The 121896-nt window shown below is 40.3% G+C and overlaps 1 protein-coding gene across 2 annotated transcripts; it reads left to right on the forward strand.

The window, feature by feature from the left end:
* Window positions 1–37609: 37609 nt before the first annotated feature.
* LOC126183721 (lipoma-preferred partner homolog) lies at window positions 37610–114686 on the forward strand. 2 transcript variants are annotated; one of them, XM_049925911.1, is made up of 10 exons: window positions 37610–37724; window positions 38682–38807; window positions 39920–40055; window positions 55906–56046; window positions 68579–68757; window positions 90434–90659; window positions 92996–93165; window positions 98024–98202; window positions 102528–102648; window positions 111996–114686. In XM_049925911.1, the coding sequence occupies exons 2-10, from the start codon at window positions 38691–38693 to the stop codon at window positions 112125–112127; spliced, it is 1401 nt and encodes a 466-aa protein (XP_049781868.1). In that variant the 5' UTR covers window positions 37610–37724; window positions 38682–38690; the 3' UTR covers window positions 112128–114686. The 2 variants fall into 2 exon arrangements, with proteins under 2 accessions (XP_049781868.1, XP_049781869.1); XM_049925912.1 differs by having other exon boundaries at window positions 37630–37733.
* The last annotated feature ends 7210 nt before the right edge of the window (window positions 114687–121896 follow it).

Raw genomic sequence — 121896 nt, forward strand, 5'->3', positions numbered from 1 at the left:
AAAGGAGGTGGCTTACAAAACACTCCTTCGACCTATACTTGAGTATTGCGCATCAGTGTGGGATGCGTACCAGGTCGGGTTGACAGAGGAGAGAGAGAAGATCCAAAGAAGAGCGGCGCGTTTCGTCACAGGGTTATTAGGTAAGCGTGATAGCGTTACGGAGATGTTTAGCAAACTCAAGTGGCAGACTCTGCAAGAGAGGCGCTCTGCATCGCGGTGTAGCTTGCTGTCCAGGTTTCGAGAGGGTGCGTTTCTGGATGAGGTATCGAATATATTGCTTCCCCCAACTTATACCTCCCGAGGAGATCACGAATGTAAAATTAGAGAGGTTCGAGCGCGCACGGAGGCTTTCCGGCAGTCGTTCCTCCCGCGAACCATACGCAACTGGAACAGGAAAGGGAGGTAACGACAGTGACACGTAAAGTGCCCTCCGCCACACACCGTTGGGTGGCTTGCGGAGTATAAATGTAGATGTAGATGCAGAAAAAGTGATATTTTAAAATATAAACAAACTGGATACGTTAATGAGAGGTGTCGCCTACCATCATCGTCAGTGCTACAGAGCTTGCCCTCTGTAGATACAGAAACTAAACTTGGCAGGTGGCATCCCACAAAAAAAAAAAAGGCACAAACTCTGGTTCAAGTTCGAGATGACAGCACAGCAGCCTCAGCCGAAGAAGATTCCACGACCGACGAGCTGTCTTCTGCGCCGGGGACATAACTTTAGACGATGACATGTTGGAAAGAACAGGTTGGAGACTCGTATTCAATCTCTACAGATCTCTCCACCTTCCAGATCTAACTTCCAACACGACAACGTATAATTTTCTACAAGGCACCCCTTGCAAGGAACATGTATTTAAAGAAGAGGCACATATTCATTAACGAGAACTGTGAACCGGATGAGATGTGAAACTCATCGTGAAAACAGTGAACTGTAATGATTATCATAAATCGCCCGAATCAGTAGTGTGCGAACAGTGAAAAAGATAAAAAGTGACACTGTGCGAACTGTGAAATTATATCCCGTTTGAACTTTTTTAAGTTTCTTTGAAATGCTAGGCAACAAAATCGATAAATGCCGCTGATTAATCCGCGTCGCGTGGTTGAAAGTGAAAACCCAAAAACGCAAATGGAAGTGTAAAGTTATAAGTGGTTTCGCGGTCAAAACGAAACACGTTTTATTTCACCGGTACAATAAACAACGCTTCAGGGAGCACTTAGCAGAGCAGCGTACAGCAGGCGAGGCGAATAACTTGGAAGCAACACCTGTCGCCTACATCAGCTACAGTCCAGTGTCAGAGAGCGGCGAAAGGCAGGGATAGGCGTCTGTGGTCGACAACGGCAGCCGAAGACACAGAACACAACGAAGATAATGCGGCGAGCAGTAGCACTGCACCGGAGAAGAAGGTAGCGTGTACGCTTATCACTTTACAGCTAGCGAGAGGAAGCTAGAATTACCAACCATAGGGATTTTTAAGAAAATTATTAAATTGTTTCGTGATGGTTTCCTTAATAACAAAATGTTGGGGGAAAGCGAAACGTGGTACAATCTTAAAAGTGGAGAGGCAGTGCAGCCTCAGGGTAATGAAACTGAAGAGGCAAGCCAATCTACATCTACATCCATACTCCGCAAGCCACCGGACGGTGTGTGGCGGAGGGTACCTTGAGTACTATTCCAGTCTCGCATTGTTCGTGGAAAGAAAGATTGTCGGTATGCCTCTGTGTGGGCTCTAATCTCTCTTATTTTATCCTCATGGCCTCTTCGCGAGATATACGTAGGAGGGAGCAATATACTGCTTGACTCCTCGGTGAAAGTATGTTCTCGAAACTTCAAAAAAAGCTCGTGCCGAGCTACTGAGCGTCTCTCTTGCAGAGTCTTCCACTAGAGTTTATGTATCAGCTCCGCAACGCTTTCGCGATTACCAAATGACCCTGTAACGAAGCGCGCAGCTCTCCGTTGGATCTTCTCTCTCTCTTCTATCAACCCTATCTGATACGGATCCCACACCAGTGAGCAGTATTCAAGCAGTGGGCGAACAAGTGTACTGTAACCTACTTCCTTTGTTTTCGGACTGCATTTCCTTCGGATTCTTCCATTGGATCTCAGTCTGGCATCTGCATTACCGACGATTAGATTTATATGGTCATTCCATTTTAAATCACTCCTAATGCCTTCTCCCACATAATTTATGAAATTAACTGCTTCCAGTTGCTGAGCTGCTATACTGTAGCTAAATGATTAAGGATCTTTCTTTCTATGTATTCACAGCCCATTATACTTGTCTACATTGAGATTCAATTGCCATTCCCTGCACCATGCGTCAATTCGTTGCAGATCCTCCTGCATTTCAGTACAATTTTCTATTGTTACAACGTCTCGATATACTACGGCATCATCCCCAAAAAGTCTCAATGAACTCCCGATGTTATCCACAAAGTCATATATATATATATATATATATATATATATATATATATATATATATATATATATATATATATATATATATATATATTGTGAATAGCAACGGTCCTACGACACTCCCCTGCGGCACTCCTGAAATCACTCTTACTTCGGAAGACTTCTCTCCATTGAGAATGACGTACTGCATTCTGTTATCTAGGAACTCTTCAATCCAGTCACACAGTTGGTCTGATAGTCCATATGCTCTTACTTTGTTCATTAAACGACTGTGGGGAACTGTATCGAACGCCTTGCGGAAGTCAAGAAACACGCCATCTACCTGGGAACCAGTGTCTATGGCCCTCTGAGTCTCGTGGACGAATAGCGCGAACTGGGTTTCACACGATCGTCTTTTTCGAAACCCATGCTGATTCCTACAGAGTAGATTTCTAGTCTCCAGAAAAGTCATTATACTCGAACATAATACATGTTCCAAAATTCTACAACTGATCGACGTTAGAGATATAGGTCTATAGTTCTGCACATCTGTTCGATGTCCCTTCTTGAAAACGGGGATGACCTGTGCCCTTTTCCAATCTTTTGGAACGCTACGCTCTTCTAGAGACCTACGGTAAACCGCTGCAAGAAGGGGCGCAAGTTCCTTCGTGTACTCTAAACTGGAACTGGTATCCCATCAGGTCCAGCGGCCTTTCCTCTTTTGAGCGATTTCAATTGTTTTTCTATCCCCATGTCATCTGTTTCGATAGCTACCATTTTGTCATCTGTGCGACAATCTAGAGAAGGAACTACAGCGCAGTCTTCCTCTGTGAAATAGCTTTGGAAAAAGACATTTAGTATTTCGGCCTTAGTCTGTCATCCTCTGTTTCAGTACCATTTTGGTCACAGTGTGTCTGGACATTTTGTGTTGATCTACCTACCGCTTTGATGTAAGACCAAAATGTCTTAGGATTTTCTGCCAAGTCAGTACATAGAACTTTACCTTCGAATTCGTTGAACGCCTCTCGCATTGCCCTCCTCACAGTACATTTCGCTTCGTGTAATTTTTTTTTTGTCTGCAAGGCTTTAGCTTTGTTTATGTTTGCTGTGACGTTCCCTTTGCTTCCGTAGCAGTTTTCTAACTAGGTTGTTGTACCACAGTGGCTCTTTTCCATCTCTTACGATCTTGCTTGGCACATACTCATCTAATGCATATTGTACGATGGTTTTGAACTTTGTCCACAGATCCTCAACATTATCTGTACTTGAGATAAAACATGGAGGATGAAATTAGTAATATAAGTAAATAGTAAAGTGTACAAAATCAAATGGATGACAGCTATTTTCTAGAATCATCTGATGTAGAAACTGAAGTTTTCCAAGAAAATATAATTTCAAATAGTAGAAATACTGAATTTGGAGAGGTAGACTCTGATGTAGCTGACATCAGTGTTAATGATAAGTTAAATAATGTGAATCATGATGTCAGAGGTGATGACCTTGACACTGCCATTGCTAACGAATCAGCAAATTGAACAAGTGGATTAAGCTATGGAACAGCATCAGCTGATACATTGTCTACACAAGATAATAATAGAACTATGGTTGAAATATTAATGGAGTTAGTACCTGGGCAAAAAAAATAAAATAAAAGTAAGGCTAGAAGAAAAGACAGAACAGGGGCAAAATGAATTAAAGAAAGGGCAAAATTGCTTGCTGACAAAACAGAACCAACAAGCGATGAGATGGCAAAAATTAATTGTTAGTTAAAACATTTAGAGACCATGGTTGATTCTCATGAAACTTGAACAGTGGCTTGTGAGAAAAGAATTGAACATGACAGTAAAGAATGGGGTCAAAAATAAGTGTAAGCAAGAGGTTAATCATAAGATTGATGATGAAGTAGCAAAAATAAATGATCTCACGCAAGTTCAAGACACCTTTATGTGGTCAGCTAGGGATGAAGTCATTAAATTAAGTAATGGTCAGTGTAAAATACACAGAACTTGCAAAGATACTCATGGAAGGCAAAACAAACAGGTCATAGACTTAAAGGACGAAAACGCAGTCCTTAGCCATAAAGTATCACCAACAGAATCTGTTTGTAATGGTAATACAAATACGATTCATGGTTGTTTGAGAGACATAGAACAGAAGTTAGAAAACATATCTCAACTAAGAGAGATGAGTAAAAACGTAGGTAATGTGGAAGCTGCCTTAAAACAGAACCTCGAAAAGTGGATTGAATGGGAAAAACGTTAGGGATATTGTTCATATGAGTGAAGTATTCAGTAATGCCAATGCTTACAAATTTCATAACTTTTCTAGCAAAGGTAGTATGCATCCTGTTGCTTTCATTCGTCAGTTTGAGGGCATCATATCTGACAGCATGACAAAACAGCAAAAAATCAAATTTGCGGCCAGTAGGTTAGAAGGAGAAGCAATATCGGGGGGGAACAGGGGTCAGTAACACAAGTAAAACACAAAGAATTTGTCCAAATATTCTTGAATCAAGACTGCTCGTGCAGCATACAAATCAAAGCGAGAGGTGAAGTATTCGTGGACAGAAAATTTGAAGGCGAATAAGTCATTATACTGCAAATGGATAGGAGTAAGGCGCTAGAAGGCCCTGTACAGAAGTTCAGTGGCGTCAAGATGTTGATAAACATAACCTTGACAGCCAGCTTACGTCAGAGGCCACTAGTAAAAATTGGTCAAATGCATAATGCATTCTTCTATGGCAGGTAAAGCTATCAGTTCAGTTCAAAAACTCATCTTATGGGGGTAGATTACGTGGTTAAATTTGAGAAAGTTGTGTTTGAAGTGCCACATTCTACCGCGAAAATACCGCCACAACAATTATTAGATGATTTGTCAATCAATGACACGAAAAAAATTTATGAATACTAACCTCAGGGGCAATAGCACACTTTGCATTGCTAGGTAGCTGACGCCTACCAGGTAGCTGGGTTAACTAATAGTTTACTTCCTTTCTTTTCACGTTGTTAGTTCTTCCCTCTTCATAAGTCTGCATCCGCGCGACCGCTACGGTCGCAGGTTCGAATCCTGCCTCGGACATGGGTGTGTGTGATGTCCTTAGGTTAGTTGGGTTTAAGTAGTTCTAAGTTCTAGGGGACTCATGACCTCAGAAGTTAAGTCCCATAGTGCTCAGAGCCATTTGAACCATTTTTGACGTGCTACTGGGTATTAGAGGTACCGGTGTGTACAGCAATCTGGACCACCACCTCTAAAGGACTCGCTATATGGTGGTACAACATGCAATGTGTGGTTCTCATGAGCAATAAAAAGGGCGGAAATGATGTTTATGTTGATCTCTATTCGAATTTTGTGTACAGGTTTCGAAACTCTCGGAACCGAGGTGATGCAAAACTTTTTTTTTTGATTGTGGAAATGATAATGAAAGAGTTTTGGATCGACCACAGAAGTCGACCATTCGTATATGATGATAGGGAATAGGGAGGTAATAGGCGACGTGAGAGTCGCCCATACATTTAGGGATTAGTAGGCGAGGTATTTCCGCCGAAGCATCATTATTAATTGTATCATGACGCAGAAATGTTACCCACGCAGATAATGAACACAAAACATTAATCTCACAGAGGACACACAGAATAATAAGTACTAAGGTACAAATGCATAAGGCACATGATAAATATTCATAGTGTTTCCATGTTTGAGCAGCGAAGTCCATAATAAGCTACAAGCGAATTAAAGCAACAGGATCTGTTACTCTATCTTTCTCTGTTATCACAATCTAGGGTATCTTCAGTTCTCTCAAAAGACCTGTGAATCTTGTTTTAATGCCTAGTTAAGTTATCGAACGAAATGAAAATAAAACCTTAAATATAAAATTGGAGCTATTCTCATATATTTCCATTTTCAATACATAGACGTAAGACAGTGGTGCGTCGAGCGCCGTTGTTAACTTGTATGAAAGCGAGCGCTGACTGGGATGAGTCACGCTTGATGCGTAACGGTAAAATATTATCAGGTGGTGCAAGAGTGGACTGACCAATGAGTCAAGGTTAGGAACATGAGCCGAGTGAGGAGAGAATTCAAATGAAAGCCCTGTAGTCACCACAGTAGTAACAAAGACGGCAATATTATTGTATTATGTTCAATGCAACATTGAGTATATTGTAAAACTATGTAACATCTATGTATGAATTTTATGTAAGGACGCTTATACGCTGATATAATTTAGAGTATTTATGAATTATGTGATAGAAAACAATATATATAGACGGCTTGGTGCTGGCATAAGTAAAAAATAAAATGTGAGTTTTCTTAGGTAAAAGTGGATGGCACTGCGCTGATGTTAGACGAAAAACTTGATTTGTGTAAAGATGGACGGCATTGCGCCGACAACATATAATGTTTAGTTCCTATCATATACAAACATCAATAAGTGTAGCGAGTGTTTATGAGATTTAATGGACCAGGGGCCGATCTTTACTGCTGATTAACAAGACGACGTAAAATTTAAAGGACAGCTATGTGCTGAAAGTAATAAATGATATTTTGTAGTAAGAAGAAGTTCATGTTGTAATATGTGCTTAGTTAAGGTTTCTTGGTAGAATTAAGAGGAGGAAGTATATGTTTAGCATTAGTAAGTCAATGGTATTGGTTAACTGGGATGATATTTTACGAACAACAATTTCCTAGTTTTTTTTTTAAAGAATTTCCATGAATGAGAGCGTGGGGGGGGGGGGCTACTGAGAGATTGGAAACTATTTTTTTTTAATTTGGGGCAAAATTTTCTCATTTCCAAACTTGTTAGTTATCTTCGAGAACAAGTCAATTTTGGAAATCAAAGAAGGAAGGGGATGTGTGATATTCCTGGCTGTGGCCGCCAGTATTTTATCTTGCTAGAAGCTCGCCTTGATGCAGCATGATACACGTGAAGTAGCAAATGGTACAAAACTGGAGTGAGGTGCAAGCAGCAAATAGTACAGTACCTACCATTCCCATGGGAGAGTCCACCACTTGTACTGAATTTGCTTCTGATTGGTCGGCACATTCTGGTGTTAGGCGCCAAAACGCCTAAATTCTCTTATTAATTATTTATATAGGGTGTTACAAAAAGGTACGGCCAAACTTTCAGGAAACATTCCTCACACACAAATAAAGAAAAGATGTTATGTGGACATGTGTCCGGAAACGCTTAATTTCCATGTTAGAGCTCATTTTAGTTTCGTCAGTATGTACTGTACTTCCTCGATTCACCGCCAGTTGGCCCAATTGAAGGAAGGAAATGTTGACTTCGGTGCTTGTGTTGACATGTGACTCATTGCTCTACAGTACTAACATCAAGCACATCAGTACATAGCATCAACAGGTTAGTGTTCATCACGAACGTGGTTTTGCAGTCAGTGCAATGTTTACAAATGCGGAGTTGGCAGATGCCCATTTGATGTATGGATTAGCACGGGGCAATAGCCGTGGCGCGGTACGTTTGTATCGAGACAGATTTCCAGAACGAAGGTGTCCCGGCAGGAAGACGTTCGAAGCAATTGATCGGCGTCTTAGGGAGCACGGAACATTCCAGCCTATGACTCGCGACTGGGGAAGACCTAGAACGACGAGGGCATCTGCAATGGACGAGGCAATTCTTCGTGCAGTTGACGATAACCCTAATGTCAGCGTCAGAGAAGCTGCTGCTGTACAAGGTAACGTTGACCACGTCACTGTATGGAGAGTGCTACGGGAGAACCAGTTGTTTCCGTACCATGTACAGCGTGTGCAGACACTATCAGCAGCTGATTGGCCTCCACGGGTACACTTCTGCGAATGGTTCATCCAACAATGTGTCAATCCTAATTTCAGTGGAAATGTTCTCTTTACGGATGAGGCTTCATTCCAACGTGATCAATTTGTAAATTTTCACAATCAACATGTATGGGCTGACGAGAATCCGCACGCAATTGTGCAATCACGTCATCAACACAGATTTTCTGTGAACGTTTGGGCAGGCATTGTTGGTGATGTCTTGATTGGGCCCCATGTTCTTCCACCTACGCTCAATGGAGCACGTTATCATGATTTCATACGGGATACTCTACCTGTGCTGCTAGAACATGTGCCTTTAAAAGTACGACAAAACATGTGGTTCATGCACGATGGAGCTCCTGCACATTTCAGTCGAAGTGTTCTTACGCTTCTCAACAACAGATTCGGTGACCGATGGATTGGTAGAGACGGACCAATTCCATGGCCTCCACACTCTCCTGACCTCAACCCTCTTGACTTTCATTTATGGGGGCATTTGAAAGCTCTTGTCTACGCAACCCCAGTACCAAATGTAGAGACTCTTCGTGCTCGTATTGTGGACGGTTGTGATACAATACGCCATTCTCCAGGGCTGCATCAGCGCATCAGGGATTCCTTGCGACGGAGGGTGGATGCATGTATCCTCGCTAACGGAGGACATTTTGAACATTTCCTGTAACAAAGTGTTTGAAGTCACGCTGGTACGTTCTGTTGCTGTGTGTTTCCATTCCATGATTAATGTGATTTGAAGAGAAGTAATAAAATGAGCTCTAACGTGGAAAGTAAGCGTTTCCGGACACATGTCCACATAACTTATTTTCTTTCGTTGTGTGTGAGGAATGTTTCCTGAAAGTTTGGCCGTACCTTTTTGTAACACCCTGTATACTTTTCATTGTATTTAACACAGTTTTCCGTATGACAATCTCTCAAGATTACCCTACGAGTCTACCATTTTGTTTATTAAATCTCACAAGTTTTGAGAAACATAAGAGTAATGATATTACAACTGAAGTACTTCGGACACCTTCAGGTCGCTTTGGTGCACCGGAGAGATGAAGTACTTCGGTTGCGCTAGTCACTCTGCTTTGGGTGTTCTTCAGAGCCGGACGTGTATCTCTGTTTCGGACGGACATGTCTTACTCTATATCGGAAGTTGTGAGAAAAGTTTCCGTACTATTAAGAAAGCTATGCCGAGTGTTGTAGAAGACAGTGTAAAAAGTGATATTTTAAAATGTAGCCGGCCGCTATGACCGAGCTGTTCTAGGTGCTTCAGTCCGGAACCGTGCTGCTGCTGCGGTCCCAGATTCGAATCCTGCCTCGGGCATGGATGTGTGTGATGTCCTTAGGTTAGTTAGGTTTAAGTAGTTCTAAGTTCTAGGGGACTGATAACCTCAGATGTTAAGTCCCATAGTGCTCAGAGCCATTTGAACCATTTTTAAAATGTAAACAGACAGGATATATTAATGAGAGGTGTCACCTACCATCATTGTCAGTACTACAGGTCTTGCCCTCTGTAGATACAGAGACTAACCTGGGGAGGTGGCATCCCACAAAAAAAAAAAAAGCACAAACTTAGGTTCAAGTTCGAGATGACAGGATAGCAGCCTCCGCAGAACAACAACCGACGACCGCCGAGCTGTCTTCTGTGCTGGGGACCCAACTTCAGAAGACGACAGGTTGGTGGAAAGAACAGTTAGTGACTCTCATTCAACCTCTAGAGATCTCTCCAGCTTCCTGATCTGACTGCCAACACGACAACGTATAATTTTATACAAGTCAGTATCATGTCCAGCCCTGTACAAAATACACACTATTTGATCGGACATTTAAAGATTTATCGATGACAACGCAGAAAATTAAACTAACCCGGAAATTGCTATAAAAATAATTGTCAGAGGAAGGTCTACATACTTCTAGCCAACAGATAACTTTTTACTGTGTTCTCTTCAGAAAGTACTATGCTATCTTGTAGATATTTTATTTTCAAACAAAATAAGCTCAAGTTCGTTAATTTTCGTACAGGACTGAAAAGTTGGTGGTATTTTGCCTTGCATACATCGTTTCACAGTTCTGTTTATTTCACCCAATCAGACTTAATTCGGATCTGTTCTGGAAACATTCCGCTCCAAAATTATTAACGTGAGTTTCTTCAGCGGCATTTTCTTAATTTTCAGTTTTGGATGGTTGGTTGATTCAGGGAAGGTGACCAAACAGCGAGATCATCGGTGCCAACGGGTTGGGGAAGGATGGGCAAGGAAGTCGGCCGTGCCCTTCAAAGGAAACACCCGAGCATTTGCCTGAAGCGATTTACGGAAAGCATGGACAGGGCCGGTGAGAGCCAGAACTGGGGCCGGGGAAGGATGTATGATTGGGCCCCATCTCCAAATGTAGTAGTTCAATTTTATCGTTATTTTAAAGAAGGTTTGACATAAACATTACACAATTTGGAGAACATTCGAAATAAACAAAAAACACTTTCCGGGATGAAATGTATAATAGACATAATTTCTTATTAAACACTAAACATGTGTTCAAGAATGTGAGGTACATAATGGCACTTTACGTTGCACGAGATATGCCACTGAAATTCGAGCAAACTAACAGTTGTTCATGGCTTTATAAATTAAATCAGAACGCGTAGTAGTATACACACACGTATCATAGAGCCACTATTAACAGTACTAAGTTTGGTTGCATGTTGAATGCAGTGTTATTCTGTATTACAGAGTCTGTAAAATTCGAAGAAATTATACAGACTGGGACATATCATTGTTTCGTATTTAGATAGCAGATGCTGGGGAATTGTTCCGACGCAGATCTGAAAAATTATGTCCACGTGTATCAAACAAACTGTTCCTAATTTTCTGATGCAGTAGACAGCATGAACATAAACATCACTTAACAATAATACAGTGTCTCCAAATGCTTTATTTTCTGTACACGCTACGGTCGCAGGTTCGAATCCTGCCTCGGGCATGTATGTGTGTGATGTCCTTAGGTTAGTTAGGTTTAAGTAGTTCTAAGTTCTGGGGGACTGATGACCTCGGATGTTAAGTCCCATAGTGCTCAGAGCCATTTTTTTCTGTCCAGAAATCAGTGTTCATCACTCACATTTTTGATGATTTTGTTTCAGCTGTTATATTTACCGTGGAATGAAATTAGGTTGGTGTTATAAGCCACAGGACAACAGACGCAATCCAGACAGAACTGACAAATTTTGGGAAGATTTAAAAGATATTCTCTGTACACTTCCAGACACACACACCGTCATACTGCTCGGTGACTTCAGGGCCCAAATGGGAAGAGAGAAAAAGTACAGAAATATAGTGGGTAACTATCAGGCACATACAAGAACCAACCGTAATGGGGAGCGATTGTTGGATCTGTGTAGGACTTTTGGGTTGGTCATGAAGTCTACAGCCTTCAAACACCTGCCAACGAAGCAGAAGAAAAGGATTTCATCTAACATCAACTTGGGTGAATTCCAGATAGATGATGTGGCCATTTCAAGAAACTCTTAAAGGGAAGTACGAAACTTGAAGGTATTAAGAAGTGTCAATCTGAATGCAGACCACTACCTCTCAAAGATCAAAATGAGACTCCAGCCTAGAAGCACTAGTGTACACAGAACCTCCAAGATGGTAAGATTTGACGTAGAGCGACTTACGAACAGACAAGAAGGAAGCTAGAGACGGAAGAGTAAAGATTTCAACAGCTGGGACCAACTGAAGGGGACTCTTGTGAAGGTGGCCAATGAAATCGACCCCCTCACGAGAAGAAGACTGTGACAATGCAATAGCCCAAAGACAGACACTCTGGGGGAAGTGAAACCGTAAGAAAACCAAGAAAAATTGGTATAACTTTTTGGAACAAAGAAAGCTTACAGCTAAAAGAATTTGAGGAACCAAACGGACCTACACACAAAACCAACTAACCCAAACAGAAGAGAGCTTTGCTAAGAATAACTCCAGAGATTTCTACAGAACCTTCAAGCAGACACTCAAAAAATACAATCCGCCAAGCCTCCACTTCAGAGACTCGCAGGGCAAACTAATTTTTAACGACAAGGACAACTGCAGCCTCTTAGCTCAGTACTTCGAAAACCTACTCAACTGTGATCCTCCCAGTGAAGACTTCGATTACAAACAAATCACGCCAAACCCGAACTCACTCCCTCCTTCATTGAAAGAAGCTGGACAAATCACTCAACTTCTAAAGAATAATACGGCAGCTGGAGAGGACTCTATCGTTGCTGAACTCTGGAAATGTGCTGGAAGCAATACCGGGGCAAACTCACCGAGATCATCCAGGACATCTGCGAAACAGATAAATTACCATCCAATTGTAACACAGCTCTCATCCATACGCTTCACAAAAAGGGAGATTTTACTGATCTGAACAACTACCATCGAATTTCTCTTCTCTAGTAACATACAAATTTCTCTCCAAGGCGTTACTAACAAGGGCAGAAGATCAACTAGACACTCAAATGGGAGAATATCATGGAGGCTTCAGGAAGACCCGATCCTGTACTGAACAGATCCTCAACCTTAAAACTGCTGGCATACTCCAAGATACGAAACCGCAAGGTGGTCGTAACCTTTGTTGATTTCAGGAAGGCCTATGACTCTGTTGATAGAGAAACACTTAACAAAATACTCCATGAACCGGGACTAGACAACAAAACCTGCAGACTCATTCTAGAAACCTTGTCCAACACCCATTCCCAAACCAAATTTAGAGATGAGATCTCAGAAAGTTTCGAGACAAAAACTGGAATGAGACAAGGGATGGACTCTACCTACTTCTCTTCAATTGTGTCCTTGATAAGGTTGTGAGAGAATGGCGCAAGGAACTGACCAATTTGGGTGTTCAGAGTGGCGTCTACCTGGGTCGTAAGAACGAAGGACTGATTGTAGATTGCCTGGCTTTTGTAGATGACGTGGCACTGATTGCTGATTCTCTTGAAAAGGCAACAATGCAGGTAAACTGCCTCAGAAAACAGACAGCCAAAGTGGATCTTCAAGTGTCGCTGGAGAAAACAGAGTTCTTCACCAACGTCAAAGAAGCTAACAGAGATGTTACTAGACAAGGGAAACATTAAAACAACTGAGAAGTTTAAGTATCTCGGCAAATGGATTGAACCCAACTTATCAGAAGTAACGTCATTATCCATGAGGGTCAACAAGTTGTAACTAGCCTATCGACTGACTATGAACATCTACAACAAAAAGTGCCTGTCACGTAACCTGAATCTTAAGCACTACACATCAGTCATATAACCAGAAGCCCTGTATGATATGGAAGGTCTTTCCATGAACCAGAGAGGTCTGGTGGAGAAATTGGAAGCCAGAGAGAGGAAAATCCTCAGGAAGATCCTACGCCCAGTAGAAGATGGGGAATTCAGAAGGTAACATAACTCGGAGCCCTAAGAACATATCGAGAGGCTCTCTGACTGTGCAAGAAAAAAAAAGCGTAGCTTTCTTTAGTGTAGCGTTGCTCTTGGGGGACGAAAAGAAAAAGAATTGTTATTTTATTTTATTTTTTTTTTGAAAAATGTCGAAAAAGTGAATATTTTGGTGGGCTACTTGGCAACAATCAGGGATTGATTACACTATTATAATAACATACGTTGAGCATTAAATACCTGAATAAGAGCAGCATATTAATATATATATATTTGAGATCGTTCGGAAGAAACATTATCATTTCTGTGCATTTTTATAGTCGCGATGTAGTCATACCCGGATCAACACTAAGGGGCCAGAAGATTTATAGACTTAAAAAGAAATGCAACACTACACAAAAAAATTGGTTCAGAAATAATAGGAAAACGATAATGTTCCTTCTGCCTCATGCTGCGTTCGGCCCATCAGCGCGATCGTTATTTCTAGTGATGAAGTAACACAAAATAATTATCCTTCAGGTAAATAAGGAGATGGAAATCATCAAGGTTAATTTACTAAAATAAGCACACTTATCTGTAACACACCTTTTTTTTTAATGCTACGTACCTTTTCATATTAAATTACAATAGATGACCATTGTGGTTAAATACTTTATACAGAACAGTCAAAATGTCCTCTTGATGCTGTCTGTTCGTAATCAGTTACAAGAAACTACATGTTTTCTGATTTTAAAAAAATAACAATTAGCATATTCACTCAATATTTTCACATAAAATATAAAATACAGTTGCGGAACGCAGCAAGTCCGCGTCCGCCTTTCATAGAATACAAACAGTAAAAAGTGAGGTGCCAAAAGCCTCATTTGTCTTGAAACAACGGAATTTTTTTTATACCATTAATCGATACATGTACATAGAGATTTACTGGCACCGCGCAAGAACGGCAAAGATAAAGAATAATAGACTCTGTCGCTGCTATGCGATGGTTCATTTCTTTTACTTTACAATTGTTCGATAACTTTAGGCCATCAGGCATTTACTATTGAGCGTATATTAATGTTTGTGAGGCGAAAATTACTAATATTACAATAGCCATGTTGCAAGATTGCCTCCAAACAGATTGACCAACTGTCTGTTCACCTTCTGGCAAAACAAGAAGGATCGCACCACTTGGCTGACAATATCATCTGTGAAACGTCTTTAGTTACTTTCGGGTATTAAAACTGAAACATTGTTTCTCTACGAAAGTGCACAAAGAGAGGCTTCCTAGTTACATGAACGACACTGAAAGTTAAATTTCCTGTCTCCTGTATATAACTTTTGTTCCGAGCACATTTTCTGTGTTCAAAGAAATGGTTCAAATGGCTCTAAGCACTATGGGATTTAGCATCTGAGGTCGTCCCCAATCCTTAGAACTAGTTAAACCTAACTAACCTAAGGACATCACACACATCCATGACCGAGGCAGGATTCGAATTTGCGACCGTAGCAGCACCGCGGTTCCGGACTGAAGCGCCTAGAACCGCTCGGCCACAACGGCCGGATTCTGCGTTCACATTTCCGATTTCCACACAGATTATCAATCAGAACTAGAGTAGATTGCCGTAGCTACCAATTTAAATAATATTTATAAATGTTTCTACAACTTTCATTATATTTAACTGTAATAATTTCGCAGAAAGAAAAAAATTTATAGCACACTTGCATGATTTCATAATACCCCTTGTATAATGTTCTATCATAGTCAAAATTATTTGGAATATAGTAAAACAAAAAATAGTCGTAAACCATGTCTCCTAGTTTCCACTGCGGCTTTGACAGAACATACTAATCAGGTAACTCGATAATGAATGTGCAAAGGTTAAATTGGAGTATATCCAGAAAGAATACCAGCCCCATGACGCTTTCATGGAGAAGGGGACTGAAAGAATACTAATAAATATTGGTTTGTTAATTAGTGACGAAGACAAATTGCCAGGAGCCCAAGGCCACCACAGCTAGGGAACTGGGTGATAGCTTGACCGAGAACGAAAACTCATACGATTGAAGAAATTACGAATTTGGTTTCATATGCTACTCAATAATGAATTATTGTATGAAGTATGTAGCTCCATTTAATTTTATTTTTTGGATTGGTTCAATTTACTTTGAAAAAAGTATTATACTGTTTTGTACATCGACGAATTTCTGGTGCCAGTTACGCTCTGTCCCCTTGTTCCTTGGTATGCCTACACATTTCAGTAAACGGGTACCAGTGCGCTCGCAAGTGTACCGCAATAAGGGGTGCAAAGGGTAGCATATTGTACCCTACTTGCCTATAAAACTGTAAATGGGGCCTCGCGAGCTTTTCGTACTGCAAAAGTTTGAATCATAACAGCAAAGTTGGTCATATCAAATTATATTCAGTTGCCAATCTACGAGACGTTCTAAACACATAGTTGATACAAGGTAGTTTTTAACATGAGCCAGTGTGACGAATGACATTCCTGCTGCAGCTACAGCCACAGAAGAGAGTAAAAGATGCGCATAGCTACAAATACATTCGGAAATAAGCTTGAAATTTTATGTCTGTGCATTTTATTCAAGAGGTTAACTGTTCCAAAGCAATGTACCCAAAGTTTGAATTACTAATCGTTTTCAAATATTTGTTTCTTCTTCTAAATCTGTTGTGACATCATTATGGTATTCATTGAAACATAATATACATGCCTGAGTGACCTGATTCTCAGTCTTTGAGTATTTCTATGTAAATCCAAAGGGTTCATATGTAGGCCTAATCTTCACTGTTTCACATCAGGTTTTCAACTTGGACACCAGACTGCTAGTGATGTTATTAAAAAAAATCTTGAATAAATAATCTGAATTTCGTCTATCACTTCATACCTCGTTTCATTATGAAATTATTTCCTCTTCTTAGTTCGCGCCTCCGGAAATTCCTAATCGGTATTTACTACACTGGCAACAACTTCAGATTCAGAGAGAATGGTGTCCCAATTTTCGTGAAGATATTTTAAGTTATTAAATAAGCTCTCAAGGTGTCTTACCTCAATACCAATAGTAGTATTTTGAGGTGGTTGTAATTTGATTCTGTAGTCAACTGGCACAAATAACTTTATCCAAACTGACGTCATGATTAAACACTTTTAAAGATCTCCCATAATAAAAAAAAAAAAAAAAAAAAAAAAAAAAAAAAAAAAACTGTACTACAGAACTTTTTCAGCTGACAAATTTAACATACAGAGAGTTTCAAAAGCAATGAAAATCTTATCTAAGTGAGCTGCAACTGTTCTTGCAGCGTCAACATGAAGAATGCAACGGGTATTAAACATGTAATATGAAGAACTTTGAACACCTTGTTTCAGAATTTCCCATCGTTGAGAACTGCAACCGAACAGGTTGTAAGGAAATTGAATCACTCCGAAGAATGTGTCCAAACTCCTTCATAACACCCTCTCGTATTACCTGCGGCATTCACGGATAGGAACTGAGCGTTTCAGAAGTATTGGTCGAATTAAATGTGCAATAGCAAACTCCTGTTTCCTGATGATAATCTACGAATTCCAAAGCTGTTCATTTATTTCTTTTTATCAATTTCCTTATTGAAGTAAATATAACGCAGGATGAACGGTTCCTGTTCGACATGATTTGAATCAGGTGTTGCGTCAGCAGCAATTGAGTAATATGTCTCATTTTCTCTCTGTTCCACGATGGCACTCCAGACATGATACGCACAACTAGAAATAAATACATTCTGAGTATTACTAGACAGATAATGCACTTGTCCGCTATACAGTTTCTTGTCCGTCACTGACCTCGCATATGCGTTTTGCAAGAACTGGATCGTAGTGATTCAAGAACTCTATATTCCGAGTAAAATTTCCATTATTTGGATCTTCAGTTTTCTGAAAAAGAACATTACCTGTTTACTTCCGCGCGTTAGCGTGACCAGTGTATATATTTCACGTCATTTCATTTCTTCAATTTTGCGATTCCTCAAGGACAACTATACACACAAGACAAGAAGAAACGACGCACCAGGAAGGAATTATCCGAATGAGACGGAAATAGGTAGATGTGATGTAAATGTACAGATACACAAATGATTACAATTTCAGAAAAATTTGCTGATTTAATCAAAAGAAAGAGTTTCACACATTAAAGAAGTCGATAAATCACTGGTCCACCTCTGGCCCTTATGCACGCAGTTATTCGTCTTAACATTGATTTATAGAGTTGTTGGACGTCGTCCTCAGGGATATCGTGCCGAATTCTGTCCAATTGACGTGATGGATCGTGTAAATCCCGAGATGCTTGGAGGACCCTGTCCATTATGCTCTTCATGTTCTCAATTATGGAGAGTTCCGGCGACCTTGCTGACCAGGGTAGGATTTCGCAAGCACGAAGACAAGCTGTAGAAACTCGTCGTTCGTGGGAGGCCTTTATCTTGGTGAAATGTAAGCCAAAGGCGGCTTGCAATGAACGGCTACCTAACGCGGCGTAGAATATCATCGACGTAACCGCAGTGCTGTACAGATGCCGTAGATGACGACCGATGGGGTCCTGCTATGAAAATAAATGGCAGCCCAGACCATCACTCCTGGCTGTCGAGCGACAGTCAGTTTGGTATCCCACCGCTGTTTGGGGTGTCTCCAGACACGTCTTCACTGGTCATCAGGGCTCAGTTTGAAGCGGTTCTCATCACTGAAGACAATTCTATTACAGTCAATGAGATTCCCGGCTGAAGATGTTTCTGGAGACACCTTGGACAGCGGTGAGATACCAACCTGACTGTCGCCCGTCATACAGCCCGAAAATTACGAGTTATGGTTTGGGGTGTGATTCCTTTTTCATAGCACGGTCCCTTCGGTTGTCATCCATGGTACCCTCACAGCACAGCGGTACGTCGACGATATTCTACGCCCCGTTTTGTTGCTCTTGATGGCAAGCCATCCTGGATTTACATTTCAGCAAAATGCCTGGCCGTACACGACGAGAGTTTCTACAGCTTGTCTTCATGCTGACCAAACCCTACTTCGGCTAGGAAGGTAGCCAGATCTGTCCCCAGTTGAGAACTTTGGAGCATTAGGGGCAGGACACTCCAACCAGCTAGGGATTTAGACAATCTAACCCATCAATTGGACAGAATTTAGCACAATATCCCTCAGAAGGACATCCAAATGCTATCGGTCAGTGCTAAGCCGAGTAACTGCGTGAATAAGAGCCAGAGGTGGACCAATGCTTCATTCATTTGCTCCATGTGTGAAGCTATTTCTCCTGAATAAATTACCAATTTTCTCTGAAATTATAATCGTTTGTTTGTCTGTACATGTACATCACATCAACCGATTCCATCCCATTCGGATAATTACTTCATGGTAGGTGTTTTTTTTTCCCTTCTTAGAGCGTATATTATTTTGTGTTTACTCTTGAACACAAAATATTTACTGTATATTTAGTGTGACATCAACCTGTGATGGAATTAGAAGTGTCTCATCTTTGAACGCTATTGGCACTCATACCAAATAACAACTATGTTACACTGTTGTTGCTGTATACATTTGTTGGGGAAATGTTTTGGTAGAATTTCCTACATCCAATAAGGACAGCGCAGTTTTGACTCCATGAGAAAGTGGTTTTAGTGTTTGATGTCTAAACAAAATTTTGTGCACTCAAGATTAACCACACAATATAACTGTGTGATACTGGCCTGTAAGACACAAAAAAGTGAATAACTGAGTTGAAAAGCGAGAGCTATATTGGTTATTTTGCTGTTCGGTAATGTTTGTTTTTAAATTTCTTGTATGATACAAAATTTATTTTACAATAGTAGTCTGATATTTGCAGCTGAGTGCCCACAGTTATCCGAAACCTTGAGATACTTGGGCCCCATTGATATTGCTCCTACCCCTCGCGTCAGGCCTGATTTCGGAATACATTAAGGAATTCAATATTCTGAGATCCACAGTGCCAAGAATACCAAATTTCAGGCATTACCTCTCACCATGGACAATGCAGTGGCCAACATCCTTCACTTAATAAGTGAGAGCAGAGGCATTTGTGTAGAGTTATCAGTCTTAACAAGTAGCGAATTTGGCGCTAATGGGCTATAGCAGCAAACGACCAATGCGGGTGCCTTTTCTAACAGAACAATATGGACTGCAGAGCCTCTCAGAGATTACGACCATATCAGGACCCTAGATGACTGTAAAACCATGGCCTGCTCAGACGAGTCCCCGTTTCAGTTGGTAAGAGCTGATGGTAGGGTTCGAGTGTGGCACAGACCCCACGAAACCATGGAACTAAGTTGTCAACAAGACACTGTGCAAGCTGGTGGTGGTTCCATAACGGTGTGGGCTATGTTTAAATGAAACGGACTGGGTCCTCTGGTCCACCGGAATCGATTAATGACTGGAAATGGTTATGGTTGGCTACTTGCAGGCCGTTTCCAGAAAATTATGAACTTCATGTTCGCAACCAGTGATGGAATTTTTATGGATGACAATGCACCATGTCACCAGGACACATTTGTTCGCAACTGGTCTGAAAAACATTCTAGTCCATTCACGCGAATGATTAGGCCACCCATATCACCCGAAATGAATCACACTGAACATTTATGGGAGCTAATCGAGAAGTCAGTCCATGCACAAATCGGAATACATTATGGAATACAATATTCTGAGATCCACAGTGTTACGAGTGTGTCGAGAATACCAAATTTCAGGCATTACTCCTCACCACTGAGAATGAAGTGGCCGACAACCTTCACTTAACGACTGAATTACGTAATTATGGGCAGCTATTGAAGCATCATGGCTCAATATTGCTGCAGACAACTTAAGATGACTAGCTGAGCCCATAGCACATCGAGCTGCTGCACTATGCTGGGCAAAAGGAGGTCCAGCATGATATTGGGAGGTATCCCATGACTTTTTTCACTTCAGTCTACTGCATAGGTTCAAGCATACAAGGCATGTAACTGAAGAGGAGCAAGACTAATTAAGGACGACCAACTCAAGCAACATGATACAAGATCTGTTGTTGCCCGACTCAACAAAAGTCTACATTGGTTGTCAAGCTATGGCAGCCTTGTGTCAAAATTATGGTAGAGTAAAAATTGAGAACCAGAATGAATAATGCTCCTATTCTAGCACAAAAAAGGCAAATATGTCCTCGGCAGAATTGGGGATTAAGAGAATGGAACTAGCTTTTCAACTTATGTGGCAGCTTTGAAGACATTTAAATCAAAACACTGCGACACATTCGCATTTTTTTACGAGTTAATCCTACTGCCCCACCGAAGCGCGCCCTCTTAGCTGCAAGATGTTTCACACGTGCACCTTGCAATTTATAGGCTAAAGTCCCTGATCCTGTGCTTAAAATTCAGAAGATTCACCAGCCATAGTGAATGATACATAATATCATATGGCTGGGGGGATAAAATTTTGGGGATGACCTTGTTCCTGGAGGGACGCTAAAACATTTTTTATATTTCTGGGTGGGGAGAGTTGATTTCCCCCCCCCCACCCACCCACCCACCCCCTCCGAGTGAACCATTTCTCCCTCAAACCCATCCCCTGTTGCATCTGTGGTGGGGGGGGGGGGGGGGGTGTTATAAGAACAGACAGAGACAAATAGGGAGAAGTGCATCTGCATTAGGAAGCATCCAAAAATGGGAGTGCATCTATAATAGGAAGTATCCCACAGTGGTGATGCACGCGTCCTAAACTTTAATGACATGCTGTGTCATACTGCAGGACATGCTAAATGTCACATTGAATGACATGATGGTATGTGTCATGCTGTACAACATGACATCATATATTATGTTACTTTACTTGCCACAATACATTATATTACAACACATAGATGCTAATACTAACAAGTAAAAAAGTGTGAATACGTTAAGATGCTTTCATATAAATGTCTCTGAAGCTGCCAGGTAAGTCAAAGAACTAGTTTCCTAATTTTGCATCCCTAACTCTGCCCAGGATATATTCTATTTTTATGCTATGACAGAAACATTTTTAATTCTGGTTAGTATTTGTTGCATTCAAAAGAAACTTTTGTTGCTGCCAAATGACAAAGATCAGACAACCAAATGTATTTTTCATTATTCTAAAAACTTATCTGTAAATGGACTGTTGGTACTGATTCACTCTATGTGAATATATCATGCAAGAAGCCTTTAGAATAAGAATGCAATGCTGTCTGTCAGTTTATTGGATCATATTAGACAAATTCCTCATGTAGAGAGAGCAGCAAATGGTGGAAATATCAGTGGCAGCATTAACAGCAAATGGTTTGTGTTCTTGCAACATACCTGAGCCTGTAATTAATGTACACATTACTAATCACTGTGATAGTGCAAATGTTCCATTGTAATATCAGATAAAGTGCATGTGATTCATTATTCTACTCTCCCTTTGTTCTAACCAATATCAAATACCTAAGTTAATTTATGAAAGTTTTCAACTGACCCAACACACTTAAGGCGTTACCTAAAGCACTACAGACAATTTTCTTTTATAATTGATTATTACTAGCAAGGCATTACAGACAATATTACAACAATGTAAGGAAAAGACAGATTGCTACTCACCTTGAATGTGACACATCAAGTTGCAAACAGCCGCAGTTAAAACATACTTATACATTAGGTTTCAGCCACCGTGTTCATCAGAAAAAGGAAGACGAAGAGAGAGAGAGAGAGAGAGAGAGAGAGAGAGAGAGAGAGAGACACACACACACACACACACACACACACACACACACACACACACACACACACACACACACACACAAAAGCTCACATCTCGCACATGACTATCATCTCAGACAGTTCGGACCACCTGGTGTGTGTGTGTGTGTGTGTGTGTGTGTGTGTGTGTGTGTGTTTTGTTTTTGGCTGTGGCCAAAAGCTAATGTGCAAGTGTCTTTTAATTGCACCTGCCTGCAACTTGTCATCTTTATGGTAAGTAGCAACCTATCTTTTCCTTACAGTGCTGAAATCACAACCTAGAATTTCCATTATTTGATTTTGGACCTTATTACAATGTACTGATGAACTGCTAACATTAAAAAGGCTTGAATACACAGAAACTTGGCACCACAGGTTAGTAATAAGCATAACATTTTATGAGAACCTGTATCATGTTCAAATTCTGTGAGCTAATAAGTTATTTCATATAACGATATTGGACTAGTAGCTACAATTTGGAAAATCATTTATGTGTATATGAGGACAGATGTTACAGATATTAGGCCTGCCAAAATATGGGGAGCATATATCCTAAATTACAATGTCAGATTTATATTTACATTTTCAGTAAAAATTCTGTGAAAACATTGGCATATACTTATGTACACGATCTCAACTTCATGTCTCTTCTTCCTCTGCAAGGACACTTCTACAAGTTTCTGAAATGTATCTGAACAAAGCAAGAAAAAATAAAGGGACAAATTCTCAACCAAAGACAGAAAGTAAAATCAGTACACCTGCTTTCTATATACACACGTCTGTATTAGTAGTAGCAGTATAGAAGTAGGATAGGTGTTGTAGTAGTAGTAGTTGTTGTTGTAGTAGTAGTACGCAGCAGCAGGAGCAGCAATCAGTAACACTTCATTTGTAAAGTAATTGAATTTTACCATAATCTTTTTTTAGCCAAGTATAAGTGTGTTTTATATCTCAAGGAAAAGTTTCATTTATAATATGCATAAACAAACTTTATGCATGCAAACATTTAATTACAAGCTGTTAGTGTTTTCTGCTAGCTTTGTATGAATGCAAGTACTCAGTACTGTTGTATGAGTAAGCCAGCATCAAACAGTTTTAATCAATTTTTGAAAACTGACTTTACTTTTATACTCTTCTGATGTCTGGGACCTGCTTGGGGAAACTGCTGCCTGCTCCTACTGGGCCATTATCCATTAATTTTCTGTGGTTGCTTTGTGTACAGTAATTCGACCATCTAGCATTATAATTATGCATTTCTCTCTCCACCTTTAAGAACATGTGGAATTACTAAAACGTGATCATACACACGAAGACAACAGGAATGAATAAAAGATGCTATATAGGAGACTAAAACACAAGTAACATGAAAAAGGAGCTAAAGGGAAGGCACAGGAAAATGTCACTGACTAGCCACTTACGTAAAATATGGATAAGCCTGTCACCCTATTGACATATTAAAACCATCTCCCTAAAATCTTGGACAGCTCACAAAACTTTAAAGCTCTTGTCACATTTGTTTGAACGTTACCTAAAATAGATTGCAGACCTGTCAATAAATCAGCCATGGTCCTCTGGTTGGAAAACAAAATGCAGTCCAATAAATAATGGCAAACAGTGATTGTACACCACAAGCACAACACACATTGGAGGGTCCTCTTGCCAGAGCAAGGAGCCATGTGTCATAGAGCTGTGGCCTATGCAAATACAAGTGAGGGGAACCTCGTCCCATCTACATAGCTGAAAGCAAGTACACAACGGGTGCATTATGGGCTTAACTAGACAGAGCTTATTGTCTGTCATTTCCAGCCACTCATCCTCCCACCAATCCCACCAATGCAAGATTCTGGAGCTCAACAGTGAGGTTATAGCATGCGGGGTGATAGCACACTGAAATACCTGAGGATCATCACACACCTCCTTGGCTACTACATCCGCTCTTTCGTTCCCTGCAATTCCCATGTGCCCTGGTACCCTGCAGAAAACACCTCCTTTCTCAGATCAGTTTGGATTCAAGAGAAATGTGGGAACCACGGGTCAACACAGATTCTACAACTTGCCTCAGAAGGTAGATTGAAAAAAGATAAACCTACATTTGTAGCATAAATAAAGAGCTTTCATAATGTGGAATGGAACAGACTCTCTGAAATTCTGAATGTGTTAGGGATAAAATGGGAGTCAAAAGAAATATATAAATTCTGAATTGGAAGGCTTCACTACAGTAAGTAGGTTCAAGTGGACATATGTTGTTGTTGTTGTTGTTGTTGTTGAGGGACTTGCACAGAGAGCTGTATCAGAACAGTCTTTGGACAGAAGGTCACAATAACAAAAACATGTTTATGAAGTGCTGGGTCAGTTAATATCTTGAGGTCTTCAAATTTATCTCTGTGTGATCGTCTACAGAATATTTTCACACTACATCCAATATATCCCTTCTGAATTTTCAGTATTTTCTGTATATGGAAACTGGCACCACCACTCAGATAAGTACACATTATGTTAAGTTTGTTTCAGTAAGTAGTCTTCATGAACAGCAAGAAACAGTTTAGAATTTTTTGTAAGAAGCAACACTACAGATAAAATACCAGGGAGGTAAATGTTTGACAATAGGTCTAATGTAAAGTTTTCTGAAGGGCAAATAAGTACTTCTATACAGAGCTGTTAAGGAATTCCAAAACATAGTAACAGTAAGTAATCTAACACTGGGTAGAGCAGAGGAAATGCACATTTTTCACTACTGAATAACTGAAACTTTGTTTTATCAAAAAAAAAAAAAAACTGCAATCAGTAATAGACCTTTATTGCATTTTCAGAATCCACAAACCTTAACTAAGTTTGGAAAATAATGTCACTTAGATGATGTACTTCTTGCTGGACAAAAGTTTGGATCCTCTCCTGAAAGTTACGAACTGCTCTCTTCAACATTTCATTCGTTTGGCACAGCTTCAATTTCCTGACGAATGGATATCTTGAGGTCATCAGTTGTGTCGGTCTTGATTTCAGGTAGCCCCACAACAAGAAGTCAAAGATTAACAGGTCGAGTGAGCATGGAGGACAAAGAACATCACTGTATCATAAAATGACATGTCCTGGGAACATTTGTCGAACCACTTCCACGGATGCTCTCGCCATGTGAGCTGTGGCACCATCCTGCTAGAACCTGACAGAGCTCATGTTCACTCAACACCTCTCAAGTTCTAGTTGAAAAAAGTTATTCAACATTTTGACGCAGTGTGCTTATGTCACAGTAACTACAGTTACACCCTCTTCAAGAAAGTTAAGTTCAACAATCGCAATAGTTATCTCAGAGATACCGCAGCATACTGTCACTTTTGAGCTGTGCAAAGGTTTATGGTGTGGATCATGTACATTAACAAAACCATCCACTTGGAAATGGGCTACATCACTCATGAATACTGGGACATCAGCATCTTCCGCAAGAAGAGAGTCCATTATGTCACAAAATTCTCTGTGCTGCACAAAATCCATTGCACTTAGCTGCTCAACAATCATTATGTTGTAGCTCTTCAGGCTTTCCCGGCGAGATCTTGACATGTGGAATAATCGGGTATACTGCCAGATGTTTGGGTCACTCTGGCACAATATTTCAGCCACTTAACTTGTTGACTTCTTCAGGTGCTACCTAAGACTGTTGTTTGCCGTCCGCAGCCACCTGGCGCTGCTTGTAAGGTGTTGTCTCTTCCCCGGTGCTCCCTCGGATGTCTGCGCCCGACTTGGTCGCCATCTCTGGCAGTCCTCTGCGGCCCGTCCTGCGTCGGGCGCTCCGTTCGTGTCTGGGGCCGGACCCGAGTTTGGCATTCTGTTCATGGACCGCATCCGCTTGGCGCTGCCCTAACGCAGGTCCGGCCACAGACAGCTGCCACGACCACAGATGGTGGACAAGCCGGGTGCGGACGTCTGTGGGAGCACCAGGGAAGGGCCAAAACCTCAGGAGCAGCACCAGGGGGGTGCGGAACACGAACGGAGCACCCGACACAGGACGGACCTCAGAGAGCTGTCATAGATGGTGACTAAGTCGGGTGCGGACGTCTGAAGGAGCACCAGGGAAGAGACAACACCTTACAAGCAGCGCCAGGCGGGCGCAGACGGCAAACAGAGTGCCCAGCGCCCTCTGGGCATAAATACGGGACAAGATACTCCAATACGGCAGTCTCAGTTAGCACCTGAAGAAGGCAACGAGTTACGTAGCCGAGATATTGTGCCAGAACAACACAAGCATCCGGCAGTAGACCCGATTACTCCACATGTCAATCATTATGCTGTATGGGTGAAACTAGAGATCATCATATAGTATGCAATGAAGTGAATGATGGGACATACCCAACAATACAGCCTGTTGCCTGGCAGATCATCTCACACTAGCAAGAACTACATTTCTCACTCTGTCTATGTTTTCTAGCATTCAAGCTGATAGGAGAGGACTAGGTGGTTTCTTTTTCATCACTGATGCTACAGCCCATCAGAGTATAGTGTTCCGATCTGCAACTGCATCTTGACATCCGACATTAAACTTTAGATGGAAGAGATACTGAACCGTGACCACAGAACCACTGTTTCTCAATAACTTCTCTATCACAAACACATGCTATTCTACGTACCAACGCTCCTGTGTGACTGAAACTGCATCGTCAGAGCTGTCTGCCAATGGTTGCTCAAGGACAATACCCTCACTCATCACCGAGTACTAGCAGTTTACAAAACATGTGTTTCCTCTGCTTCATCCCATCTACATACAACCAAATATATGTATCCTAGAAAAATTTTATATGCAGAGCACAACACGCTAATGTGCGATGAAAGATCACAGAGACATGAACAGATCAAGAATTTACTAATATGCCTCAAGATAGACAAAATGGGCAAGTGATAGACATAGGATTCTCAGGTCATTATGGTTAGATGGCTGAAATAAGATGTAAGAAAGTGAGCTCGGAAAAAAAAAGTTTGTGGGGAGAAAAGTACACAGAGCCAATAAAAATTTGAAAATTTAAAAAAAGTTACTTCAGTCAGATGACTGGAGACAAAATGCAGAAAGGCGATAGAAAGCCTGCTACTGATTAACAGATCACTATATAAACACTACAGTGCCCATTGCACACAGAAATACATGCACAAGAAATATAATCATACCAAAGGAAGAATGTAAAATATCATATTAAAACTGCCATATAAATGAAATATTGGACAATTTTACATTTTCAGAGATAAGAAGAAAGTACATATTAATTCATCTTCTATAGAAATGGATTTGCAGGTTAGGTTAGGTTAGTGTTGTTTAACGTACCGTCAACAACGAGGTCATTAGAGACGGAGCGCAAGCTCGGGTTAGGGAAGGATGGAGAAGGAAATCGGCCATGCCCTTTCTAAGGAACCATCCCGGCATTTGCCTGAAACAATTTAGGGAAATCACAAAAAACCTAAATCAGGATGGCTGGAGATGGGATTGAACCGTTGTCCTCCCGAATGCGAGTCCAGTGTGCTAACCACTGTGCCACCTCGCTCGGTTAATGGATTTGCAGTTTCAAATATTACTGAGAAGACCCCTTGGCCAAATACAAATTGGTATGGTTCTAACAAAAAGAGATTTTTGCAATCTAATATTGAAGAAGCAAGGCAGGACCGGAGGACCACAACTGAGATCAGTAATATTGTAATCAACAATATATTGAGGTAGTGGATGAACTCAAAAGTCAGCAGTTTTCAAAACTAAAAAGTATGAAGTGCAGTGACTTTTCTGATTGCCAATAAATTAATCAGAAGTGACAAAAACAATACATTCTCTAATGAAAAAAAGGACACATTACATTAATACTTGTTATGTAGATAATGAACACAACGTTTCGTAATGATCTGGAACGTGTCACTTTAACGTGAGTTTTCTTCACACAATATAATTAACTAATTTTTGAGTTTTTGTTTTTACTGTTTCTACTTCATATAGAAATGAGTAGTTCTTCAATGCCTTTAAAAAAGCATGGCTGAACCCATTTATAGGGATTGTGACAGTAATAATCCAGTCTTACCCAAAATCACGGGAACAGTTATAAAAGACAGAATTCAGAAAATAACAAAGAAAAATCACATGCTGAATTACAAGCAGTATTGATATGGAAAACATAGCTCTGTTAGCACAGAAAAAATGAACTCTGTAGCTCATGTAACAGAGGCACCTAATGATAGGAGACAAATTTGTGGTTTGTTCCTGGACCTTTCAAAGGCATTTGACTGTTTCTGACACAGTACTGACAACACAGAAACTAATATACTGCGACACAGAAAGTGCTAAAATTATCTCGCACATTTCTAGAAATACTAAAAACTAAATAGATAATATAAAAAAAATTGTATTACTTTCTTAAAGCAAATTAATCCAATTTTGTTTTATTTAGGTAACAAAATTATGTAGAACTAATGAGTGCATCTAGCATCCACACACCGATGAAAACATTTGTAGAAGTGTCCATCACTTGGCATGTAATTTAAGATGGAATGGCAATTATTTATGTAGAAATGCTATCTTCTGATTAACTTAATTGATACACCAAGGGTGATGACTGTAGCTACACCATTAGCCTCAAGTATGGGTACAAAGAGAAATGGAGAAGAATCAATAAGGATATCTCCAAGCTCATAATTAACAGGCCTGATAAGTTCTGGCCAAATTGTCAACTTCCAACATGCCTTTACTAATAGAGACTGGGGATCAATGGAGGTGTCCGATCCCACCCGTCGGCTTTGACCCGTCATGTAAAGGTGTTGTGTTGTGTGACGTCATGACGGCACAGAGTTCAGTTTATGAATGTGATGTGTTTGTAGAAGTCGTCTTGTTGCGGTTTGTGGTGTCCTCTGGTGGTGTATTGCGTTCATTTGGGTGTAGATGCTTGAAGTGGGCATTTATTGGTCGTGGCTGTTATAGAAGAAAGGAAATTAGTTTCAGCGAGTTAAGAATTAAGTTTCCATTGTGTTTATGTTATTGTGGTGTCGTTTGATGTTATTGGTTTTCTGTTTGTCACAAGGTAAGTCATTTAATTCAATTTGTGGCTTCTTTTGTTATGTATGGATGTGATTTCTAAGTTTAATAGTGCGTGTCTGCATGCTAAAATGGAGGACAACATGTTGTCAGACATTAAGTTTCTGCAACTTTTTTGGGCTTGTGACAGAGATAGTGAAATGCGGTATATGCGAGCAGAATATGCGAGTTGGGGGTTAGTGTGTAGCGGGGGTCTATTGTTTACGTGTTATGATGTTCGGTGGGGTTTTTATGTGTTGTTGGTTCGGTGTTATTTACTGCATGTGTTGGTGGTTGATGTTTTGGTATCAGCACTTGTGGTTAATTTATGTATCTTAGGGGGATTTCAATTTATTTGGTATCGTCAGTTGTATCTGAGCTGCACAGGTCATGCGAAGTGACCGATTGCAATTTGTTGTCATAGCTATGTGTGTTTTGGTATCGTGAGCTGCTGTTGACCTATATAGGTCAAGGGAAGTGTCCGATTCCAATTTTTGTTGTTTTAGATGTTGGTTTTGTGGTATCAATAGTTGCGGTGTGATTATAATTCTTGGAGTAGTTGGTTTTTGTTTTGTGGTATTGACAATTGCGGTTGAGCTATGTAGGTGAAGGGAAGTGACTGATTCCTGTTAATATTGTAAGTGTAGTGGAGCTGGGGAATTTGGTGGTGTTTTTATGTCATCGTTTTGTGTGGTTTGTGATCGTGGTGTGTTTTAGTTATAGTTATGTCATGTTCCGTAAATCATTTTCCCGATTATTTTATCGATATGATGTGGAACACGTCAGATTACAATATATATATACACACATGAATATTGCTAATATTAATATTACTGAAATTTTTAGTTCTACACATGCAACTACATTTAGAGGTACTTTTTTTTTTTTTACCATTTCTGAAACCAAAACTCGTCCATGGAGTAGAAGGAGTTGCCCAAAAGAAATGATTTTAAGCTACATTTAAAATTTGATCTGCTACCTGCCAGACACTTTATATTGTTGGGCAAATGATCAAAGATTTTTGTTGCTGAATAATGCACTCATTTTTGAGCAATCAACAGCTTCAATAACGGATAGGAAAAGTCATTTTTCCCTCTAGCGTTGTACATATGAACATCACTGTTCTTTGTGAATTGAGATGCATTATTTGTAACAAATTTCATTAGCGAATATATGTACTCTGATAGTGCAGTTAAAATACCTAACTCCTTGAAAAGGTGCCTACATGATGTCCTTGGGTGAACACCACTAATTATTCTCACTGCTCTCTTTTGTGTAATTAATACTTTATGTCTAAATGGTGAGTTACCCCATAAAACTCTTTCATAAGACACTCTTGAGTGGAAATGTGCGAAGTATATTAGGAGGCTGATCTGTTTATTATCAAGACTAGTGATTATACAAAGAGCAGAAGAAGCTGAACTTAGTTGTTTGAGAAGCTCAGTAATATGCTTCTTCCAGTTCAAGTTGTCATCAATGTTAACACCCAAAAATTTGAAGGACTCTACCCTGTTAACTAAGCCCTGTTCATAAAAAATGGTTCAAATGGCTCTGAGCACTATGGGACTCAACATCTTAGGTCATAAGTCCCCTAGAACTTAGAACTACTTAAACCTAACTAACCTAAGGACATCACACACACACCCATGCCCGAGGCAGGATTCGAACCTGCGACCGTAGCAGTCGCACGGTTCCGGACTGCGCGCCTATATCCGCGAGACCACCGCGGCCGGCGAGCCCTGTTCATATGCTGCATCAGTTGTCGGTATGACTCTATTTGGTGTACAGAACTGGATATAGTGAGTTTTTTCAAAATTAAAGGAGAGTCCATTTTCTGAGAACCACTTAATAATTTTTTGAAAGACATCCTTAACAATATCTTCAGTTGCTTTTTCTGGAATGGGATTTATAATAACACTTGTGTCATCTGAAAAAAGTACTAGTTCCGCTTCCTGGACGTTAAGTGGCAGGTCATTCACATGAATAAGAAACAGCAGAGGACCTAAAATTGAACCTTGTGGGGGGGGGGGGGGGGGGGAGGGGGGGCTCCCTTTGTGATAACTCCCCATTTGCTGGAATTTATCACCTTCCCAACATTATTTGTGCTATTCAGCACAACTGTTTGCTTTCTGTTCATTAAGTATGATTCAAACCAGCTGTGTGTATAGCCTTCGATTCCATAAAACCTGAGTTTTTCTAAAAGTGTGACATGATCCATACGTTCAAACACCTTGGAGAGAACACAAAAAATACCAACTGGTGATAATTTGTTATTTAGGGCTTATACTATTTAATGGGTAAATGTGTAGATAGCATTCTCAGTCGAGTAACCCTTCCAGAATCTGAACTGTGACATGCTGAGTAAATTATTTTCACTTAAATGTGAGACTACTCTTGAATACATAACTTTTTCGAATATTTTAGAAAATGAAGTCAGCAATGAGATTGGTCTATAATTATTTGAGTCACTCTTGTCCCCTTTCTTATGAAGAGGTTTGACAATTGTGTATTTCAATCTGTCTGGAAAAATTCCCTGTGCCAGCGAAGCATTACATATATCACTAAGGACTCCACTTATTAAATTAGAACAATACTTCAAAATTCTGTTAGAGACTCCATCAAACCGCATGAGCTCTTGTTTTTCAGTGTATTTATAATTCCTTTAATTTCAGTGGAGGATGTTGGTGCTATTTCTAAAGGCCTAAAGTCCTGAGGAATGACATTTTTAACATACTTCTTCTTCAATTGAACCCTTTAACCCTATTTTGCTGCTACACTCAGAAAGTGATTGTTAAAAATACTTGCAACTTGTGAATTATCACCCACAACATCATCATTTAGCTTAATTGCTATGGTATGCTGTGCACTGTCAGGCTGCCTCGACTCCCGTTTGACAATATTCCATATAGTTTTAATCTTATTATCGGCATTATTAATTTCTGTTAGAACACATAAGCTTCTCGACTGCTTAGTGACTTTCCTTACAATATTACAGTATCTTTTGTAGTAAGCAAGTAACATCGGATCCTGACTTATTCTGGCCTGTCCATGTATTTCCCTCTTCCTCTTGCATGATATCTTAATTCTCTTAATAATCCATGGCTTACTTGACTTGGTAATGGCTTTTTTTGGATAATGTTTCAGGAAAGCAACTTTCAAATATTGAGACAAATTTACGGTGGAACAAATTGAATTTGGCATCAGCATCATTTTCTGTGTATACTACATCCCATTCTACTTCTTCTAGGCTGCACTTAAAGCTCTGTATCCTGTTCGCATTAATAAGTTTCCCTGCCTTGTATGAACCTGCCTGGGTCCTGTAAGGTGCCATATGTGTTATTTCCATTAACTGTGCATCATGATCAGATAGCCCATTAACAACTGGGTACACATTAATTGTTTCTGCCTGAGCACTGGACGCTTTTGTCGCTGTCATACTGATATACGTTGTACTTCAGTTGACATACTACTGGCCACAGTAATATTTGAAAGTATTTTCTGGTAATTTGGACAATATTTAATGATAATGTTCAAATAAGAGAATGTAAAGTGATAGACAATGTTTTTGAAAATCAGGTATCATATAATAATAATAATAATAATAATGATTCTACATATCTGACTAATGTGGAAAATAAAGAACAAATTGCAATGTGTAATGTATATAACAGAGCGAAGATCGATTCTGCGTAAGACACTTGCATCAGATGCAGGAGTGATTATAAAGGACATACTGGAAGCAAAAAACATAATTTCAGTAATAATGAGAACTGCACCAACAAATGCAAAGTTGCACGGAAGCTAATGAATGGTAATGGAAAAATAGATACCTCTCCACAAAAATTCAATTATTATTATTATTATTATGTAAGTGGATAAAGTAGACAGTGCTATCATCAAGTTGGATATCAGCTGTTCACAACTACCGCCAGAAAACTATTATAGGTCATTTCACAATATGAGTACATTCACCCTCTCTGAGATTTAACCAAGTTTCATCTTAAATATAGTAAAGAATTAAGGACGTAATATACTGAATTATTTACAACTCACCACATTGTACAAATCAGTGTATATCTCAGGGGCATTTCCTGGTACTGGAAATTCTGTGACAGAATATAAATAATTTAAAGAGTAAATGTAACAACTCACCAAATAGCTGAGGCATTTATTTGTGGATAGGCACATAAATACGACTGAGAAAGTAACTAGCTATTGGAAACTCTGGAGAAGGATTATTCCACAAGCAAGCAACTTTCGCAACCTTGTTTATGTGCTCATCAATAACTAGTGCCTCAACTATTCAGTGGGTAGTTTACCCCTTAAATTGTAGATATTTTCCTGGGAAATTTAAAAGGACTAGGATGATTTTGATATGAAGAAAGGAGTCAGAGATTCGGCTTCAAGATTCAGACCAGTTTCTCTAGCTCAAACGTTTTCTAAATCATTCGAAGTTATCATTTACTCCGTAATTAATTTACCAGGGATATAAATATAGCCTGTAATGGACAACAAATAAAGCAAGTCGACTCAGCTAAGTTCCTGGGTGTGTACATAGATTGAAAACTATTTACTTATTTATTTATTCATTCAGCCATAAACAAATTTCTTTGTACGGATGTCGTCATTATGCATACATATGTACATTATTTTGTCACATAAGATAATGAAATACAAGCTATGTATAATAAATTCATAATATATATATGTATATTACACACACAATTTATCATTGAATTACATAATGCAGAAGAACCTGCTTCTATCAAAAGAAATAGATCACAAGACTCCTCTAATACTTGTATGGGTAAATTACAATCTAGAATGTCCAGTTTATAATTGATTAACCTCATTATTTATTTATGACAATTTTGAGCTGCATGAATTCTCTAATCGAGTAAAAACTATTTTTTAATAAATATTCTTTAAGGAATGATTTAAACTTATAGAGTTCCTTTTTGTTTTTGATTTCTTTTGGCAATTTATTGTATATCTTGACACCTTGCTAAAACATAGTGGTTTGGGTTTTAGTTTTATTCATTCTGTCTAGGTACAAGCAATTACTGTTTCTGGTTTGGTGACCATCTACACAGCTGTTTGCTAGATATTGCTCAATATTTTTGTGAATAAAAACTGTAGTTTGCAAGATATATTCACTTGGGATTGTCAGACTACCCCATTTTTTAAATAGCTCACTGAAATGTGCTCTTTTGTGACGCTTGCTCATTATTCTGATACCTCGTTTTTGCAATCTGAACCCATGTTTCACATTTTGAGCACCCCAGAATGTTATGCAATAACTTATTATAGAATGTATGTGTGCAAAGTATGTCATTCTCTGGCATGAACTATTGCACACAGTGACTGATATTCGTAAGGCATAGCATGTTGTGCTAATTTTTTTCCCACCATATCCTAGATCTAGGAAAAAGGCTACATCCTGCAACATTTGCCTTACATATAATTGCATCAACCACACATAAGGATGGCATAAGACCTGCTTATTTAGGATACTTCCATGCACTTTTGTCTTACAGAATCATCTTTTGCGGCAACTAGCCCTTGGCAAAAAAAGTTTTTATTGCACAGAAGAGAGCTATACACGTCATGAGTGATGTGGAACCAAGGCACTCATGCAGGAATCTGTTTAGGAAACGACAGATATTTACAGTGATATCTCAGTACATATACTCTTGTATGTATCATCAATAAAAACCATTCTCTCTTCAAAACCACTAGTTAATATCATGTTCACAATAAAAGGTCAAAAGAGGACTCTCATAGCAACCAGTCAAACTATACCCTTGTACAGAAAGGAGTAAATTACACAGGCATCAAAATTTACCATGCTCTACCCAGTGACATCAAAGGTCTTGCTCCTGAAACACCAAAGTTCAAGAGCAAACTGAAAGAATATATAATACAAAAGTCATTCTATTCAATTAATGAATTTTTAGTGCATAGGGGCAAGTTTCTATTATACAACTGAGTTAGGCATTCAATGTAATCATAAATGTAAACTATTTGTTGCTGTAGTGTTATATTGTTGCTTAAATACTTTGATATTGTTAATTTAAATGTGTACATATAAGTATTAATTCTGATGTATGTAATATGTTTTTATGTCTTCTAGTGTTCTATGTTGTTACTATGAGTCTTGTCATGAATTAACCATGTAGTGTGCTGCTGTATTGTTAACATTGAAAAAATACTGACTTGTTCCATATCATTGCAACTCAATTGCTATCAGGATCAATGGCACTATCAATAAAATAAATAAATGTCCCACACCCACAAGAATCATCTCATTTTTTGGGTCTATAGAACGAAATCTGAATATAAATCTAAATAAATAAATGCCCTTTGAATGTTCATGGGCACAGGCTTTACTCAGATTACATTTTCTGATCTAAGCTAGACCTTTCATTGTGTAGAATATGTATCATAAAAGTTGGCATTATCAGAGACAACAGCCTACAACTTACAAATATCTAACCTACAGAAATGTGAAATAGCTCAAAATGGTTCAAATGGCTCTGAGCACTATGGGACTTAACTACTGAGGTCATCAGTCCCCTAGAACTTAGAACTACTTAAACCTAACTAACCTAAAGACATCACACACATCCATGCCCGAGGTAGGATTCGAACCTGCGACCGTAGCGGTCACGCGGTTCCAAACTGATGCGCTTAGAACCGCACGGCCACACCGGCCGGCGTGTGTGTGAAATAGCTGTTTGTATATGTAATGAAAGATGTAGTGCAGAATAAATCAACATTGGTGTTCCAGAGAACTCTGTGTTTGGACCTATTTTGTTTCTGATAATGATTAATGACCTACTTTCGTTTCATAAATTTGACTACTGTATTATATGCAGAAGACACAACTTTCCTTCAGATTAAAAACGATCCCAAAGGTCTTCGAAATTGTGTTGAAGATACAATTGCACATCACATCTTGTTGCTCTAAAGCAGATGGACTTTTGGTTAGTGACAACAAAACATAACAGATGACTTTTAGTTTAAAAAGCAAACTTCCTTGCTATGACACTAGTGCTGACAAATTCTTGGGTGTATGATTAATTATTGTACACAATATGTATATATAATATATTAATGATAAGATGCCTAGAGCCCAGTATTTATCTCTTAAGGAGTCTAATGACCCGTGCATCTGAAGTCTATCTTACAATGCCTCATTTTGCAAAGCATTATGTCATGTATTAAAGTATTGTCTTGCAGTGACGTTCACGGCATCCTGTTATTGGAGAAAAAGACCATTAGAATAATTACTAATTATAGGGCACACTATAAATCTCTGTGCACCGAGTAAACAAAATAATGGTCTAAATGGCTCTAAGCACTATGGGACTTACCATCTCAGATCATTAGTCCCCTAGACTTAGATCTATTTAAACCGAACTAACCTAAGGACATCACACATATCCATGCCCGAGGCAGGATTCGAACCTGCGAACGTAGCAGCCGCGCGCGGTTTCGGACTGAAGCGCCTAGAACCGCTAGGCCACATGGGCCGATCGGAGCAAACAATCATGACAGCAATTAACTTATATATATTCTATGTTTGACTGTCTACGAAGAAGTTACCAGAATTAAAACGCGAGAAAATTCTATGGCCACTGTACAATAAACTTACCACAATACATTAACAGCTATGAGCTTATAAGCCATAAAATATTCAATAAACTGCCGCCTAGTTGCGTAAGATCTTTCAGAACTTCAATTTAAAGACAGAATATGAGTGGCTAGTTGTCCACCCATTCCTTGAGATGAACAAATACAATAATAGCAATTTCACTTTGTTATTTGTAAACCAACCCACAGTATTTTTGTATGTATTAGTTCAACTAATGCACTATCCGTCTGACGATAGCTACTGCTACTATCGCCTAACCACAACTAAATTATTATTATTATTATGATCTTTATCGTGTTACCCCTATAAAAACTATTGTAAATATTGCGATAGCAAAACTGTTTGGTCCAAATTGTCGGTCACATTGCTTATATTGATTTGTACGTCGATTTGAAAAACACAACCAACCCTCAATGCAATTTCGAAACAAATGAGCCACCCGTTTGTTTTGTTGCGTTTACAGCTGACATACACCACTGCACTCCTAACTCTTCGTCACTCCGTCACTCGTCTTGCTCATTCAAATACATGATGTCATCAACATATTGACCAATCACAGTGAGACTTCTATTATCTCAACCGTGTCACAGACTGCAACTCTGACTCACGACAGTGACAGCAGTGTTTGGTAGGAAGTGGAGTGGCAGTGCGCTGCAGTGAAAGAAAGGTTTTGGATGAAAAAGACCTGTTGGATATTCAGGGGTAATTTAGGTAGCATTGTAGTCGTCTTAAGTGTAATAATACTGTATTACGGATCGTTTTCTTATGTGTGAATTATAATATAATTTCTGTGGTGGTTGTTACTGTTGATTCCGTACAGTTTCTGAACCAGTGGCCTAATTGTAAACAGATTGCAGTCATCGATTGCGGATTGTTGAACTGAATTCAGATTTATGCCGCGTTATAAATTGTTCAAATTTTGTTTCGATGAAATACTTGCAGAATCATGGGAAATTATTTATAGTGACTATTAATTTAACGTGTTTACGAAGGAACTTGAATGGCAGTATTGAAATATCTCTATCTTGCAAGTGTGAGATAAAAACTGTTCAACAATTGTTGTCCCAGTAGTCATCATTGTTTTGTTGACATTTAAATGCATTGAATTCCGTAAGATACCAGATCTTGGTCTTCAAGAATACTATATTTTTAGAACTGGCGAAATCTAAGTTTCCCTTATTTTTGATAGTATATTAAGGAGTCAGCATTATTGAAACTTATTTTATTAGAACGTCGTCTGTAATCATCGTCTTCACGGTTGGAAATAAGTTCCGGCCAACAAACCTCATCCCTGTTGCTTTGTGGGTATAAACAACTTTTTACACAGTAAAAAAAATTCGCAGTGGAAGCAAGATTTTCCCGTTTGATGTGCCATCTAGTTACTTTTCAGTTCGTGTTTCCTCTACTGCCTCTCAGGCTCTGTTCTTTCTTCACTATGTGCCTGTTGTTATTTGTAAATTATCATGTGTGTCAGGTTCTGTGTGATTTAATAGTTAAGTGTTGAATGTTACTTCCATTTGTTCAAAGGACTGTAGTGCAGTTTTCCGAATTTAGTACTTTGTGTAGCTTTTCTCTTGCAGAAATCAAGAATAATCATTTTTACAGCCAAAGAAATTGTAATTGTCTTTATTATAATTATATGTATATGTGTTTCCACAGGTGTACAACATGACTAGTAACTTGGACCAACAGATTGCTAACTTAAAAATCACTGAAAGTGATCTGAATACAAATAGAAAAGTTGGGCCGGCAGTGCCACCGAAACCAAAGAAGCCACAGCCACAGGTAAATGTTACATTTTTCAATCTGAAATGAGCCAGGCTTATGAATAATCAGAATAAATCAATAAAACCTTTCAGGCTGTACTATCATGAGTAAAATAATAATCTTTATGTCCATTGTAGGTACAACAGCTGCAAGTAATATTTCATTTGGTCTATTGCCTAAGATTTAACAATAGTAATTTCTTTAATAGATCCTAAACTAAATTGAGGCTAGTGTGTGATATTGCTGTCTTTCATCTCCCCCCTGATATGTTACTTGTTGTACAGACTGATCCATAGCATAGTCCACGGTCGTAAGTCAGGTTGAAAGGTGATAATCTCGTTGCAAGTTAGCAGATCCAATGAGTGTGATTCTGAGATAAAGACTGTGGTTACTCATTGATCTATAGCTTGTTCTGATGTCTGTTAGTGCAACATTTAACATACTTTGTTGTAAAAACTAAACCAGCAGGGTACATTTATTAGTTGCTCCACTGACAAATCACTGACATATATTTTGCTACATATATTGATCATCAGCTATGAAAAATGCAAGTAGTAGCTACCACCAACTCTTACGTAAATTGGATAACAATGATTTCTGTTTCTATTGCAGTAGTCAGTGTTAAAGTTTATTCTCAGACATAATAATCTGTGTATCACTAACACACATTGCATACTGTACTACTTTTGTGGGACACCAGGTAGCATATCATGTGTGTTATGCTAAATCTCTCTCTCTCTCTCTCTCTCTCTCTCTCTCTCTCTCTCTCTCTCATGTGAAGTAGGGAGGGTTTGTGGAGTCAGAACAAATTAGCAAGGGAGTGGCCAAGACATACCTATCAACCTTTAGCACAGAAGCTGCAGTTATGCTATTGTAAGATAATATAAGCTTAGTGTGCCTTATCAAAGCAAGCTGCAAGTCTGTAAAACAGAGGAACACTTTCCAGTTGAACAATGCAGAAAATATGGATGCTTTTTGTCCGTATCCCTGATATTAGAAGGCCTGCCAAGGATCCAGGAAATTAATTTTCCCATAAAACAAAACTTCTTATTATCAGAAACTTGGGCTTTTGTTAGAACTTTGTAGCGTTAATTGTTATTTGCTAATCATGTTACTGTTTATTGTTTTAGGTTCCAAAAAGTTACTCTTTAAAGAAACCAAGTGAACCATCCTACAGTACTCTCCTGCAAAATGCAGGTGGTGGTCCAACAAGTTCATCAGATGACAAAAATAGACTGTATTCAAATCTGGGACCAAATAAGAGTGGTAAGTGTATTTCAAAATTACTTATTCATTTATAAATGGTTCATGCATCACCACATAAGGAGGGGTGGGGGACAGCAGTTTATTTTCTTAAGCAACATGCCACTATATCTATCCCCCATTATATTGTTTTAATTCCAATGTTCCATTATTTTTCTCGCCATTCTCATGGTGTTTTATATGTAGAATTTTCTTTTCGTACCAAACTGTAGAAAATGGAACTAGAAGGTTGACCATAGTGGTTCTATGTGGAATGTAGAGGTCACTTCAAGTTTTAGGCTACCCATTTTGATATACTGGGTTCAACAATATTAATAGAGTGAAACGCTGGAATGGTTTGTTAAAAAGGGTTAGTTATCAGTTTTCAGCATTGTCAGAAAATGTAACATTGTCCCATGTTCTCAATTTCTAATTGTTTTGTTGTTGACAGGTAGTTAAAACCATGGGGAGGGGGATTTGAAAAGCTGATTCCTGGCATAAGCAATGAATAAGCATTAAATGCATCATTTTCAAGGTTTAGGGGCAGAGGGTGAATTTTTCAGAGCCAAGATTCTGACGGGATATTTAAAACAGAAAGAGAGGAAAGTAAAAATATCAAATAATGTTTTCTCCCCCCTGTGGTCCGATGTTGTCAGATTTTTAATACATGTGAATGCATTAATAACAAAATATATTAACCCGTAAACTCCATTTTACTGTCAAGATCTTGTACGCTATTTCGGTAGTTAAAATATGATTCTATTGTGGGAAATACGGAAGCATCCGATCCCACCCGTCTGCTTTGACCCATGACGTCACAAATATGGCGGAAACAAAAACAAACACACACACTTTCCACAAGAAGCCTAATGACACTAACGGGACAAGTGCGGGAAATGGGGTGTTTTGGGTGGGGGGGCAAACTAAATATAAACAAATTTAGACACCTTGCGTAGCTACAATGTGTAAGTGAAGACAGCCATGCATGAATACCCACCTACCTCCCCAGGGGTCGTAACCCCTGCAACCCATATAAGATAAAGATGCTTCAGTAGCTGATTAGTGTTTTTGGTCTTTTTTTAAAAAAAATCTCTCGGGATAGAACGAACAGATCAGAAAGATAAATATAATAAACTAAAACAGAAATTCAAGGAAAAGATAATTAAAATAAGTAATAAGTGTTTTTAAATTTAAGAAAAAAAATCTCACGAGATAGAACGAACAGATCAGAAAAGTAAATAAAATAACATAAAACAGAACTAGAGACAGCCACACTCAAACCAAACTCCGCGCCGTCATGACGTCACACACAACAACACCCTTACGTCACGGGTCAAAGCAGACGCGTGGGATCGGACGCTTCTGTCGACCCCTATTGTGTCAATGTCATCATAGTCGCTAAGTAGTGCTGTCCTGTGTATTGTGTCACTGGCAAAAGCTGACAGGTTGTATTGTATTTTTCGCTGTTTCTGATTATTTTTACTACTGTGTGTAAATTTTGTTACTTCCTTTTGCCTGTATATTTTTACGTAATGACAAAGATTGTTAAAGTTACATGGACCAAATAGTAACAGAGATTATTGTAAGTGTTGCTGCAGCTCACCACAAGGTATGAATTGATCTTGTGTTTCTGAGGACATAAATTAAACAAATGGCAGCAAAAGATATGAAATTCATTTATAAAAATCAGTAAATAATCTGAATATTGATATAAATTACACTTCCGAAGAAACTAAATGTAGTAAATCAGTGTAAAGTTATTTGCTAAAAGCTTATAAAAGACAATATGTACAAAGTGGGAGCTTTTAAAATATTGAAATGTGTTGCTATGTGCTGTGCACAATATTCTGCTCGTATTTATTTGCTGCTTTTCTAAAGCTCATGCAAGAGTGATGGCACAGTCTATAAACATTATTATTATTATTATTATTAATTATTTTTCTATATTTTATTATTTGGTGTTTTTTGTTTGAAACTTCAAGAAAACATTTTATCTAAGAGACAAAGTTAAGTACATTTTGCATAGAATATTTTTACTCGTTTTTATTTCACTCAATGAACAACAAAAAAGTAGAAAGATTTATATGTTCAGCAAACCAGATACAGAAAGAGTAGTGTCATATCTCATTAAGGAACTTAAAACTTTCAGTATGCAGTAGTACAGTTCATAATGGGAGAGAGTGATAATTCATGGGATACCTCCTACTACTTGTCGGACCTTCTTTGCACAGCGTAGTGCAGCAACTCGATGTGACATAGACCTAACAAGTCACAGGATGTCCTCTGCAGAAATATTGAGACCTGCTGCTTCTATAGCTACCTATAACTGCCAAAGTGTTGCCAGTGTAGGATTTTGTGCATGAACTAACCTTTCAATTATGCCCCATAAATGTTTGATGGGATTCATATTGGGCATTTTGGTGGCCAAATCATTCACTCGAACTCTTCAGAATGTTCTTCAGACCAGTTGTGAACAATTGTGGTCCAGTGATCTGGTACTTTGTCATAGAACACACATCATTGTATGGGAACATGAAGTCCATGAATGGCTGTAAATGGTCCCCAAGTAGCTGAACATACCCATTTCCAGTCAGTGATCAGTTCAGTTGGACCAGAGGACCCATTCAGTTTCGTGTAAACTTAGCTCACACATCATTTTTGGGACCGCCACGAGCTTACACAGTGCCTTGTTGACATGTTGGATCCATGGCTTCATGGGATCTGCACCACACTCGCACCATGCCATCACCTCTTACCAACTGAAATCAGGACTCATCTGGCCCGCCCACAGTTTACCAGTCGTCTAGGGTCCAACAGATATGATAACGAGTCCAAGACAGGTGCTGCAGGTGATGATTTGCTGTTAGCAAACATACCCATGTTGTTTGTCTGCTGTCATAGCCCATTAATGCCAGATTTTGCCACACAGATACTTTTTTCATACATCCCTCATTGATTTCTGCGGTTACTTTATGCAGTGTTGCTTGTCTGTTTGCACTAACAACTCAATGCAAATGCCACTCTCTTGGTCGTTAAGTAAAGGTCATTGGCCACTGTGTTGTCCATGGTGTGATGTAATTCTTGAAATTTGGTATTCTTGGCGCAGTTTTGACACTAGATGTAGGAATGTTGAATTCCCTAACCATTTCCATCTAGCTCCAACTACCCTTCTGTGTTCAACTACTTTATGGTTACATGACGATGGCATCCTTTAGGGTAAAACATTCTGGAAGTAAAATAGCCCCCATTTGGATCTCCGGGCAGGGAGTACTCAAAAGGACTTCATTATCAGGAGAAACAAAACTGGCGTGTTACGTATCAACATGGAATGTCAGATTCCTGAATCGGGCAGGTAGGTTAGAAAATTGAAAAAGGGAAATGGATAAGTTAAAGTTAGATATAGTGGGAATTAGCGAACTTCTGTGGCAAGAGGAACTGGACTTCCTGTCAGGTGAATACAGGAGGGTTATAAATACAAAATTAAATAGGGGCAATGCAGGAATAGGTTTAATAATGAATCAAAACATAGGAATGTGGATAAGCTACTATGAATAGCATAGTCAATGAATTATTGTAGCCAAAATCGACACCAAGTTCACACCCACCACAGTAGTCCAAGTTTATATGCCAACTAGCTCCACAGATGAGGAAGAGATTGAGGAAATGTGTGATGAGATAAAAGAAATTATTCAGGTAGGCAAGGGAGACCAAAATTTAATAGTCGTGGTGGACTGGAATGTGATAGTAGGAAAAGAAAGAGAAGGAAAAGTAGAAGGTGAATATGGACTGAAGGAAAGGAATGAAGAAGGAAGCCACATTGAAGAATTTTGCACAGAACATAATTTAATCATAGCAAACACTTAGTTTAAGATTTATGGAAGAAGGCTGTATATGTGGAAGAGACCTGGAGACACCGGAAGGATTCACACTGATTATATAATGTTAAGACGGAGATTTTGGAACCAGGTTTTAAATTGTAAGACATTTCCAGGGACAGATGTGGACTCTGACCACAACTTATTGGTTATTAACTTCAGATTAAAACTGAAGAAACTGCAAAAAGCAGGGATTTAAGGAGATGGGACCTGGATGAACTGAAAGAATCAGAAGTCGTAGAGAGTTCCAGAGGGATAATTAGGGAACAATTGACAAGAACAGGGGAAAGGAATACAGTAGAAGAAGAATGGGTAGCTCAGAGAGACGAAATAGTGAAGACAACAGAGGATCAAGTAGGTAAAAAGACGAGGGCTAGTAGAAATACTTGGGTAATACAGGAGATATTGAATTTAATTGATGAAAGGAGAAAATATAAAAATACAATAAATGAAGCAGGCAAAAAGGAATACAAATGTCTAACAAATGAGATCAACAGGAAGTGCAAAATGGCTAAGCAGGCTGGCTAGAGGGCAAATGTAAGGATGCAGAAACATATCTCTGGAATTCAAGAAGACTATAATAATTCCAATTCAAAAGAAAGCAGGTGCTGACAGATGTGGAAATTACCAAACTATCAGTCCAATAAGTTACCGTTGCAAAATACTAACGCAGCTCCTTTGTGGAAGAATGACAAAGCTGGTAGAAGCCAACCGCAGGGAAGATCAGTTTCGATTTTGGAGAAATGTTGGAACACACTAGGCAATACTGGCCCTAAAACATCTTATAGAGGATAAATTAAGGAAAGGCAAACCTATGTTTATAGTATTTTTAGACTTAGAGAAAGTATTTCATGATCTTGATTAGAATACTCTCTTTCAAATTCTAAAGGTGGCAGGGGTAAAATACAGAGAGCAAAAGGTTATTTACAATTTGTACAGAAACCAGATGACAGTCATAAGAGTCGAGGGACATGAAAGGGAAGCAGTGGTTGAGAAGGGAGTGAGACAAGGTTGTAGCCTATCCCTGGTGTTACTCAATCTGTATATTGAGCAAGCAGTAAAGGAAACAAAAGAAAAATTTGGAGTAGGAATTAAAATCAATGGAGAAGAAATAAAAAGGTTTGCCGATGACATTGCAGTTCTGTCAGAGACAGCAAAGGACTTGGAATAGCAGTTGAACGGAATGGACAGTGTCTTGAAAAGAGGGTACAAGGTGAACACCAACAAAAGCAAAACAAGGATAATGGAATGTAGTCAAATTAATTCAGGTGATGCTGAGGGAATTAGATTAGGAAGCGAGACAGTTAAAGTAGTAAATGGGTTTTGCTATTTGAGAAGAAAAATAACTGATGATGGTCGCAGTAGGGAGGATATAAAATGTGGACTGGTAATGGCATGAAGAGCATTCTTGAAGAAGGGAAATTTGTTAACACTGAGTACAGATTTAATGTGAGGAAGTTCTATCTGAAAGTATTTGTATGGAGTGTAGCCACATATGGAAGTGAAACATGGATGAAACAGTTTAGACAAGAAAAGAATAGAAGCTGTTGAAGTGCAGTGCTACAGAAGAATGCTGAAATGGTGAAGATTAGATGTTTAGATCATGCAAATAATGAGGAGGTACTGAATAGAATTGGGAGAAGAGAGATTTGTTGTACAACCTGACTAGAAGAAGGTACCAGTTGGTGGAACACGTTCTGAGGCATCAAGGGATCACCAGTTTAGTTCTGGAGGGAAGTTTGGTGGGTAAAAATCATAGAGGAAGACCAAGAGATAAATACAGTAAGCAGATTGAGAAGGGTGTAGGTTTCAGTAGTTACCCGGAGGTGAAGAAGCTTGCCCAGGATAGAGTATCCTGGAGAGCTGCATCAAACCAGTCTTTGGACTGAAGACCACAACACCACCACCACTGAAAAGATGAGTTGGATAGATACTAGTGTCAGTGGCACTGAGAAGCAGCTGAAATCGTTAAATTAGAGGAAGACCCAAGGTCTGGTGGAATCCCTTGCAGATTCTATAGCCAGTTTTCAGTTGAGTAGCCCATATGTTAACTGTAATCTAGTGTAGGTTCCTCACACAAAAAACTGTGCCCAGTTGTTGGAAGAAAACACAAGTCACACTACCGTCCAGTGTCCTTGACACCTATTTGTTGTAGGATCTTTGAACATATCACTGAACAACAAATTTGAAGTGAAAGAGTGTAAATCGTATGATTTTGAGTCCTTTGTTTATTTCGGTATAAAACGATACAAAATCATCTTCATAAATACTTAGTTCTAGTTTTTTGAAAAACTAATCTACATTTTTGTATAAATAACTCACCAACTAAATATGCATTCATGTTACAAGATTTAGCCTAACAAATTTTAAGTGAATAATTACTTGAATTAGGTTATGTGTTATGCATTGATAAATTTCAGTGCCATTCTGCAAGTACAAAAATAAAATATTAAGAAAAAATGAAGATAATATTACAGGAATGAAAATACTTGCTAAGTCTACTTTGTACCAGAACTATGTAAAGCACAAAAGAATATATATAAGTTACCTGGTCACAAATGTATATAAAGCATTATAAATGTTAAATGTCCATATGTACAGTATCTACAACTACATATTTTGTTCAGAGATAAATTCAGGAGATGACCGTTTTCGCTTAGCTTGATGTTTATTCACATACTCGGGAACATCCCTTATGACAGTCCAACAGCAATCTGCTAAAATAGTAGGGCTCCACTTTCCAGCATACCTCTTTTCAAATGTGGCAATATCTCGATGAAATCACTCCCCATGTTCATCACTTACTGCACCACAATCTTTGGAGAAGAAGTCAAGATGACTATGTAAGAAATGCATTTTCAATTACATGTTGCAACCAAGTTTTTCATAAGATAACATGTTATCTACAGTCTCCTTATAATTTATTGCTCATTTGTTCCCTAAGAACCATAAACAGACTGTCTTAAAACATTCCCATGCATGCTTCTCATCACCTTGTATGATTCCATCAAAAGTGTCAAATCTGTGGGCCTACAAAGATGCCGTCCTTTACTTTGGCATCTCTTAAGTAAGGGAATTTTTGCCTTACGTACTTAAATGCATCACGTTCTTTGTTCATTCCCTTTATAAAGTTTTTCATGAGACCCAACTTGATGTGTAAGGGCAGAAGCAGAATCTTTTTAGGGTCTACTAGAGGTTCACTCTTAATGTTCTTTATACCTGGTTAATGAGATTTTCTGGTGGGCCATTCATGTTTACTGTAATGAGATGCATGAGCTTGCCTATCCCATTCACAGACAAAGCAGCAATATTCAGTATACCCTAACTGTTTACCTAATAGCAGTGCAACCACTTTCAAGTCACCACAAATCTGCCATTCAGAGACATTATACTTGATGCCTTCTCGTAACATTTTCATGTTTTGGTATGACTCTTTCATATGCACACTATGCCCAACTGGAATAGAAGGAAGCTCATTGCCAATATGTAAAAGCACTGCTTTTAAGCTCAACTTTGAGGAATCAGAGTCTCCACTCATCAGGGTTGTCATTAATTCTGAGAGCCATCATTAGACCATTTATGTCTACACATGCCACAAGACTATCTTGCATTTTACAAAGAGGAGTGAATTTTTGGCTCTTCTGCGGTAGAATGAAACATTTACATTGCTTTCCCGAAAACTGCACTGCTGCAATCTTGAGGCTGAAATCTCAGCCTTAGCTTTAGAGAGCTTCAAATCTTTAATGAGATCACTGAACTCATTTTCAGACAAGTTTTGTGGATCATCAGTTGGTGATGTATTTAGACGAAACTGGATCATGTGATGTACATGGTTCAGGACATCCAGAATCCCCATCAGAAGTGATCTTGTACTCCGTTGTTGGTTCAGGTATTGGCAATCCTTCCCCTGTGTAGAACTGGACATAAGGCAGATGGAATGTTGCGATAGATCACGGTCCACTTCTTCTTCTTCTTCTTCTTCTTCTTAGATATTCCCTTCTTGATAGGAGAAACCATAGAAAAGTAACAGTCAGCGACATGGTTAGTTGGCTCACACCACGTCATGGGCACTGCAAAGTGCATTGAACGTCCTTTCCTATGCATCCAATTCCTGAGGTTGTTGACACAAGTGTTGCAGATCACATGTGGAGCCCAGGGTTTATCCTGATCACCTGTTTTGCACCCAAAATAACAACTGTAAGCTTTTTTAATCAATGGAGTTAGTTGCTGTTTTTGTGACACAAGTGTCACTTCTCCATACACATAGAAAAATGTGTTAACACTGTTAACACAAACTTGTGGCAGTTTTGTTCACTTCAATAGCAGTCAACTTTAATAACTGGTAGTTAATCTGGAAGCAAATGTGCAAAAATTGTTACATGCATTAATAAAGTCACTGAAGTTGAAGAGGAGGGAGACAAAGAGCACCAAAATTGGTATCAGAATGTTTATAACCAAAATATTGTGCACAAGTAAGACTAGGGACAATAATATAATCCATTGTTACTAGTTATTATTACTTTGACAAACCATTATAATATTTGATTTTAAACTTAACATAAAAATCTGTGTATAATTATCTCACCGTAATAAAACACTGTAAAATGAAAACTAAAGCTAATTTTGAATTGTCTTTGCTGATACTCATGATCAGCACATTAAAATTGATAGGAATTGGCTATTTTCATTAGATTTACATTTTCATTTTTGCATAGTGTATTCTGTGCTCAAACATAAGAGATATCTTAAACAGGAAAACTGTTTCTATGCCAACCAGCGTGGATTTCGAAAATATCAGTCGTGTGAAACACGACTTGCTCTTTTATCACATGACCATACAGAAAGCACTATATCAGGGCAACCAGGTAGATGCAGTATTTCATGACTTCCAGAAAGTATTTGACTTAGTACCACACATGCACTTATCAAAAGTATGATCATATGGGGTATCAAGTAAAATTTGTGACTGGATTGAGGATTTTTTGAGAGGAAGGATGCAGCAAGTTCTCTTGGATGAACAATCATCAGTAAATGTAGAAGTAGTTTCTTGTGTGTTAGAGTGCTTACTAGGCACAAGCTTTTATTTTAATAACTGTGTAGCATACCATACCGCTGTTGCTATCAAATCTTGGATTGTACAGGCTTTTGTTTGTTTTGGTTGGTGTAGCTTAGTGTCAGATAGACCGTTAGTGAGAGAGCATTTCCAATTCCTGCTGCTAATAAGAGGAGTACACCGTTCATTTCTTGTATATTTTTACGAGCTTCAAATCGAAGCGACTGCAGTAATGGATAGGGACTGTGATTGCTGTGGACAGATGCAAGCAGAGTTGGCGACCCTTCGGTCACAGCTCCAGGCTGCATTGGCTTTCGTCACACAGCTTGTGGCTGCTGCCAAGGGGCATCCCAGTCAGGGGAGGGGGGTGGGAGGAGGAGGTGGAACACAGGGGTGTGAGAGACATCGAGCAAGTCCCATGTGTCATCCATTCGGTCCACTGCTGTGGCTGTCCCAGGTGCTGCCTGCTCTGAGGTTGACCCCTCGCCCGTGGTTGAGTGGGAGATCATCCCAAAGTCTGGCAGGCAATGAAAAATTTTCCAAGGGGGTGATCGTAGCGCCTCCCCAGATCGTTTGACGAACAGGTTTCGGGCATTATCTGTAGCTGATGATGTCTCTCAGCCGGATGCAATCATCCACCCTGTTCCAGAGGAAGCTTCTCGGCCCACAAGGTCTGAGCGTTCAGAGGGTGGGTTTGCTGGTAGTTGGGAGCTACAATGTTAGGTACGTAATGGGCCCCCTTAGGAACATTGCTGCCAAGGAGGGGAAGGAAGCAAGTGTGCACTCCATGTGCATACCGGGGGGAGTCATTTCAGATATGGAAAGGCTGCTTGCAAAAGCCATGTAGAGTACAGGGTGCAGCCAACTGCAGGTGGTGGCTCATGTCGATACCAATGACATATATCATAGGAGATTCTCTCTGGTTTTGGGTGGCTAGCGGAAATGGTAAAGACTGCCAGTCTTGCTTGTGAGATTAAGGCGGAGCTCACCATTTGAAGCATCATCGATAGAACCGACTGTGGTCCTTTGGTGCAGAGCCGAGTGGAGTGTCTGAATCAGAGGCTCAGGTGGTTCTGTGACCGTGTAGGCTGCAGATTCCTTGACTTGCGCCATCGGGTGGTGGGTTTCACTTAATAGGTCAGGAGTCCACTACACACAGGAAGTGGCTACACGGGTAGCGGGGGCTATGTGGAAGGGACTGGGCGGTTTTTTAGGTTAGAGGGCCCCAGGGAACAACAGAAAGGGTTTCCATCTGAAAGGGGCAAGTAAAACACAGTAAGTGAGTTGTAGAAATTATTGGTATTGTAGTTGTAAATTGTTGTAGCTGTGTTGGAAAAGTACCAGAGTGCCAGGCCCTAATAGAAAACACTGGAGCTCAATTAGCTATAGGTACAGAAAGCAGGCTAAAGCCAGAAATAAACTCGGCGGAATTTTTTTCTAACGATCTAACAGTGTTCAGAAAGTCTAGATTAAATACATTTGGTGGTGGAGTATTTATTGGTGTCAGAAGTAGTTTGCCTTGTAGTGAAATTGAACTAGATAGTTCCTGCAAAATAGTATGGGTAGAGGTTGTACTTGACAATCGGACTAAACTATTAATTGGGTCATTTTGCTGACCCCTGACTCAGAAGATATAGTTGCTGGACAGTTCAAAGAAAACAAGAGTCTCATTTCAAATAGGTACCCCACTCATACAATTATAGTCAGTGATGACTTTAATCTACCCTCAATATGCTGGAAAAATTACACATTTAAAGCCGGTGGCAGGCGTAAAACGTCATCCGAAATTGTACTGAATGCTATCTCAGAAAATGATTTTGAACAAGTAGTTCATGAGGCCACTTGAAGCGTAAATGGTTTCGAAAACACACTTGACCTATCAGCAACAAATAATCCTGGACAAATAGTTAGTATCATGATGAATACAGGGATTAGCAACCACAAGGCAGTAGCTGCTAGGCTCCTACAACCATCAAAAAGAAACACAAAGCATATCTATTTAAAAAAGCTGATAAAAATGCTCTTAACACCTTTTTAAGAGACAGTCTTCACTCCTTCCGATCTGGTCATGTAAGCCTAGAAAAGTTGTGTAATGATTTCAGAGAGATAGTATTGACAGCAATTGAGAGAGATATATCACATAAATTAATAAGTGATGGTACTGATCCTCCATGGTACACTAAATGAGTCAGATCACTGTTGCAGAAGCAGCGAAAAAAGCATGGAAAATTTAAAAGAACGCAAAATCCCCAAGACTGGCAAAGTTTAGCAGAAGTTCGAAATATAATGCGTACTTCAATGTGAGATGCTTTCAGTAATTTCCACAACGAAACTGTCTTGAAATCTGGCAGAAAACCCAGAGAGATTCTGGTCATACATAAAGCACACCAGTGGCAAGACGCAATCAGTACCTTCACTGTGCGATAATAACGGTGAAGTCACTGATGACAGTGCCACCAAAGGAGAGTTATTAAACACAGTTTTCCAAAACTCCTTCACCAAAGAAGACGAAGTAAATATTCCTGAATTCCAATCCAGAACAACTGCCAGGGTGAGAAACATAGAAATAGATTTCCTCAGTGTCGCAAAGCAGCTCAAATCTCTTAATAAAAGCAAGGCTTCCAGTCCAGATTGTATACGCCCGCTCACAGAAAGATCCATACCTAAAGACTGGAAAATTGCTCAAGTCACACCAATACCCAAAAAGGGAAGTAAGAGTAATCCGTTGAATTACAGGCCCATATCACTAATGTTGATTTGCAGTAAGGTTGTGGAACATTATGAGGTACTTTGAAGAAAATGATTTATTAACACGTAGTCAGCACGGATTCAGAAAATGTCATTCTTGCAAAACACAACGAGCTCTTTATACTTGTGAAGTAATGAGTGCTATCGACAGGGGATGTCAAATGTATTCCATATTTTTAGATTTCCAGAAGGCTTTAGACACCGTTAGAAGACTCACAAGAGTCTTCTAACCAAACTGCGTGCCTATGGAATATCACCTCATTTGTGTGACTGGATTCATGATTTCCTGCCAGAAGGGTCACAGTTCGTATTAATAGATGGAAAGTCATTGAGTAGAATTATATCTATATTAACGATACAAGAGACAATCTCAGTAGCCACCTTAGATTGTGTGCAGATTATGCTGTCATTTACCTTCTTGTAAAGTCATCAGATGACCAACATGAATTGCAACATTATTTAGATAAGATATCTGTGTAGTGCGAAAAGTGACAGTTGACCCTGAATAAAGAAAAGTGTGAAGTTATTCACATGAGTACTAAAAGAAATCCACTAAATTTCGATTAGGCAATAAGTTACACAAATCTGAAGGCTGTGAATTCAACTAAATACTTAGGGATTACAGTTACCAATACCCTAAATTGGAACGATCACATAAATAATGTTATAGGTAGAGTCAAACAAAGAGTGTGATTCATTGGCAGAACACTTAGAAGGTGCAACAGGTCTGCCAAAGGGACTGCTTATACCACCCTTGTCCACCCTATTTTGGAATATTGCTGTGCAGTGTGGAATCCACATCAGATGGGACTGACAGATGACATCGAAAAAGTACAAAGAAGGGCAGCTTGTTTTGTATTATCGCGAAGTAGGGGAGATAGTGCCACAGACACAATACATGAATTGGAGTGGCAGTCATTAAAACAAAGGCTTTTTTCATTGCGAGGGAATCTTCTCATGAAATTTCAATCACCAGTTTTCTCCTCCAATTGCGAAAACATTCTGTTGGCACCCACCTACAGAGGGAGAAATGATCATGGCGATAAAATAAGAGATCAGGGCTCGCACAGAAAAATTTAAGTGCTGGTTTTTCCCACGTGCCATTAGAGAGAGGAATAGTAGAGAGACAGCTTGAAGGTGGTTCATTGAACCCTCTGCCAGGCACTTTATTGTGAATAGCAGAGTAATCACGTAGATGTATAAGTGCCCCAGGGAAATGTGTTGGGTGCTTTGCTGTTCATGTTGCATATTTATGACCTTGCGGACAGTGTTGTTAGTAGCCTCGGACTTTGTATCACTAACTGGGAACAACATAACACCTTGATAGGATACGTCTTGGAGGACATTCTGTAAATGCGAAAGAAGAGGTTGACTCGGCAATCGAGTATCTGACAAGTTATCCAGACCTGTGCCTGAGGGACGAGCACCAGGCTGATCATCGAACGTGGTGCTAGGGTCATGCCCCCTGATATCTGGGACCTGATAGTCACTAAGCGGTTTACCGAGCGAGGTGGCGTAGTAGTTAGCACACTGGACTCATATTTGGGAGGATGACTGTTCAATCCCATGTCTGGCCTTTGTGATTCAGGTTTTCTGTGACTCTCCTAAATCACTTCAGGCAAATGCCGGGATAGTTCCTTTGACAGGGCATGGCCGACTTCCTTCCCCATCCTTCCCTAATCCAATGAGACCGATGACCTTGCTATTTGGTCGCTTTCCCCCAAATTAATGCAATCCAATCCAGTCACTAAGCAGTTTGTAAGGAGGGATTGGCAGCAATACGGCAATCCCATTAATCATGATCTGCTTAGTCATGACATAGTGAAAGCAATTGAATCAAGGCAGTCAGGTAGATGCAGTATTGAATTTCCGAAAAGCATTCGACTCACAAGGGAACCTCCCCATCGCACCCCCCTCAGATTTAGTTATAAGTTGGCACAGTGGATAGGCCTTGAAAAACTGAACACAGATCAATCGAGAAAACAGGAAGAAGTTGTGTGGAACTACGAAAAAAATAAGCAAAATATACAAACTGAGTAGTCCATGAGTAACATAGGCAACATCAAGGACAGTGGGAGCACAGGAGCACCGTGGTCCTGTGGTTAGCGTGAACAGCTGCAGAGCAAGAGGTTCTTGGTTCAAGTCTTCCCTCGAGTGAAAAGTTTAATTTTTTATTTTCAGACAATTATCAAAGTTCAGGCACTCACACATAATCAACTTCGCTCTTCAAAATTCAAGGACATGTTCAGATTTGCTTGGACATATGCAGGATTTGACGGTCTACACGCGGAAAAATTTGAAAACGTTAAAAACATATGTTTTGACAGAGCACAGGGAAAACTGTGCGACTGTGAAACTGTTGCATTCATTTGTTGCAGTTTATGTGACAAGCTCTTATGTTTTCATCACTTTTTTGGGAGTGATTATCACATCCACAAGAAAACCTAAATCGGGCAAGGTAGAAGAATCTTTTTACCCATTCGCCAAGTGTACAAGTTAGGTGGGTCGACAACATATTCCTGTCATGTGACGCACATGCCGTCACCAGTTTTGTATAGAATATATCAGACGTCTTTTCCTGTGGAGGAATCGGTTGAACTATGACCTTGCGATCAAATGTTTTCGGTTCCCATTGGAGAGGCACGTCCTTTCGTCTACTAATCGCACGGTTTTGCGGTGCGGTCGCAAAACACAGGCACTAAACTTATTACAGTGAACAGAGACGTCAATGAACGAAAGGACAGATCATAACTTTGCGAAAATAAAGAAAGTAAACTTTTCACTCGAGGGAAGACTTGAACGAGGGACCTCTCATTATCAAAAGTATGATCATATGGCAATATCAAGCAAAATTTGTGACTGGATTGAGGATTTCTTGGTAGGGAGGGGTAGGGAGGATGCAGCAAATTATCTCGGATGGAGAGTATTAGACAGATGCAGAAGTAGCTTTGGGTGGACTTCGTGGAAGTGTGTTGAGTTTATGTGAAGTGCCTTGCTATCCATGTTATACATTAATGACCTTGCAAACAATATTAATAGTAACCTCAGACTTTTCACAGATGATGCAGGTATCTGTAATGGAGTACAGTCTGAAAGAAGGTGCTAAAGTATTGTCAGATCTTGATAAGATTTCAAACTGATGCAGAGATTGACAACTTTCCTTAAATGGTTAGAAATGTGAAATTATGCACTTCACAAAATGAAGGAAAAAAAGCCTATTATCCTATGATCGTAATAACAGTGAGTCACAATTGGAATCATCCTGCTCATACAAATATTTCTGTGTAAGTCTTTGTTGGGGCATGAAATGGACTGATCGCATAGGCTCAGTTGTGGATAAAGCAGGTAGCAGAGTTTGGTTTGTTGGTGGAGAGCTAAGGAAATGCAGTTAGTCTATGAAGAAGGTTGCTTACAAATCATTCGTGCAAGCTATCCTAGAGAATTGCTCAAGTATGTTGGGACCCCTACTATATAGGACTGCGTGTATTGCATGTATACGGAGGAGGACAGCACAAATGGTCACAGGTTTGTTCAACCCACAGGGGAGTGTCACAGTGATGTTGAAAGAACTGAAATGACAGACTCTTGAAGATAGATGTAAACTATTCCAAGAAATCCTGTTTACAAGGTTTCAAGGACCAGCTGTAAATGATGGATGTAGAAATCTACTACCACCCTCTATGTATTGCTCCAATGGAGATCAAGAGGACAAGATTAGATTAATTATAGCACACACACAGAGGAATTTGAAGTCATTAGCCCCATGCTCCATACATGAATGGAACAGAAAAAAACCTAATAACTGGTAATGTGGGATGTATGGTGTGCCATGCACCTTACAGTAGTTCAGACTATAAGTGTATATGTAGGTGGGGACTATGGATGTATATGTAGGTGAATGTGACAAGACTTCCACAGTTTAGGCAAATAACTATCTACTATTGTAATACAGCTCAGCCATAAGGCCTGTTGAATTAGTACACAGAAAGTTATTAGGCTTGATCTACCTTTCACTTCCCATTGTTGCATGCACCTACAGAAATAATGAGCTTAGAGTATATGCACAATTACATGCACACTTGTTTAATTGAATTTGTGAAGTTAATTTATTCATTTCCTAGTCAGTGTTATTATTTTCAGGAATGTTCTATACTAATCATTGTTTGAAATATAATTTTCATATTGGTATCTTTTTCAGCACAATCTCCAACATACTCCAATATACTACCGCAACATGCAGAAAAAGAAGCACAAGTTATATACAGTAATATAGACCACAGTCGGAAAGATCAGAATACATATTCAAACATTCCTGCATTTACTCAACCCAACAGCAATGGTAAGAGTCTCTCTCTCTCTCTCTCTCTCTCTCTCTCTCTCTCTCTCTCTCTCTCTCTCTCTCTCTCTGTGTTTGGTAGTGGGGGGAGGATGCATGAGTTACCTTCGATTTAGGCCAGGAAGGTTACGGGAGCAAAGTATGTGCTGTAAGGATCTGCGCAGCTCAGGAAAGCTGGTGGCAGTGGCGGCGGCGGTGGTGGTGAGGAGACAGATAGCACGTGTTGTGAAGCAGTCATTGAAATCTCGCACATTGTGCTCTGCTATTGTGCCACTGGGTGATCCACTTGCGTTTGCAACAGTATGACAGTGGCCATTCATTCTAATTGACAGTTGGTTGCTTGTACTAATGTAAAATGCTGTGCAGTGATTGCAGTAGTGCTGGTGTATAACATGGCTGCTTTGACAGGCAGCCTGGCCTCTGACGAGGTATGATAAGCCTGTGACGGGACTGAAGTAGGTAGTGCCTACTCCAGTCCCATCACAGGCTTATTCTACCTCATCAGAGGCAGGGCCACTTGTCAAAGCAGCCATGTTATATACCATCTCTGCTGCAGCCCATGCACAGTGCTTTACATTTTTATGGTAACCAAGCAGCTGTCAACTAGAACGAATGGACACTACCAAACTGTTGCCAAAAACAAAGTGGACCACCCAGTGGCACAACATGCAGCAGAGCACAACATGTAAGATTTCAATGGGAGCTGCACAGATGGGAGCTCACACTCGTAACCTTCCTGTCCTAAATCTAAGGTAACTCATACCCCTCCCACTCCACCCCCAACTGATTATGCTTGTGTGTGTGTGTGTGTGTGTGTGTGTGTGTGTGTGTGTGTGTGCGCGTGCATGTGTTTGCGTGTGTTTGCGTGCGTGCGTGTGTGTGCGTGTCACTTTCCATGCAAATTTACAAGTATGTCACTTTTCGTGTGTGGCAGTCGAAAACTAAATGACTAATGGCCATATGTTCCCACAAAGCTATATATTTATACATGTTGACCTTTACATATTACAAATTGTCTCCTATTATGATTTATCAAGAGTTGAATTTTATGAATTTGGCCTGGCTCTGTATCTTTGTAATTAAATGCCCTACATAGAAGAATTACATTTTACATTAATTTCCCCTGTCTAGAACATTGAATACACAAATTGGGAAATAATGAATATCCTTCATTGCTGAGAAGAATGATACTGAGCAGGTGTCTTGTGCATATATTCCTGTTTTGGTCTCTGTTTTGTAGCATGCACATTGACGCTTACACTGCATAGGGTAACAAGAATATTTCTCAATCCTGTCCCACTTAGTCCACTACATTCAGTCTCTCTCTCCATCCTTCAAAAGCTCTTACAGAAACATTTCTTGTTTAATTTGGAATCATGATGCATTCATCACCCCATTTTTACAGAAACTCAGTGTCTATACAAAATGTTCATCCATTGAATCAGTTCTATAGAAAGGATGTTCAGAAACTTCAAAGACCACAACAACTAAATATTGAATAAAATGTTTTAACTGGTGTACTGTTTTAAGCATCTTTCTGACTTGCAACACTTTTTCCATGTAATTGTTTTTCTTGCGTCAAGTAATAAATTTTTCACCATTGTTTATACGGTGGAAAAAAGCAGCATTCTCTTCTTTAATGTGGTATTAGCAAACTGTAGCAGATGAACTCTGGTCTTAATTCATTAAATGGCCTTCACACAAAGTTTCTTATGTTCCTAAGAAGTACCTTCAGAGTATTTCTACCAAATATGTAAATCTACATGCAAAGTCCCTTTTTCAACCATTGACTTTACAATTGTGTCGTACAGTTGTCATTTCTTAACACCTGTCTCGTATTCTCATGTCTGTCAAATAGTAAAGTTTAATAATGGATCTTATTCACATTGTGTTAAGCAATTGTTTATATATTTTAGATTCTTGGGAGCATTCTTTATTAAACCAATGGGTCACAAAGTTTTTAATCAGCAACCCCATTTTATGCAAGAGCATTTTTTCGTAACCTCCAGCTTACTTATATAAATGTAATTAGTGCCAACTGCATACAGAAGCACCTGTTTCTTTCTTTTCTTTTTTTTCGATGCATGAACAGTATCCCAAAGACACTCCTTGTTGAAGCCCTGATGGAGTAAATTTTTATAAACAAACAATATTTGAGAATTGATTCTTCAGTTTCTCCCAGCATATTTGTTGATCAAAAAGCTCATGGGTATACTGCTGGTTCATAGTATCTAGTGGGCACAATATTTTGGTGATCAGACATCTCACCATCATCGAATGTGCTGATGAACTGAGCTGCTCAGGGCGCACATTTGACCAATATCCCCTGCCCCACAAGCTACTCTCTCTGCAGTCCACAGCCATGTATTGTAAGTCACGGACACACTGGAGTTAGTGTCTGTGATAGCGTTGATATAATTTCTCTGTCCGCCCTGGCCACCAGATCGTTTTGTTTGCTTCTTAGTTAAACTCGGTACTGGTTCCCATGCCTTGGTAAAATTATACACACAATCTTGCTTAATGAGATCATCCCTGGTGCAAATTTCTATGGCCTCTCTAAAGACACTGTCCCTTTATTTGGATGTCTGTGTCAGGATCCTGGTATGTTCGTACTCCATTGTGCTATTCTCAGACAAAGTGCTCTGCAATTACTGACTTGTTGAGATAAATCAGTTGACTGTGCCTCTAGAATTCTTGGAACGATCTTTGACGGTGCACACTATCTGTCCAATATATGTAAAAGACAGATTTTACTCAATGCTTCTTCGGTATGAATCCAATTTTTTCCAATAGTGTGCCAGTGTTCAGTATAAAAGCAGTGGCTGCCTCTTCCTCCGTCACCTCTTCCGTTTGCACAGGTTGCCCTGTTGTGGTGGGGCAGGAAGTGTGCCTAACTTGCCGTTCTGGGTACCCGTTTTTTTTTTTTTTAGTATAGTTCTTAGGTGTTCCAGTTCCTGTGGCAGACTTTTTGCATGCAAAATTATATGCACTCTGTGTTCTAGTGTTTTTAGTACCCCACTCCTTAGCAAAGGACAATGGCAGGTGTCTGCATGCAAATACAGGTCATTGTCTGCTTTCTTCCAATACATACCGTGGCCCAGAGTGCCATCAACTCTCTTGTTGACCGTGATGTCAGGAATGGTAATCTTCCTTCTGTTTTGGTCTACATAGTGAATTTGATGTTGGGATGTACTAGTTCAGATGTGCAACGAGGTCAAGAAGTGTGCCCTTTCCATGGAGCCAGGTGATGAACATAATGGAGGGGGAGGGGGGAAAAGAAGAAGAAGAAAAAAAAAAAAAGTTTCCACTTGGATGATGTCAGGGCTCCTTCCTCAAAGTTCTCCATACACAAATTTGTGGCCACAGGCGTGAGCGGGCTGCCATTGTGACTCCTTTCATTTGTTCGTAGTATTCTGCATTAAACAGAAAATACATGGAGGTCAGGACATGCCTGAAAAGCTCAGTGGTCTTCTCATCAAATTTCTGATCAAAAAGCTCTAGTGACTCACAGAGGCACTCAGGTGAATAACGAAACCCTGGCGTTGTCAAGGCATTTTGCAAAATCTACAGAATTGCAGATATGATGAGTGCATTCACCCACATAGGGCCAGCCTTGCTTTGGTATGTGAAAGAGTGCACTTATCCATTGGAGCCTTGAGTAAAACTCCCACAAACTAAATAAATAGATTACATTTACATCTACATCCACATTTATACTCCGCAGGCCACCCAATGGTGTGTGGCAGAGGGCACTTTACGTGCCACTGTCATTACCTTCCTTTCCTGTTCCAGTCGCGTATGGTTCACGGGAAGAACGACTGCCGGAAAGCCTCCGTGCACGTTCGAATCTCTCTGATTTTACATTCGTGATCTCCTCAGGAGGTATAAGTAGGGGGAAGCAATGTATTCGATACCTCATCCAGAAACGCACCCTCTCGAAACCTGGACAGCAAGCTACCACCGTGATGCAGAGCGCGTCTCTTGCAGAGTCTGCCACTAGAGTTTGCTAAACATCTCCGTAACGCTATAAGGCTTACCAAATAACCCTGTGACAAAACGCGCCGCTCTTTTTCGGATATTTTCTATCTCCTCTGTCAACCTGACCTGGTACGGATCCCACACTGATGAACCCTTTGTTGATGGACTAAATTTCTAAGGACTCTCCCAATGAATCTAAACCTGGCACCTGCCTTACCAACAATTAATTTTATATGATCATTCCACTTCAGATTGTTCTGTACACATACTCCCAGGTATTTTACAGAAGTAACTGCTACCAGTGTTTGTTCCGCTATCATATAATCATACAATAAAGGATCCTTCTTTCTATGTATTCACAATACATTACATTTGTCTATGTTAAGGGTTAGCTGCCACTCTCTGCACCAAGTGCCTATCCGCTACAGATCTTCCTGCATTTCGCTGCAATTTTCTAATGCTGCAACTTCTCTGTATACTACAGCATCATCTGCGAAAAGCCGCATGGAACTTCAGACACTATCTAATAGGTCACTTATATATATTCTGAAAAGCAATGGTCCCATAATACTGCCCTGTGGCACGCCAGAGGTTACTTTAACGTCTGTAGACGTCTCTCCATTGAGAACAACATGCTGTGTTCTGTTTGCTAAAAACTCTTCAATCCAGCCACACAGCTCGTTTTATATTCTGTAGGCTCTTACTTTGTTCATCAGGCGACAGTGTGGAACTGTATCAAACGCCTTCCGGAAGTCAAGGAAAATGGTATCTACCTGGGAGCCTGTATGTAATATTTTCTGGGTCTCATGAACAAATAAAGCGAGTTGGGTCTCACACGATCGCTTGTTTCCAGAATCCATGTTGATTCCTACAGAGTAGATTCTGGGTTTCCAGAAATGACATGATACGCGAGCAAAAAACGTGTTCTAAAATTCTACAACAGATCGATCTCAGAGATATAGGTCTATAGTTTTGCGCATCTGCTTGACGGCCCTTCTTGAAAACTGGAACTACCTGTGCTCTTTTCCAATCATTTGGAACCTTCCGTTCGTCTAGAGACTTGCGGTACACGGCTGTTAGAAGGGGGACAAGTACTTTTGTGTACTCTGTGTAGAATCGAATTGGTATCCCGTCAGGTCCAGTGGACTTACCTCTCGTGCGTGATTTCAGTTGCTTTTCTATTCCTTGGACACTTATTTTGATGTTGGCCATTTTTTCGTTCGTACAAGCTTTAGAGAAGGAACTGCAGTGCGGTCTTCCTCTGTGAAACAGCTTTGGAAAAAGGTGTTTAGTATTTCAGCTTTACGCATGTCATCCTCTGTTTCAATGCCATTATCATCCTAGAGTGTCTGGATATGCTGTTTTGATCCACTTATTGATGTAACGTCAGACATTGTTTAGCTTCTGTTTGTCTGAGAGGTTTAGCTTGCGTTTAAACTTGCAGTGAAGCTCTTTGCTTTCACAGTAGTTTCCTAACTTTGTTGTTGAACCATGGTGGGTTTTTCCTGTCCCTCACAGTTTTACTAGGCACGTACCTGTCTAAAACGCAATTCACGATTGCCTTGAACTTTTTCCATAAACACTCAACATTGTCAGTGTCGGAACAGAAATTTTCGTTTTGATCTTTTAGGTAGTCTGAAATCTGCCTCCTATTAATCTTGCTAAACAGATAAACCTTTCTCCCTTTTTATATTCTTATTTACTTCCATATTCAGGAATGCTGCAATGGCCTTATGATCACTGATTCCCTGTTCTGCGCTTACAGAGTCGAAAAGTTCAGGTCTGTTTGTTATCAGTAGGTCCAAGATGTTATCTCCATGAATCGGTTCTCTGTTTAATTGCTCGAGGTAATTTTCGGATAGTGTACTCAGTATAATGTCACTCGATGCTCTATCCCTACCACCCGTCCTAAACATCTGAGTGTCCCATTCTATATCTGGTAAATTGAAATCTCCATCTAAGACTATAACATGCTGCGGAGATTTATGTGAAATGTATTCCAGATTTTCTCTCAGTTGTTCTGCCACTAATACTGCTGAGTCGGGAGGTTGGTAAAAAGAGCCAATTATTATCCTAGCTTAGTTGTTGAGTATAACCTCCACCCATAATAATTCACAGGAACTATCCACTTCTAATTCTCTACAGGATAAACTACTACTAACAGTGACAAACATGCCACCACTGGTTGCATGTGATCTATCCTTTCTAAACACCGTCTGTGCCTTTGGAAAAATTTCGGCAGAATTTATCTCTGGTTTCAGCCAGCTTTCCGTACCTATAAAAATTTCAGCTTCAGTGCTTTCTATCAGCGCTTGAAGTTCCGGTACTTTAACAATGCAGCTTCGACAGTTTACAGTTACAATACCGATTACTGCTTGGTCCCCACATGTTTGTCCCACACCTTTTGAGGCTGTTGCCCTTTCCGTACTTGCCAGAGGCCATAAACCTAAAATACCACCCAGTCCACGCCACACAACCCGTGCTACCTGTGTAGCTGCATGTTGTGTGTAGTGGTCTCCTGGCCTATCCAGTGGAAACCGAAACCCCACCAACCTATGGCGCAAGTCGAGGAATCTGTAGCCAATCATTTTAATTTCTTGACTTGGTATTGGATTGATGATGATACCTGGATGGCAGTTGATTCTGCCCATAGGTAGGCCATGGGACTTCAAATATCAAAATCCTCACGTCTCTGACAAACCATCACTGGAGGCCAAATGCAAGATGGTCATTAATCTGACTGATGTGGAGCAGAGTGATGATGCGGTTTCAGTTCTGAAGAAGTGACTTAACTTTACTCCCACGCCAAAATTCATACCAGTCACAGACATCATCAGCGCACTTGAACAAGTTGTGCCACGACTACTGCCTAAAGCAGCTGAAGAAGTATGTTGTGAAACCTGCCATGCACTGATGAGAACCAAGCCCACTAAGTTCAACGTTGCCAGCAGAGGGAGGGCAGCTATTCAAGACCTGAGTGAGTGCCCTGAGATTGTTGTCTTACCTGCTGACAAAGTCAATGCTAATGTTGTTCTTTCCCACAAGGATAACATTGGGAAGATGCAAAGCCTGCTTGATGACAAACACAAAGAAGGTGCTATTCTCAAGCACATGGATTTACCAGAGGGGTCACCAAGAAACTGTTACCTCAAGGACCTGTACTGCCAAGACTTTATTGACTCAGTACAAGTTCACAAAGATGGAATGGCTTTGCACGCCATTATCATCAACATTAGGGCACCTACATATTTGCGGGCAAAATACCCGACAGAAATACTGAGCCATTATGTGGGTAAAAGCCGTCGTCATATCTGCAATGCTGTAGATTTTGTAAAATGCCTTGACAACTTCAGGGTGAAGGACTCAGATATCCTGGGGAGTTCTGATGTTTTATTATTATTATTCACCAGGGTACCTCTACGAGAGTCGCTAGAGCTCATGGGTCAGAAATTTGACGAGAAAACCACTGGATTTTTCAGGCAGATGCTGACCTCCACATATTTTCTGTTTAATGAAGAATACTATGAACAAACAGGAAGTCACAATGGGCAGCTCACAATCACATGTGGTCACTAATTTGTATATGGAGAACTTCAAGGAGGAAATGCTGACATCATCCATATGGAAACACAAGTGTTTTTTCCATTACGTGGATGACAAGTTCATTGCCTGGCCCCATAAAGGTGCAAACTCCTTGACTTCCTTAGCATATTAACTCCATATATCCCAACATCAAATTCACTATGTACACTGAAGCAGAAGGAAGATTACCACTCCTAGACGTCATGGTCAAGAAAAGAGCTAATGGCACTCTGGACCACGGTTTGTATTGGGGAAAAAAACACACAGTGGCCTGTATTTGCATGCAGACACCTGCCATCACCCCTTGCAGAGGAATGGGCAGAGTGCACATCATTTCAGATGCAGAGAGTCTGCAACAGGATACAGGAGCCGGAATGCCTCAGTAATGTATCCCCCCCCCCCCCCCCCAAAAAAAGGGGGGGGGGTAACCAGACTGACAGATTAGGCATTCTGTCCACCCTATCACAACAGTACAACATATGCAGACAGAAGAAATTGTGGAGGAAGAGGCAGCCACAGCCTTTATACCGTACATAGGCGCACTATTGGGAAAAACTGGATGCATATTGAAGAAGCATCAAGTAAAAACTGTTTTTGGCCCACCCAATAAAACATGAGCATTATTGGGAAGTGTCAAAGATGATATGTTTGTGAAAGGCCAGTGTATACCAGATTCCATGTGAATGTGGGAAGATGCATATTAGACATATAGTGCGTATCATTGAAGATTGTTGCTGAGAATACCCAAGACTCGCTCGACGGATGTCTCCCAACAAGTCAGCTGTTGTAGAGCACTGTTTGTCTGAGAATCATCCGATGGAGTAAAAATGTACTTTGCCCTCCCCCGGGGGGGCTTGTCACTCTTTGGCGGGTTCGTGTTTGGCTACCACAGGGCCCCAGCCTTTACAGCACTTTTTCCCTTATGTGCTGCATGTCTATCCTCTTGCTATTCCTTTTCCCCTCCCTTGGGGAACATGTCTGGGGTATTATTGGGAATGTTCTGCATTCTGTCGCTGACTTGCGAACAGTCTCAACTTTCTTTTTAGCTCCCATTTCCTTTCTTTGTTTCCCGTCTCCTCTCGTTCCTCTGCTTCGGTGTTTGAGGATCCTCTTTTTTTCTTCTTCCTCCCTGTGTGCTCCTGAAACTGGCCCAATTGTCTCGCACGTAAAAGGTGGCTGGGTGACGCATAATTCCCAGCCCCGGGTCGACAGGTAGGGTTCGCACGTACCCCCTGGTACAGGCCAGGCCCAGGGAGGGGTGATTGCCTGAGCTGTAACTTACCCAGGTTGCCCATTGGTCCCTCCATCAGGTGTTCGGGAGGTGTGACCTGAGGTGTGAACAATCACCAAGGTGGGTGCTCCACTATGTGAAGGGGGCCCCCAGTTGGAAGGAGTGCGCCATCAGAGATGCTGGCAATTTTGGGGGATTTCCTTGCGATGAGTCACTCATCCTCTCCATCGACGTCAACGAAACGTAAACGTAATGAGGCTACTAGTACGAAGACCCTTCCCACTGTACCACGGTTCCTTGTGGTATCCCGTACTGAAGATGTTCAGCCCTTCGCCACGGTCAATCTATTTATTATTCAGAAAGGTGTTGATGCCATTGCTGGCCCTGTGAAATCCTGCTCTCGTGTATGTAATGACACTTTGCTTTTGGAGATGGCTTCTGATTCTCAAGCACAAATACTTGCCTTGCTTTTCCACAGCTACCTTGTTCGTGTCGAGTCACATAGAACTTCGAATTCTTCCTGCGGTGTAATTTAGATGAGGCTGCTTGACAGTCTAACCGAGGCCAAAATACAATCTTACGTCTCTGATCAGGATGTCATTGCCGTCCATCTAGTAATGAAAAAATTAGATTACTCCTTGGTGCCCACCCACACTCTTCCTCAGCTTTGATAGGGTGGTGCTGCCATCCAAGATTAAAGCAGGCTATGAAATCATCACAGTCTGGCCGTACATTCCATATCAGATGTGCTGCTACCAGTGTCATCGGTTCAATCACACTAGAATATCTTGTCGACACCCAGCCAAATGCGTAACCTGTGGCATCGATGCACACAAGTGCAAATGTCTGCCGCCTCCTCCCCACTGTATCAATTGCAATGGTGGCCATGCCACCTCCTCCTGGGATTGTCCCTTGTATCTAGATGAGCGAGCTGTTCAAGAGATCTGGGTAAAGGAAAAAGTGCCTTATCCAGTAGCTCGCAAATTACTGACTAGTCGCAAGCTGTGTGTTCTCCCGTCTGGCACTTATACTTCGGTTCTTGTTACCCCTCACTCCATGAAGGACATAGCTATGCAGACATGCGACTTCAGATTTGGCTCAGAGGTTGTGAAGTCGCCCAGCATCACCGTCCCCTCGTCCCACTGTGCAACACTTGTCAAACTCTCGCCTAAGGGGGCGAAGCTACCCAGTACACAAGTGGAAAGCAGGAAAGGACTGAAGGAGTACTCCTGAGAAGACTTCCTCTGTCCCTCCAACCAAACAACACCCAAGTCTTCCTCTAACCATAAGGGCTCGAAGAAGTCTGCTAAGGACAAACGGTCTTCTCGTTCACCAACTCGAAGATCCTGCTCGACGGTGTCGCCACATGGTCACTTAGATCGGCTAGCCTCTGTCTCGCCAGTGCACACCACCAACCATTTTTTCAGCATTAGACTCCACCGACCGACCACATAAGCATGCTGATGCTTCTGTGGACCCCATGGAGCAGGACCCTCCTACTTCTGTGCCCTGTAGTAGCGACTCTTCATTGGCAGTCCCTCGGTGGCCACCGAGTTGACACCCCTACATCTCTACCTCCTCATGACTGTCCTACAACAAAACGTTCGCGGCCTTTTGTCCCACAAAGAGGGTTTACAGCTGCTTCTAGATTCGCAGCGTTCCCTTGTACTCTGCCTTCAGTAAACGAAATTGCGCTCTAGAGACCATTTTGAGCTTCCACATTACTTACCAATTCATTTTGACCGTCCCTGTGGAGGTCGGCATCCCATTTCGTGGGGGCGTCGTGCTGCTTATACGGGATGACCTTCATAGTCAACCCATCTCCCTGACTACCAGTCTTCAAGCTGTTGCTATTCGCCTTTTCGTTCCCCGCCTGGTTTTTCCCTCTGTACCATTTATGTACCTCCGTCCTTCGATGTCACCAGGGCAGACTTCCTTCAGCTTATTGGGCAGCTACCTCCACTGTTTTTGCTACTTGGTGACTTTAATGCGCATCATCCCCTTTGGGGTTCTCCCAGGACCTGCCAGAGAGGTGCCCTCTTGACTGACATTCTTAACCAAGTCATCCTATTCTGCCTTAACACTGGTGCACCCACTTCCCTTTCTGACTCCTTGCACACCTATTCCCATTTGGAATAGGTTTTTACTTTTTATCCACCAAAGCAATATGGCAAAGGCCAATGAATTTTTAGTTTTGGATCTCAATTTTTGTGTGCTGTTTCTTTAGCCCTTTTTCCATGTGCCTCGTTTAGCTGTATCCTATTCTGTCCATTGGGACTGACATATAGTCATTTCCCTCGTCTCTGTGTTTGTGTTCTATAGTTTTGACTTGGGTGCATATGACCTCAGTTGTTTTTTGCACCCTAAAACAAAACAAAAGAAATGTACTATGATCTTGCGTACAGATCCAAATACTGCGACTCTGTTGTCAGAGAGACACTACAAATTCACACCAGGGATGATCTTATCAATTGAGATTGCAGGTATAATCTTAGCAAGGCTTAGGAACAAGCACTGATTTTAATTAAGACGATTCTCAGCAAACAAAATGATCTTGGAACCAGAGCGGACAGAGAACTTACATCAACACTATCACAGATGCCGACACTAGCGTCTGTGACCACCGGCGTGTGGCTGCTTATGCGGACCATGGAGGGAGCAGCCCATGGAGGCAGGGGATATTAGACGGCCACGCGTGCTTAGGAGCTCAGTTTTTCAGTGCATCTGATGATGATGATGATGATGATGATGATGATGATGATGACATGTATGATCACCGAAATATTGTGCATGTTGGACACTGTGAACTGGCAACACGCCCGTGGCCTATTTGATCAATATTTGAGAGGAAAGGAGACCCTGGACAAAACATTCATCACACGCTAATGGCATGTAACTCTGCTTCTGACCTTTGCCTCAATTTGGCAAGGAAGAGACTCCACAAGTTTCTTCCTTAACTGCCATTATTTCACGTGTCCACATCAACCGGTCCTACTGTGTTAATCACGTACAACTGACTAGTGCACACACACACTCTACTTTCATGCTGTAATTTAGTTCAGTGGTGGGTGGGGGCTCCACCATATAACCACCTGGTACCAGTTCTGCACCACCTAAAGCACTACCAAGTAACCCGGCTACTGTTTTAACGGTGTGGCTAATCCACCCCCATTGTGAGCTTACTTGAAGAAGGAAAGTTGCTCACATGGATCATTATCCCAGTCAACAAACACCAAAAGATGGCTGGGAAGAAAATTTGTGTAGTCGCAAATTTTTGTGCAGTGGTAGAGGGAGTGTCATTAACAACATACTGAAAATTCTTCCCCCTTTCATAGTTTTGCAAAATGAAGAATGAGCAGGCACTTTCCCATTCTGTCTACTCTACTACATCACTGAAAGCAACTACAGGATACATAACAACAAAGTTAGACCATTCCGCAGCCGCCCACTTACCTCGACCCCTCCGCTTGCGCGCACGTGCCCCCCCCCCTCCCCCCCCCTCTCTCTCTCTCTCTCTCTCTCTCTCTCTCTCTCTCTCTCTCTCTCTCTCTCTTGTTTTTGGTTACCAAGTAATAGCAATCACTATTAATGTTGTTTCAAAAATAAAAACTGCAGCAAAATAAAATTAATGTTAAGTTTAAAACAGCATTTATGATGTCCTTTCAATAGTTGTACTTTATTAGTTGTTAGTGATTAGGATGCAAATTATACATCTGTTATTAATTGATACAAACTTACTTTCAGCTGCTGATGATCTGCCACCTCCACCTGAGCCATCAGATTACAGTCAGTGCCACACATCAAACTTCCCACCACCGCCTGATGACTTACCTCCTCCTCCATCACCTGTTAGTTCAAGCTATTCAGAGCTGCGCAGGGCAAATTACCAACCTGACTTTGGGACCTATGGACCTTCATCTCAGGTACTGATAGTCTTTAAAAAATTATGTTAATATTGCCATCAGAGCAACTACTGGAAGGAAGCTATGACAGTCAATGACATTTTAAGAGTAGCGTATGGAATAATTAACTCACCTGGCTCTCCATCAGCACTTTGACTGTCGTTATAGGGATCCCAATAGTGATGCTTTGAATTGGATAGAGGCTATTCAATTTGAGTATTTTGGCTTCATCATATCTTTCTCATATCACCCCAAAACTGGCTGACAACAAAGTGCTGTGACATTCCTTGAGCCTCGTGGGATCCAAGGAGGAGCGAATTGTACTGGTAAGAGGTAAGCCACTTGCAGGTTAACATGCAACTGTCAGCAGGGAATACTTTGGGATGATATATGTCAGCACAGAACAAAACTTCAGAGATTAACATCTGCAAAGAACAGAATGGTTCTAAAACTTTAAAATAACAAATTATGCAATTTCCTGTATTTGCATTTAGACTATGTTACTAATCACAAAGTATTTTCCAGCAGTCTTAAGTGCAGATGCTTTAAAAAACATTTTGCCTGTGTGTCATCAGTTTTTGCCACTGAAATTAAGATATCACAAGTGACATAACTGATAGCTGAAATTCATTAGCATGTGAAGGGCAATAATAGGCTTTGTAAGTTTTTCACATTGAATCACAATTTTCACCACAGTGACTGACAGACATGTGAAAGCATGCAACTGGTATTGTTCTGCTTGCTCAGTATCCATTGTTAGGGTTTATTGTGAAACTGAGTATATTGTATTTGTGCTTGTTCAAGTATCAATTTGGCTTTGCTCATGCTGAAGGAACTATCTTGGTGCCTTCGGAGTGATTTACAAAATGGGCGGGATATGTGTTGGTAAGCTGAGATGTAATTTGTACCTAAATATTTCCAAATTGAGGGTCACGTAAATGATGGGTCAATGCTACGAAGATCTCCATGATGAATGTAGAGATTTCTTTCCCTCATCTAAATTAAAGCTAAATTTATGGAGCATCTGTAGTGGGTCCACCGATTAAGGTAAAATTCCCCCCCTCCCCCCTCCCTCCTTCGCCTCCTCCTCCTCCTCCTCTTCTGCTGATGCTACTTATAAACGATAGCAATCCTGGATTGTGCTGGTGGAAAGACCACATGAATCTAATCAGAAGGTTCCAGTGAAAATATAATTCACCCACAAACTACACTGCTTGAAAAATATTCATTTGATCAGTTGTTGGAGGGTGTTTGTCAGTCTGGGATTCCTGTCAAGTTGAATTAGTGAAACAGAAAAATCCCTTTAAAGAAACAGCTCAATTTGGTATGGGTTTCTTTAGTCACTGCAAGAGTAGCCCAGAAATGCTTATCATATGCCAGTTAGAGATTCTTCAAATCATCTTAAAAATTCAATGGAGGCAACATTTCAGTGTGACACAAGGAATCCTTTGACAGTTATCTTGCATACTGTCCATGGTAATAAAATTGAAGGGATTCGGGTGTGTACAGAGGTAATCCAATAATCATTAGTTCCACATTGCAGTCATGAATGAAGCAGGAAGGAAAGAAAATACTCTGAAGCACTATATCCTTTATTCATTCACCATAAGGTGTCATGTAAGATACAGATGTAGATCAGGGTGTATACGCCCCAGGAAATCAGAAAAATGTGGAATTTTTTTCATCCCGGGAAAACCTGGAATAATCGCTCCAATTTTTTAAAATTTTTGGATATTTTACATTGTTTTAATTTTCAGTTAAATTCATGTAATTTTGGCTGGTAAGAACTGGTACTCTAACAAAGAATTCACTTTAGACCACCACTGCAGAATAGCACCTCAGTGTAAAACATAAGAAGAGAATAACGCCAAAATAAAACTTCAGTTGTAAAGAAAATGCACTATACATTACTGTGTAACAACAAACTGCTTTTGATGAGCTTCACATCACAGGTGTTTACATTTCTAACAGGTCATGGGAAAATATTGCAAATGGTGATTTGAGATGCGTTACTTTCGAAGTAAATTTCATTCTACACAAGACAAAATATGTTGTGTGTGAGAATGTAGGATGAACATCTTGTACCACAAAATATTTGACTCTTATTCAAAATGTAACACTTTGAGAAACAGCCAGATAGAAAAATATCTGGTCCAGAAGACCAGCCATTTATGCCATTATTTAAAACTTTACTGGCACCTTTGTGTTTGATATACCTTAAAGGGTAACACATGCTAAAAAAAAAAGACTAGAATTATGTATGAGAACTTAGCTTCTCTTGTAGTTATACTTTATGGTTGGGTTCAGTTGAGTCGGGGGAAGAGACCAAACAGTGAGGTCATCGGTCTCATCAGATTTAGGAAGAATGGGGATGGAAGTTGGCTGTGCCCTTTGAAAGGAACCATCCCAGCATTTGCCTGAAGCGATTTAGGGAAATCACTGACAACCTAAATCAGGATGGCTAGACGTGGGATTGAACTGTCATCCTCCCAAATGCAAGTCCAGTGTTAACCACTGCACCACCTTGCTCGGTTATACTTTATGTATTTTAAATTTAAACCATTAACTTTTTCTGTTCATTTTTTCACACTACTTAACAGTGATGTTGCTATTGACTGACTACCACATGTATCCTATTCTCTGAACATTTGCTGTCATTGGCTGGAGAGATCACGCGATGTGGACTATGATTGGCTGACAAAAGCACATCGCTATCTTGATTTCAGTGCTTCAGAAGCTACCGTGCTGCATTTGGTGGAATTCACATTCATATGTTGGTAATATGAAAATATGCAGTGTCCATGTTGCCATGCATCAGAGATCTTTCCATAACTGTTTTTTTTTCTTTTTTTCTGGGATTCCGTTTCCTAAAGTGCAGGAAAGTTGTATGCTGGTGTATAAAACAGCTCAGAGGCAAAGTATACAAGGTCCGTTCAAAAATTTCCAGAACTTTGTCCATAAAACTTTTCTATGCTTTCCTTTTAATTATTGTGCATCGTCTCCTTCAAAATATTCTCCTCCACAATTGATACACCACTCCCAATGCCTTTTCCAGTTCCAGAAGCAGTCTTGATACACCTCTTGCTAGATTGCGCGAAGTGCTATTTGTGAACTTTCCTTTATAATCGATCATTGCAAATTTTTGTCCTGTCAACAGGTTTTTCAACTTTGGAAATAAACAAAAAGTCTACATGGGCGAGGTCTGAAGAAACTTCCTGGCGGATTAAAACTGTATGCCGGACCGAGACTTGAAATCAGTCCCGAGTTCGAGTCTCGGTCCGGCACACAGTTTTAATCTGCCAAGAAGTTTCATATCAGCGCACACTCCGCTGCAGAGTGAAAATCTCATTCTGGAGATCTGGAGAGCACAGAGGACAAGGCAGCACAATGATTTTGTTTTTTTGTGCAATAGTTGTGAACCAACAGGGATGAATGTACGGGTGCGTTATCATGATCCAAGAGCCATGAATTGTCTCACCACATTTCAGCCCGTATCCTTCTCACATTTTCTTGCAGTCATTGTTACACATCCTGATAGTACGCCTGATGAACAGTTTGTCCCTGTGGCAGGTATTCATGATGAACCAATCCTTCAAAGTCAAAGAATAGCTTCCTGAAAGAGGGTTGTCTTTAACTTCCGTCTGGCCATTTTTAAACTGTGTGAACCATTCAGAGCACCTAGTACCGCTTAAGCACTCATCACCGTAGGCATCCTGCATCATTTAGTGTGTCTCTGTAAAGGTTTCCTAGAGTTTCACGCAAAATTTAGTGGAGACGCATTGCTCCTCTAATTGTGTCATCTGGAAATTCGCAAACTGTGGGACGCAATGTTCTACCCAGTACAGCTTTGAACAGTAGCTAACAAACATACAATGAAACTTCCATCTGTTACACATTAAACACAGGCGTGTGCAGGGCTTCCAACATCATTTCATTCCAACACACCATGGGTGCGAAATTACGAATGTCCTGGAATTTCTTGAACAGACCTCGCATTGTCACATAACCAAAAAAAGTGTTTATTCACCTGTGAAAAAGTGTGTTTTTATTTGGGAAAATCCAGGAATTATTTTTTCTTTTCTGTTTATACAACCTGTACATGCAAAATTAAGTTTATGGAAGGATTGTGTTACTATCTTTGTGATTCATGTGGAAACACTGATCATGATGGTCACAGAGCACAGTTTAAACCTTGTCTTTATTTGGACCTTTGTATTATACAGCTTATATGATGGATTGTCATCAACAACATATTTACTGCCTCACTAATAGCTGCTAGACTATTGTCTTTCATCGTGCTTATTCTCTGATACTGTAAAACCATTTTCTTTACTTACTTTCTCATTTATATAAATTTCTCTTTGTAGGAACTGCAACTTCAGGAAGAATGTAAATTTTTATCAAACTTAAAACTCTTTGAAATTAATAGGACATGAATGGTTAAATTTACATTGTAGCAGCATAAATCAGCTTAACTTTGTCCTTACATTTGGGCTGTGCAGTGTATGTGTAAATAATTTAGAGAAGTTTCGAGGTCGAACATCATTGTAGGCAGTGATAAATAATACAAGAGGTATGATGATGGAAAATCCTAGATGGAATCCATACAATGTATGAGTCAAGACTACCATTCAGCAAGCAGTAGGTTCATTCTCATGACACTTTTTTTGTTCTATTCCATGTAAAAATGAATGAAATTTACGCTAAATAGAATAATGTGAAAGGGTATGCCCTGTGTCTTGAAAATAGGAAAATCAAGAAGGAAAAAGAACACACTCAACTTCGCAAAATATGAATTATGTGTGATAAATTAATTCATTGCCTAATTTAGACATGTTGCTTATTTCAGTGTCCTTAATTGTGTTTTAATTTCACACGTCATGGGTCAGGTGACATAATGGGTCAATAACCCAAAGTCAGGTAGTGAAGGCAGGAATGAACCAAGCCTTCTCCCCCCCCCCCCCCTTCCCCCCGAAACCAGACCACCCTACTTTCAAAAAAGGTAGCAGTCATAATGAGTGTAAAGACTCCATCTTCAATTCTTTTACAGGAGAAAATTTATATTCTCAGATCTTCCAAGCAAAAAGTGTAATTGTTTTCATTAACGTGAATTTCTGTACAGCAGCTGAGAAACCACATACCACAGTTAGAAGCTTGCATCAGGAATAGAAGCAACTACAAAGACATGCTGAAATGTTTTCAATTAATTTTGACCTTTCTTGGCAAAGAATCATCTTGTGGAGTATCCTTTTGTGTTTGGAACATTATTCATCGTGCAAAGTGGATGAAGAAAGCAATTTTTATTGCTTGAATTTATTTTCTGTGATGGATTGTCACAACACAAGAGGAATTCAATTTGTGTTTGTATTTTCCCTATCAGCATGTACATAAGAGTGTGGTTCTGCTCTCATTTTGCAGTTAAAGTACTGTTTGAGAATGAAGTCTTTCGCGACTGCACCGAACAGTCTGACTTCTTGCCACATAAGTTCAGTGTAAAACCTTGAGCTTTCGACGATTACCTCCATTGTCTTCGTCAAGAACAACCGACTGTCGAAACTGATGCTGTTGTGGCCCCAAAGACGTCTTCTGATGGGTCAGTAATTCAGTCATGCTGTCGCAGATATCAGCTCCTGCACTTGTGGCGCCAGTGCTCCACACATAGTGTAAAAATTGTGACGAATATATCTGGCTCTTCTCTGCATCAACTGCTCGCTTCCAGGCAATGATAAGATTATATCCACTCTCACAGTTGAATATTTTCTTGCACATTCTTATTATTACAACCTCTTTCATTATGGAGTCGCAGTATGTAGGAGATTCGGACAAAAATTTTGTTTCATCAAACAATATTTTTTACTTGTTTTTGAGGCTGTTTTTGAGACAACTGCAAATTTCTCCTGTTCTTGACTTTTAATATGCCATTGATGTTTTGCACAGTGGTCAGAAATGGTGTGGTTGAACAGTCTCATGTAACAGCTTCTGCACTCACAATGGATGTTGTAAGTCCCAGGAATCTTGAGGGTGAGACTGTTCTTAACACTTTGGGTCCTGAGCCATTGCGCGAAGGTGTCTACCATAAAGACTGGCTGATTTTAACGTATTTTAAACAACTACAACTCATGAAAGGTTTCAGTAATAGCAATAAAATTACTCTTATTGAAAAACCTAGACTTTCGTGTTTAAAACCATATATAATACCTTTCTCTTGAATTAATACATACTTTTGACAAGCGTTATTATTATAACGTTGTTTTTGAAAAAAGGAAAAATTGGTCAAAGGTATATTCACTGTATTTTCTAGAAGGAAATTTTTTTTAATTTTACGCAGAAATTGTAATTATGATGGATACAGTATGTCTTATCTACAGTAACCTCCTGTAACTATTTTAGGATGCAATTTTGCTCTTTGTGTGGTAAATTTTGAAGCACGGCATTTTGCACAATGCTACTTTACATTCATTACACTGGTAGCTTGTGTCTTTTCGCCACACTTTTCCAGTCAGTTTTTTTTTTTTTTTTTTTTTTTTTTTTTCTTCTCAGAGAACACACTACACACTGTTTTTGTTTCTGTTTCTTACTTACTTCTGTCTCAATCTTTTCCAGGAAATGATTTCCAGTTGATAGCTTGAGAGTCCAGATGGACCAGGTCGGGGTTCAAGATCTTTGCTTTGTGCAAGATCCTGTCATGAAGTGAGATGTTGAGGCATTTTCCAGTAACCTTATTGTATAATATGCAGGAATTTACAGTCACCATTACTATAACATGGAATGCCAACTTTCTCCGCTCCTTCACAGTTCGATGTTCAAATGTGCCGTATGACAATCGCTGATCTGATAAGTCAACACCAAACTTGTTTTTATTGTAGCCCACTACACAGGCTGACTTTGACTTCTCTCTTCCTCTCTGATCAGTGAAAGTGACCATCTCAGCAGTATGCCTTGTACTTATCATATGCACATTTCTTTTGTCCTTCCAACACAGTGCTAACATATTTCCTTTACGCCTAAAAATAAGTTCACCTCACTGAAGGTTCGGATCTTTTATAGCAAGAGGCAATCTCTGCCGAGATTTTCTTCTTGTTTCCACAAGAGCAGTTTTTGCACCTTCCAGTTCTGAAGCAAGTATTGGACTTGTGTGGAATCTGTCTGTAAACAAAGTGTAGCCTTTTCCTGACAGATTTTCAAGCAATGTCTTTACCAGAGTCACTGTGTCAGACCTTTCACCCACATAAACAGAGAAATTCCAGATGTAACCTGTGTCAGATTCGGATAACATGTACAGTTTCGTACCGTATTTATTTGGTTTTTGTGGCATGTACTGTTTGAAATACACACGACCTCGAAATTTACACATGCCTTCATCTGTTGTAATTTTTTGAGATGCTGTATACGCACGCTGGAAATTAGCACACACATTATCTAGGAGGGGTCTCACGTTGTGCAGTCGGTCATAGCCAGTTTCTCCTTTCCTCTTAGCTAAGGAATTATCATTGTGGAAGTTTCTCAAAATAGAAAGAAATCTGTCACAGCTCAAGATCTTTGGACAGAAATTACATGACACAACAGGTTTCTTGGACCAGTGAAAGGGAATTTGTGCTTTGTAATTTCCTGATGCATTGTTGAGCATGCAGATTAGTTTGTTCCTTTATATGTTTCATCATACTGTCTGTCAGGAAATATGGAGGGGGGAAAAAAAAATCTAGAGGTGCACTGTTCTGGTCTAAACTGACAACATTGCATATTCCGAATTGTCCTGAGAATAGATCGATATCTGGTGCATGCTCAGTAGTCGTCCAACCTTCCTCAGAATCGGTGCGGCGCGCAGGTCTCGGCTTCCCCCTTGCAGTCAGTCTCACTCGTTCTTCAGGCACAATATTGACGGGATTACTTGCTGCTGAAGTGCTTGGACACCTGGTCTCCTCTTCTGAATCTATCAGAACAGTGGTATTTGCAAATAAAATCATAATTACGTACTGAGAGTTTTTTCAGTGAAAATCTGAACAAAAATTATACATGTTTTGTTGTCAGAATTCTTTACCTGAACTGCCAGAAACTTCTTCTTGAGCATAGTCCACATCATCATCAGAGTTATCTACAATATCTTCCTCTGACAAATCAATGTCACTTTCTTCTAAATCACAATATAACTCGCGAGCAATTTCTTCGTCCGTCAAGCCACGCTTCACCATGTCCCCCCCAGGGGCTCAGCATTCATTTGCTGGGTACGTGCTTGGCGACCTCGGGGTTCCTGAGCTGGGGACTGGTAAGCGCCACCAGTCCCCTGTCACCGTAAACTCTGAGCATACTTCAGCAACCACCGTGCGGCGCGGCGGTGGAACGTTGTGTGTCTCAGGGAATGGGGATCTTGGCTTGACCGCCCGGATTGCGAGGATGGAATAAGCCTCTCTAAAAAAACCCTCAATCTCAAGGTGTGCTGCGCGCTGATGAGATGCGTGGCTGTTGAGGTAGAACAGTCGATAGCGGGCAACCTCTGGGGAACCTGCCGCACCTCAGTTGTATAAGGCTTACCTAGGCACGCGGGGCTATGTCTAGGTGGACTTCTAGTTCCCTAGCTGCTCGTGGGACCACGATGGATCCTTCGAAATCCTCTTTTCTTCCTCCCAGCGGAAAGGGTGGGTCGCTGGAAGGTTCTAACACCCAGTGTCTTAAGGGGGCCCGTGCAGTCAGTCCCCCTGACTCCGGCGCTTCTTTAAAAAGTCCAGTCTTAGGTAACAGAATGCATTCTGGTAATCCGAATGTGTTTCTCATTGTGAAACGGAAGGAGGGTAGTTTTGAGAAGGTTTCGCCCTTCTATATACAAAAGGGATTGGAGGGAATCTGTGGCTCCTTAAAATCGGTGAAGCGCTTACGTAATGGGACCTTGCTAGTGGAAACTTCCACTTCCCAGCAAGCAACTAACCTCCAATCTGCTAAATGCCTTGGAGAGTATCCCATAGACACTGAACTGCACAGCACCTTGAACTACAGCAAAGGTGTTGTGACATGCCGAGATCTAGCTGATATTCCCAAGGAAGAACTGCAACGTGAGTGGGCTCCAGAAGGTATCGTTGATGTCCAACACATAGTGAAGAGGGTTGATGGCACTCTTGTCAAATCCGACTCCTTTATTCTGACCTTCAGTAGCACAAAACTTCCTGCACATGTTAAAGCTGGCTTCCTTCACCTTAGTGTGAGGCCTTATTTCCCGGCCCCAATGCGCTGTTTCAAATGCCAGTGTTTTGGGCATACCACCTTAGGCTGTAAAGGTGAAGCAACTTGTGGAAACTGTGGTCAGGCTGCTCATGAAGGAGTTGGTTGCTCGTCTCCGGCTAAATGTATTAATTGCTCTGGGAACCACCCTGTTTGGAGTAGGGACTGCCGCATGTTTTTAGAGGAACGCAAGGTCCAGGAAATAAAAACAACCAAGCGTATCCCCTATGGTGAGGCCAAGAAGATCTTTGTCGATGCAACCTCCCACATTTGCTACATCTTTTGCCTCCCTGGTTCAGAAGCCTACTCCAAAAGTCGATGCCTCAACGCAGACCGAAGTGGTGAGTGTTGGCACTAACACCTGTAGCTGTCAGTGCACTTGCAACGCACCCAGTGTTTCAGAGCCAGTAGCCCCTAATCGAACGGCAGACAAAGGTACAGTGGCGAACTTGGGCCAGCCCCTGGCGCCTCCAACAGCTGAGGCTGTTCCCAAGCCCAGTGCGCCAATTACCACTCCCACATCAGCTCCCCCAAAGTCCACCAAACCACAGAAAGCTACCGTACAGCAGCAACAGCGCGTCAAATCCCGTGGTAAACCATCTGACCATGCGGATGTTGTTTTACGTGAGGCTTCATCTGACTCTTCCCCAGAGTTGATGGAGTACGATGTATGTGTGGGGCAATCATCTCGTCCCACGCCTGCCCCTACACCTGCTGCGGTCTCCCCGCCCTGTCGGAGAGACAGGCTGAAGGTGCTACCCCCAACATAGATGGCTCCCATACTCCAGTGGAACTTGCAAGGGTTCAGGACGCATGTGGAGGAACTTCGTCTACTCTCTCAGGGTAGACCACTGTGTCTCTGTCTTCAGGAGACGTATTTCCATCCATCATACTCCCCTGAGATACGAGGCTACACACTCCACGAAAAGGACGACCTGCGTGGAGAGAGAGCTAGAGGAGGCGTAGGTATTTTCGTCAGGACGGACTACCACTCCTCGCCTCTCTCACTTACGACGACTCTACAGGCCGTCGCTGTGTCCATGCACGTGCGTCATCCATTGACGGTATGTTCACTTTACTTGCCCCCAAATGATGCTCTTGATGAAGCAGCCCTCACCGACCTTCTTACTCAGCTCCCCCAGCCATTCATTATTTGTGGTGATTTTAATGCCCACAATGTGCTTTGGGGCTCTGCACTTACCTGCCCCAGGGGTAGAGCAATTGAGAGGCTTCTCCTGTCATCCTGTGCCTACTTGCTCAATGGGGGACAGAGTACTCATTTCTCCACAGCGACTGGGTCGTTCTCTGCCATTGATCTCTCGCTTTGCTCTCCGGCTCTTGCCGCCAGTGCTCACTGGGAAGTGGTCGCTGATTTGCACGGCAGTGATCATTTCCCAATTTGGATTCACCTGCCAGATGACGTGGGCCCCGAAAGGAGACCACCACGATGGGTGCTCAGTGGAGCTGACTGGACACTTTATAGCCAGTTGGCCCAATTCGAACACTGTGCGAATGTTGAGGTGTGGGTGGATCATATTACCAAAACAGTCCACCACGCCGCTGCAGCATCCATTCCACAGTCCACAGGCCACCGGAAGAGGCCACCTGTGCCTTGGTGGAGTGCCGAATGCCGCTCTGCGATCAGGACCAGGTGTGCGGCTCTGCGTCAGTTAAAGTGTTGGCCGACTGCTGAGAATCTTGCAGCCTTTCGGGTGGCGAGGGCAAGATGTCGCCGCATTATTCGTGAGAGCAAGAAGAGGTCGTGGCAAACGTTCCTGAACACCATTAATCGTTCCACCAAAAGTTCCATTGTGTGGGAGACCATCAGGAGAATTTCTGGCAGAGGAGGGAGGTGCCCCATAGCTGCTGTAATGAATAATGGCACTCTCCACACGGATCCGCGAGACATTGCCCAGACTATGGCAGCGTATTTCGCCACAGTTACTGCAACAACCAGTCAGGATCCAGGTTTCCAGCGCCATAGAGCCGTTGCTGAGAGATGTAGTCTGGACTTCCATTCCACCTCTCATGAAGTTTACAACTGCCAATTTTCTATGTGGGAGCTGGATTCCGCATTGTCTGGCGCTCGTGACACATCCCCTGGCCACGACAGGATCCATTACAGTATGCTATGGCACTTCACAATGCGCACCAAAGAAATCCTCCTCGCACTTTTTAATGCCATTTGGACATCGGGTCACTTTCCTGAAGCGTGGCGTGAGGCAGTTTTAATCCCTTTTTTAAAACCTGGGAAAGACCGCACGAGCCAAAGTAGCTACCGTAGTATTGCCCTCACTAGTTGCATAGGGAAGACCTTGGAGTGGATGGTCAACCGCCGCCTTGTCTGGATGTTAGAATCCCGGCAACTCCTTAGTCGCTTTCAGTGTGGGTTCAGGAGGTTTCGTTCCACCTTCGATAACCTTGCCCTCCTGGAGGCGGCTATCCAACAGGCTTTCCTACGCCGTCACCACCTTCTAGGTGTATTTTTCGACATCGAGAAGGCCTACGATACTACTTGGAGGCGTCTCATCCTGGAGCAGCTTCACGAATGGGGTTTTTGTGGTTGTCTTCCTCTTTTTATTCAGTCTTTCCTCTCGCCACGATATTTTAGATACCGAATTGGTGACATCCTGTCTGATCGCTTTGAGCAGGAGAATGGTGTCCCTCAGGGTAGCGTTTTAAGTGTGACTCTGTTTGCCATCGCTATTAATAGCATTACGTCCATAGTGAAAAGTCCTGTCCAGTGTTCTTTGTTTGTGGATGATTTCTCTTTGTTCTGCTCTTCTTCAAGCCTTGCAACGACAACCCGTCAGTTGCAACTTACGATTAGGCGTTTGGATGACTGGGCGAAGAAGAGTGGTTTTCAGTTTTCCACCGAGAAGTCTGTATGTGTTCTGTTTAACCGTTCTCGTTCGATTTTAACCTTTCCTGAGTTGCGCTTGAGGGACACTATTCTTACTTTTAAAGACACGGTGAGATTTCTGGGCCTCATTTTTGACTCAAGGCTCATGTGGTTACCTCATCTTAAAGACCTGAAACGGCGGTCGCTTCAGGCTTTAAGTATTTTAAAAGGTCTTAGCCACAGTACATGGGGAGCTGACAGGACTTGTCTGCTCCAGTTTTACAGGGCGTTTGTGCGGTCTCGGCTCGATTATGGGTGCACGGTGTATGGGTCTGCGAGGCCTTCGTACTTAAAAATGTTGGACGTTGTGCACCATGAAGGACTTCGGTTGGCCACTGGGGCATTCCGAACTAGCCTCATACCCAGCCTCTGTGCAGAGGCTGGTGAACCGCCACTTCATATGCGGCGACGGCTACTTACAGTGTGCCAGGCGTATAAAACTTTGTCCACACCCTACACCCCTGCATACCATACCGTTGCTCAGCCTCCTCTGGCACGATTGTTTCATAACCGGCAACGTGCAACGCAGCCCTATGGGATTCGCGCACAGGATTGCCTTGGTGTGATGTCTATGGCTGGTCTTCGTGTTTTACGTCGCGGTTGGAGCAGATCTCCACCTTGGCTCCTCCGGAGACCCAAACTTATTTTAGATTTGACTAATTTTAAGAAAGCTGGCACTACAGATTTTACGTTCCAATCTCTGTTTTTTAACATTTTAGATGTGCATCACAGTTTCACTGTCGTTTATACTGATGGCTCCAAACAGGAGACTTTCCTTGGCTGTTCTGTGGTGTTCCCTGATCATGTTACCCGGATTCGCCTCCCTGCTGAATATACAGTTTTCGCAGCGGAGCTCCACGCGATCCTGACGGCACTGGAGCAGATGCATCGTGTTCGGGGCGATAGATTTCTTCTCTGCTCCGATTCTCTTAGTGCCTTACAGTCACTGCAGAACCTATACCCGACTGAAGAGATGGTCCAGCTGATACATGACCAACTGTACTTGATCCAACGGCGGGGTAAAGAGGTATCCTTCTGCTGGGTGCCTGGTCATGTCGGCATATGGGGCAATGAACAGGCTGATCGGGCTGCCAAGGAGGCCTGCAGAGAGCAGGATGTGGTCCAGTGTCCTATCCCCTTGCAGTCAGTCATCGCTGCACTCCACAGGAAGTGCATGGAGTTGTGGGAGGACGAATGGCTGGCGGTGACGGCCAATAAACTGCGGTCGGTAAAGTCAACCACTCGGCCGTGGCGTTCCTCCTGCCGGCTGCTCAGGCGGGAAGAGGTGGCGCTCGCAGGTCTTCGGATCGGGCACTGTCCTCTGACACATAGCTATTTATTACGGCGGGAGGATCCTCCGTTTTGTGATGCTTGTGGTGTGCACACCTCTGTCCGGCACATTTTAACAGACTGCGTTTTATACCGTGATGCAAGGGCAGAAGCACAAGTTGATGGGGATCTGCCCTGTGTTTTAGCTAACGATGAGACGTGTGTGTCTAGGGTTTTTAAGTTTTGTGATGTGTCTGGACTCTGGCCTCAACTTTTAGGCTGGCGGTTTTAGTGTATTGCAGAGTGGCTGACTCCTCCCTTTTTTCCTTACGGTCAGCCAGCCACTTCCATCTGCTCCATTGTTTTAGCTCCCTCTACCTTTTTCTTCCTGTGTTGTCCATGTTTTACTGCTGACGCCCTGCTTCGTCCCACGCTTCGGTGTGGGTGAGCACATATTTTTTATGATTGTTCCCTGTGTTTTATGTTCCGTTTGATGTAAATGTTCTGAGTTTCTTTCTTGACCCCCCGTCTCACTATGATACTGAACGGGCACTGAAGACCTTGCTGTCATGCGCCCACAAAACCCTTCTACTCTACTCTACTCTACTCTTCGCCATGTCGACGCTACTGAAACCGCGCCAGAAAAAATCGCCGCTCGCAAAACCTGACAAATAAAAAGGGAAGCACATCCTTCCACAGCATGCCCGCACCATCTAGTGACCAATACTCGAATTACAGTCCATGCAGTGCCTCCCATACAAGTGGGAGCCATAAGAATACACAAAGGAAGGAAGGGGGACAACGAGAACATGCACCCGTAAAATTACAGTTGCTGGACTTTCGGGCAGGCCTCACACACCCGTATTTTTATGGGCGTCAGCACCTAAGTGTTAAGAGGGCGTAGCATCTTCTTTATCTTCTTAGGAGGTCAGAAAATAGATCTGGTATCTCGTCTTCCCAGGACTCTGCATATTTTGCTGGATGTACCGGCATGGAAGGGAAGAAATAAAATTGGTGGCTCATCACGTGAATGTTAAAGAAACCGCAAGTTGATGAACACTGATTCATATCTTGGTGCCCAGACTTTTCACCATCCAGTACAGAAGACAGCAGCTTTAAGTACACCAGTACACAGAGCAAAAATTACTTGTGATGAGGACAACTGGGATTCTGAAATTAATGATCTTAAGTATGTGTTCCAAAAGGACAGCTGTGAGTCACATTATATGAAGTCAGTGTCCTCCAAGAAAGGGAAACATGAAAATGTTTTATACAACATAGAGTACTGTATTTAGATTTCAGTTTTTCAAAATTTCATAAATATCATATTACCATCCATGATATTTCTCAGGTGGCTTCTCAAAAACTGAATGATTATTTGTGTTATCTGTCTCTGGAGTATGCTGTCTTGGCAGTCATTGATCTTAATTTGTCTTCTGAGTCAAATATGAAAATCTTTAATGCAGTGAGTCATGAGGCAGAATCATTAGACTAATATAGTAAAATGGCTGTAATAGAAATAATCATTCCCCAGAAATTATAATTAATGGGACCGTACTTCTAAAAGAAGACCAGTTTTTGCCAGATTTAGCTTGAGTGATCTGTTCTTTATAACAGATCCTTTGGAGTGCCATGGAAATGAAGACTTTGGCAATGATCAGACACTGTGCTAACCTAGAAATGTACACCAGCATCACTCTGACCCTGGAGTTTTTTTGTTTGTTACTCTGTGTGTGCTGCTGCACATACACAGTTCACTGCCACCAATGTAAATTCAGCATTGAGTGATACCTGGTAAAATGTGGACATTTTAAGTTGAGACATTGTTGTTTAATTAATTTGACAGAAATATTTTTTGAAGGGGCATTTTGACTGTAGTGTGCACATTGTGTAACTGTTCTGTTGATGAGTGTGGTTCATTTATATGAAAATGGCACATAGGAATGACATTTTACTGAGAGAAGATGGTACATGGGAACCATTGTTAGCAGAACTCAATTGTGAAAGTGACATGAGTGACTTTAGTGATGAAAGAGATTCTGAAGCTGATGCTCCTACAGCAATTACAGTCAATGGCGAAACTAATAAGTCTGCAGAATTTTCAGACGATGATGAAGTCGACAGTAAGAATGGTCATTGTTAATATTTGTGTAATATGTGCACTTCATTAAATGAATACCACCTTCATCTAATTAAACTGCAAATAAAGTCTTTAGAGCTGGATCACTTTCAAGTTTCTTCATTGAAAAGTTTCCATGAGCGTTTTTACTTAGTCTCGAATTTTGGATGCATTAATACTAATATTGTTTGAAAAAGTATGTGAGGGACATGAGATAAAATGAGTTTAATACATGATAGTCCAGTTTCAATTAAAATATTCTATTGTCAGGAAATTTCTCCAGCAAATAATTGAGGGTCACTGTGACACAGGTGTACACTTTGTGTGGTAATTTCAAAGGTGTACACTATTTGAGTTAATAAAATGAAAGTGTTAAATAATCTGACTGAAAAAGGCATCAAGCCCATAGAGGAGTAGAAGAAATAATTTGGAGAATATTGACACAGGTTTCCAAGATATATAAACAGACTTTATTAAAGAATAAGGATTTTTAACAGAAAAAGTTTTTTTCATTTTTACCCCACAAATGTTGTACATATCTGTTATTGATTGTATCATGAAACATACTACAGCAATATTAATTATCAGGTTGAAAGTATTGAAGTTATTGGTTAATCAGCCTACATATTTATGTACAATATGGTTTGAGACAATAAATGAGATTTTCCCCCAAATGTTGAGGCCACGCCCCTGCCCCTATTCTGTTGAGCACAAATTACACACAACTTATTTTTTCTTGCTAAAGAACCAGAGTGGAAAGTAACACACACAAAAAAATTAGACATGTAAAATAAGAACCAAACTAATATATAGGAAGTGTTCAGCAGTAGTTAGGGCACAGACAAATGCTTGAACACTGTAACTCATCTGTTGAACTTGAGAATGGCAAAGCTTCTCAGTTTTCCAGCATTCATTCCTAAAATGCATCCTCAAATTTTTGTAAATTCATCCAAAGGAATTTATTTTGGAGTGAGAAGTTTCTGTGGCATATATCCTCACATACAGATGCATGGTCTAAAAGTGATATTAATTAATGAAATCTTTGCACGCTTTGAATTATGTCAAATGCTTAAATTCCTGCATCCTTTCTGACGAGTACTGCATGACCAGTGTCAAGTTGTAACTGACTCCTATTGCTGATGTTCCCATCCTTAAAGAACCATACTACTGGCTGTGATATACTGGTGCCCATTTCACTGCCAAATCATGCGACATTTACATCCATACTCACTACACACACTTTCACTTTGACCTCATGTTGGATGTATCTCACAGTGTATGACATTTATGGAAGAACTGGTCATCACCCAAGAGCTACCACCCACTCCCCCTCTCCCTCCCACCCCCACCAAAAAAATCCCCAAGTAAAGCAAAACATTATTGGGCTGGTAGAGAGAAACAGAATATGAAATGCTAGCAAAAGAAAAGCATTATAAACATCACAGTTTGTATTAATATGATTTTATTCAGAGTTAAATTTACTAGTCTTATTTAAAATATTACATTTTGACAGCTAACCCAAATGTTGCACATAACAATAGCCATAGTAAATCTCATGTTAATAACATGTTTGTGTGAATGGTAGCTGTGATACACTTTTGAACAGGTTTTGAATAGAGGAACTGGATTGCCAAATAAAATATGTAGCATGCTGTATGCTGTTCATATTCTCATAATGAACAGAGTTGCAAGAAATATAGTCATGTTTGTCAATGTTTCTGGTAGCTAAACAACACTTGCTTGATGAAACTTCCTGACAGATTAAAACTGTGTGCCGGACCGAGACTTGAACCCGAGACCTTTGCCTTTCGCGGGCAAGTGCTCTACCAACTGAGCTACCCAAGCACGACTCGTGCCCTGTCCTCACAGACTTAATTCCACCAGTACCTTGTCTCCTACCTTCCAAACTTCCCGAGTTCAAGTCTCAGTCCAGCACACAGTTTTAATCTGCCAGGAAGTTTCATATCAGCGCACACTCCACTGTAGAGTGAAAATTTCATTCTAGAAACACTTGCTTGATATTTATTTTTTACTTATTATTTTTCTTTTGGACAAAGTTATGCCGGCCGCGGTGTCTAGCGGTTCTGGCGCTGCAGTCCGGAACCGCGGGACTGCTACGGTCGCAGGTTCGAATCCTGCCTCGGGCATGGGTGTGTGTGATGTCCTTAGGTTAGTTAGGTTTAAGTAGTTCTAAGTTCTAGGGGACTTATGACCTAAGATGTTAAGTCCCATAGTGCTCAGAGCCATTTGAACCAATTTGACAAAGTTATTTTAGGTGGTAAAGATAACTAGGACACCATGTGAGAAATACAAAGGGTGTTCAAAAAGTTTTGCACAGTCTTTTTTATTTTTTGTGGGAGGAGAATGAAATTTTTTGTGAACGTACTTCGAACATTTAGCTATGCATTGAGCCTATTCAATGTAGCCTCCATCAGGTGTGCTGCCTCTGGCCCAACGTTCTTTCAATGATGTAAATGCACTTTGCTAAAATTCTGGGAATTGACTTTTACACCATCGCTTGACGCAGGAAAGACGGTCATTCTCACTATCAAATGTTTTACAGTGCAGGTGGGCCTTCAGATGACCAAAGAGGTAAAAATCAGACGGAGCCAAGTCCGGACTGTAGGGAGGATGAGGAACAATTTTCCAACCTATTTTCCCGATTTTCTCCTGTCTCACAAGGCCTGTATTGGGTTTGGCATTGTCATGGTGTAGTCTGATGAGCTGACCCTGAAGCTGTAGTCTGTGGGTTTTGATGGCGTATCGCAGCTTGTCCAGTGACTAACATTTATGGTCCCAGTTAATTGTGGAGCCAGGTTCCAAAAAGTCAATGAAAATGACACAACCCTGATCCCAGAAGAAGGAGCCCATCACCTTTCGGCCTGCTGTTCATGAAAGCCTTGGTTTCTTCTTCTGAGGGAACCCGGATAACGCCACTCCATGGATTGGGTTTTGCTCTCAGGATCGGACAAAAACCACCATGTTTCATCCTGGGTAATTATGCTGTCAAAACACTGTTTCCACCCTTCAGTAAAAGTCTTCATGAGACCGTCGCACACATTCTTCCTCATCGTTTGCATTTCTCTTGTCAGTAATCTAGGCACCCAGCGTGCATAGATTTTTCTGTACTCTAGTGACTGTACTAGTGATACCACACAACCAAATGATAAACGAGTCATTTCAGCAAACTGAATTGTTCGGATGATTTGTTCAGTGGTCTCCTTATTCACATCACTCACTGCGTCGATGGTCTACCGCATTGTTGATTGTCCAGTAGAGAGAAATCACCTTCTTTAAAGCTCTGCAACAACCATTGGATACTGCTGTGATCCACTGTGCCATCGTAAACAGGGAGCAACTTCCTGTGAATCAATGTGGCAGAGTCATCACCGGTCTTGAAGAGGAACTCCATCACCGACCATTGTTGCAACCTGACATCTACTTCACGGTCCATTATGGCTCGCCTGTAAATAAAAGAAAATACTTTCATATACCAACTTACAGCTAAATGTTCCAAGTATGTTCACAAAAAATTTCATTCTTCTCCTGCAAAAAATAAAAAAATTAGAGACAACTGTGCAAAACTTTTTGAATGCCCTTTGTACTATAAAAAGTTAGAAACTGCGTGAGTGAACTGTGTAACAGTTATTTCTTTTCTGTCTCGGATGTTTTTTTACACACATCTTCAGTGCCCGGCTTCTATTCCACACCCTTACAGTAATGTTAAATGGCTTTCATTGTAGCAGCTCCTAAGGAAAGTGGGTGTTACTCCATTGCACTGTAATAGTCTTCACATGCACTAATTTTAACTGGCTGCAGCAGACAAATGTGTGTTAATTTAGCACTGTTAATACTGCATGGAGTTCATCAGCATGTGTCTCCATGCACATCAGTGCAATAACTCTTTCTAAAACCTGTCATAGTATTGCTGTTCCAGAAAACACCAATGTTGATAGTCTTATTTCTGCAGTGCAATTGACATTTCACCTTAGTGAACAGAGACTGATTGTGACAATGATAATGATGCACAAGCATAATGAACGATTGTAGATAACTACTAATTCCCATAGTGCTCAGAGCTCAGATAACTACTAATTGTTGGTTGCTTATTTTCAATGTCACCCACAGAAAAAAGTTTTTGTTAAACATGAGAACTTCAGTTTGTTGATTTAGTGCTTATTCAATGGAAAAATATATTGTATTTTGAATCATATTTAATTACCAGAGATGTCTAAAGATAAAGCAGTAAAATAAAACCATCATTCATTGCTCAGAGAAATCCATTGAAAGTTTAATAAATGGGTCACAGAATTTGCCAGCAGAGAATATCTGTATGCTGATACATGTGCAATAAGCACATTTGCTTCTTAGAGACAAAAGAAGCATGTATGTATGTATGTATGTATGTATGTTGCATTTAGTGTAGAGATTTACACTTCAATCTATCCATGCTATTGTGTAAAATCATTTGACTTCTGTCTGAAACTTTCTACCTCTAGATTTGTTCTTCTAAGATCATGATTTATTGTAAACTATAGTTGTAAATATTATGTTTCTTTTTGTTTATTTCAGTATTGAAACAAAGAACTGTTTCCTTAAAATTAATCAAATGATTTGATAATATGATAAACCTATGAAATAAGTCCTTGACTGTTGCAACATTTTTAAGAGACTTCATTAAAAGGTTTTTCAGAAATGCAACATTAATAGCAGAATTATTAATATCTGTGATTCATGTAAGCCTTACAGTTTATTATTTTTATTACAAGCATTATGTTCTCTAAGTATTTGCAGTCTCAAAATTTGTAAGCACGTGTAAAATTTTGTGTTGCTTCTTTAACTCCCCCCCCCCCCCCCTCCAATGAATTAGCATTACAGAATCTCTCTATCTAGAATTTGTATAACATGATCTACAAGCTAGTTCAACTGTGCAATTTCTCACTTCATTTTTGTAGTACTTCCCATACACAGGAAGTCATATTCATCTTGACGACCTCAAGTAACAATGTGTTCAGAAGAGAAATAAAAAATATATTGAGCAAATATTTTTTATCTACCAGGTGGACATTAACTGATATCATTGCCATTCTTGTAACATTGTTCATTATAGACATGAAGAACACTATGTCTTTTCTAAATAACATCCTGTATTTTTTATTCTGTAATCTGCTTCCTTTCCTCAAGTCATGTTCAGAAACACAGCATATCATTCACAGAAATGAAACATTATTGAAAATTTAATGCAAATTGACTTACTTTCCTGCACAAGAATATAGTGAAGTTACCTGGGGCTAATGTAACTCACCCACATGCTGGAGTTAACAGTAAACAAATGGAACTGAAAGACAGTTGACTGAGTGGCCAGTATGCATTTGTGTTATATTTCAATTAGTTCACTGTCAACTCCAGTAAATGGATGAGCTGCTTTACCCCAGATACCTTCATTGTATGCCAGTGGATGAGAGTTGGTCACTTCTGTGTTCCATTTTCAATAACTTCATGTTTACATGGCTGGTGTACTGCAGTACAGTTTTGAACAGGTTTTGAGGATAGGAAGTGGATTACAAAATAAAAAAGAATAGGATGCTATTGTAAAATACATACTGCTATTCATATCTGTGTAATGAACAAAGTGGCATTTCCTGTCATCATGCTGGTAGATATCCTGATAGCTAAACACCACTTGCTTGATACTTTTTTTTTATTTATTTCTCTTCCACAGAAAAAAGTTATTGTGCTTAAGCTAAATGTGACACCCTGTATATCTTAGAATGTTCTCTCAGAAGGGTGAGTTAAATTGTTCGAATCATATTCTTATTAATCAGCATAAAGAAACTATGTTTACAGTCCATAGAATTAATTTTTGTTCTGCAGTGCAATGTGTGCTGATTTGAAGTTTCCTGACCGATTAAAACTGTGAGTTTGTAAAGTACTTGCCCACGAAAGTCTTAAGTCCCAGTTTCAAGTACTCATCCAGCACATAGTTTTAAAGTGTTCACAGTGCTCATTGCAGTGGTATTTGTAATATTTTGATTGATTTTGTTCACGTTATACATGCCCATCCACGATGTTTCATATGATTCGCTGCTCCCATTAAAATTATTTTGAAAGATTAGTTTTGCTTTATTAATTACTGTAACATTTGTACCATAAATAATTTGTTTTGTTTTATAACAGAGGATTTTTATTATTTTCAGAGCTCTGCATATGAATCTATATATGAACCTATTAATCCGCGGCCACCGAGCCAGATGTCATCTCGTTCCAACTATTCTTTGTATGCTCCTTACATGAGTGGCTCACAAAACAAATCAGAAGAAGCAAATACAGCACCTTCGTTAGGAAAGGAAGCAGAAGTTGATGCTTTGACTAATTTACTAGTTCAATCCATGCACGATTCCTCAGATCCCGATGACATATATGGTAATTTACATCCTTTTTTTAGTTTAAACACTTACTTTTTGTCTTTGCCACAGAGTATTTGAAGATGCTGATCTGAGAAAAGTTATATTAGTGTGTGTTACTATACTGTAATTGGACTATGTAAACAGAAAGGGGTAATCACGAAAGGGGGTTATCGTGCTGATTGTAACTTAATGAATTACGTAATTCCGAACATTCAGATATAAAGATTTCCTCTTTTATGGAAGATTATTGGAGTTGCAGAAAAAAGACGCATATAAAATATGGAGCAGTCAGAAATGACAAATAACTCTGTATGTAGGGTATTTTTACTAGTTTCACCCAGACCCTGAACCTCAACTCTCCAATCATTAGTAACAGCAGAACACAGTGTGTCTGTACTTTTGCTCCTGGACATTTGAGTGAGGATAATAGCTGCTACAAATACTCAAAAATGCTGTAGGTATTCAGAACAGCGGGACTTGTAAAAATTAGTGTGTGAAAGAGCAGCAGGTTTCAGATCGAGAGTTCTAAAGCGGTGGTGCAATATTTGGATTAGATTATCACACAGAAACCTTATTAATGATATTGTCATTGTACTGTAATTGTGGTAATGAAATCATTGTTTTAAAGTTTATTATTATTGTTATTATTATTATTATTATTATTATTATTATTAAAATCGGTGATAAACTAAAAATTCTTGTTGATGACAGTGGGTTTAATAAGTATCTTTGAGAAGCAGGCTGCCTCAATGTTCCCTCACATTCCATTGCAAATTTTTATTGTTCTTACAGCAAACACATGCGTGTGCACACACAGTGAAATGTTTGGTTAGTGTGGCCAAATAGTTTGAGATACTTGTAAAGCTTTTTTATTCCACAGTTATATAAATTTTATGTTAATTTGTAAACACTTAGGAGTAAGGAGATGACTCACTGAATAGCAGAAGTGTCGAGTTATTGACAGGCCCACAAAAAATAGAATAAAAACTTTGCTAGGTTTCCTGTGCATCCACATTGTGCCCAGGTGTGTGTGTTGGGGGAGGGGGGGTGGGTGCAGGCAAAAAAAAAAAAAAAAAAAGCTTTCCAGCAAATTGAAGATACTTTATTTTATCGAAAACAGCTTTCTAGTATGTTGAAACACATAAGAAACTGGTGGTAGGTGGTATTTTCTGGAAATTTTCTGTAGGGGCTAGGACAGCTGTTGCAAGAGAAAGCTGCTAAACAGTCCACAACAAGTTTTAAATAGACTCCCTTTTCCCCTTCAGGACTATTTCATATTGATGGTGAAGTATGCTGCTTATAGAATAGTGCTGGGGATCCACTGGCAACCTTCTGTCCCAGCCATTTTAAAGATACTAATAACTGTGGCATCACGTGTACTGCATTCTTCCACTTACTGAAACGTGAATAGTTTAGTCTCGCACATTTTAGCTAAGATGCCACTACCCTCTCTAGTAATATGCTCCCATGAGTGGATGTGCTGTGGAGATGGGTGCTTATAGTATGCTTTTGCCATTTTCCTGCTTACACCTGAAGGCATATTGTGTTGCATGTTCAGAGTATGTCATGTTGTTATGGGATCTTTGTGTTATTTCAAACTCAAAAGCTTGCAATGTAGCAAAGTTCTGTGTTTTGCCGGTCATCTAAGACTTTATGGAAAGAATTACATAATTTGTGAAGTTGGTTGAAACATTGGACACAGTTGATTGCTTGAATAGTGGGCCATTCACTTCTTATATGGGACCAGATCATGGGTATACTGCCTTTATTTCAGTACATGTGATCATTTTTAATAATTAAGTCTCCAAAAATGTAAACACATTTGATTTATTTTCTCACAAGTAGTTATAAATTGTCTGTTGTTTAGGTATGTCAGTATGGTAATGAATCCTAGTGTCATTTAGTCTCTAGTACAATTAACTCAAACCTTTTTGTTTCTTTATGTTGAAGCTAGTAATTATGGGTACAGCTGCATTCCCAAGTGGTTCTATGTTTAATAAAAGGTACCAAATGTATTGGGGGGGGGGGGGGGGGAGAGCAATAACAATAACAATTTTCTCTTGAGAATTTACTCAGGAAAAGCTCTTTAGCCTGTTAGGAAATACACACAATTACCGTCAGTTAAGTGAAAGAATGTGTAATAGGTAAGTAATAACTCCTTTTGGTTTCCTATCCTGAGTTTTGCAAACGTCTTTGTAATTTTGAGATGAATAACACAGCATTTACAATTTTGTGTTTTTATTTTGAAATGTAATTAAAAACTTGCTGCTCACTTTATTTCTGCTGAAGGTTGACTATAGCTTTTTCATGTTGTTTACAATTTTCTTTATAGTGTTATAAATGTTTTTGTAGGTGTGTGTACAGCCTGTGGACAAAAGGTGGTGGGAGAAGGATCTGGATGTACAGCCATGGACCAAGTGTACCACATTTCATGCTTCACATGTCAGCACTGTGCAATCCAGTTACAAGGAAAACCTTTTTATGCTCTTGATGGGAAACCATATTGCGAAGAAGATTATTTGGTGAGTTCGGCTAGGTTTAGTTCAATGTTGAAGCCACAAGATTTATGAAATGACCTTATTCATCACTAACATCTCTCAGCCCATCTCACATGGCATGTGCTGTTCATATGGAAGTCAAACATCCTTCAGTTCAGCTTATAAATTCTGTCAATTAAGTCAGGAGTCATTGCAAGTGACTCAGTGCTCTCTATCTCACCATGCTCAGCAACCAAGCCTTAATGCATTATGTGGTCTGAATGGGTGAACATTATGGGCAAAGAGTTTGGGCTTTTTTGTCTTTAAATATGTCTGCTTGTGTCTGTATATTTGTGGATGGATATGTGTGTGTGTGCGAGTGTATACCCGTCCTTTTTTCCCCCTAAGGTAAGTCTTTCTGCTCCCGGGGCTGGAATGACTCCTTACCCTCTCCCTTAAAACCCATATCCTTTCATCTTTCCCTCTCCTTCCCTCTTTCCTGATGAGGCAACAGTTTGTTGCGAAAGCTTGAATTTTGTGTGTATGTTTGTGTTCGTTTGTGTGTCTGTCGACCTGCCAGCACTTTCAATATATATAGGAATCACTGTGGATCACTCCTTGACATTTAGACAGTGTATCAAGTTATCTAAGAAAATTGGCTCAACAGTATATCCGTTTCCATAATTGCCAGAAGCTGTTGAGTTGCGATACTCTACACTCTGCTGCTCTCATTCTTGTGTATTCTGCTTGTGTGACCGAGCGAGGTGGCGCAGTGGTTAGCACACTGGACTCGCATTCGGGAGGACGACGGTTCAATCCCGTCTCCGGCCATCCTGATTTAGGTTTTCCGTGATTTCCCTAAATCGTTTCAGGCAAATGCCGGGATGGTTCCTTTGAAAGGGCACGGCCGATTTCCTTCCCCATCCTTCCCTCACCCGAGCTTGCGCTCCGTCTCCGTCTCGTTGTCGACAGGACGTTAAACACTAATCTCCTCCTCCTCCTATTCTGCTTGTGAATATTGTGCTCCTGTGTGAGAAAACAGCACCACATGACAAAGATTGATGTGCAGCTTCAATAAGCCATGTGTGTTAGCACTGGTAGTGTTAGATCTACTCTCAGTCAGTGGTTACCTGTCCTAGCTAATATTGCTACACAAGGTCTAAGGAGGAAAACAGCTAAGATAAACTTGTTCAAGAAGATCACCTCCCATAAGAACTCTCCCTCATATGATGCTTAACAGGATCCACTGACAGCTTATGTGAAACCACGCAAATCAGTCTGGGCTGATTCTGAAAGCATCAGTTATTTCAGTGTGATCTTGAAGTGTCAACAATGTTTGAATGAACATCCAATAACAGTGCTCACCTGGCTCAAGATCCAACAAAGAAGGTTGAGGGATTCCAACTACCACACCAAACCGGGTCGAGGCTGGACCACATTAGGACTGCTAAAGAGAGGTGTGGTTACACCTTGAAGAAGTGGGGTTTCTGTGATCATAGGTACTTTCGTATGCTTGTAAAACCGCATGATAAAGAAAAGGGTGATATTTCAACTTACCATCTGTAAACTGGGAGGTTGAACTGTTTGTGGTGGGTAATAGGACAGGGATCTGTGTGAAATTGTTATAAAGACCTTATTCAGAAATTGCATTTAAAAGTGAGTTGTAGAGCTGACTCGTGGGTACAGCACCTATCTCATGGTTACAAACAGGCTTGATCTTTTCAACTCAGTTAACATAGAGTAGTGAATCAATAACCATAAGGCCATTATACCATCACTGAAATGGGTCTCAGCAAGAATTTAGGATGCTATTTCTGCTTATTAAATGTGCCAAGGAATTGTTATGGGTAAATGGCCGTAGTTCATGTATTATACTTGACACCTTAGACAGGTATGTCCTGAGCAATGTTGTTAGGGATAGGAAGGACCTGCCGTGGTTTTGACAGCTGAGGTTAAAAGCAGAGAGAACTTTACTGCAGCTTTAAATATAGGCACAGACATGTCAAAAACAAAAAGTGAACAAAGCTGAAATTAGGCTTAGGAGAGCTGTGTGTGCAGTGGATTCAAAGAAAAATTCTGTATACTGATCTGACATAAAATAATTTTTACATTCAGTCAATAGACTGATCAAACCCATCTCTCCAGATGCTCAGTGATCACAGTGCATTTAAACGGAGGATTACAGAGATGACCGAAATACTAAATTTCTTTTTCCAGAGCTGTTTCACTGAGGAAGATCATTCTGTGGTTCCTCCTTTCAGTCATTGTATCAATGTCAAAATGGCAAACGTCAAAAGAAGTGACTGCAGGACAGAAAATTATTTAAAATAACTCAAGAAAAGAAAGGTGACTGGGCCTGATGGGATACCTATATGACTCGACATAGGGTGCGCGAAAGAAATTGCACCCCTTCTGGCAGTTGTCTACTGTAGGTCACTTGAAGAACAAAGCATTCAAAATGAATGATCCTGAATACAGTAAATACATGCAGGCTGTTTATGAGACCTAGAAGCAGTGGATACTGGCACCCAAAATGATGCTGTGTACCTTGATTTCTGAAAGGCATTCATTACAGTTCCACCACACTGTCACCTAATGAACAAAAATGTGCATATGGAAAATCATATCAGCTTTCTTATGGGATTGAAGAGTTCCTTGCAAATGAATGTCATTTTTAACAGAGAGAAATCAGTAACTTTGGACGTACCAAAAGGAAGTGTTACAGGATCATTGCTATTGACAATATTTAACTATTAGGTCATTTATAATGTCAGAAGCTCCATGAGGCTGTTCTTAAATCATGCTGTAGTAGAGGAGCCGCATTGCTAGAGAACTGTAGGGAACTGCAGGAAGATCTGCAGAGGTTCAACACTTTGTGCAGCGATTGGCGGTTGACCCACAACATAAACTGTTGTAATGTATTGCGGATAAATGTACGGAAGAGGCATGTTATTGCATGATCACACAATTTTCAAATGGTTTGTAGAAGTAGTCACCAGAATATGCATATGGATTGATTCAAAGTGGAATGATCGCATAAAACTAGTTGTATGATAGGCTGATACTGGACTGGGATTAATTGGAAAGACCCTCAGGAAGTGTAGTCCACCCAAAAAGTAAGTAGCTTAGGAAAGCATCATTCAACCAGTACTTCAGTACTGAGACTGTTACCAGATAGTATTGATGGGGGAAATAAAGAAGATCCAAGGAAGAGAGCAGCCATTTCATCACACTCGTTCAGTAAGCACAAAGGCATCAAAGAGATATTCACCAACCTCCAATTTCAGATGCCACAATAGAGCATATGCATTATAATGTGTTTTACTGTAAAAATTGTGGGAGCATACATTCCTAGAACCATTGTATTATTTGTTCCTTCATGTATTTTATGGAAAAACTGTGTGGGGAACAAAAGAACAATTAAACAGGACAGTAGTGAAAGCAACAGTGGTACCAAAAGTAACATCCGCTATACACCACACAGTGGCTTGTGTGATGTAGATCCCTGCCGTGTTCTTCACTGAAAAGTGACTGGTAGTCGTTATATGAAGTATTCTTATATGAAGTATTCTATGAAGTGAACATGTATTACTAGTTGTTCATACCTACTAATAGAGGAATACTTCCATTTCCTATTAGGACAGCTTTATTACCAACTTCAGTGACTGTGATGATATCAACCAGAGTAGTAATATGTATTGCACAATATTTTTTTCCTTTTAATATTGATAAAATTGACTGCTGGCTGCTGCACAAACTGACAGTATTCTTTATTTCGAATAGACCTCCCTCTCTGGTATTGGCAGAGTTATCATTAATTAGGAAGCCAAAATGTTACTATAACATAATTTTATTAAAAATTTAAGTATTCGAAAGTACATCTCCAGACCAACAAAGGCCAAACTTTCACCCAAGCCATGAAAAGACAAGTAACAATGAAACAATAGTTTGACGAATTCTGTATTTGTTTTTAGAACCAAGTTCTTGCCGTTTCTTGCACATTTGTCTTGGTGCATGATTAAAATCCATTAGTTTCATTTACTGTACATATCACTATTAGTGTCATGAAAAAAATGATCATTACCTGTTGGACTCTTTACTGCTGAAGCAAAATAACTAAATACATTTGTAAATGAATGAAAATCGCTTTTTGTCAATCAGACTTTGCTCTAAATTGTACTCCTACCCAAAAGTTTCATGATGTCTTTCGGATTCTTCAGTTTATGAAGGACTATCTACTGCATCTGTTGGAGAATGAATACAGTAATGTGCTATACTTGCTGAAATACACAGCTCAGGAGTGTTAAGATCTTGTAGAAAAGTCATCAAAATTTTCACTGCTGAAAAATCACTTTCTGCCATTCTTATAATTATGTAGATAGTCTTCTTCTGTGCAACTACAATAATTTACCATTTTTGGGCAAAACAGAAGTATACTTCATGGGTGCAGGACTGGACAATGGAGAGAACACTATCATAATGCCATTGCTGAAAACAGCCATAAACTTAGAGAAAAGGGTAAACATCAACAAGAGACCCCAAGAGCAACCACCAAAAACTACCACACATAAGCAATATACACTACAAAAAGCTACTGGATGAGCAGGACAGAAATATAACTGTGCATATTAAGATGTCCGCAGCACACAAGTGCCACCATGGCACTATGTCTAAACATGTCCATAACATTTAGAGCTGAGTAGTCAGCTGAAGTAAACACACATAGAACACTGTCGGAAAGACAGGGTGATAAGTGTCAAGATGTGGTGGTGGTGGTGGTGGTGGTGGTGGTGGTGGTGGTCCATATTTTGCATCTGTTGTGCTGATGGCTAATTTCCCCTTGTTATCTTATACTTCTTTGCATTCTGAATGTTTTTAAAAACTAGACCTTTTTATATTTCAGAACACACTCGAAAAATGTTCTGTTTGCATGAAACCTATTTTGGACCGTATATTAAGAGCAACAGGAAAGCCATACCATCCACAATGCTTCACTTGCATAGTATGTGGGAAAAGTCTAGATGGTATCCCTTTCACAGTTGATGCAACAAATCAGATACACTGCATTGAAGATTTTCATAGGTAAGTAATATTATTTGTTGTCACACATAATCATAAAGTGACATTAGAAGAATTCTACCATTCACTTGAGTGATTGGTCTTTGATACATTTTGTCCAAGCCATTCGTATTGCTGTGTAAAGGCATAAGGAAGTTAATTGTTGAAGCTGCCTTAGTGAGGCATCAAAAATACTTGTTTTTCTGCTGAACATCCTATTTTTATGTGCCAGAATGTTTCAGCATCTGTTAGCCATTCATGCTGTGGAGAGCACACTTTTGGATCTGTGCAACTTTGGCCTTGCATGTGTATATGAATTTATATACCATACAAGACTTTCATTCAATCACTTCCACTGTCACTTGAGTGTATTCAGAGATGAAACGTTTGTGCTATATTCCTTAATAATAAATATATTTAAAGTTCAGAGTGCTCTGTTGCTACATGTTTACTGACTATAAATAGGGAAACGAATGTATAATATAGTGCCCAATGTAGTTTTTGACAGAGCAGCTTGCTCTGAATGATGGTGGCTTAAAATGTATTACAGTTTAAAATATATTATCTGATGCTAAAATGGAGACTGTTTTCAAAAAGGCAACAAAAATTGGCACTGGGGAAACTTCAACCTGACATGTTGCCGTACAACACAACCTAGCAGAAACTACTCCTTTTCGTGCATTACACAGGGGTTAACATCCTGAAACTGCTTAGAAATTAGTAACCATAGACTTCAAGAAAGTTCTCATGACATGGTAGGAAGCAGGCTGCAGAAAGGAATATACAGGTAGTTTTTGTATTAAGTGCCTGCGTTCACAATAGGTTGTCTGAGACGTAGGCTGCCCATACTGCTTCTAACACACATCATCTGACCTGCTACCTTAACTAACATCCCTATATTATGGTGAACTAATGCACAATGCATCAGCTGCACATTGTTGAAATGTTAAAGTTTCCAACTTGATGAATTCTAGTTGAGCATTTACTGTAGTTCATAGATATTTGCATAAAACAGGTATCCCACATACAAGTCACAATGGAGGTAGCCACCCTATGTTAGCCATGGAGCAGTGTTTCGGACTATGTTGATACAAAGACTTCTCTCACAATCTCAAATGCACCACTTAAGTCACGTGCTGTGTGGCTCCTTTGAAGGCACTCTCAATATTTGGTCAGGTGTTATTGATAGGATGCTGCTTGGCCCACACATTCCTTTTATGCAATTACCCACCCAGATAACTGCATGCTTTAGGAATGCTGCTTCTGGGATTTAGGGAGGCACTTCAGTCCCAAATCAAATCTGCCCAGTGTATTAACAATGAGCCAGCCTTGATGTGGATTATAGGTGGTTTCCAACATCTGACTACATGAATATCCAGCTGGTATTCATGTCCCACCTCAGTTATGATACACAAACATATAAAAAATGTTCCCACATTTTCACATGGAACAACACTAGACGCAAACAGATTGGGTACACCAATTCAGTTCCTGGAGGGGAAAAGGGATGGCAAACGGAAGGCTACCATCTGCTACGAACATTGTCAAGTCCACATTAACAGACAGACACTGTGAAGATACAGGATAAGGCTAGGATGAAGAAGATCCATTTCATAAAGTTATCTGGAAGTTTCTGTCAACAGTTCCTTAATGACTATGTGCTACACTTCTTTGAAGCTGTGCCACTGACGCCATGTAGTGACATGTGATACATACGCAGTGATACACACGGCAAAGTGGCAGTACATCCAAGAAGTGCAACTGGCTCCTCACCCAGATTACTAGACGCAATGTCAGTTGATTCGTGGGGTTACATGAAGGCACATACATATTCACTGAAAGTAGACAGTCTAAATGCAGATGATCTCTGGCATTGTTTTCAGGATGCAAGATACAGCAGCTAATCTCACTGGGCTGCAGTGTGGGCGATTTAACACTTTCAGCACATACTGTAACCTTGTAAATTAAAAAAATAAATAAATAAAATAACCAAACCACTCCAGAAGACTAACACAGCTATGTTCTGATGAGTTCACTGGTTTATTTATAATTTTATGTACAAAACAGCTTGTGCGCATACACTATCATTTGAATGGGTTGAAAGTTTGCTCCAAATCAGTACTGTTCTGTGGGTAGTTGTTCACGGTTACGTTGGTAAGTCCCTGCAATGGTGTTGTTGGTTTCAGTGCACAGAATTATAGGGTGCTGAGGCTGTCACAGTATTAATACTGAAAATGTGTGTAATTTTTCTCCCATACCCACAGTACCACCACTTATTCAGCAATTAATTACCTCATTTGGACCAAAACATGACCAGATTGTCAGTCAGTTACGTTTCTAGCTCAATAAGTTGCACAGACTGTCAAGATATAAGTTCACACAACATGCACACCAGTAGTGGAAGCTGCCTAACTCTTGAGCAACCAACCAACCAAAAAGTGTTTGTAAATGTCATTACTTTTTGCATGCTATACAGGGTGCTACAAAAAGGTATGGCCAAACTTTCAGGAAACATTCCTCACACACAAATAAAGAAAAGATGTTATGTGGACACGTGTCCGGAAACGCTTAATTTCCATGTTAGAGCTCCTTTTAGTTTCGTCAGTATGTACTGTACTTCCTCGATTCACCGCCAGTTGGCCCAATTGAAGGAAGGTAATGTTGACTTCGGTGCTTGTGTTGACATGTGACTCATTTCTCTACAGTACTAGCATCAAGCACATCAGTACGTAGCATCAACAGGTTAGTGTTCATCATGAACGTGGTTTTTCAGTCAGTGCAATGTTTGCAAATGCGGAGTTGGCAGATGCCCATTTGATGTATGGATTAGCACGGGGCAATAGCTGTGGCGCAGTACATTTGTATCGAGACAGATTTCCAGAATGAAGGTGTCCCGACAGGAAGACGTTCGAAGCAATTGATCGGCGTCTTAGGGAGCATGGAATATTCCAGCCTATGACTCGCGACTGGGGAAGACCTAGAACGACGAAGACACCTGCAATGGACAATGCAATTCTTCGTGCAGTTGACGATAACCCTAATGTCAGCGTTACAGAAGTTGCTGCTGTACAAGGTAACGCTGACCACGTCACTGTATGGAGAGTGCTACGGGAGAACCAGTTGTTTCCGTACCATGTACAGCGTGTGCAGGCACTATCAGCAGCTGATTGGCCTCCACGGATACACTTCTGCGAATGGTTCATCCAACAATGTGTCAATCCTCATTTCAGTGCAGATGTTCTGTTGCTGTGTGTTTCCATTCCATGATTAATGTGATTTGAAGAGAAATAATAAAATGAGCTCTAACATGGAAAGTAAGCGTTTCCGGACACATGTCCACATAACATATTTTCTTTCTTTGTGTGTGAGGAATGATTCCTGAAAGTTTGGCCGTACCTTTTTGTAACACCCTGTATTCTTACATGGTGTGTAAAGATTCCCAGACTTTAAACAAGTGCATAAAAAGTCAAATTTATATGGTTAAAAGCCAGATTTGCATATGTAAACATGAGAGAGAAAGTGTGTGGTCTAATACAAACATTGCTACTTTGTACAAGAAAGGCTACGAGATATACTCACTATTGCAAAGAGAGCTAAGTAGCACATTAAAGTTCGTGGGACAGATTTGGAAACTGACTGAAAATGTCTGTTAACTTTTAATCAGCAAATGCATCTAAACATCAAGTGTGTTGTTACGATTTTTGTTAGGTTTCTTTCATGTGTAGCACTTAGCTGTAATTACACATATAAGGAAATAAATTTCTGTAAAATGATGTACTACAGTACCGTGTTTGAAAGGTGTGAAAACCTGTGATACTCATAAAGTATGACCAGTTATGTAAGTTACTATAGACTGAATATATCTAAAAAGAAAGATGATGAGACTTACCAAACAAAAGCGCTGGCAGGTCGATAGACACACACACAAAATTCAAGCTTTCACCACAAATGGTTGCTTCGTCAGGAAAGAGGGAAGGAGAGGGAAAGACGAAAGGATGTGGGTTTTAAGGGAGAGGGTAAGGAGTCATTCCAATCCCAGGAACGGAAAGACTTACCTTAGGGGGGAAAAAGGACAGGTATACACTCTCTCGCGCGCGCGCGCGCACACATATCCATCCGCATATACACAGACACAAGCAGACATTTGTAAAGGCCTTTACAAATGTGTGTCTATTGACCTGCCAGCGCTTTTGTTTGGTAAGTCTCATCATCTTTCTTTTTAGATATATTTTTTCCCACGTGGAATGTTTCCCTCTATTATATTACTATAGACTGATTTACACATCCTGTTGACATAAATATTTAATATTGGTATTTTTTCATATAAGAATTTTCTGTGATTTATACAGGAAATTTGCACCACGATGCTGTGTCTGTGGTCTGCCTATCATGCCTGAACCTGGCCAAGATGAAACTGTTCGTGTGGTTGCTTTGGATCGAAGTTTCCATATAGCTTGTTACAAGTGTGAGGTATGTATGAAAACTCAACTGATTTGCAGTGACTGTGAAAATAAAATATCAAAAGTAGTAAACAAGTTTTGCTGTTTGCGCAGCAAAATAACTGATACTGACCGAAGTATAGAGGGTGAAAAATGCAAATTGGCAATAGCAAGAAAAGTTTTTCCAAGACAGAGAAATTTAACAGTGAATGTAAATTTATGTTACAAAACCTTTTCTGTAGATATCTGTCGGGAACATTGTCTTGTGTGGTAGTGAAACATGAATGATAAACAATTCACACAAGAAGAGAACATTGTGAGGACATTGCACTGTGGCAGTTTTAGGTGGGGGATATTTTCAATGACTGTGGCGTAAGATGCTGGTACGCACGGTAACCATTGCCAAATTCTTGTTTACTCTGCTTTCCTGTGTGTTTTACGTTGCTCGTTTTCATTTATAATTCTGCAATGAGTGAAAAGACAAATCGTGGTACATCATGGGATTCAAGTAAGATTCCCATGACACCAAAAAGGATTGTCAGTCCATATGACTTGTGAATCACTTATGCTTTCATAGAAGCACAGTACACTGATGTAGACTGCCAGCCCTGCAAAAATGAGATGGGGGCTTTCTCCACTGCACTTCTCATCTCCTGACAGCAGTCTAAGTTCTCTGTTGTGCTCACAGCCAACTGCCGTGTTAAAGTTTCCACGCTAAAGCAGTTTTTCAAATACAGTACTAACAGACAAAAGCTGAAAATTAGATTGGTAGATCAGATAATGAAGGGTAATGAACAGAGCTTAAGAGAAATTTGTCATGACCTGATTAAAAGAAGGGTTCTGTTGATAGGATGCATCCTGTGGCATCCAGGAATCTTCAGTTGGGTAATGGAGGGAAGTGTGGGTTAAAGTTTTTGGGAGGAGACCATGGCTGAACAATTGTAAGTGAACTCAAATCAATGTAGATTACATTAGTTATACAAAGATGAAGAGGCTTACATAGGGCGAACTAGTGTGGTGAGTTACTACAAACCTGTCTTCAGACTGAAGACAACAATGACAATAACAGTAGAAATACTGTGTTACTGCGTACAGTAAAATCCAGAAAAGTACTGTACACTGGATAAAAAATTAGTCACCCTCAGGAGACATGACACACCAATACAATGTAACATTGCCTTTTCTGTTGATAGCAGTCCTAATTTGGCAAAGAAGAGTGTCCAGAAATTTCTTCAGGTGTGCCATATCCAGCTGAAGGCACTCATTAGTGATTAGATCCTGTGTGTCTACCACATGGCAGGGGTGTTGATTTCTGTTTTACTTGCTGTTCCATGCAGCCCCCGAAATGTATGGGATGAAGAATGATGGTTTAGTGGACTTGTCAAGGAGTGATATGGTGCCAACGATCCTCAAACCGAGAATGTACCTGTGCAGCCCTATAACATGGGTGTTGTTATATTGGAAGACAGGTATCCACATCACACTCGTAATGAAGATGCAGATGAAAGGACAACACGTGGTTGCAAAGAATGTTGAAACAAACACCAAATTTCATGTTAATGGTAACTTAAATGAGTTGGTCCAAGTCAGGGTACAAAAAAAAAAAATCCCCAAAACATCGCAGAACTACCTCCAACTTTGAGTACACAGTCCACATGATGTGGTCAACACATCATGACACCATTTGTGCATTTGACACCTTGAATCATTCAAAACGAGGCAAAATTGCAACTCGGCACTTAGACTACATGCCTCGAATCACTTACTGTCCAGTTTCTAAGTAGTTTGGCCCATAGAAATTGTGCTGTTGTGAGCAATGATCTTCTATGAGGTACCTGCACTCATATGTCCATTGCGTGCAATTCTGTTGGCAATGTTTGCCCATAAACTGGTTGAAATTGATTTGCATTCACTGAAAACGGCAATTCTTGTCAGATTTGAAAACTATTGCCATTGAAAATGCATGACACTTCTATCCAGTTTCTGTTGGATAGGATCTTTTTACAGCTACTGTTCTTAAACTGTGTTACATGGCTGCTAATGATATACCTGTTGTGACCCGCGGATCATTCAAAGCGCCGCCGTGCAATTACGCGCGTCCTCTACGTGTTGCGCTTTCTGCCTGCCATGCAGCACCTGCGCCACCTAAGTGGCCAGCCGAGCAATGGCCGCTAGACTGGGACTCAGTGCTCATTCGAATGTTACCGTGTACACATGTCTTTCTTGTCAACTTACTCTGTGACTTATATGTGTTGTGTCGTTCTGAAATATATGTGTTAAACTTGGCGTTATAACAATACCATTCCTTCTGGAAACATGGGCAAGTCTAAACATGATTGTTTCTGTCTGCCATTCTGGTACGACTGCTCATTGCCCCGTCTTACTGCTTCGATTCCATGCAATTTACTGGTGCGTGTGTGCCCGCGCACCTGCCCCCCCCCACCCCCACACACACCCCCACACACACCCCCACACACCCACCCACACACCCACGCACACCCACCCACACACCCACACACACCCACCCACACACCCACACACCCACCCACACACCCACACCCACACACACACACACACACACACACACACACACACACACACACACACACTCACACACACTCTCTCTCTCTCTCTCTCTCTCTCTCTCTCTCTCTCTGCGCCATGATTCATGTCAGATGTGGAGTGTCACATGACCGCCTGGTACCAGTTTTGCATTGTGTATAGCACTCCAAAGTGACCTATGTACACTTTTAAGGAGATGACTAATATATTGTCCAGTGAGCTCATGGTAAGGTTTTCTATAATACTCACGTCAATATTTAAATTTGGATCACATTCCATTGAGAATACCACATATTATTTACAGGATAGCATTCAAGTTACTTGTTTGTGATTTGTATGGCAATTGCAATGTAAGCACATTGGTGCTAATTTAGTGTTGTCAGTTCGCACAGGCAGGTACTTTTAACATTATGAAGTATACCTTTTACGTATCAGGTACCCTGATTCTCTGTAGGAGCCTGCTAAATTTCCTAAGGCCAGCATAGGACAGATAAATGACCCTTGGCCCTTTTTTTGTGGTACCTAGCCTTTCCACCAAGACAATGCTTTTGGCCTCAACTTCCATTCAGAGTACCTATTTTCAGCACATTCATAGAGTCATAGTTTTTTCACAGGGTTCTCCTTCTCTGACACTGTGCAAGTTCTGTGAATCAGAGTACTCAAAACAACAACCCTGTGTAGTGGATGGCATGACGGTATGATCATTGATCCAGAATTTGTTGTGTGGGGCAATATTCTACACATGCCATGGCCATGAGATCTATCTGCTCTGTTCTTAACTGACCCAAGGAAAGGTAGCTCCCCCCTATTTTTCTTCACATTACACTATATGTTTTGTAATAGGATGGATAGAGTTTACATGTTCCCAGAAACTGAAATTTTTCCATTTCTTGTGGCCGTACAAGGGTTTTAGTTGAAGAATTATTAGAAAAACTTTGGCACGAACATGTAGATTCTAGTCCCTATGTTACAAAATCTGGTGAACCTACACATGCAACAGGTGACGACAGCCTCCTCGTCACCATCTGATTAGCCCACCAGGAGGATTTGCCACTCTTTGGCGAGTTCGTGCTTGGCTACCATGGGCCCCCAGCCTTTGCAGCATTTTTTCTCTTCCATGCTGCCTGTCTATCTTCGTGCTATTCTTTTTTCCCTCCCTTGGGGAACATGTCTGGGGTGTTATTAAAAACGTTTTGCATTGTATGTTGCTGACGTAAGAACAGTCTCACCATTGTTCTTCACTCCCTTTTCCTTAGTTTGTTTCCCTTCTCCTCTCGTTCCTCCACTTCGGCATTTGTGGTTCCTCTTTTTCTTCTTCCTCCCTGTGCGCTCCTGAAGGTCGGCCACATGTCTGACGCGTAACAAGTGACTGGGTAACTCGTAATTCCCAGCTCTGAGTTGACAGGTAGGGTTCGCATGTACCCCTTGGTACAAACGAGGCCCAGGGAGGGGTGATTGTCTGAGCTGCAACCTTCCCAAATTGCCGAATGGTCCCTCCATCAGGTGTTCGGGAGGTGTGACATGAGGTGTGAAGTCACCTAAGGTGGGTGCACGCCCTTGTGAAAGGGGCCCGCAGTTGGAAGGAGTGTGCCGTTGGAGACGCCGACAATCCTGGGGGATTTTCTAGCAATGAGTCAATCATCTTCACACTCAACATCTACTAAATGTAAAAGTAATTAGGCTAATGATTCACCACAGGTCCTCATGGTCTCACGTACTGAAGACGGTCAGTCCTTCACCACGGTGAATCCGTTTATTATTCAGAAAGGTGATAATGCAATTGCTGGCCCTGTGAAATCCTGCTCTCATTTACGGAAAGGCACTTTGCTTTTGGAGACTACTTCTGATTGTCAAGCACAACAAGTGCTTGCCGCCTCACTTCTCCATGGTTACCCTGTTCATGTTGAGGCCCATAGAACTTTGAATTCTTCCCATGGTGTTATTTACACAAAGCTGCTAGATGGTCTGACTGAGACCAAAATTCAATTGTATCTCTCTGATCAGCGTGTCCTTGCTGTCCATTGTGTAATGGAAAAGGTAGATTCCTCATTAGTGCCCACCCACACTCTGGCCGTACATTCTGAATCTGATGCATTGCTACCAGTGCCATCATTTCAACCACACTAGAATGTCTTGTCGACACCCAGCCAATTGTGCAATCTGTGGTAGGGATGTGCACAAGGGCGACTGCCCGCAGCCGCCTCCTCCTCCTCGCTGCATCAACTGCAATGGCAGCCATGCCGCCTACTCTTGGGATTGTCCCATGTATCTCGATGAGCGAGCTGTCCAAGACATCCGGGTAAAGGAAAAAGGTTCCTTACCCAGTCTCTCGCAAGTTATTGGCTAGTCACAAACCTTGTGTTCTCCCATCTGACACCTATAATGTGTTCTTGTTACCCCTCGCTCCATGGAGGACATGGCCACACAGATATGCGACCTCTAATTCAGTTCTGAGGTTGTGAAATCGCCCAGTGTTAAGGTAGCATCGCCATACAACTGTCCAGCTGTGCAACAAGCCATCAAACTCTCACCTCAACGGGCGGAAAGGACAGGAGGAGTACTCCCATGAAGACTTCCTATGTCCCTCCAGCCAAACAACACTAGAGTCTTCCTCTAACCAGAAAGGCTCGAAGAAGTCCACCAAAGGAAAACGGTCTTCTCCTTTGCTGACTCCCAGATCCTCTTCAACAGTGTCACCACATGATACCTTAACTCGGCCGGCCTCCATGTCGCCAGTGCATACAACCTACAGTTCTGCAGCGTTGGACTCCTCAAACCAACTGCACAAGCAAGCCAATATTTCTGTGGACCCCATGGAGCAGGATCATCCTGCTTCTGTGCCCTGTAGTAGTGACTCTTCACAGGCTGTCGCTCGCAGCCGCCAAGGTGACACCCCTACATCTCTTCCTCCTCATGACTCTCCTCCAATGGAACATTCCTGGCCTTTGGTCCCACAAAGAGGATTTACAGCTGCTTTTAGCATCACAGCGTCCCCTTGTACTCTGCCTTCAGGAAACGAAATTGCACCCTCACGACCTCTTTGAGCTTTCACATTGCTTACTGGTTCATTTTTACCTTCCCCTTGAGGTGTGCATTCCATCTCATGGGGACGTCGTGCTGCTCATACAGGGCGAAATTCATAGTCAACCCATCTCCCTGACTGCCCATCTTCAAGCTGTTCTGTCATTCGATGTCTGCAGCTCGTGGGTGTCGCGGTCGTGTTCTCGCTTCCCGAGCATGGAGTGCCGGGTTCAATTCTCAGCGGGGTCAGGGATTTTGACCTGCCTCGAGATGACTGGGTGTTTTTGTTGTCCTCATCATTTCATCGGCGCTGATGACCGCGCAGTTGAGTGCCCCACAATCCAAACATCATCCCCATCATCATCTGTCATTTGATGTCACCAGGGCAGACTTCCTTCAGCTTATTGGGCAGCTATCTCCCCTATTTTTGCTACTCGATGACTTTAATGTGCATCATCCCCTTTGGAGTACTCCCAGGACCTGTCAAAGGGGTTTCTCTCTTCGCTGATCCCCTTAACCAACTTAACCTCTTCTGCCTTAACACTGGAGCACCCACTTCCCTTTCTGACTCCTCGCACACTTTTTCCACTTGGACCTATCCTTTTGCACTGCGCAGCTTGCCCATTGTCTTGAGTGGTCTGTTCTTTCGGATGCCTACTTTAGCAACCATTTCCTGTGTGCTATCCATTTGCTGACTCCTATCCCATCTGCGTGCACACCCAAATTGCAGCTTACTAAGGCTGACTGGAAGCTTTACTCCTCCCTAACAGCCTTCTAAGAACAAGATTTCACCTGTTGTGGTGGCCTGGTGGAATATCTCACAAACGTTATCCTTACTGCTGCAGAACTTTCCATTCCTCGCACATCCTCTTTATCATGCCATGTCCCAGTCTCTTGGTGGACTGAGGCATGCTGCGATGGAGTCCGTGCACAGAGACGTGCTTTCCACATTTCTAACTGTCATACTATGATGGCAAACTGCATTCCTTATAAACACATGTGTGCAAAGTGTCGTCACTTTCTTTGGGATAGCAAAAGAGCTAGTTGGCTTTCATTCACTAGTTCTTGTAACAGTTGAACCCCTTCCTTCTTTTGTGTGGGCCAACCTGTGACGGCTCTCTGGGACCAAGATCCATTCCCCAATTTACGGCCTGACAGTAGTAGACGATGTCATCGTGGACCCTATTGCTATCTCCAACACCTTGGTCTGCGATTTTGTGGACATTTAGAGTTCTTCCCACTATCGCCTTGCCTTCCTCCATCGGAACAATTTGAGGCGGCTCTGGTGATGCCCTTCTCTTCTGTGAATCGTGAGTGTTACAATGCCGCCTTTACTATGAGGGAGCTAGAGCATGCTCTCAGTACATCCTGATCCTCCACCCCAGGGCCAGACGCTGTCAACATTCATATGTTGCAGCACTTTTCTCTAGGGGGGCAAGCACTTTCTGCTTAACACGTACAACTGCATCTGGGCAGAGGGCACATTTCCCGGACGTTGGCGTGAAGCCACTGTCATACCCATACCTAAGCCCAGTAAGGACAAAAACCTTCCTTCTAGCTACCGCCCCATCTCTCTCACCAGCTGTGTTTGCAAGCTGATGGAACATATGATTCATGCCCAGCTGGTATGGTGGCTAGAGTCTCGCAATTTACTGACGAATGCACAGTGTGGATTTCGAGCACGGTGTTCTGCAGTTGACCATCTTGTTACTTTGTCCACCCATGTCATGAATGGTCTCCTGTGGAAAACCCAGACTGTGGCCGTGTTTCTCAATTTGGATAAGGCCTAAGACACCTACTGGAGAACTGATGTCCTCCGTACTCTTTACACATGCAGCTTCCGTGGCTGCCTGCCCTGTTTCCTTCAGGAATTTGTAAAAGTCCGTTTTCAAGGTGTGTGTGTGTGTGTGTGTGTGTGTGTGTGTGTGTGTGTGTGTGTGTGTGTGTGTTTTGCCTTGTCGGACACATTTATCCAGGTAAACGGTGTGCCACAGGGTTCCATCCTGAGTGTCGTCCTCTTCGCTATTGCCACTAACCCTATAATGGCCAGTCTCACGCCGGTCATCTCTGGCTCCCTTTTTGTTGATGATTTTGCCATCTATTGCAGTCCTCCAAGGACCTGTCTCACTGAGCAGCGTCTTCGGCGATGTCTTGATCATTACTCCTGGAGAATCGACAGTGGCTTTCACTTTTATACTGACATAACCGTCTTTATGAATTCCTGACAATGCAATTGGTTGCTCCCACCACCTTTACAGCAGAGCTCTTTGCCCTGTATGAGGCAACGGAGTACGTCTGGGGACTCAGCCTTTTCAATTGTGTTCTCTTCTCAGACTCACTCAACGTCCTTCAAAGTCTGTGCACGCTGTACACCCTCCCATGCAGCAGGTCCACGAAAACTGTCACTTGCTCACTCTTGGTGGAACCATCATGATGTTTCTGTGGGTTCCTGTTCATGTCACTCTGCCAGGAAACGAAGCTGCTGACGCTGCTGCCAAGGCTACAGTCCTCGTACCTCAGCTCGCTAGTTCATATATTCCCTCCGATGATCTCTGTGTTGCCATCTGTCAGGAGGTGGTATCCCTTTGGCATTGTCAATGGTTCTCCCTTCACGGGAATAAACTCCGGCTTATTAAGCATCTCCTAGCAGCTTGGACGTTCACCTCTCAGCCCTCCTGCCAGGAGGAGGTCATTTTAACTAGGCTGCATATTGAGCACTGCCTTTTTAGCCATCGTCACTTGAGAAGTGACGCTACCCCACCACTTTCTACACATTGCGCCCAAGTTATAACTGTCCATCACTTCCTGATAGAATGCCCATTTTTTTTAACCATTTATGTTCCCACTTGGGTTTGCGATCTTAATTATGAGCCGTTTTAGCAAATGACGCACAAGCTGTTGACCGCATTTTACTTTTTATCTGCCAAAGCAATATGGTGAAGGCCATTTAATTTTTAGTTTTGGACCTCCGTTTCTGTATGGTGTCCTTTTTTATCCCTTTCTCCATGTGCCTGTTTTTAGCTGTCTTCTCGTATGTCAATTTGGACTGACATATAGTCATTTTTTTAACTCCTCTCTATCTTCGTGTTGTATAGTTTTGACTTAGGTATGTATGACCCTAGTTGTTTTTTGTGCCCTAAAGCGAAACAAATCCAATCCAATCACCTGATTAGTTTGTTTGTTTAGTTTTCTTCAAGCAAGGAATAGTTTACTATGACATTATGACAGAAGAAAAGTCATCAAAATGAATCAAATCACTGTAGAATTTCCTGTTGTGAGTTGATATGTTTTATATCTCTTCAGTTTTAGTGACATTAAAAATAGCTGCCACTGTAATGTAAAACAGACAGTGAAGACCCTGCCATTGTGCACCCAGGAGCATATTGTAAAGATTTACCCCATATATTACATAGCTCAAAGTGAAATGATTCTCTTTCGATTCCTAGACACACATTTTGCATACTTGTCGGTGTTGTAATTTTAGATTTGTATAGTTGTAATGAATCTTGGATTTTATATATTTATTTTCCTCTGCTTAGATTTTACTTCTAGGATTTGGATAAGATTTATCTTTAGAAGTGCCCCATTGGTAGACTACAGGGTTAATCATGATGGACCTAACTGCAATAATTTATCTGTTTCAGTGCAGCTTGTTACATTGCACTCTCACTTTTTCATGTTTCTACTCTACTTAGGTCATGTTGACTTTATGCAGTGTATAGTAAACACCAAATATTTTGTGTACTCCATTTAGTTTGTAGAATTTGTGTGTAATAATTACTGGTATGATTGTAGGACTGCGGTCTCATACTGTCTTCAGAAGCTGAGGGCCGTGGATGTTACCCTCTGGATGATCATGTATTATGCAAAAGCTGCAATGCTAAAAGAGTGCAGGCTCTTACATCTCACATGACTACTGAATTGTAGAACTAAATGCTAGACTGCTCAAAGAAACTGGATTTGAGTGTCAGGTTTTGGTTAAGCCATATGTTTTATTTGTGGAAGTTTTGTGTGTTGGGGAGCAAATATCTAGTTCATTGTATTAAGTCTGTGATAAAAATAACCAATGTAAATTGCTTACATACTGGGTGATCCACATGTGGCACAGTTTTTGAGAGCGCCTTCACTTATTTTGTAGATAAGAGCAATCACATTTTAATCTGTTAACTTTGAAATGAATGAAACGCTGGATACGTAACAATTTTTATTTATAGCACATCTGATAAGTCTTCAATGTTAAGCAATGTGTGTGGTGATATTTGTTGACCTACATATAGTACGTACTGATCTTAATTCATGATTTCCCTCCACTTTTCGCAAATTGAACATCTAATTTTCATTACTGCCATTTTTAATGATTAATTATGTGTGTTAAATATTGTGTAACACACTTATTAAATTATGAAAGTGGCACTTTCATATGGCCACAATGTGCAACAGACTGTTTCAATGGTGCATTGTATTTCACCATTCATTCTGTTTAGGTCACTGTTTGTAGAAAGTAATAACTGATTTGTGATATATTATGATTGACTGATAGTGTTGTAAAGCACCCAGTTTCATTTTAAGTTGTTGTTGTAAACCTGTGTGTCATTTTTATAGCAAAGTACAGATGTTGGTCAGTTGGTAGGCTAACAAGTTGAAAAAACTGAAAATTTTCTCTCCAAGCTTTCATTTGATTTTGTTTATGGCTAATGTACATTACTGATTTTGCAAGCAATCTTAGTGTTTTGTAATTAAACTTGGTGTGTATTTTGAGACTTTATGTGCGCTTGTAATTTCTTAATGTGGACCCATAGGGATATAAGTGTATTTAGACCAAACAAAGTAGAATTGTACTCAAATTATTCTACAGGTCATTAGGTTCAATAGCTAAGTTTATAATCAATATTTGACACATCTTTGCATAAAGAATTTGCATTCTGTTCGTGATTTCAGCAAAAGTTAATATCCCGTAATTTCAACAAAAGCTTGATGATAAGTGAATGGTTTTTCCACTGTATTTGTCTCCTTTTTGTTGTATAGATGATAAATTTATAATTATTGGTACGTAATGATTTGACATTAGAATGAATGGTGATCTCTTGCAGTCATATAACAAAGACTGTTAGTTTGAGTAGTTTAAACATGTTTATGAAATTTGGTGTCACATGTGAATCACCCTCTAGATAGTACTAATATATTGATGAGGGACTAGAACTGCAATATTTATGGACATGTTTTGAGAAACATTGAAATCTTCAGGCAACTGCTGCTTGCCATTGTAGCATAGTTATCATATAAACATCTTTTATATGCATTAGTTTAAAAAATCTGTTATCAGTTTATTGTGTTATGATCGTAGATGACTTACTTGCAAGATATTATGTATTTACTGTCACCAAGGCAAGGCCCAAGTTGTGTTTTACAGGAGCTTATTTTCCAAGTGCTGTTTTCCAATGCCTTCGTCAAAGTAAGCTTGCCTACTGCTAAGTTCTAGACCACTTACTTTTCTTTATAGTAACTACTCTGTGTTCATATTGATATACTGAGCAGTTTCTGAACAGAGAGAAGGCTGGATATACTGACGCACAGATTTTCAGCTTCATAACACCTATACAGTTTTTAAAAATTCACTAGAGCTTGTAACATTTTGAGTTGCAACTGTTACAAGGGACATTAAGCTGAATTTTACCTTTAAAAGATCTTTTTGCATCATGTATCAGTTTATAATATACCAGAATATTGTTATGAATGTAAAACTCTCACATGTATACACCAGAATTTCTTTTATTTGTCTCTTGTCGTGTAGAAGATGTAAACTGTTCATGCCCTAGAATCACTGTACAAATTAAATTTGGTGCAAAGTTTTTAAATTTCAATTGTTTGAAACCTACTTTTATTGTAGAGACACATGACCAGAACATGTGTGCATTAATAATTGTGTGTTGTTTTGTATGCTGGTTGTGTCCCATATAGTGTTAGAGATCAAAATATATAGTATAGTGAGTAATATTATTGTCTCTGTGCCAGTGGTATTTGTTCTACTTTGGGGTTAGAGTCTGTAAAGGAATACCAAAGATGCAAACACACAGTAAATATGACTAACAATTCTGAAAAGTGAGCGATTGCTGCACATTATTTAAGTACAGTATATTGTACTATGTGTGAATGGAAATTTTAGAATCATTCTATATGCCCTTCAGTGAATGTGAATTATTACCTCCCATTAAACAAATATTGCAATGCTCATGAGAACATAATTTCAAGTTTTAAGATTGAACTTCTGGATTCTAATGACAAGATCCATGAATCAGAATTAAATTATAAATACAGTTGGTGCCCCCCCCCCCCCTCCCCCCAAGTATCATCAAATTTAACTGACACAAACCTTTCCTGAAAAACAGCAATATAGTTAGACTACCTTTTGTAGGAATGTGAGATTTTGCTCTAGATGTGAATATATGTGTGTGTGTGTGTGTGTGTGTGTGTGTGTTTGTGTGTGTGTGTGTGTGTGTGTGTGTGTGTAAGAGGAGAGAGAGAGAGAGAGAGAGAGAGAGAGAGAGAGAGAGAGAGAGAGAGAGAGATATCCCTCAAAGACAGAAAAATGTTTTATACTACTCAGTGATATGGAAATATGCTAATTTTTGTAGTTTCATTTACATTCACATTTTTTCCATAAAGACGTAACTGTCATTTATAAATGACATTAGTATAAGTTGCTATCATTCCAAACATGCACACATTGTAAGGGAAGTTACTCTAATTCAGTTCATTCTTCACATATTTAGGTGGTACAATTTTTGTATGTCGCACAAAACAACTTCCTTTCTAATTTGTTATTGGTTTGTAACTGCTAGACTGGATTTGCGACTTGCTTTCAGTGTGCTTTCCATTGCAAGCATGCGAGTTACCCTCTGTGGGCAGCATTCCTTGTAATAATCCCTCCATAGGTAGAGGCTTTTTTATATGTAATCTTGTTGACTGTATATTAATAACTGTGTAGAAATTATAGTTTCATGTAATTTTTTATGATTCTATGTCATACAGAGATAATTTACTACTTGAAAAATTTTCTAAGGGTTGTTCACTTCATGAGTTTTCTAATGAAAAAAATAAATATTGTAAAAATAGCAAACAGATGTAAGAGAAAGATGCACATACAGCAGGTCTTTCACCACAATGGTTTCATTTTTAAGGAAGTGGACATTTTACATGTGACATAATGGTCTTAGCATGAAACAGTTGCTCAGTCTTTCTTTTTTATTATGTGTAAATCTATTGTAAACTTCGAGAAGTTTGCCATATTCAGATAGTTCCCAAGTATGTTTTGTGTAAGTTTTTTCCCCCTCCCCCAACTGTTGTTCACTTAGAATAAAATTGTCTAGTCTAGAGCTCAGTGAAATTAAGAAGGGAAACTGAAATTACTCATTGTTTATATCACTGAATCGTTAATTGTGATATACTCTTTGTTCTGAATAAAAGATATATTATATACACACATAAGGAGCTTGATTTTTATTTGAAAAGGAGTGTAATGATTCTGTGATTTGTAAGTGCTTAATTTGTCTTGAAAAAAATATTACAAAAACTCTGTAGTTTAGTAGTGGGTAAATGTAATTTTTATTGAAACAAACAGCAACCAGTTGCACAAAAGAGATTTTGTTCCTTCACCGATTTCAAGCACCTAGTGCTTTCAGGACTGTGACTGAGACCACATCAATATGCTGCATACATCTACTTACTTCTGACACTTGCAAATAATTCATTAATTATACTCTTCTGACGAAGGGCACTGTGTACCTGAAACTGGTAATGGAATAAAATTTCTTTTCTGCATTTGGTTACCGCTTATTTCAGAAAATAGAAATACAGTTGCTGAAGATGATAAAATACAAGATGTAATTTTTTTGACAAAATATTTCTGTCTTCAGCTGAAGTGAGCCTTACTCCATTAGTGACGGGACCAAGATATTAGGTACACACCATCATACACTGAACAGTAACATGTTGAATGTGTGTGTGTGGGGGGGGGGGGGGGGGTTAGATGTATTAAATAAAGTATAAGCTGAATGGTAATAGTTAAATATTTATATTTAATTTAGTAATTGTGGGTATTACGTGCAGTATCTGAGGAAAGATTACCCATGCTGGTTAACTGTACAGTATCATAGTTAAGACAGATTCACATCGACACTGAATGTAGAAAATCCATATTATACTGATCGAATCAGTTGGGAGATCATTTGAAGTATTGTTTCACAGCCTGGGGAGAATGTTGTGTATGAGCTAAAAGGTATTACTATAGTAAACAAAATAGGGCTTTATGCTCATCAAGACACTTTGTGGTAAGTAGGGCATCAACAAACTATTGAATTTCAAGGAACCATCCATGTAGGATGCTAGAATTCACTTTAGTGTGTGTGAAGAGTACTTATTGTCGTAGCAATGTGACATACAAGAAAATCTCATGACAAACCTTGGATGGACGCTGCTCACATAACACGATGTAGAAAATGCCACTATCTATAATTTTACACTCTTTGCTATATAAAGACAAGTCATTTAATGTTGTTACCAAAATCTTAAACTGTTCTTGATAGATTTACTTCAATTTTTACACAATACTCTAATGAACATTCAAATGATTCAAATGGACACAGGCTGCAATTTATTTTTAAATTACAGCATACAGGTTTTCTGTTAAAACAGATTGCGAGGAAGAAAATGCTGTGCTGTGAAAATGTACAGCTTCTATATCTTTCTTATAGTTGGTCTCAAATAGACTAGGAGGGACATAAACCATTAGACAAATTGTTTTTCCCATATTCTTCTTCCCTATATAAATTTTCAAACAAAAATTGCATATACAACAATGTGCCATTTTTTTCCTTCCTTGCATTTGTTTTTTACAGGAAATTTTAATGGTCAGAATAACTGCTACAGAACCTGAATCATCCAAAACTTTGTAAACCTATCCATTTGCAGGTTACAACTATGCAAAATACTGTCACTGAAGCTGTTATCCTCACAGATCCAGCAGCTGGAGAGGTGTCTGTCATACCCCAGATACCACTGATCCCAAGCAATTTACCAATTCATTTTAAGTGACTGCAGTTCTCAGTCAAGGTCTCATTTGCAATATCAGAAAAGCAGGCTAAAGGTCAGAGAGCAGTAAGAGGACAGAGTGGGGAGGTGAAGGAAATGGACAGAGAGGAGGAGATGATGCACACGGGGGAGGGTCGAGGAGGTGGGAAAAAAGAGGGAGAGAGGAGGAGACGCAAAGTTTAGGATTCTAGGTTGTGGAGTGCGAGTGAAAATGGGTAAATAATTTACAAGGTACAGATTTTTCCCAATTATCTGATGAGGAGATGATTTCTACAAAGAGACTAGGATGACCGTTAACAGTTTTAAATACCATGCAAAATATTAATAGTGGAAATCAACAGTCTAAGATAGCATTTAAAACCGGTATTTATAAAAACAGTGATTGCTTATAGACTGGAAACTTAAAAGTGCATTATTCTGTTTCACATGTCTGTTGGCTGATACTGAACCCTCCTGGACTCATAATGGAAATTGTGGACTTAAGTCATCTGAGTACAAAAGTGAAGAAGTGTGAATCTTCAGATGTTCACATACAAAATTGCTTACAACTGGCACTTTTTGAAACTGTCAACATAGCTGAACAGCTGGATAGTGCAGCAAGGAGGAAAACTGCAAAGTATAAGGATCAAGTTAGACATAGTAGGAATGTGTTAAATATTTTAATAAACTGTATTCATTTGGTTCCTATGAATTGGCCTTAAGGAGTCGTGATTAAACTGAATACTCATCAAACCCTAGTGTTTTTAGAGGACTAATCAATTTAAGTGCTGAATTAGATATGGCTCTTCAAGATCATTCGGATACTGCAACTGTTTTCAAAGCAACATCCAAAACTATCAAAGTGAATGTTTCCACATTATGATGGAGGTACGCCGAGGAGAATTTTCAAAGAAAATAAGGAAATAGGAATATTTAGCTGTTACATCAGATGAATCTATGACATATCAAATGTATTTTAGATGGCTGTTGTATAAGAGGTAAATCAATAGAAACGTTCTGGAGTTTCCTGACTCCTTCCAAACTTGCACAGAAATTATCTGTGCATTTGCTAGAATTGGCCACTCAAAAGAAATAAACGAAACTCCCCAAAAATTAATTGCTCACACTCATAGTGGGTATCCTTCATGAGTGGTTCCTCTGGTGGAGTACAAGCTGTTGTGTAAACGTTCTATACTATCACAAAATATGTACACTGTGCGAAAATACTTTTTTGTGTTTGCAGGGAAAATGTGCTTGGTTTTCAAATGGACCATTATCCTTAATGAGATGGTGAGAAAGTGTTTGCCTTGATCTTGTCCTACTGAGTGGAATTTCCAGTCTCAATCCTTAAACACAGTGCATGACTGCAAGAGACATTATTGAGTGTGTGAATCACTTATTGGAAGGTGACTGTAATGAGTGAAAATACAATTTTCCAGCCTCTTTGTCATAAAAAAAAGTTCTTTCCAGTTGTAGCTTTAGTTATTGGTTGAAATTCTTCATTAATGTTACGCCATTAGTCGAAGTTCTCTTTGGTGAGCTACAGCATGGAGACCCTTGTGTGTCCTCTGAACATAAGGCCATTTCAGCATTTGAAATAAATACTGTCAAGATTCTAGAAGAATTTGGTATCCCCAGTGGTGATGAATCTACTGAGTGCTCAGTAAAGAAAATGAAGTTGGACAAGACTGAATGGAAAATAAGCAAAGGATGTGTACAATGCTACAATTTCTGAAGCTATAGATCATTTTAGTTTCTCAGGTCATCTTTAGCGTCATCACTGCTTCTTCCAGGAAAGTTCCCCTTGTGCTGTTCTGCGTTTCCTGAAGACATTTTAGTGTGTTCAGTGTAATTTTTTTATTTTATTTTTTTAACTGGAATTACATCATGAACTATCTCCTACCAACCTAGCACACGAATTTAGGTCATTGCCCAGTGCTGTTAATCTAGCAGAGTTTGTATTAACGTAACAATCTAGGGAAGACATTCACTGAGTGTTGTAAACTTTTGAAGCTAATTCTCACAACTTACATGACGTCAGTCGAAGCAGAAAGGTGCTTTTCAAGCAGTCTTGTGCAGCTCTATGAGCCACGAAAGACTGATAGCCTTGGCGATGCTTTCAATTGAAAGAGATCTCGTGATGGAGTTTGCAGACTTCAATCAACTGGTGACTGACAAGTTTGCATCAATGAAAAATAGAATAAGTATACTTATAATGTATAATTTGTCTCTTATTTCCAGTCTTTCAAATGACAAATTATTTCAGTTCTACCAGGAATGTAGCTCATTACATAATAATAAGTTTTTCTAGGCAGTTGATAAACTGTAACGTGATCTTTGCCACACTTATTCTTCTGTCATAGATGTACCCCTCACTCTTCACAGGATTGTAAATTGGATTTAAAAATTGAATTTTGTGACCTTCATACACCATGAATTCTAGGAATGTTTACATCATAAAAAGTGTCGGGAAGCCAGGTGCTGGCAAAACAATTTCCTCCCTTTTAAGCATCTCATATAAAAAAGCAGTGTCAGAACTTTGGTGCTATATCCAGTTTCAGATACCACCGCGGCTGCCACTGCTGAATAGCTCAAATAAATAGTAAATCAGCTGATGTGGTAATATTTGCTTATGACAAGGATGCACCGTGACACTAGAATTACGTCCAGTGTCAATTTTATTTAAGTCAAAAATAAAGCTTTCTGGATTGGTGATCTTCCAAAGGCTGGTAATACACCTCACACAGTGACTGTCGGGAACAGCAAGAGACGTCCTCTGCTTCAAGTCAGGATTGCTGGTGTGAGAGGAGTGTTGGGGGGGGGGGGGGGACAGTGAGTTGCTTGCAGCAGTTCTGGCACAATTACCTGTTTTTTGTGCTTATGTGAAAGCAGAGTTGACACGTACGGATATATTGGCAATGCTTGGAGATAACCGCAACAACTGCAGTTACAGGGGGCCTTGAGCTCGAGGAGCCCTGCCGTGATCCCTGTCAGAATTTGTCCCTAAAGAAGAGTCTGGTTTCCTGTCAAAGGAAGGAAAAAAATCTTCAAACTCAGAATGTTAATAAGCTGCACTCACCTAGGCTTACTGTTAAGAGCACTTTCATTGTTGATACTACTTTTCCTGAAACTGGACAGCTTTGATGAATCCTGTGGCAGCCATTCTCCATGTGAACACACAGCAATACAGATTTCCATTTGTCTCTCATCAGCCACTGACTAATTTGGAAATGCCAGAAACATTGGATGTCACAAACCAGCATGGTACACCTTTTTGCCTGCAATTCTAGACAATGTGCAGCTTGTAGGCCAAGACTGACGGGTAGCCCATGGTGGAAATCCTCATGCCTTGTGACTGATGTGATCTGGAATTTTCACTGCTAATCTGTGAGCTGGGCGCGTTAAGAGTAATGCGCTGTAATGTTTTCAGTATACTGGCTGAGCAACTCAGTCAGGCATGAAATAAGAATGCAATTTGTGTTTATGCCCAGTGCTATTGGAGACTGTGATTTATTTTATGCAAGAATGTAGAATGGATTTTACGTACTTTTCAGGCACTACTAAAAGTAAATGTAGGTATGGCATCTTAAAACAGCAGTTGCCCCAAAAGGGTTCATTAAATAAATTTTTGAATGCTACTAAAGATTCATCAGTTGATAATCCTGTATAATTAATAGGTCAGGCAACTCAAGATCAAATTGATCAGGAAGAAAAGAGGTGATGATTGGTATTGTTAAGCTTATTTTCCATAGTATGTTACCTTGCAGAAAGAAATCTTCCATGAAGAGGCGTCCATGAAATGTTGGGAAATCCAGGTAATGGAAACTAAGTCAAGTAGAATTAATCGCCAAATTCGACAATGCATTAAATGAACTTATTGATCATGTGGCTCAGCCTGGCAGACTGGTTTCTTATTTAAGTAAGGCCATACAAAATGAAATCATTATCATAGTTTCTGGTGAGTGTATCTATCATGAATAATACCGTACTCAAAAATAAATATTATTGAATAAATATTGGACTGTTGACTCACACTAGTTTTAGTCATAAGTGGCAATTAAGTGTGGTTGTAAGACAGAGATGTGTTTTCCAAACCAGCTGCAACTGAAGAATATTTTTATGGTTTTTTAAGTGAGTAGTGATACTGGAAAAGGTATCTCAGAATTGTTGTTTCAGATACAGTATTACGTAAACTTGGCAAACCGCCTGTAGATTGTTGGGAACAATCTTACAACAACACAAACTACACGAAGAGCAAAAATAGTAATAGCCAAGCTCCTATAATAGAAGGAATCCAAGAGCTCATTATGTCCCTTGTTGTGCTCATAGCTGAATTTGATTGTTAGTGATGCAGTTAAATCATCTATAGCTGTGCTACATTTTTTTGGTGTGATTCAAAGACTGCTCACATTATTTGCTGCCTCTAGAAGCACTAGAGAATCGTGTACACTTGACTCTGAAACCGCTGTGTGATACAAGATGGGAGACTGGATTGAAAGTGTTTAGGTTGCAATAGCTGAGCTTAGTAACATAAGATGTGCATTAGCAGAGGTAAAGGACACCTGCAAAAATGATCGAAAATGTTTCAGTGGATTATCTCACCTCTGTAAACAAATCACAAAATTTTAAG

This window comes from Schistocerca cancellata, chromosome 4 (genome assembly GCF_023864275.1).
Source record: "Schistocerca cancellata isolate TAMUIC-IGC-003103 chromosome 4, iqSchCanc2.1, whole genome shotgun sequence".
NCBI lineage: Eukaryota > Metazoa > Arthropoda > Insecta > Orthoptera > Acrididae > Schistocerca > Schistocerca cancellata.

Bases quoted from the DNA above. Each gene is read 5' to 3' on its own strand.
- LOC126183721 (XM_049925911.1), top strand. From the start codon at position 38,691: ATGACTAGTAACTTGGACCAACAGATTGCTAACTTAAAAATCACTGAA. The intron at 68,758-90,433 runs GTACTGATAGTC...TATTATTTTCAG, and splicing joins CCTATGGACCTTCATCTCAG to AGCTCTGCATATGAATCTAT. The intron at 93,166-98,023 runs GTGAGTTCGGCT...TTTATATTTCAG, and splicing joins ATTGCGAAGAAGATTATTTG to AACACACTCGAAAAATGTTC.